This window comes from Larus michahellis, chromosome 3 (genome assembly GCF_964199755.1).
Source record: "Larus michahellis chromosome 3, bLarMic1.1, whole genome shotgun sequence".
Classification (NCBI taxonomy): domain Eukaryota; kingdom Metazoa; phylum Chordata; class Aves; order Charadriiformes; family Laridae; genus Larus; species Larus michahellis.
This window is the reverse complement of record NC_133898.1, coordinates 24,822,771-24,965,818: the sequence shown is the minus strand read 5'-3', so window position 1 is coordinate 24,965,818 and position 143,048 is coordinate 24,822,771. Positions and strand designations below refer to the sequence as shown.

General features: G+C 43.8%; 4 protein-coding genes and 1 long non-coding RNA gene across 14 annotated transcripts; 2 read left to right on the top strand and 3 right to left on the bottom strand.

The window, feature by feature from the left end:
- Nucleotides 1–15,110: 15,110 nt before the first annotated feature.
- Nucleotides 15,111–40,680, bottom strand: ACTR2 (actin related protein 2). 3 transcript variants are annotated; one of them, XM_074579265.1, is made up of 10 exons: nt 40,527–40,680; nt 34,304–34,414; nt 30,677–30,691; nt 28,435–28,650; nt 24,251–24,323; nt 21,728–21,864; nt 20,764–20,913; nt 19,971–20,116; nt 19,413–19,545; nt 15,111–18,189 (listed from the first exon to the last, which is right to left on the bottom strand). In XM_074579265.1, the coding sequence occupies exons 1-10, from the start codon at nt 40,572–40,574 to the stop codon at nt 18,019–18,021; spliced, it is 1,200 nt and encodes a 399-aa protein (XP_074435366.1). In that variant the 5' UTR covers nt 40,575–40,680; the 3' UTR covers nt 15,111–18,018. The 3 variants fall into 3 exon arrangements, with proteins under 3 accessions (XP_074435366.1, XP_074435367.1, XP_074435368.1); XM_074579266.1 differs by lacking the exon at nt 30,677–30,691; XM_074579267.1 differs by lacking the exon at nt 30,677–30,691 and having other exon boundaries at nt 34,296–34,414; nt 40,527–40,675.
- A 101-nt stretch (nt 40,681–40,781) lies between these two features.
- On the top strand, nt 40,782–61,544 carry LOC141740467 (uncharacterized). The gene is made up of 4 exons (XR_012586047.1): nt 40,782–40,857; nt 42,003–42,141; nt 58,748–58,842; nt 60,262–61,544. It is a non-coding gene; the product is annotated as an uncharacterized LOC141740467 (long non-coding RNA).
- Nucleotides 61,545–70,512: 8,968 nt separating this feature from the next.
- RAB1A (RAB1A, member RAS oncogene family) lies at nt 70,513–85,140 on the top strand. Its single transcript, XM_074579264.1, is given in 7 exon segments — nt 70,513–70,903; nt 70,906–70,951; nt 77,799–77,871; nt 80,083–80,178; nt 81,790–81,885; nt 82,866–82,997; nt 83,280–85,140. Coding segments are annotated over 7 exon segments (1,011 nt in total). The 5' UTR covers nt 70,513–70,533; the 3' UTR covers nt 83,478–85,140.
- Nucleotides 85,141–86,426: 1,286 nt separating this feature from the next.
- CEP68 (centrosomal protein 68) lies at nt 86,427–96,776 on the bottom strand. 6 transcript variants are annotated; one of them, XM_074579257.1, is made up of 8 exons: nt 95,636–96,595; nt 94,947–95,055; nt 91,989–92,417; nt 90,062–91,516; nt 89,085–89,207; nt 88,816–88,912; nt 87,959–88,113; nt 86,427–86,879 (listed from the first exon to the last, which is right to left on the bottom strand). In XM_074579257.1, exons 3-8 carry the CDS (start codon nt 92,370–92,372, stop codon nt 86,829–86,831), a joined length of 2,265 nt encoding a protein of 754 aa, XP_074435358.1. In that variant the 5' UTR covers nt 92,373–92,417; nt 94,947–95,055; nt 95,636–96,595; the 3' UTR covers nt 86,427–86,828. The 6 variants fall into 6 exon arrangements, 5 of the variants coding, with proteins under 5 accessions (XP_074435358.1, XP_074435359.1, XP_074435356.1 ...); XM_074579258.1 differs by lacking the exon at nt 94,947–95,055 and having other exon boundaries at nt 95,636–95,755; nt 95,871–96,595; XR_012586046.1 differs by lacking the exons at nt 94,947–95,055; nt 95,636–96,595 and adding an exon at nt 96,626–96,669 and having other exon boundaries at nt 87,959–88,497.
- A 1,873-nt stretch (nt 96,777–98,649) lies between these two features.
- SLC1A4 (solute carrier family 1 member 4) lies at nt 98,650–142,092 on the bottom strand. 3 transcript variants are annotated; one of them, XM_074579261.1, is made up of 11 exons: nt 141,537–142,092; nt 131,399–131,441; nt 130,277–130,339; nt 123,793–123,959; nt 120,397–120,630; nt 119,089–119,283; nt 117,487–117,621; nt 105,056–115,126; nt 104,487–104,638; nt 101,378–101,516; nt 98,650–99,016 (listed from the first exon to the last, which is right to left on the bottom strand). In XM_074579261.1, exons 1-8 carry the CDS (start codon nt 142,052–142,054, stop codon nt 114,892–114,894), a joined length of 1,590 nt encoding a protein of 529 aa, XP_074435362.1. In that variant the 5' UTR covers nt 142,055–142,092; the 3' UTR covers nt 98,650–99,016; nt 101,378–101,516; nt 104,487–104,638; nt 105,056–114,891. The 3 variants fall into 3 exon arrangements, with proteins under 3 accessions (XP_074435362.1, XP_074435363.1, XP_074435364.1); XM_074579262.1 differs by having other exon boundaries at nt 98,679–98,972; XM_074579263.1 differs by having other exon boundaries at nt 98,679–98,969.
- Nucleotides 142,093–143,048: the final 956 nt, after the last annotated feature.

Below are 143,048 nucleotides of genomic sequence, written 5' to 3'. Positions count from 1 at the left end.
TTAAGAAAAAAATCCAATTGAATGTAACAGCGATGTGAGTTTATTCATTAAGCCTAACAAATTTTTGTTTGAAATTTATTTGATTTCTCTGAAATACCATAACAATACCATTTTCTCTGGAGATTTTTCCAGTGCTGAAGTTTGAGTTTTTTCCCAGCCAGTTTTTTATACAGATAGCCCTGCAAATGTGATGATGTTCAGGAGCTGCGACCCTATAGCAGCCATTTTGCAAATGCCAGTGTCTCCTCCTCCAAATCCTTCTCCTAGCAAGTGTTTTTAATCCCCTTTTATGGATTCTTTAACCTTAATTTTCTTATTGTTGAGATGATATTGTGTTCTTATTGTTGTGCAGTTTTTCTGAAGCCTCCTATGTGTCGAAGGACAGAAACAGATTGAGGATATGAAGCAGGTAGTGAAAAGACAGCAAATTTATTGTTCTATTTATTTGTCAGATTGCTGACATGAGCTGGATTTATAATATTTGTTTTCTGGGACTCAGATACTTTCAAAGACGGCTATGCCATAGCTGTGAATATAAACTAGGATGAACCGGGTGTCTGAGATGAAGGTGTAAAGTCTGTATTTAGGCTCCTAAGTACAAGTGGCTTTGCTCTGAGAGATGTTAAATGTCTGAATTTCTACCTGAAACTCATAAGATTTCCTAGATGGGTAGGTGTAAAACATTGGGCCCACTGAGGTCAATGGCAAACTTCCCACTGGTTTCAGTAACATATAAGCACCCACAAAATGCAGAGTTAGGAGACTAATTACCGGCAGCTATTTTTCTAAAAACCTGGCTAATACATAGAATAATACCAAAATGGCCCTTTGCGTTTATTTCTTTGTGCAAAGCTCTTCTATGCATTTTTCCATTCGCTATGAAGAAATACAGATAAATTCTGCAGCCTGAGTTGCCATCACAATCTATTTAACGGTCATCTATTCAGTCTTAGTCACAAGCAACATAAGCAAAAGAACCGCTTTGCTTAAAACAAGGCCTGGCCAGGTGAGCAATTCAGGCAAATAGTAGAAACTTAGTGTTTCTGATGCAGAAACTCTTTGGTTGATGTTTGGATCCTAATTTGAGACTTCTAATTTGATTGTTTAGCAATTGCTGATTGCTTCAACATGAACTACAGATGATCAGCATCTCTGGAAATCAGGCCACAGGCTGGAAATAGTAGGTATGAGGTTTTTTTAAGATGTGGGTCCTAAGGCTCTGCGCCTCATTGAATTTAATCACAGCTTGGAGGAGAGAGACACACACAAATTCGACTTTGGCTTTGTTTCTAACAGGTTTGAATTTGCACCATTAATCTTCTGCCTGTCCTATTCCTGTAATGGTTCTTGAACCACATGGCCAGTGAAAACCAAACTGAGGTCTTAAAGAAACTAATTACCTATGGGCTTCATAAAAATAGGCAGCTGGGTAAAATGGAGAGCTGTTAGTACTCTTGCTGAGGCAAAGCAAAGTGTGAGCTCATCCCTGGTTAAACAGCAGGAAAACAATGTGGGAAAAGCCTTGTTATGAATGCCCTACCTGTGGATAAACTCTCAGCTGGCAGTCATGCCCTACTGGACACTAAACATCCACACCACAAGAGCAACTTCGCTTTCACACCATACCTCTCTCTTAAACAGCTAGTCACGCTCAGACACGTCCTTTGGAAACCAAGTGTTGTTGTTTTCATCGTTTGTGGAATACTTGTTTTAACATATACCAGTGATATCTAGGAGGGAAGTGACGTGTTTTACCAATCAGGGCAAAAATAAATGTGTCAAGTAATGCCCTGGGTTTTTTTCAGTCTGGCTTTAGCTGCTAAAGGGTCTGCCTCACAATTTGTTAATTCAGCTGAGAGTGTTGGCTGTATCTCTGAAAGGTTGTAGGTGGATGATTTACTTCTTTTTTTTTGTTGCAGATTGAAGTCTGCTTTTGCCTTTTTTTCCTCACTTGCTTGTGCATCAGTATGAGTATCTTTCCATCTATGAAATTAAATTATTGTAGCTGTAAAGTCAATGATTCCAAGAGATTTCCTTGGGCTTCTACTTGCATGATGACAGAGATTCCTGGGCTCCAAAAGGCTTAAAATGTCTGGGTCTTGCTAATAATAAGGACCCAAAGGGAATAGTCCAGCTGACTGTATGTAGGCCAATCTTAATCAATTAACACACTGAGATAATGACATACCAGCTTATGGAGCCTCCTAAATGTGATCACATGTGAAGACACCCACGGGCTATAGGACGTCTGATGGTTTCACAAATTAAATAGCACAGAACTGCCAATATTTAGATCTGGGATTTCCAGAAAGCCACGGTGAGATAGAGAGCAACAGTGATTTCTGAAGAAATGTGCACCTTTCCGTGTTAATATCTAAAGCGAAACCATGGCTCAGGGAACATTGGTACCAGAAATAAACGTCTTTCAGCTGCAGTCCTTTATGGCTGGTGGTTGCAAACTGATATGTGTTGGAGTTGTTCAGCTGAAGTCAATGGGACCATTCCTCCACACGTCTTTGCAGGACAGGGTCTGGTGTATGGAAACGTTGCTTGCTTCGGAAGTTTCGGTTGTACGTGTCTCTGTATTGTTCAAGCTCATGTGAGCTGAAGTTTGCATAACAGCTCTTAAAAAAGTGGGCCTCAAAATGTCAAAGGGAGCCCCCTTTCATGTAAAAGATGAAAGCCACGTTATCTTGGCTGAATTCCAGCATCTATCCTTGTGTGTTCAAGCGGATGATGGAGGTTTTCTTGTGATGGCTCCTGAACCGGGTGCCCTTTTACAGCCGATAAAGCTAAGTCGATTTGCCTTGATTTTGCTGTGGGCTAAATTGCGTACAAAGGGGTTACAGTAAACTCTTAATTGGTGGTGCAGCTTGAATGTGTGTATGAACCCTTAGTTCACCCATCTGTACGATGAGGGTAAAAGAGGGGTCCCTTCCTTTTTGACCCTTTTGTCTAATCTGGTTTGATTGTAAGATCTTCCAGGCAGAGATTGTTACCACATGGTTGCACATTGTCTACTGGGATGGGGACCCTGGTCCCAGTGGTAAATAACAGCCTTCAACAGTTACTCTCACGTGAATAAAATACGACCGGCAGAGTAATCTGAGTCATCTATCAAATAACCCACAGCTCCACCCGCATACAGCTCCTCCATATGAATCCTGAGGTTAATTAAAAGAATCTAAAGAATGATGGGGTTAGGGTGATTTTGGTGGAGCACTAAAGACTGATGTATCCTCACAAGTTGCCCACGCGGTTCCTCCGGGTTGGGAGTTTTGCATGGTTGCTGGCCAGTCCCCGAAAGACCAGGGCTAGGTTTCTAGCTGCTCTGTGCAGGCTATGCCAAACTACAGGTTTAAATATTCATTGCATTCTTCACATGCCAAATCATCTAAGTTGGAAAGCAGGAGCCTAAGATTTTGCAAAGCTGCTTTTGCACATAAAGACCATTAAAAATTCATCGTGACAGGGAAAAAACAACAACATTGCCAGTAGTAGGGAACTTTATGTTGACTTGGCTAATTCTGTGTGGGGCTAAGTTAGAGCTAACTCACATTAATCCACTTAAATGGAAGGGTGAGCCTGATCCAGTAAAAGCAATAAATCCTCTTTAGAGCTGACCAGACTCCAGTTGCACTAGAGGAGAACGGGGCTGAATGGCAAACAGTTGGCAGGAGGTAACTGGATGGGGCCTGAATTTCCAATGCGCCAGGTAATTTAACCCACAGCATCCCCTTTCCCCCATATGCGCAGACCGGTTGTGGGTAGGACCACATCCCAAAGCTCTTGGCGCCAGAGGTGGAATGATAGACTGCGGGGCAGGGAAACTCCCTGCCAATACAGAGCTGGAAAGGTTGAAGCAGCTCTCCGTCATCGCAGGGAGCGGGTACCCAAGATGCCTGTGTTGGCAGAGTTAATATCCCAGGCAGCTTGAGCAAAAGGGGTGAGGTGCAGGGAGCAGAGATGGACAGACAAATGCCTGACCTGGAGCTGGTGAGGCTCTGCCTTGCCTTGGAGGCAGCCCACAGATGTCAGGAGAGACGGGCCAGCTGCTGCTGCCTTGCTATGGGTGAGGGACTAACTGAGTTGCTGTTAAACTCCACAGAATTACATCTGAAGCTGAACTGACTCGGGAGCAAGTGGACCTCGGTGCCTGGGAAGTGGCTCTTGCTATCAGAGAGCAATTTTCTCAAGGCTGACCCAAAGCATGGAACTAAATCCAGACTGGATGAATATCTCTCTTTCCTTATTCCTCTGAGAAACTGGGCCTGAATTTAAAAGGCTGTTTAACACTTTGAAGCCACCCACAGTTCTGTCTTTGCCTCCCACACAAGCTCCAAGGAACTGACTCATTCCCACCGTATTTTCAGCTGCGCGTAGATCCTGCTCACAGCCCAGGACGATCCCTGTTCAGGCAAGCGAATCAAGTGCACATTGTGACTTGAGTTAGCTGGTCTTGAAAGGGTTTCACCACGCCAACTAACAGTCGACTGTATCTGAAAACATCTGGCCTGCTTTTTAAAGTAGAGTCGGAACCATATTCTTTAGTTAGCTGTATAATTTATGCCTTTTCTGCTGTTGTCTATTCATGATGCTTCCTTATGTTGACTGTTAAATAGCTGTCTGTGAAAATAAGTGACGCTGTCATCTGCTGTTAAATGAAAAGAGGTCTGGTCTATGAGCAGGCATTCACCTCTCCTCTCCCCTTCTCCATGGCAAACTCATGTTGCTTCTCTCCCCATGGGGATGCTGCTTTGGGTTTTGCAGCACTTTAAAGAGTGCGAGTGATATGTACAGCTCTCGATGGTTTGTAACTCAGGAAAATCAACAAGCCTTTTTGCGAAAGGAGACATAGGGTTGTCCCTCTGTCCCCTGCCAATCTGGTGAGCTCAAATGCTCTTCCCAATTTGGACTAAAGTCCTGACATCCCAGGATTTCTAGCTCGCTAATTCTTCCACTGCTGAGGAAAATAACTCACTTCTTGCTGACATCATGCTGTCCTCCCGCTATGCCGTATCCACTGTGAGTCTTTAAAGCTTCATGCTATGCCTGAACAATTACACCCACGTTTTGGCTGGGAAACAGAGACAAATGAAGGCAGTTAGAGGGAAGACATGGGAGCCCTGCCTTCCATTCTCCCGTTCTTCACACTGGGCTCATTACTGCTGTCTTTCCCCCTGCCTGGTAGCAAATTTCCAGCAAATACCTGTTGGGGTCACCGCTCTGTGCCTTTTCCCTGCTTCTCGGTAGAAATATCCCCTATTTGGGCTCTGGACCACTTCTGCTTGCTGTAACACCACAGCACAGTCCTTTCAAATAAACATTTGCAGGTTTTTGAGCATAATCCTGCTCACTATATGGTTACAGAGGAGAGGGGGAGTAAATATCCTTTGTAGTACGAAGGAATTGTCAACATACTCAGAGAAGGGGAGAAATGTCCAAAGGCATGCTCCATTTTTGCCTTGTTGCATTTGGTTTCCTTCATGCAACTTACTGAATGTTTGCCCCCCTCTGCAAAAATCTGTGGCAAAGGCCTGGCTCTTGTATGCACTATTTGCTAATGAAGTCAGGAATTTACCTCTGTCACCAGCTGGGAATTGAATAATGTAAAACCTAGCTCCTCCATCCTACTGGCACTGGGCTGACTTCCATTAGCTTCTGAGGAGCTTTTTGGAGTGCAGAGTCCTGACGTGCTCCCAGTGGCTAGTATTAGCTGAGACATGACTAAAAACTAAAGGAGATAAAGGAGAGTCTGGGTTAAAACCAACAGCTGTTTGCTATGGAGTCCTGAATAAATTCAGGAACCTCTTGCCGAGGGGCTGTGCTTTTGTCCTTGTGCAAAGGAATGAACTGCTCTGGGAACCTTGCTCTGATACAAAAGCAGAGCAGTATTTGAAAGGGTCAGGTCAAAAAGTTTTAAGAAGAAAAAAAATGTCTATTTTAAAATGTGATTGTTTCAGGTAATTCCATTATTATTTCTTTTAGCTCTGTTATCTTGCTTCAGCTGTGACCCAAGTAGCAGAATTACAACCCAGACTTGCATGTGTAGATCATACATGGCAAAGAGCAAAGTCCTTGGCCTGAGACAGCCTTTTGCTGACTCCAGATGTGCTCTCCCATAAAACACTTTGGAGGCCCGATAGTACATTACATAAGCCATTCAGTGGTTTTAACATTGATTTCAACAGAAGGAGTGATCCCTTCTCTGTGTAACTAAGCAAAAGGTTTGGCTTGAGCCTGTTGCTATAATGAATTTCTAAAGCTGGGCTTGTGGGACAACTCTGTCAGCAAAGTGGGAGCCTCTGCTCTGTTCTACCCCCGGGAGCCCACAGCAACTGTCAGGGCTTCAGGCATCCGTTCCTGATTTCCACCAGTGGAGCAGAGAGAAAAACTCAGCCAGGAGAGGTGGATTTTCCTGGTACTTCTCTTACGTAAGGTCATTCCATTTGTGTGGAAACCAAGTATTTTTCTTTTATAGGGAGAGAGAGACTTCAGTTATCTCAATGGTACAGCAAGAGGAAATTCTAACGTCATGATCTGGGAAACAGATAAATGCAATCTGCCTTAATGCAACAATCTCCTTTTCAGTTACTCCTACCAAGTTACTGTATCCAAAAATCCTTTGCAAACTCTATTCACTCAGGTAATCTCTTAATTTGCTGAAGGAGAGTTGTTTTTCTATTTTGCAGGAGGAGGATTGTTTTGTGTTATGGTTGACAAATCTTCCTTGAGCTGATGTAACAAGGCCCCAGATGGTCTGCGCAGCCTGGCCACTTTTGTTTACATGTGTGAAACCTGCAACAAATTTGGCTTCCAGATTAGCTGGTCCCTATCCTCCCCCTCCACCTCCCAGCTGCAGACTACAGCAGTTTGCTCTTGGCAGCATGGGCACTATCACCGCAGAGACCTTCCCCACAAAAAAAATAAAGGGTTTGGAGATTTTGTAGGAGCCAGAGTTTGAACTAGACCCATTTTTATTTTTAACTCTTTTTTTTTTTTTTTTTTGGAAGCAGGAGGTGTAATCTGTTTTAACATATGAATTAGCAGATCCTGGTGTGGCTCCGCTAGTGTATCTACCTTTCCAATACGGAGTGCTTGGCTCTAGCTGCAGTGGGAATTCAGGGCAGCTGGGGCTAGTGGGCTGTGCTATGGGCCAGGGCAGCCACAGCTGCAACAAGTTTGTGGGTCTCAGAGGTGGTTGTGGGGTACCTAGGCTGCTGGCAAACTGGCCACCTTGGGAGAACAGATCACACCAGTGCTAGCTCCTCAGTGAATCTAGTAGTGAAAAGTAAAATGGAGCTGTGATTGCATCTGCTACATCCAGGTAGCCTGTATCTTCCTTTCTTTTCTTTTTTTTTTTTTTTTTTTTTTTTTTGTGGGGGAGGGGAGTAAAATCCCTGAAAAAGTAAAATGTAAGGGTAATCAAGCCTTTAAAAATTTGTTATTTGGGTATTTGAAATGAGTAATACCTTGCCTTAGAACAAACCTGAATGTATAGAAATACAAACCTGCTAAATTTCTAATGTTGTTTTAGGAGAGGACATCTTTGTTTTAAAGTTTAATATTAGCTAGAACTCAAATAGATCCCTTCAGCATTTCCTTTTTTCTTTCTTTTCTGTTTTTCACCAAGTTTTGCCCATCTCAACCGCTTTCCTGAGGCTCTTTTTTGTTTATCCTACACAATTTCCTTCCTTCCTTCAAGTCCAGACCCCCGAGCTCCCCTGGGGCTTCCTATGATAGCTAGGCACTAATCATGTACTTCTGCCCCAGAAGCACAGATAGAGGCTTCCTCCCCCTGCTTCCAGTCAAAGGAGGATGTAAGGCATAATGGTAATCTTAAACAACACTGCTATTCATTGTTTGGGAGATCTGGGAAATATCCTTGAATTCAGCTTGCTAAATTAGCTGCTTCTTGAGTAACCCACAGCTGCTGCGTATCTGTCCCATTACATTTTACAAAAATGCAGCAGTTCTCATTACATATGATATTCTCTCGACATATGGACCTTCCATTAGTTTATGTCTCTGTGTAGCTCTGTTGCCATGAATGTATACACAGAAACATTTTCTTTTGTACTTAAAAAAAAAAAAAAACACCGAACGCAACAATTCTTGAAAATAGATTAAAGACAGGCATTTGCAATTATTCAGATGGAGCAAAGATGTTGGAGCACCTCAGAATACAGCCTCTGTCAGGAGCCAATACTTAGATTAAAATGTTGCTTCTGGCAGTAAAAGTGTAACTACTAGTGGTTTTAAGGCTTCATCCTGCCTGTTGTGCACATGAATGTCTCCCTTGAAGTTGGCAGGCGTCGTCTTGTGCGTGCAGATGTTGGAAGTCAGATGGACCATCAGTGTAAGGTGATGCTTAACCACCTATCTATCTGAGCCGCCTAAGGAGGCAGCGACACAGTTTTTTGGATTTGGTCTTCTGTATTTGCTTCTTCACAGTGATTCACGGAGGAATTTGGTTTGAAAGAAAATAGATTCCTGGTGTTAGTGGATTTACACTCCCTACCCTTTTAATAACTTCTCCAGCATGAGTGGGGAACTTGAGCAAACCTTGGGGAGAAAGGTTTTTATGTCTTTTCCCGCTTGTGCACTTTTCTAGGCTTTGCCCCTCAAAGTGGAGCTGTCTCTTTGAGGTAAACCCAGACCTCCATCTTTGCTGTGCTCCCCGTGAAATAGCTATTTCCAGTATGGTGTAATCCTTGCTGCACCTAAAAAATCCTTTATTTAAATAAAAATACAATGCTAGAACAAGTACAAATTTTCCTTAGATCCCTTGAGCACTGTTCAACACCTCTCTTATCCCATCCGGGCCTTATTTCATTGGCTGTGGAAGGAGTCTGGCCAGAGGTGAGCACCGGCTCTGCTCTAAACCATGAGAAAGGGACACATGTTTGCACGCTGACTGTTGTCACTTTGCACAAACCAAGGGGGGACAGACCATGTCCTCTAAAGGGCATCCTCAAGCTATGCTTTATTGCATGGTCACCAGCAAGGGCCAGCAAATATGTCTGTGACAGTGGTCTTGACTGTGTAGCCATGGATAGTAAGGCACTGGTATCCATCTCATTGCCTGCCTTCCTTCTTCCCACCTATCCTGGTCCCCTCTCTTCACCCTCTTTCCCTCTCTCTGTTTCTCTCCCATCCTGTTTTTATTTTCTTGAATTGCATTTTCCTCATTCCATTTTTGTCTTGCCGTGAGCCGATGACTTGACTCGCTGCTGTAAGTTTGAGGCTCTAGACCTCTGTCGTTCTTTGGGATGTTGCCGTGCTTAATCCTTTCTTCTTCAGGGATGTGATTTTGGAGCTTCTAATCAACTGCACTGAAAATGAAAAATATGTAATTAATTCCACTCTGATTCTATTTTGCACCTCGTTCCTCCTTTTATAACTGAACTACAAATATGTGTCCTCAAATATATCCACCCAACTAGAGATATAGCCTGCTTTGCTCCTGTATCTGAGCCTTCTGCAAGGTATATTTATGTCCAATACCTGCTTAGTGCCCCTGTGCTGCAGGAGGGGAGGATCATTTCTCTCCCTCAGCAGCTACAGAGTACTTGGAGACCCGAATCTCTGCGAGGATGTGTCTCCTATGGCCTGGGGGAGCTGTGAGTGCTCGGGGCTCTCAGGTACCCCGTTTCATGCTGGTGTGTGTGTGAGGGTGTAAAGAGGATCCCCAGGAGCTGGTCAGCTGTGTGCAAGGGGCTGCCAAAACCTGGCACATACGAGAGGCTGAGGACAGGGCTGCGGCCCCTAGATGCCATTCAGGTGCTCAGTCCTGTGTTATAAGGAGATGTCTCCTCCCCACCAGGATGCACAGGCAGGAACTCTTTGCAAGAGAGGCCCTTCTCATGAAATAGAGGAAGAGGGTTCGGGTTTCCTTTCAGTGGCCTCTAAATCATTTGTCCAGAGCACAGAAGTGTCTCTTCCTGGAGGTATTTAGGCCCATTCCTTTAGAAGTCATCTATGATTGTGTTAGTTTTTGTGCATAAATGAATATTAATGGTGAATGTGGTCTGACTACTGGGCTCATTTCCTCCCACAGCTGTTTTTTGTGTGAGACCTGATCCAAAAACATCTTGCGCGCATATCTTCCAGCCTGGCTCCACAGGCAAGCTTGATGGAGAACGCTTTGCTGGTGAGGGCCTGTTGTGGTTTAGGCATGGACACAGCGCATAGCTGCTCAGTGCTGTCAGGGTCTCAGCAGATCTGCACTTGCCTCACAGCAGACATTTAGGTACCCAGGGAACTTGTAACTGGAAAAAAGCTTATGTGCCAAAGGCCTCCTGTTGTAAGGGAGGCTGCAGCTGAGCGGAGGTTTGGAGAGGCTGAATGCCGGAGTTCACTGCTCCAGCTGGCAATGGAGGCCCACCCACAGCTTGGGTGGCGTTTAGGGCTCTGGATTTCAACCTGAGCACCAGCACCTGAAATCAAATATTGGGACACCTGCATTATAGCACGTTTATTTTATTTGGATAGGGTTCTGCACCTTTCTACATTTATCTTTTTGTGGCTTTATCCCAAAGAGATTGCTGGGACTGAGCCTTGGACTCCTGCAGGAAAAGACAGTCCCAGAGACAACAGGTCTACAACGCCCTATTTTTTAATCATTAAATCAGCATATCCTTACAGATTTAGATTTATTTAAGTAGGGAAAAGGATTCGGTGTGTGACTCGCACGTCTGCACTAATTGCTACTCATATTTTTTTTGATGCAAAACCCTCACAACTGCTTGCGAACAATCTGCAAAATGGATGTGTGTGCTCGGAAACTCCTGAGCGAGTAATTTTGTATGCGCACACTTGAAAATGTTGTTTGCAGACGATGCACATGCCGACCACTTCTGTTGAGAAGGGGCCTAATTCAGAGTTTACGGCAGGCAGCAAAAGATTCCTGTTGCCCAAAATTAGTCACAAATTATTTGCCTGGCTCTTGGTTTTAATCACATGATCCAATTACAACTTAATCCCATCAATATGAAATAAATGTTCCCACCTTTGGTTATTCTCTTGGTGTCGAAAGCTGCTCACAGCCTCATGCCTGGCAATTAGTCTGTGTTTTGTGTTCCTGATGCAAAAGGGGAAGGGGGATGGAGGAAGGATGGTTGGTGAAACACTTGAAAACCCTTCTTTTGGCCCAAAATGGGAGTGGAGCAGCCCACAGAGCTACTGTCACAGATCCAAGCAGGCTGGGGTTAAATGGTTTCCTCAGCTTTTCTCCCTAAATCAATTTGAATATTCTTGGCAAGCTCTGTTACTATGCATGGTGGGCAGCTGTGATTCAAGCAGGGTTTTTTTTTTTTTTCCCCTTTCTACTGTCCCAGTCTTCCTGTCTTGTGCAGATGTGATCCTTTCCCTCTGTCTGCCTAACAGCTAATTATTTTACCAGACGAGCCAATAGTCTGAAGAAAACAGACCATGCATATTCTTGAAAGCAACAACTGTGTTACAATGTCAGGGGGGATGGGGAATTAAAAAAAAAAAAAAAAAGAGGAGTCACTTCCTTCTGACCCACTCCACTCCTTAAGAAAACCTCCAAAAATAGCAAGTGTTCTGATTTATAAAGGACCAACCTACCTCCTAAGTTAGTGCCCCCCCTTTAACAGCAGAAACTTGCACCATGTATTTGGGGAAAGTGGGGGAAAAGTCAGCTCGAATATAAAAGACATCCAGCTAACAGCTCTGTAACCAACGCCAACCCAAAAATGTACACACCCCTGTTACTGCAAGAATGTGGACAAGAGCGCATCAGCTGCTCCCCAGAAACTGCCTGGGTGTCACTGCGCTTGCTGAAATTTCATTCCCAGTTGCAATTATGCCTTTCTTATTAAAATCATTAGTGCCTAGGTCTGGAAAGAGCACAAATTCTGCATTCCGTGTTTGGTGGTTGTGTTTGAGGGGGCTTTTCTGGTGGGATAGATATCTGGGCTTCGCAGCCTGTGCCAAAGCCAACAGCTCTAAACCGCTGTCTGCTGTTTTCCAGGTGTGAGCTGTGAGCTACCAGGGAGCACCACAACTGCACGGTTGTGTTTTATAGCCTACAGGCTGCGTTTTGAGAATGCCTACAGTATTGTGTGTCACAGGCAGGACAGGCAAAGAAACGTTTTGTTTCCAAATCCCATAAAAGCTCAGCACCAGCTGCTTGCTGGAGCATGGCTGTGAGACATGGAGAGTTGTGTTGTCCTGCTGATCATTGAATGGTTTAGGTTGGAAGGAACCTTGAAGATCATCTAGTTCCACCCGCCTGCCATGGGCAGGGACACCTCCCACTAGACCAGGTTGCTTAACCTTAATTTTGAGTTGCAGCTCAAAAGTTGAGTTGCTTTTGAGCAAGCAGTCTAGTCTCTTAAATGCAAGTTTCCTGCTTCAGTAACCCCCAGAGCATCAAGATGAGGACAGCTGTGTCCATCCTGGACTGCCTCATTCACCTTTCGAGGAACACATGACTTCGCTGACAGTACTGGAACAAGAACCAAAAGAATGAATATTCCTCATTTCTTCATTGCCGTTTTAAAAGCGGATAACCATTTAATTAGTTGTTCACCCTCCGGGGCTGTAAGTTCTTGTATAATTAGATAATGAGCAATTATTGTTACAGCGTTTTATTCTCACGTGGTACTACATGGATTCCAGCACTGACCACGTTTCAAAGGCTCATGTTGCAGGTTATTAGCCGGTAATGCTACGGGAAGCACTAGCACCCCCTTTACAAGAAGACTTGCTTAGTGGAGACAATCTACCAGTGTGACAGGTGCTAATATAAATCCCACCTCCTCTTAGTGGACTTGCCCCATGGTAGTTTGAAGTAGTGTTGATAGCCACTACAATGGGAAAACCTTAAAATATTCCAAGGAGATTATGTGGTTGGGCACTTCCCGAAATACTGCCTTTCATGTCCTTAATGCCACCCTTGCCTTTCCTGCTTTGGCAGGGAAAGCCAACATCAGGGTTACACGGAGCGGTTTAGAACGGAAAGTTATTGGACGACACAAAGGTTTAGATTTGGAGTAGCCCCCAGAAGGGCTCCTGCGCTCAGAAAAGCGCCTGATGCAAGTCAGGACTTACAGGATGTACTTGTGTTGAGGTCAGCAATTGGCAATTAATTAATTCATTAAAATACCTGGAGAGATTTAAAATGGGCACATGGTGAGAACATGCGTGCAAGAGGAGGATCTTGAAACCACTTAAGCTCTAGGGCAAACAAAAAACAGATGGGAGATGGGCGTGGTGATGAAAAGGTGTAGGCAAGGGGCCCATATCTGTCATTATTCCTGCAGCTACAATTTAATTACCATTCCTAGGCTTTGGGGAACAGAATTTTTATTTTTTTTTTTAAAAAAAAGGTATGCAAAGGAACACAAGTTCTGCGGTTGGAAGATGCCCCTTAGCATGGTCCCAAGTGTCTGCTAAGACTCTTAATATGCTTTACTCATCACCCAGAACAGAAATGTTTTCCCTAATCTTTGATGTTAAGGAATTGCTTTCAAAAGCGGGGGGGGGGAATAAATTGAGAAGGAAAGCCCCACACTTCCTTTCCTCTCTGAATTCTTCCTCCTTGTTTCAGCAGCACCAGAGTAGAACTGGGCAGAAGGAAGGCAAGAAGCCCTTCTCCAGCTGTCTGGGTGATAAGCAGATGTGCGCTGCAGTTGTTAGCTGTGACAACAGGCCGCGCCAACAGGTTACAGAAAGGTAAACTGTTTACCTGGAGGACGTTACTCAAAGCTGATCTTAACGTTGTAATGCAGTGAAGGTCAAGAGGCAAAATTAGCAGCCTGCTCTGAATGGAAGATTATTTTTTTTCTTGAGGCCCGCAATGGCAAATTAACAGTGACTTATACCACCAGGACAACAAACCAGCCCATGAGAGAGGAACAAGTACTACATGGAAGAACCTGAATAAAGCAAATTTTTAGTTTAGATTTTAATACTTGATTAAAAGGTCCAAAACATTTTTTTCTAACACCGTTCTCCTGGTTGCTAGAACACAGGAAGAGATATATTTGGATAAAAAAAAAAATCAGACCAAAACCAACCACCAACAACAAGAAATCCCAACCCTTGGTTTTTCACAGTATTGAAAGAGCTAATGAAGCTTGTTTGTGGAAAATAGATGAAGTGCCAGCAGGGAGGAATTCACTATTGAAAAAGTTGACTAGCAATTGTCGACTGAGCTGTATTTAGTCCTTTCCACCCAAAAGCCATGTCAGGCAAGCCAAGCCAACGGGGAGGAGCGGGGAACGTGAATTATTACTGAGCAGAGGTAGAGTCTGATTTTATTTATTTTTTTTTTCAAGAATGCACAGTAATAGAATAAAGATTTGGAATGTGGGGGCTTTTTTTTTTTGATATTAAAATCCTGTCTACCTGTATCTAAGATGGCATGTGCCTGACCTAGCCACTGAGACAGATGCACCCAGAGCTAAACCGGTTCACTCTAAGAAAACCAAAGCCATGCTCCTACTGGGGAACATACATACACAACAGCATCTACAATGCGCTGGGGTGAAGACACTGGTTGAGCTCGTTTCAAAAGCCAGATAAAAGCACCGTGATTAGTGGGTCAGCCACTAATCCACACAGCAAGGTGAGAATTACAAAATTTCAGGTGCAAGAGCTGCTTCAAGCCAGTGCATCTTTCTAAATGCTACACGTTAACCACTCATGCAGTTCTTCTAGGGGTTGAAATGCAGGTGATGTAGCATATGAGGTCATAATGCCAAGGAGATTCTTCCTAAACAGAGCATTATTACGTGGCTTCTGAGCTTCGCCAGGGATGCTGTAGTCAATAGAAGTTGAGGGGGTCTTCCCATTTCACAGTACTGAGGATAGAGCTTGAACTAGAAAAGATTTATGTCCAAGCGTAAGGATTTTATTTTATTTTTAAAGAAACTAAGATGGAGGGAGGGGAGTCTTGTCTAGAGAATGCAGTAGGGGTGCTTTTCTCACTCTGTGACAGCAAGCAGTAGGGAATGTGTTATTTTGTCATGTCAGATTTCCTCAGCATAAGCAGCTCATGATAGTTTTGTGATGGAAGTTAAGTTAGAGAAAAACTGACAGAACTGTGATTTCCCAAAGGAAACAAAGCAAACATAATCTACTTTGAAAAAAATCTGATTTTATTTTTGTATTGAAAAGACCTGTCAATTTAAATAGATGTTTATTTCCATTCATGGTCTCGACCAGTGTTGTGTGTTAACATTATTCAGAACTGTATAAAAAGCCATTTGTGTTACATCCGTTAACATCCTAGAACACTTGGAGCAGGGGGAGGGGTTTGAAGCAGCTTAACATTAAAAATAGGATGTTCCCAAAAAACTTACAACTGATGCGGCATCTTCTATTCTAATTTTATAGGAGCTGAAGCATATTGCAAATACAACTCAAGTTATTTGGTCTTCAAAAAAACCACTTTAAAACCAGATTGCTTTCATAGCAATATTGAAGCTGTCAGCTGAGAGAACACACACATACACTCTTGTGTGTGCAAACACACACATGGAGAACCACACTGAGCACAACTGGAACACCCCATTCAGTATTTGGATTACGTATGCGTTCTTCTGAATCCATGATTGCTGTAATTAAAAATGCTAGTTGCTTTTTCTTTTTCTTTTTTTTTTTTTTAATATATACACGGTTTCCATGGAAACCCAAGATTCTGCACAATCAACTGACATTTATTACTCATGGTGCTGTGAAGTTCTCTCGTGAAAGGGCCAAATTCCAAAACCTTTACTCAAACATGCACATACCTAACCAAGGCCAATGAACAGGGGAGAAGATGGTTTAGAAAAGAGGTTGCAAGGTCAAGGTCTAGATTTGAAAAATCACATGACAGATTGTCATTCAAAAAAAAGGTTTTTAAATCATTCTTTGGTTTATTTCCATGAGTCTCAATACTGTCCGAAAAGCCCAGAGACAGTCACATGAGAAACCATAACTCTAAAGCAAGCCCACAGCATTTTTAAATCTTGTGTATTAAGAGTTCAGAAGACTACAGGAATTCAGAGTACCCCTTACATTCATGTCCCCAAAAATCTAGTAACTGCTTAAGTGCATGCACTGAGGCATGACCGGCATGCCTGTTAATTCATATTGTTCAAGTTAAGAGTAAATATAGCTGCAAAAAACCCCACCCACCTATAATTAAATGGTCATTACTAGCAATACTATAGTGACTGTCTTGTTATTAAAGAAATGCAGACGTGGTTTCTGCCTGTTTGGCGCTCTCAGCCAAAAGGAAACTGTCCGCTCGATTTAGAAAGAAAGCAAATTTTAAGAGTCCAAGGGAGTTTAATATTTCCGTGTTCCCGGGGTCAATTATTACTGTAAAGATGTAGACAAATGGCAAGTATATGAAAGCATCTCTCTTACATTCCAAGGTTTGGAAGTCAAAAGCAGACTTAACTTCCTTACACTTAAATGTTATGGTAGGCTTGGAAAACCAGTAAGAAGTGATACAATATTTCCATGAAAAGCAAAGTAGAACTAAGTCTAACTGGCATTTGGATGCAAGTAGTTTTTGCTATGCTTTATGTAAGGCAGATTTTATTGCAAAGATAGTTACCAGTCTACTAGTAGGAAGAAAAATACAGGCAACTATACTCAGAGAAGATGGCTGATAATTACTAGTGACAACTTCCATTTTTCAGAATAACTCATCTTTAATGTACTTTCTGGAAACAGCATTTTAATCACTGGTTTTCACTTCCTTTCCCATCACACATTAAGCATCAAAAATCAAGACTGGACAAAATGAATTGTGGATATTTACCAACCAACAACATCTCATATTCCAATGTTATTTTTAACTGGAACAAATATAGGTCATTCTCTATAACCTACTGCCAGTGGTTGTTTATAAATATCTGCTTGCTGCAATAAACACTGGTCATTGAAATATTCATTTGCAATAACTACTTGGCACTAGGTTAATATACTTGTAAAGTTTAATGGAAGTGCTTCTGATGCACACACAAGCACTTAAAATATCAGACTTTTAAAACTTAGTTTGGAGGGGGTTTAATATCTATAGTTAAAGTTTTCATGAGCATTTCTGAAAGCATTAAATCTCTTCGGAAGTTTAGAGGCTCCTGTCTCAGCACATCTAAGTTTCTCAACAATTACAGAATAGCTAATTTAACATTCTTGCTCCCTATGCTGAGACAACACGGTACCAAAATTTAGCTATAAAAAGAGGCATTTTTGGTCAGACTGACCCCCAGCTGTCCCTTAACAAAAAAACAACACAGCTCCAACCTGTCTCCTCCCTCCAGAAAAAGACACCTAAGGCAACAAATTTACATTTGCCAGAGTATCAGGTGTTTCTCCGTTTGTGGCAACTGTGTACATGCCCACTTAGAGAACTACAGTATGAAAGCCCCACCACCACCACCACCTTTAAGGATAAACCACACCTCAGAAGCCAGTTTAGGCAGCAGTGCGTACGGAACCACATTTACATTGAAACAGTGTGTTAAAGCCATTCCAGCTAGTTAAACTAGTTTCTAAAAATGTTTAATCGAAATTCCTAATTGCAGGAAAGAAAAAAAAAAGTAATCTTAACGTAGAGAGAGGCAAAAAGATGCAAAGATAACCACCACGATGATCCAATAGCAAAAGCTCCCGTTTAAAGGTTTTCTTATGCTAAAAAAGGCACACAACCCCTTGTGAACTAGAGACAAAAGCTAGCAGTACTACAGCAATAAACCCAGAAGAAAAAGCCTACCAGAATTACCCAATTGCCTACTGGGAAGGAACAATGAAGTAGACAGGCTGCTCTTGCTCTGTTTTGTTTGCAGGGAAGTGGTCAAATTTAATAGTCAAATTTAGCCACATTAAGAAACACTTAACAAAAGCTACCCCAAGAAACCAGAACAAAACCTGACCTTTGGGTCAAAAGGCCACAGACAGGCCTTTCCATAGCATGTAGCTGAGTGAGTTCAGAGATTGGCAATGAAAGAAAAAAAGCTTTAGACATGTGACGGGAACAAGCTTTGGGATTTATCGAACAGTCACACCAAGCTTCTCCAGCACACGCACTCCCTTTTCTTGGTATTCTTGTCGGGTCATCCAGAAGTTGTCTTTGTCTTTCATGATGTCTGCTAGAACTGCGCCACCCAAAAACACCATGTGCTTTCGACGAGGTGGATCTTCAATTCGGATCTTAAATTTCTAAGAAAAAGAAAAGAAACTGTTACGAGGATTCTTGAAATAAAGCCTTTCAAAATAAAATTGTGCTTTCCACCAGAACAATGAAATGGAAACCCTTTAGTGAGAAAAAATGCAACCAAAATACTGAAATGCTAGCACAGGGCACTCTGCATGAGCTTCCAGCTTGCGCAACCAAAGTAAAATAACTACTTTGCACTGGAAATTAGAGACAGCTATTGACACTTTCCCCAAAATTATACATTCGGTGTATCCACAAAAAGCCCAGGAGTCAGAATGAAAAAATACGGTCTTTAATTTTGTATTTCATGAACATGGTAAAGAGTGAAATACTTCCAAAGCTTCGATGGCTAAAATTATCAGAAGTTACCAGATCATCAAATCACAAAATACTTTAGAATTATACCAAGTTGTAGAAGGGCAGATGGAACAGATTTTAAATTTACACAATCTAAACCAGCTTAACTAATTAATATTCCCTTAAATTCTTCAATGCTAAAGCCCTAACTTCAAGGGAAAAAATGGGTACAAAGCTATGTGTGAAATACTGTTTTTAACTTAAAACATCGGGTACAATTGAGTTGTTACATATAGCTGCAAAAGATCTTCCGAGAACGCTGTATTAAGAACTAGGGAAGTTCAATTCAGTTCAACATTAGAAACTCCACTCACAGGAAATTTCTCTGTAAATGCCTCCCCCTTGAAAAGCAGACAGCATTACAACGCAGTGCTACCTCTGTAACATGAGTGTGGCTGTTTTCCGCTTATCAGGGTAACCACTGAACAAGGGAAATTTATTCCACTTGAAGGTGTGTGAGAACTCTAGCTTTTTACTTTTGAGTATTTCACTTATAGCATGAACCAAAGCTTTCAAAAATAAAAAAAAAAATGTAACTTTTGCTCAATGGTGATTTCTAAGGCACAAAAACTCATTAGCTTTGTTAAACCTATATTACAAGTTGTGCCCTAGCATTTAACAGCCCGTTTTACATTCAAACTAACTGAAGAGTTCAGGAATTACTTGCTATTAGCAAGGACTAGAAGGTGGCTTTCTTGCAGATATATACACAAGCCACCTACTCGAAAGGAACTGAGAGGCAGCAATTTTGCAAGTTGCATGGAGGGCCACACGCCGCTTCTGCCATTTCTGACTACTTGGTTCCCTCTAGTGGGGATTCAGGATAAATCGCTGCCCCACACAAATAAAGCCGCAACTCGCCACCTACCGAGAGTTTTTCCACGTCTCCTTTCAGAACTCGTTCCAGGTAGAGCTGTTTAAGTTCCCGCTCCAGTCGCGAAGGCAGCCCGGGGTACATGGTGGACCCTCCAGACAGCACGATGTGCTTGTAGAATTCAGACCTGACCAAAAAAAGAAAATAGTCTTTCTAGTGTCATATAGTACACTTTACAGAGCACAAATAGGTACAGGAGGGTAAATACAAATCTAAAAAATGGTCACTACACAAAAACCGCTTTTGTGTGTGTGTGGCAGAATTGCTCATGCTTTTCCAGGTGTCCTAGAAAGCAGCATTAAAAAAAAAAAGCCCAACAACAAAACTGCACTTTCAAGATGTTATCCTTGCTTGTTCATACCAAATTCGTCAAGTTTCCAGATGACCCATTAAGCTCCAAGGAGTCATCTCAGATTGACCCCCACTCCTAGTATATACTCTCCCCCAGCAGCACAGATATTTGCGTCCAAAGCAAGAGATGTTATTTTGTTTGAACGCAGTTTTCATGTCACCCTGCACCCTGTCAGAGGATTTTAAGCGTTCCGCTCTTACCTGGTATCAATGTCAGCAGCCTGGATGGTGTTAAACAGCAATTCAGCCACACCGACCCCCTCTACATTGATTAAGTGAGGCTGGAAGAGAGCCTCCGGTGCTTCAAACCGTTCTCCACCGACTTTGATAATCCTGCCATCTGGGAGCTAGTGAAGAAAACACACCATTTAGAAGACTACTTTTAGCCACTTGGATACTAAACAAACCCAGAGGAAATGACCTACATTGTTCCCTAATGTTTTAAAACAGGAAATTGTTGATAATTGTCACTGCTGCAAGAAGTCATTTGGTACTACTGAAGGAAGATACAAATTCTTCAATCATTACGCAATTTACTTAGCGACATCAGGGACCAGATACATCGATAATGACGTACCAAAACACATTTCGTTGCAATACAGCTCCTAATATTGATTTAAAAGTCGATCTTACAGCAAGAGTAATGCTTTCCTGCAAGATCTTTTCTTCTGTGTGCGATCACAGGAAGTTTCCTCTAAGAGCAAGTTTACCATTCTTATCACTAGATACCAGCCTCATGTGTCACTGCCAGATGGATGAAACTGAAACAATCTGACATGCTAGAGTAAGTCCACTTTCTCTATAAGTTCCCATAATTTAATACTCAAATTTCAAGGATCTACACTGACAAAAATGACTAAAGTCTTACGGAAAATGGGGGGGAAGGAGGGGAAGTGCGCTACTGCCAAGAAAAACGTAAAAGGAATCAAAGCTAAATGCTACCTGAATTTAAATTTCTGAAGTTTAGGACACGAAAAGCTCTTAAGACACCCACCGTGTAGGATTCAACTAGTACTGTGGTCTCTAGTGCCAGTTTCTGCTCCTGTTCAATGTTGTATCCAACGTAACATAGTTTTTCCTTGATCATGCGAACCGTCTCAAAATCAGCAGAATGGTTGAAAGCATACCCTCGCAGTAAGAGGAGCTAAGAGAGAACACATTAGGTTAGCAGTAAATGAGAGGAACAGCCAGGATCTCTTTATCAGTAGACGTCTACATTCAAACATGTATCATTAAAAGTTTGTCTCCCGTTTTTAACTGCAAATTTAGTATTAAGTCAAATCTATCACAGTGTATCCGTTATTACCAGAAAAGTAGAATAGCAGCAGCATTACTCCATGTTGGAAATTTTCTTCTTCACTACAATTTTCAGTATAATCATTAAAAAGACAAGTGAAAGATAACCAAAAGAATTCTTATATATAGGACTTCACTTCAGAACACTCTGGTATTCTGGTTTAATCATCAAATTTGCCAATCCAGAATGTTGCTTCTATTTTTTTAAAAAGCAGATATTCTATGAAACATACTGTCTTATTTAATAGTCTTATTTAATAATGTAATCACTACGCTATTTTCCACACTGTAAGAAAAAGTCTTTCTGCAAATAGATGAATAGAACTGATAGAATACAATTTTGTTTTCATTTTATGTACGAAGAAAGCCAACTTCGGAGTTTTTCCTTCCCAAATACGGAATAAAATCTCTTCCTACAAGATTGCTACTAAGAAAATGTGAAGTCTCTGAATAGTATCGATAATATCACATGTGATTTAGATGAAGAAACATAATAAGGATAGACCGAAGCAATACAGAGAATACAATACAGAGTTCTTTATGTAATTACCACATAAATAATAAAGGAAAAACGTATAGAGGTTTCTTGCTATCAAGGGATTTTAACTTGAACCAATGTACCACAGATATCAGCCTCAACCTTAAAAATTCTTCCCACTTACCTTAATGAGGTACCTAGTGATATCCCTCCCAGCGATATCTAACCGTCTGGTGAGATGAGGGAGAGAGAAACCTTCATAAACTGGGCAAATATGAGTTACACCATCTCCAGAGTCCACAACAACACCAGTCAACAAACCTAAAAGAAGGAGGGGGGGTGGAGAAGTACAACTTTTATTAGCACTTTCATAAATAGAGCAGAATAGTAGTGTGTTTAAGATAGTTTTTTTTTCATTGTAATTTTAATACAGCCTCTGTTCCCTCAGTGATCACTTTAGTAAAAGAAGTCACAATTTAAAATTCAGTTATTTCCATTCAGCTGGATTTTAAACTTAATGTTTTCATAGTAACAAATGCTTTCATACATGTGTTTTTAAAGTATTACCTCTACTTTTTCCTAGATGCTTATAACTCTACCGTTCACAATTTTATCTGTTGTTTTGACATATTAAATTGCACTCTAATTAAAGAGACTATCTAATATCATTAAATGCTTGTTGGGGCATAAATTCCTCCTCAGATTCAGTTGTATGTGTGCAACCTTATATTCATTTCTCAAATATGAAGAAACCTAGAGGTATTCAGGCCACAAGTTCACCTTGTTACAATTGTAAGGACTTGTTGATTTTGGCTGGTATTCGAAAAACAAAACAATGCTTTCATAAGGTAGAGAATTTTGGACTATAGAGCAGACATCTAATTTTTTTTCCCACAGAAAATGCGTTAGGCTGAATCAGATCCACTTTCATAGACTAAAGAAGTGAACTCTGGTGAAAAAAGTTTACCATAAACCCATTAAATTCTAAGGAATACAAAACTGAGATACCATAAGCATGTAGAAACAGAAGCTTCTATATTTCACTAACAAAATAAGTAAGAAGCCGAACTAACAGTGAAAGTTGACTAGAAAACAGTTTCTAAGTTTCTCCCAAGCTACCTAAAGCAAGAAAATATATTTTAAGGGGAGACATTAAAATAACAAAGGAACATTTAATACATAATGGCAAGCAAGGTGCATTGGTTTGGCTACTGTAATTTGCTCAAGCTTTGTAAAGAGAAGGCAAACAAATTGGTTATTTGCCTCAAACGAACCAAAGAACACACCTTGGTTCAGTTGTGCGATCAGATCTTCAGATTTATTAGTGAACTGGAATAACGGCTACGCAAATGCAACAAGTCTTGCACTCGGACTCACGCAGTAAGGAAGGAAACAGTCAGTCACAAGGGACTACACCTAACTCCAAAAGGCTGTTGTGAGGAATTGCTAAAGAATTTCCTAATTAGAACTAGGTTTTGATACATAAACCCCTTTGCCTTTAAAAGGCACACGCGCACACAGAATTCCAGGCAAAAGCAACAATTAGTCTTAAGAGAGCTTTAACAGCAGGAACAAAATGTGGTGCACTGAAGTAAAGCATGTCTCTGTATGTAATTCTAGCTGCTACTTTAATCTTTAATGTAATGTAAATAAGTAGGATGTTTTAAAGGGCTTTTTTTTTTATTTTACTTTCAAAAGCAAATGTTCTATTTATGTGCAACTTGGTTTTTATATTTTAGAAGGTCTTCAACTTTGTTTTAGATGATAATATGTAGAAACACCATGAACTGCTCTAAGCCGTTTGGCATTTTGTTAGTCACAAAGTAATGGCACACTATATGGTAAAATACATGTACAATTATAGCAGAGTTTAAGACTATATGTGCTAGTCAATTAAATACTTACAAGGAATCAAACAAAAGAAAAAGCAAGGGGGAGGAAAAAAAAAAAAAAAAGAGTAATAGCACAGATTGCAGCAAATAAAATTAATATCCAGGTCTGCAAATATGGTTTTGGTTCAACTAGTTTTAATGACTTGCGTAACAGGACCACCCTTCCAGTATCCCATCACTTTTGCATAGAAACTATGGTGACATATTAGTGGACAAGGGTATTTATGTGCTGCTATGTGACAGCTAAACACACCGAGCCACTAGTAAACAGATATAAGGAGTCATGTTATTAGAACTGATGTGCTGGAGTAACTTCTTAAAATCCTAGATGGATTGCAGTCAATGGTAGAATTTCTGTCGAATTCAGTGAATCTGTAATTTGCTCCTCAGGCTGAGGATCATTTGTTCTAGTTTACCTACAGCAAAAGAATCTTTTTTTTTTTTTAAACTAAAAATAGTGCAAAAGTCACCTAGCCATCATCTTGAAATTCACTTATGGTAATGAATTTTTCCTTTATCAGGAAATCAAAAGAATGTCATTAAGTCTTGATGCCAAAGGCTAAATGACTACACCCTGAAACAATGACAGTTTTGATAAACCAGGTTTTTGCATTTACAAGCATGTCTCCACCATTGGTTCATGAAAATAACACCATCAGTGGTACCTATCAGTAGTTCCTCAAAAGAAAAAGCCAGCCCTTAAGTCAGAGCTGAGCTCACAAGAGCGTTGAATTGAGACCCATTAATACCATGTTAGTACTTTGGCTCAGCAACACATTTATAAACTAAACAGATCTTAAGTTATCTTTGCCTACCTTGAGCATACAAAGTAAGAACAGCCTGAATGGCTACATACACCCCAGAAAACTGGTATGTCTCAAACATAACCTGTAAGATGAAGGCAAAAAATTAACATCCAAAACAGGCCAAATACTTAAAAGAAACTTCAGAGATGCTTGAAAACCGTATTTCTAGAATTCTGTATTTTTGCTAATCAAAAACAGTTTCCAAGAAATTTCATCACACAGATCCTACACAAACATTAGAAACCTACTTGCTTTATGGCAGTAAGTAGTACATTCAGTTCTATACCTTACCTGTTCACACAAGACAAGCCATATGAAATATTCCACATCCGTTTAGCAACGAAAGCGAATGCTTACAAGAAACCCACACTAAGCCGTTTTCCAAAGTGCTTAATGAGTGGGAGGCAGTACTTGTAGACCAGCCAAGTACTTCATTACTGAAGCATGACTTGGGAATAGAGTGTTTGTTAAAGGTGTATGCTCTAAGTCTAACGAAGCGGGTTTTTTTATTCTTCCTATCAACGCTTACAGACTTTGTACAACTGCAAACCATGTCAAGTAAAGACCAAACAGACTCCTACAGGTATGAGTCTAGAATCAGCCCAGTGTCACAGGTTGTTCTCTGCATCTGGGCTGCCTTCTTCCCTTCTTTAAAGCACAACTGATGACAAACTTGTAGGATTAGTGCAAAACCCACTTCAATGGAAATAGCACAGGTAGGGCTAACTCCGTTACCACATACAGAAAACCACAGGTTTGCAGAACTCTTACTGAAACACGAAAAATAACTGCCTGTCTTGTAGATTAGGTTCCCCTAACCATTAAACTAGTTTCAGTGAAGAAACAGTCTCTAAGATTAAAGGATGTACAGTTTATAAGATCTTGGCTTCTTTATAAACACAAAAAAGGCCAAGTAAACAAACCATACTGTACAGCAGTTTTCCCCTCAAAATGCTTTACCAGGAAAAATGGCTGAACTCTGATTATTCCAGCACATACAGAAGTTTTGCTTTTGCTATTCTGCAGCCTCCTGAGCACTTCTGCAATTTCTAGGATTAGAAACTGATTAAATCCTGAGTACTCCCACAGCTCAAGTAAAAGATATCCAAATATTTTTAAAGAAAAAAAGCTGATGCCTGACAATTTTAGAATTCTGAACTATTTAAAGACCCTCCTCTGTTAGAATAGCATGATTTTAAATGGCTAGCCCATAGCGAAAAACCTGATCCTTGCAAAGTCAAGTTAATTATTTCATAGCTGTATCAAGCACACTGCAAAACCCCTGGGAGGACTGACGCCGCCTTTCTCGGGATATTTGCTGTGAGTGCAAAGTATAGCAGAAGTCAAGTGGAAAGGGACCCAGACAGGGTGAGCTGCAGAGCACCCTGCCATAAGAACATCACGCTTCAGGTTTTTATCAGCCCCCAATGTGAACTAGGTAATATAAAAGGAAATTTAATACAGCAGTCAGGCGCATGGGCTAAGGATGAGCAAGACATTACAAGGCTGGCTAGTAAATTCTGTACTGGCCACAATTTCGCACATACGCAATACCTTCAGAAACAAGAAGCAGAAGTGTCTGCCAGAAAAGGAACAGTTGAAAGGGCAACTGCTCAAAAAGAGATCCCATTTGAACAGTAGTTGTCTAAAACCAACACTATTCCAATGGATGAGTCTTTCAAACAGCCCGAGTGCTTACAAAATTAAAAACTAATTTAAGAAAAATCTAAATTGTCATCTTCATACAACAAAATGAATATTCAAATGGCATTAGTTACTGCCTTCACATGTTGTACTAAACCCTAGAAGCCACAGCAAAACCCTTTTATAACCTATATGCAGGCCTTTGGGGGGGTTGTTATTCTTTCTTTCAAGACATCTAGGTCTGTTCTATTTGACATGAGAAATGCCTTGACGCGGGACATATGCATTAACAAATCTTATGATGTAAACACTGAGCAGGATGTTCTGAAAAGATTCTTCTTCTTGTGACAGCAGCTTTTGGATTACCTACAAAGTGATGTTCTAATTGGGCACAGAAAGGAAGAACTAAAAATTAGGGAAAAAAAAAGATAAAGAATACTAGGTTGGGATTAAGAGAAGTGACTGTGCTAGAGTATCTTCACAGCTACATGATATGCCATTGCAGTCCGGCTGCTCCTGGGGGTATTACAGAATGAGAACACAGCAGATAACTGGAGACAAACAAACAGCAAACACTCACTTAAGCTGAGGAGCAACCAGTGTCTTGTAGGTGCTATGAAAGAAACAGCACTTTTTAAATATAAGTATTTTACAATGTAGCTATCATGTGAACACTTGCTGCTGCTACTATGTAGCTGAGTTGATAGAGCGATGGGGTGAGGAAAGAGAATTACTGGAGTAGAATGAAGTACATTGTATGTAATTATCTATAATCTTGATATGGTCCAGATGACTAAGCTTTTCTTTTAAAATGCTGCTGCACTGTATCACAAAATGGAGAGACATTATTATATTTACTGCAGGCTTTAGGAAAACTCTTAGTTCAGTCCTCTGCTTCATACTGTGCTAGCCTTCCTGAAAAGGAGGAGTCCATGTCAAAAGTGGAGAGAGTATAAGTATGTTGCAGTTAAAAACTAAATATTGCTAGTCTTCATAACACTGTGATCCATTCAAAATGTTAATAGAAACAGTGAGCTTCTCTAACTCAAATCTGAATTTACAAAAACGGATTCTAGGTCTCCCTAATCCTCTGGATTATGATTCAGTATCCACAATCTCTAGAGTGGTTTTAAAAAAGCAAATGGAGCAATACAAATATTTTATCAGGCTTCAGAAGCCATGAAAGACTTTTGAATTTATGGGTTACTAAATCCCAGAATAACTAAAACCCAGCCTTTTGTGTTTAGCAGGAAGACAGAAACAAGAACACTATTGTAGACAGCTGAAAAGCAAAGAAGGCTGAACAGGAAATTCAACCATTCCTGCTACAGGGAGGCCACCCAGAATAATCTGCTATGTCTATCACACCGCAGCTGACTGATATACAATAGACGGTATTACTAACGTTGCATTACATAATACTTTGGTAACAGGTCCCTAATGTCCACAATTGCTAAGAAATCCTGAATTTAGATTGTACAGTTTGATTTTTTTCACTGAAGTTTTTCCAACTTTGCTATACTTCATTTGCTCCCAAGTCACTGAAAGAAAAGAGCGCAAATATATTCACTGCCACACTGCAGAAAGCCCTGCTGTAGCTGTGACAACAAAAGGATTTCAAAGGAAAGGTCGGCAGGTAATGATAAAGGTAAATTCTTATTAGAACTAAGCAACGGATTTGGGAAAAATACATACATACAAAGCTTTCATATTCAAAGTTCTGATAAATGGATAAGGTTTGAGATTTAGAACCCATTTTTCCTGCCCTATCAGCTACTCTAACACTACATTTTTTTAGTTACATTTTTATTACACTGAACACTTACATTAATTGAAAATACCTATAATGCTTGAGAAAAAAAAAAAACGAACAATGAGACAGGAAACTAAAGTTTTTGTTCTTGTCAAACATTACTGCTCTTCAAAAATCAAGTCTTTGTCACATGGTACTAGAGCTAAACAACGTATATTTGACAACCTCCATTAATGTAAGGTTCAGACGGAGCTTAGGTCGCAGAGGCCAGCACTGTAAGATCAAGGATCCAAGAACCAGGCTTTCCTTCTTAGGAAGCTTTAATTGATAATCCCTAGCATTAATCAAAGATTAGTGAATTGGTTGTCATCACACCTTTGTCTCAGCTACCTCCAACAACACTGCTCCATCTGGTAGGCATCATCTTGCTCAAGCCTCATTTTCCTCTGAAGCATTAGTGGCTTACAGAAGTCCAAGTCATTTAGAGTAATTAATATTCATCTAATAGCTAGAATTGGCTATATTGATATATATCTTGGATACATGAAGATAAACATGTATTTCCAATTCTGCATCTTACTGGCGATATGGCTTGAGCCTGCTTATAGCTTTTGAATAAAGTCAGCTTGTTTGAATTTAACCACAGTAGCCTTCATGACTATGGCTGAGGATGAGTTTTGGTTAGAAAACAGGAGAATTGCTTTGCCTCAGACGGTTACCAGGTGTTCCAAGAAGTTACAATCTCTTAGCGATGCTTCAATGACAGTATATATCAGTTTCTATTAGACCGACATACCTCCACAATCTTCTCCCTATTTTTAGTTGGATTCATGGGAGGTTCTGTGAGTAGTATTTTACAATTTTTTGTGTCAATATTAAGTTTTTCTGGTCCAAACGTGTAATCCCAGAGGTGCTTCATATCATCCCAGTTCCGAACTATGCCATTCTCCATTGGATAATTAACTTCCAGCATTGATCGTAATTCACTTGCTTCATCGCCAACCATGAGATCCTGTAAAATTTTAATACAGAAACATGTCAATGCTTGCAAAGTTTTCCAAACACCAAAGTCCTCAAGAATGACAGTGAACTGCTCCAGCCTCTGTACAATTGTGTTCTTAAACAATACCCACATTTTAGAATCATTTTCGGGTACTTAAGAGAAAAGCAGAATACATTTTATGCAGTATTTAAATTTGGTTTTTACCCATCCCAAACCTTTTCCAAAGTAAGCTTTGTTAATTCCATTCTCCAATTAACCTTAAACAAACAAAAAAACCTGCTATAGCTAGGCCACAAAGACCTTTATAAGTACAGATGTTTCTCCACTGACACCTCCAAAATTCTTCAGTCAAATACTAATTTCAAAAGGCCAAGATGCAAAATAGCACATAAGGGTAGTAGGTGGGATTGGCAGAATATTTTTCCATGCATGTTGCAAATTTCTGTGCACAATACCAAAAAAGGAATAATGAGTGGTGAATAAGCATACTGAACAGTAGCAAAAGCAAATAAGAGATTAGAAGTTCCACACTAGACATTAAAAGAAACAATGGTTTACATATTGCCTATGTCAGTAGGGTGCAGAGAGACATATTTAAATATAAAATATACCCTCGTCTATTCCATGCCAGAAGGCCCAAGCGAAAAACCCCAGTAATGCATTCTTACACAAATACAACCAACTAATGCATAGTCTGTATAGTCATTTCACACTGATTAAGCAATCTGTTTCTTAAAGTTAGTTATGCAAACATTGCACATTCAAATTAGTAGCACTGTATCTTCTCCTTTCCCACGTATTTCCCAGAGGAAGTATGCACAGTAACATCTTATCTTTGCTCCCTATTATATCCCATACTTTTCTAAATAAACCTTAACTGACTTGCTTATATTTAGCTTGTAAGAGCGCGTTTCTAAGTACCAATAACACTGTTTTCATACTAGTATTATATTAATTTCATTGCAAAAAACCCCAGCTTCATATAAAAGTATGCCACCACTTTGCAGTTACTGTGGCATAGAAAACTTTGACGTGAGGGTTACTCAGCCTACTATTCAATGCTAGGGAAAAAAGATGCACAATGAAAAATCCAGCATCCAGTTTACAAGTTTCCTTTTATAAAAGTAACCTAAATAGTTACTGTTGACCATAAAAAAGGAAGTTAAATGAAAATAATTTAAATCAAACCATTCCACTTCCACCCCCTCTCCCTGACAAGGCATTTTATTTGTTCTCCCTTCCACAGTAGGTCACACATCAGTTCTCTACTGTACAGAAGACAAAAGTCAAGACTCTAACATTTTAAATCAAACGTACTCTAGTGAAACAGTACTATGAAAACTCCACCACGCAGCCACGTTACTCCTGAAAATTTAAGACAGCAGAAACTCCAGCAGTTAGCAGAATCAGAAGCCTTTGTTTGTGCGTTATTCTCTGAGGATCTATGCTGCCGAACAGGACATGGCTCAGGGAAAGCCGCTATTCAAATGTGCAACAGAAGTTGCACAGAACTTTCAAGTCCTTTTAAAATTAAGTTAAAGGGCAGAACAACCATTCTCCAGAGCACGCTAACAAACATGCGCACTTCGTAGCTGAAGAGGAAGAAGGACAGCACAACTGAATTTGCAGAGAGGAACCCGTATCATGACATTCAATGTTTCCACCACTTTGGTACTCAGTAGTATTTCTCTAACTGAAATCTGAAAGTTGTTTCAAGCTCTTGGTTTGTAATATTAAATAGAGCAATTTCTACCATTAAAGATGCCGAGTTCAGGTTGATCTTTTAAGAGTTATTCTTAACATCTTGCAAACCTAGACGTTATGTAGCATTTAGAAGCAATACATAAAATATTCTCATTAATTAGTTGCTAGTAAACCAAAGCAATGAACAACGTCCAAAATAAGTGTGTATTCAAATGTAAAATGTAGAACAAGACAGAACAATGAATAGCATCAAAAAATAACATAACATAACAGCTACTAGGTCCCATCAAGCAAAAATGGTAGACAAACAGCACAGGGGCACCTCACTTACCATCTTTTTGTTATTCTACTTCAACGGGTCAAGAAAGGTGAAGAAAGAAGGTAGAAGCAAGAAAGTCAGAAAAGGCCTAAATGAAATTCTCAAATTATTTTAATTACACAGTAGATATAGGCTGAAAAGAGACGCACGTACAGCAGGAAGTGATCTGAGTTAGTTTAGTTAGGGCCAAACTAACATTCTCAGGCTCACAGATTAAAATGTCTCTTTAAAGGAAGCTATAGCTACTTGTCAGCAGCATGTCATGTTTAAGCATCTTACGTTGCAAACAAGATCAGTATATCTGCCTGTTTCTCATAAATAGGATTCTGTGCATAAATGTTCTGTAACACTGGAGTTTTAGCCCGGGCAAGGCATTTATCTGAACTAGACAAGACTCTGCACAAGGCATTTGATCATAACTAGCTCTGACAAATGCTAAATTTAAATTTTGTTTTAAAAATTCCGCTTTAAATACCTGAGAACTGAAAACTGTAACATAAAAGCATTCACCTATAACCAGGCTAATCTGTTCATATATCACGGAACAAATACACAAAAAGAATCAAATAAGAGATATTTACTTAAATTATGGCCCCTACTCTCAGCATGGAAATAAAACAATCATGAAGTGCAGCAGTAAGAGCAGTGTCTCAAAGCTCTTTCCCTACAACAAACTCTGGAGGTAGGAAAATACGATAATTAAAGCAGCCAGGAAGCACTATGAGAAATTTGAAGTGTATGTGTACAAACATTGTCCAAAATTATACTAAAGCCATTTTCATGAGTACTGAGATTTTTCCTCCTTTGATTAAATTTACTTTGAGTAACCTAAACTGTCAAAAGCCATCTGATAACTATCAGCGCCATTAAGGCAAATCTACTTATTCTGCGCATTGTGTCAGAGGAAAAGCACGTAGAGCTTCTGGCAGCTGCCTTTGCCCAGGCAGTACCAAAGAGGCTGGTCAGAGCATGGCCCTCTTCCTCACTTCAAATCCAGAGAACAACCTTCTCCAAGCTGTGTTTGGCAGAAACTGAGCAGAACTGCAGGACACAGACTATGGCTCAGCAGGTCACTGGGTCTGATCTGCCCTAAAATCCTGATTGTTTTAGTTACTCATCAGTTCCACCTTACTAGGAAGGAAACCTGCTTCCCCAAACCTGCTTCAAAGCTTGCCAAGCCAGTAAAAGCTAAGAGCAGCATCTATGCTTCTGATTTTAGAGTTTTAAGGTTGCAATTTTAAGCAAAATAATCTCAGTAATAACTGAATTTTTATATTTATGTCACAAACTGGGGACTCTGAGTAGGAGAAAAAGCTATGTCCCTGCTGCTCTTCCCTTCCAAAAGGAAAACATGGACAAGGCAATTTGAAATCAGCAACTCAATAGATGGATGATAACCAGTTTTGATCAGCTTCCAGATTCTCTTCACAGAGTTTCTGAATTTCACAGGAATGACAGCTTTTCTGAATAGTTTTGAAAAGTTAAACTGATAATCTTCTTGACAGCTTCCTTTACTCAGTTTGAAACTTATCCCATAAGAATTTGCAGTGAATGGCTAGAATTGAGTTTTGGCATAAGACTCATCTCCTAAATTAAATTTTTTAGGAAATCTGCAAGAATCTCACAAAGAAAAACAGCTCTCACACTTAACAAGTCTTCCTACTGTATTATCCTACCAGGAAACCCAAAGTATCTATGGCAGGGATTTCTTCTCTTGATACAGTTTCCTTAAGAAAGAGTGACAAGCTATTATAGGCAGATGCTATAGAACTTCTAGGAAGAATCTAGATGCAGTTTATACTCTCTAAAATACACCATGCTCAAGCAGAAGATGGGCAATGCACACGAAATTATAGTTTACTGGTTCTTTTACACTGATCTCATAGCAACTAATCACTTACACCTCCTATCCTTCCAATTCAACACTGTCATCTGTAATGATATAAACGAAGTTATCAGGTTATCAGAGGATACCAAAACTGGCAAGACAGGCTGTATCAGATCAGCTGGAGAGAAAACATGACTTCAACAATGAGATTTCATGCAAGAGAGCTGGCGGGTTTTTGGGGTTTTTTTGTTGTTGTTGGTTTTGGTTTTGTTTTTTTTTTTACTTAAGACTTGTAAATCACTTCATAACTTTCATAAAACTCTACCAGGATCTTTTTGAAGAAATTGTCACATTAGTTCAAGTAGATATCTGAAGAAACACTTCTCTCCATGTCTTGCAAGAAAAAGGAAGATGTTTTTTCTCTCTTCTTCCAAAAACTCCCATCTACTGTGAAGGGGAAAGATCTCCATCCTTTCAACCAAATTGTCCTAGCTGACACAAGGTTAGTGGTATTGCAATATTAAAAAAACCCCAAAAAACAATGAAACAAACCAAACCAGAAAAAAGAGTATTTTGGAAAGGTCTGATGTCTTTCATCCTCTTGACTTCCTAGTATGGCCTTCTGCTGATACTACTAACTTTTTACAGGCAGCAGCAGAAATCAGATAAGTGAAGTTCTCCTTGTCGCCCACAGGGTTCTGAAAACAGGGAACAAGACTGGGCACATTATTTTTTTTTTTTCTTTTTACAAGCTGCTGCTCAGAAGCAACAAGGAAAGCAAAACTGAAAGCCTGTACATGTGTAGTTCTACTTGACCTTCACCAGACGAAGTGAGGGCTTCTACAGTTCTGCATTGCCTCCTGCTTCTCCCTCAAGTTCCTCCTTCTGCCTTGCTCTCAAACCGGAGCCTGCACAATTGTCTACTAAGGCAGTCAAAACTTTACCTGACAAAGAAATCACTCTTTTTCAGCTGGATCAGCTCACTAAAGTGTCTCAACACATGACTGCACAAGCAGTACAACCAGCACAAGGTGAGAATGTGTGGCTAGGAGCAAGAAGGTAGGATGTGACCACAGCAGGGCCAAGACGTTTACTGAAGCCTGTATTGCAGAAGCAACTACTAACATTTGAAGCATTACTCTGTAGTTACAAAATAAAGTGAGAAAGGATAGCTCCCCAGATTTCAGAAAAAGACGCTCAAACAGTGGTGTCCCCCCCCATTCCAAGCTTGGAATAATGTCCCAACATGAAGTAGCCTGAACACAGCCTCCACTGGTGTGGAGTACCTACATCTATCAACAGCAAAAAGAAAAGAAAACAAAAACAACAGAAACAATGAAATGCAAACATGACCAAGGTTAAACACCTCATACAAGATCACCGATGATCAACTGTGAATAGAAAGCAAAGAGTATAGAAAGACCTGGAAGCTCCAGCAGTTCTTCAGCATTGTCTCAGAATCCCACAGTACAGCTTGGTGACAAACATCAACCACTTCCATCTGATTTCTGCCTTCTAATCTTGACATCATTTATGTATTGGCATTTGAAGCCTCTTTTTGCCCAGAACCACTTGAGCCCTACCTCAGCTGGACTATCTGAAGGCCTCCAGTGCTTCAGATTACACTCTTAATAACTTTGTAGTTTGTGACAAGCTAAAACCCAAAACAGAAATGAATCAAGAGATACTGAAACAGCATAAAGGGGAATTAAGGAAAAAGCATTTCCAAACATTACATAAGTCAAAAGCTGTCCTAAATATTTTTATCTGTCAGAAAGGAATAATAATGAAAAAAAACCCCACCAACTTACCTTGATTTCAATGTTTCCCACTTTAGCAGTTGATCTTATAATGGGTCTTCCAACCAAAGCTGGAAAAATGTGCTCCGGAAAATTTGAGCCTGCATAGCCGCATTTCACAAACTGAAAACGAATAAATAATTTTATTAGAATACGCATTACTTTTGTTTACCAATAGAAACCTGGTTTGGGGTAAAAAATTAGAACCCCAAATTTAAATGCATGTGTCCCACTGGAAACCAATTGGAGCTACACTTTCAAACCAATTTTACACATTTCAGACGACACATACATCTGTAGAACCAAATTAAAGTACCTTACAGAATGTTTTCTGAATCAGACTGTCAGATTTTTGAGAAACAGTATTAAAATAACTAAGTATGTTGAGAGGTGTAAAAGAGTCCAGTGTTTGAATTTGGATTCGTGCTGCTCTATAAAAAAGTTCTCTAGCAATATGAAACACATCATTTTGTAATGGATCACCTTATAATGAGTACCCAATGCGATCAAATTAGATCACCTCTCCAACTAGAGCACACAGTAGCATAATGAATTACACATCAGAAAAAAACAAAATCTTGTGAATTCAGGTGTTACGCTGGTATAAAAAGTGTTTGACAGTGAACTAGCAGACGGTGCAATTCAGATGGATCTCTCAGAGTTTCATAATTTTCAGGACTTCATTTAAGGAGAAAGACATGAGTTTGCAGTAAGCACTTCTAAAACCAACAGCACAACCAAAATCTCAGCTGATGGTAGTTCACACCAAACAGGATACTCTGAAAGAGTGTTTGTTACCAAAATACATATGAAAGGAAGCTTTGTATCACTGGGTCCCAACATAGTATATACACTAAGAAAACAGCAAGGATTAACTGAGTGTAAAAAAAAAAAAAAATACAGTCACTAGAGGAAGTGGAGCTGTAAAACAAGTAACTTCATGCTGGCCCATTTAAAGTTCAATTTTAGCTCGGTGATCAGCACATTATGTTCTTCAGCTATCCTACTTGATATTCATATATCACACACTGATGTTCTGCTTGCAGCTCATCTAGAGCAGGCGTCTCTTTTTTTTTTTTTTTTTTGATGCACACCTAGCGTACATGCCAGAACAACATCCTGCAGTCACAAACTAAACATTAAGCATTTTCATCTGCAAAATTACTCAACCATCTAGGTGTGTAGCAGCAGCAACACAGCCTCACGGGATCATTCAGGTTGGAGGGAACCTCGGGAGCTCTCTCAGCCAACGCTGGGCTCAAAGCGGTCAACACTGAATTCAGACCAGGTTGCTTAGGGCTTTCACCAGTCAGGTGATGGAAGCCTCCAAGTACAGACAATTCACAGCCTCCTTGGGACCCTGTTCCAAAGCTTAATTCTCCATTTCAGGTTGTATTAAAAGCCATCTGCTAGAATTTCCAGAATGCTCACTGAGTTTTTTTGAAGTGAGGTCTGAAGACTGCCACTGAAACAATTATCACAGCAAAGAGTACAGCTAATTGCAGCTGAAGGGAATTCTGCCATAACACTAACGGTAACATGAAAAGTCACCTTCCGTTGCTCTAAATTCTTCGCCTTACTGCAGTAAAAAGGGCACTTCTTTTAGAAAGAAATTTATAAAGCCAGTTACGGAAAGAGACAAGGGATATTTTAATTAAAGTTGGGCTAATACAGAGGGGAAGGGACTTTTTTTTGCTTTTTGTGACCGTAATTTCTTTCACCCATTCAGTGCTTGCTGTCTCCAAAGGCAGAGCTGCTTGGAATACCTGAGGAATGACACTATGTATACAACTCATTTCACTCGATCAAGGGTTCTCTGAAAAGGCAAGTATTTATCAAATCTTTTGCTTATACAAAGGCCGGAAGTACCTACAAGTTACACAGATCTTAGATCTTATCTGTGTATTCAAGAATGCAGTGCTGCAATGAGAAAGCAAAGAGTAGCCACAAGCATTTTTGGATCACACCACCTGAATACACCAGAAGACTTTACCAGAAGTTTTCTACCAGAGGAAACATATGAGCCATTTTAAAGGACTGAGCTGAGTTCAAATAATGGCATCCAAATTTATTTAAAAAATAAACTCCCTTTCAGACTTAGCAAATTACTGCATTCTGGGCAATCACACAATTTTTGTTGCGACTACAATATTTGGGTACGCTAGTTATAAATTTCACCATGCAGGACCTGGGCAAGCTAGAAGGAAGTTCTATAAAACAGCCCACACAATCCCATCCTCCAGCGCAGAGTTTCAGAAATTGTTCTGAGTACAATCGTAAGCACCTCCAGGTAGCCCATGCACCTTTACATTTGCTTACAGCTTTTCCTCCTTTTCTTTCCCCCAGCATGAAGCAACTTCCCTAACAGTCATCACCAACTGTGTTGGCCAACAGAAGTAACAGGACCAGTAACTTACTAAATGAATCTTTACAACTCAAGCCACTGAAGCACCCCTCAGTAAGCTCCGCTACCCACACAACAGCTACTGCACAAAATCAGTAAGTGCCTCTTGGTCAACCTTAAAAATACCTCCCCAAGTCACATACAACTATGCTGACCTAGAAAATCCCAGCCTACAAAAATACTCTTCTAAGTTATTACTATTCAAACTGCAATAGTAACTTCTAGCCCCTTTCCGCGTTAAAGCCTTGAAACACCTTCCCAGGTCATTAACAATGTTGGCAATTAACAAATCCTAGATTTTAAAAGCAGACTGTCATTTCTCCAACCAGCCTAAAACAAAATGAAAACCAGATCTAATCTATGTGAACTACAATAAGCACAATTAATCTTGGACATTCACGATCTGTTCCCTACCTCTTTCGGGCCAGAATAGACCGCCTCAAAAATGACATTTTAACAAAGTTTGGTAAACTCAACAGGAGACAGATGGGGCAAAATTTTAACTCGCTCTCTTCCCTTTCAAATTTGAAGTTTACCCCCCCAGGCTACATGAAAATTTGGTGAAGATGAGAACGAGTCAGCCTTGTACATCAGCTTTCCCAAAAATGAGAACATCCCCAGCGTAGTATTTTCCCTGACGTGTTACTGAATACCCAGCTGGTTCAGTAGGTTCATGACGATGTAGCATTGGAAACTATGGCTGAAGAACCAGATTTGGTAAAACTGCCAACAGCTAAATGCACCTAAGAAACACAAACGTATCCGCAGAATAGATCTTGAACGATTTTCGATTTTTGAAGGGGTACAAGAAACATAAGATATTTCTCCCTTCCTCACAGATGATCCTCCAAAACCTTCAGTTAAGTGTCATGAACTGCAGTACCTTGGAATACAATCAGCTTCTCTTTTCCAGTGCCAGACATTAAATACTCACTGTTCTTTCCACTCTCAATGTGAAACCTTCTAATAAAATTTAAGTATAGCACACTTGTTTCTCTTCCGTTCCTTATTGTGCACATCCCTTGGACGAATTATCAAATAATTTCAGTACAATGCTTAGTATATACACCATGTCTTGAACAATAACACCAACACTCAATGAATTTACGCATCTTTGTAAGGAAGCCAAGAGTTCATCATCATTCATTTTTGCAAGCATTTGATACACATTCAGAATATTTTAAGAATAGCTACTTAGCTTGCCTGTGTGCAAGACCACACATGTAAGAAGTTTTACCATATATAGTTTCTTCTCCATTTCACTGTGGTTTATACTGACTCTTTCACTTCCTACTGAGTCATCGAACAGTAAGAACTTGTATGTATAAGTACTCTTTCAAATGAAAAGAACAAGGAAGCTCGCAAACAGGTCACGTGACAAGTTTTAAAATGAATACTAATATTCTTATCAGGTCTCTGTGCCTGATTCTTGATTGATGCAACTCTCAAACAAAAACCCTAAACACAATTAGAGCAATTTTACAGGCCAAGTAACTTACAAGTTGTCCTCTACCAATAAGACCACCCATCTCTAATGCTTTAGACCTTTAAGATGCCATTGTCTGCCTCTCTGCTACACTATATGTTGCAAGAACTTCCTTCTAGTCACCTCTTCCTCATATATCGGTTGCAGCCAGATACATGAGAAGTCCTATTACAGCATAACAAGAACAGTAAATTTCAAAGACAAGCCTAAAGTTAAAATTGCACCTGATTTTTCTAAAGATATTCTCCATTTTTAGGTAATACTTCTGGCACCTGGCAAGAGATTTCATTTCAATCATGGTTTTACGTATGACATATCACAGCGTACCAGAAATCATTCTGACATAAAGCATCTCTTCTTTGTCATACAGAAAAATATATTATCATAAAAATACTGGTTTGGCAATATAGGACCACTTGGTAATCTCAATACACAGTTGAGGCTCAAAAGCTTTACTGAATGGAATTTTCTTCAACTTTTATTACCCCATTTCTAGTTCAATTATCCTGATACAACCTAGTATTTTGAGTTTACTGATTTAACAATGATTTCTTGACACTTTGGCTCTCCCACACGATGAACCCTGTGGCCGGGGTGCTTCCACGGGCATGTTGTTCTGCTGAGAGGCCAAACACAACCCAAAGTAGCACAAGCTGAAGTGACACAGGCCCCTCCCCTCGGCACCACAGCAGCACTATAAAGGTACCTTCCACTGTTATAGTTATTTATATCCTGCCAGTACCACTCCCAGAGGAAACAAAAAATGGATCATTCCAAGATGTCTCTTGATGTAAAAGCACACACAGATATGTTACACTGTACAAAATCCATGTTGCAAACCCAGCTTGAGACGTCGGGTAAAAATAACAGCTTTTACCCCATGCCTCACAACTTACTGAGACCAGCCGCAGCACAACACTGCTGTCACTACCGATATATTAAATGTTTTACAACCCAATGATTTATCGCTACATAAAGGATCACACTAAAGGATGAAGCTCTAAAATTTCTTTAGGATGTGGGCTTGACAATAACAGTATTAAACAATGAAAAAAACAAAAACCCAACAAAAAAGCTTCCACATCCCTTTGTAAGAAGAAAATGGTAAATGCTTTCTTTTTTTCTTTCCTTTTTCTAAATGACAGTATAAAAAGTGCCCAAAGGCTCCAGACCCCAGTCCTATTAACAACTTTTGCTACAGGAAGAAAAACGAGAAGACATCAGAACTGTCAAACCCCAGAACTGTCAAATATGATGTTCTTCTTCCTGAACTGTTCTAATCATTTCAGATGCTAATTGGAAAACCCTCTAATTCAGGATGCTGAATCTCTAACGTCATTCTTTGTCTCAAATATTAAAAAAGAAAGAAAATCTTTATTGCAAAAATAATAATCACTTCCTTTTTTTTTTCTGACATTCAAGAGATCTTTATATGCTGTCTGCTGTGTTAACTCTCCACATAACATTTCTTCACTGGGGGAAACCCTAGATTTCTAAACAAAATTCCCAAGTGGAAATACCCACCTATAGCATCTTATCTTTTTTTTGCTTTAAAACGGTATCTGACACTTCCTGTCGAGGCACCTCAATGCCTGTGTACCACTGACAAAAGTGTGAATTTCTAGTGGGTGCATGCATGCTCATGGAGGGCAGAAAAGGAAAAAGGATGGGAAAAAACCTTTGGGGTTCTCTTGATTTAAAAAACAATGCCAACCTTGAGCATGTTGCAGACGAGGAAGGTATTAATGAACGGTCTATTTTGACCAGTAGTCGCAAAATAAAATAATATCCTAAAAGTAATAATCCTGCATACAGAAACACATCCATGATGGCTCAACGCACAATGCACTCATTCATAATTTTTTTAAAAATGGCATTTTTGGTTAAGCGCTCGTTGCCGCAGGGAGACATGCTCAGGTTATGTACAGAAATAAGATATTAATGAGAAATCAGCAAAATGCCGGGGAGGGACACACACACACACAGCCCACCAAAGACCTCCGAGGTAGATTTCCCTCAGAAACAAGGGAAGAACCGGCAAAAACCGCCGGGATCGGGGTTTTTCCGCCCCGAGCTCGCCCCGGCTCCATTCATTCCGCAGGCCCGCACCGCGCCACGGCGGGGCCGGAGCGGGCGGAAGGCGGCAAGGCCCCTCGGGAGATGGTGAAAGGGAAAGGCGGGGAGGGGGAAGGCGGCCGGGCCCGGTAGCGGCGACGGCAGGCCGGGCGCGGCCCGCGGGCGTGCCGGCAGGAAGCCGGGCCTTGTGCATTGGGGGGGGTGAGGGGTAGTCGCCCTGCTTCCCCTTCCCCGTCGGCAGGGCGGATCCCAGTGCCGGAGCGACTCACCCCGGTGCCGTTGTCGCACACGACCACCTTCCTGCCCAGTGTGTCCATCCCGCCGTCGCCGTCGCCGCCCCGACACCGACACCGACCCGGCCGCCGCCGCCGCCGCCGCCGCCTCAACCTCCGCCGGGCCCCCCCCCGCCCCGCTCCGCGCGCGCCCGCCCGCCGGAAGCTGTCAGCCGCCCGCCACCGCCCAATCAACGCGGCGACACCCCCCCCTCCCCGCACGGCCGCCCGCCTCTTCCCGCCCCCGTTGCCATGGCGACGGGCCCGCGGCCTGCCCCGGCCCTCTCCCTGACAGGAAAGCGGCCCCAAAAACGAGCCCGACAGCCAGGTTTATTTTTTTTTATTTCTTTTCGCGTTTCGCCGAGGCCCAGACGGGGACAGACAGACAGATCCTTTCTCTGCCGCCGCAGGAGCGCAGCATGAGGTGCCCGGGGCAGCCACGGCAGGGAGCCAGGCGAGAGCAGCGCCCCTCACCTCATGAGGAGAGCAGGCCGCAGGCCCAGGGGCTGCCCACCTTCCTCCGGGCTGAGAGGCCGCACGCCTGCCCGCACCTCTCACACCTTCCCCTCCACAGCAGCCTGCGTCTAAATGGGTCTGTCTGCCAGCTCTCCTTGCACAGAGCGAAATAAGGCAGCCGTTAAAAGAACTATTTATCATTTCAGCCTAGGGGGAAAGGGGACTACAGGAAAGATGGGGAGAGACTCATTATCGGGGAGTGGAGCGATAGGGCGAGAGGGAATGGTTTTAAACTGCAACGAGGGGAGATTTAGATTAGATATTAGGAAGAAATTCCTTACTGTGAGGGTGGTGAGACACTGGCCCAGGTTGCCCAGGGAAGCTGTGGCTGCCCCATCCCTGGAGGTGTTCAAGGCCAGGCTGGACGGGGCTTTGAGCAACCTGGTCTGGTGGGAGGTGTCCCTGCCCAGGGCAGGGGGGTTGGAACTAGATGATCTTTAAGGTCCCTTCCAACTCTAATCATTCTATGATTAATATTGTGTTATTTCATAGCTCAACATCCCAGAAGAGCTTTTACTCTCCCCAAGAGATTTTGCCCAGGTCTGCTTGGCAAACAGTTTGCATTTGTCTGCTACACTTTGAATAAAAGAAAGAATAAGTATGAACCCCTGGCTTGCCTCTGACAGCCCAGTATTTTTTTCTTGTGTTGCCCAAAATTCCACTGACTTCCACGAGACCTGAGAAGTCAGGAACAAACTCCCACTGTTTACTTCTCTGCCATGAGCTATGTCAATCCGCTATGAACAAAAACCTCTTACAATTAGACATAGCAGAAAATATTATAATCGCAAGGGATTTTGTGTAGTTGTATTTATATGAGTTACATATAAATAATGGTGATCATAATGTTGTTTTCTGCCTGGAATTTTACAGACTAGTGAGAACAATCAAATTTTAAAAATACCAGAATATAGGTCATAGTATTTGACTTTTTTTTTTTTCTTTAATCACATCCAGATGTTAAGAATGAGGAGAAGAGAGGGCATTACCTAGTAGGATGAAGAGGCTATACAAACAAACATGCACTAATCCAGTGCCATGCAGCTATAATGGAAGGACATCCTGGTCACTCTGGAGCAGTAGCAGCTTTACCTGGGTAGGAATTGCATTCTAATTCAGATATGTTCAACATTCATATTTTTATCTATTTTTCAGGGCATGACATTTTGATATTTAAACAAGTAAAGGGTTTACATTGCTGGTTGAAGCATAAAGCAATTGCCATAAAAGCCTGCTCTTTGTCCAGAAAAATTAGTTAATCTGTATATCTGAAATCACTCGGCTTGTTGAACACAGCATGGAGGGCTCAGACAGGGAACTACACCCCGTTACCTGCTCTGCTGTTAGACTTGCTGCGTAATTCTGGACACATCACTTAACCTGCCTGTGTCTTTGTTTCAATAAGCTGGATACGGTACCATGCTGTGTCATACTAATGCTCATGAGTAAAGCATCTGCAATCTCTGAATGAGAAATGTTTCATTTTGGGTTCAAATAATCTATTATTGATCTGTCAGACAGAATGCTTCATGCCTCCTCATGTACAGTGATGGCAAAATTTACTCTGCTTTGGGGCAAACTATGTTTTAATTTGGCAGACCTGAAGAAAAAAAGAGCAGACTAAAGAGCAGGCTGCCTTCACTGACTTTTCTGAGATTAGATATTCGCTGGATCATTCTATATGTTTAAGATTTTAATTTTATTACATTAATATACATCCCCTGTAACCTTTACCACATGAGCCTTTTCCTACCAGGGATTTAGACTACTAGTTAAAGAAAACACTGTATGACAAAGGGTTAGTTTGAGAACTGCAGTCAGAAATTGCAGCGTAAATAAAGTTGAGAAATAGTGATACTGAAGTCTGCCAATCACTTGAAAATAAATGGTTACTTTGCTGCTTCTGGCATAGCATATAAGTTTACATCTCAAACGGATGCAATTTCTGTACCGGAAATAGGCCTGTTAAGGAGGAACTTATGTACTGCGTGGTATAGTCAGTAAATCCATTGCTGTTCTTGCTACCAACTCTTGCTGTCAATTGTTGGATAGCCTTAAAAGATTTTGGTGTTTTCTTAAAGGTCACGTACAACACAGGAGAGGAAATATAATGTGGTTTGAACAGAAAACTATTTTAAAATTTATTTTACTAATTTAGTTGAACTGAGATATTACTTTTTGTTCTAAAGGAAAAAAAAAGCAGTGTTTGTAGGAAGAAAGTTGCAGAGCAACCTTGTCAGTAACAGGGAGGGAAGGTTTGTTGTGGTCTGTACTTGTCAGTGTCATTTTCTGCAAGCAGAGTAACAGAGAATGTCTTCTCCGTGCCAGTGCCTCCACTGGTGTTTAATTAAACACCCCAGAGATCCTGCAGAGTATCAGTATTTGTGAAGTACTTGAGCTGTGCTAATAGTACAGTGTACTTATAAATAAATCATAGCCACAGAGATTTAATTTAATTACACCCAAAATACACAGGAATTGGAATTTCTTTTGTAGGTCAGCCACATGATGCAAAGAAATTTTGAAGTGGAACAGCTTAAAAAATCAGTGAATTGATGGGTGAAAATACAGGGTACCATATACGTTTGAATTATCTTCTTTGTGTATATATTGCACATGTTCCATTCTGCGTGTATTCTAGTTAGTGCAACTTGCTTAGAAGGTTGTAAAGAAATAAGCAAACAGAAGAATATGTTTTTTCTATTTTTAGAGTAATTTTGTATAGATACTTCATAACTTAGGTTTTTTGCAGTAAGTTGAAAAGTAATCTTTGCATAATATTGTGTAAGTAGGAGGTTTATCTTCCAAAAAGCTAGTGTCTGCTCGCTGCTGCTTGTAGAACCATGGAGAGAACTACCCACAGTTTCCTAGTAGGAGAAGGTGTGGTGACTTGCTGTGACTTTGGCGAGACAGCAAGTCTTCGTTATAGAAGATAATAAAAGTATGATGACTAAGCAGAGTGCTGAAGCTTATCAGATAAAGTACTACAACTATTTTATACTGACTTTAATAGATTTTTATGAAGTGGACAATTAAGTGCTCCATGCTTCTCCTAATGTGCAAGCATAGAGAAACCATATGAACAGAGTCAGGAAATACTCAGAACAGAATGGGAAAATGAGTTATGGGGACAGATGTCCCACAGCTTGGCTCAGTATAGCAGAGGAAGGTGGGTCTAGGAGGAAGAGAGACATCTCTCACACAGTGCAGCGAGCAGTGTGTTTCTTAGTCCCACTTTCACTTCCTACAGAGCCCTCTGTCTCTGTGTAGGTGTACAGGATTTGCACATGCCAGCTCTGTGCTGGCTGGAGAAACTGAGGCTAGTTCCTATGTTGATGAGGCCAATTCCAATGTTATTTTGTCAGAGCAGGGAAAGACATTCTACCTAAGTATTAGAATTAATCTTTTCTCTTCCTTAATCTGTTTTGTTTCTTATTGAGGCATTTTACCTTTGTCTCAGAATTATTTAATTACTTTACCAAAAATAGAAGATTAGAAATATTCACAGAAAGAGTCCCTTAGAATTGAATAAACACTGGGTATCATTTGCTGGATTTATGAAACAGTGGATACAGTAAGTTAAAAACATTCAGGAAGTCTGAATACTTGTAAATAGATCATGGTTTATAGGGCAGATAAGCCCTCAAGAGACACACCTCCAACATTGTGTGACTACCTCATTAGCATTAAGGGACTCTGACCTTTGCCAAATCTTGAATATCTAACTTTCCTGGTTATCAAAACCAACCTCACTCAGGTGCCAGAACCAGTGTGGTCGTGGTAGCCTATGCAGGATAATTTTCCTGCTAAGAAAAGACAACTCTGGTGTCAAACTGTGTCAGACCAGAGTGCTCAGCAGGCCTGGATTTCTATGAAGGACAAAAGGGTCTGGATTCTCCTCACTTTAAGCACCACCCATTCTGAGTCATCTGAGCTGGAAGTACTGGCGTAATCGCAAAACATCTTCAAACAGATGGTATGATCCACTGTAGGTTACACTAGGATTCTTGAGTGAGATATTTGGCTGTTTAATTAAAATACAATGGGGACGGGTTTTTACTGTTGGGGATTTTTCACTAACATTTCTTCACAAGGGGGACAAAATGTTTCTCCTTTTTAGTATCAGAGGGTTACAGAGTATGAACTTTTAGTTTTGTTGACTTGTTTCCAGATAAACATAAGAACATATTGTAAAAGTCACTTTGTTTTTTAAATTCAACCCAAATTCAGTTCCATGTAGCATCTCTAGTGTGTATCACATCTGCTATTCAAAATTTTTAAAACACAACTTCAAAGTTATTTTATGAAGTTCAGACATTGCAAATCATAATGAATTTTGATCACTGTATATGTGATGATGCTTTGTCACACAGGTCCAGATTCCTGCAGGGCGTATACTTATGTTGATTTCACTGAAAGTTAGGGGCCACAAATAGTTTAATGGTAAAGAAAATCTGCCTTTTCAGCTGCAGCTTCTTATTTGAAGTGCTTTAATTTCTGATGACCTAAGCTGAAGCACTGAAATGCGGAGATGAGGTGTTAGACACTGGACACCTCACTCATGGTGAGTCTCTGGATGCTCTGGACCCTGCTCTCCATTGACCTAAATGTTTAGTTGTTGAGGCATGTGCAGCAGATGCCAAGTATTAATAAATCTGAATTCTCTGCTTATGTCACTGGTAACTTTCTAGGGACACTTTGCAGAGATATAAATGATAACCAATGGAAATTCAGAGTTTGAGGAATCTGATTTGCAGAGATTTTGAATGCTTTTTATACCAGCTGAAGTCAGTGTAACCATTTTCTGAAAATTGGGTTCCAGATATTAAAGTCTGGCAGGCAAAGCTGGATTATCCAAAATTAGATGCCACCCCTGAAAAGATAATTGTAAGTGATTATCTCGTAGAGGAAGTCCAAGACAAAGCCAAGACTAGAATCTAAATCATCTGATACCCGGTCCTGTGCGTTAACTACAACACTGATTTTTTTAATACTGTGAGCTGTCTAGTTCCATGTGAAGATGAGTTATGGGGAGAGTAAATGAAAGGTAGCGTTGAAGTGTGTTATAAGGATGTCTTATTTTAGTAGGAATACTTAGAAAAGGAAAAAAGCTCCAGAGAACATGACACCTGAGGTAACAGTAACTTACGTGTAGTATTTAACTAGTCTGTATTTACTTGCAGTAATGACTCTGTGATAAAGTACGACCTGAACAAAATGAAATCATTGGTAATCGACCTAGCTTGCATTTGTGTACATATATATATGACAATAAGGATATTGAATTTGTGATCAAAAGCACATTATTGTCAGCAACCCATTGTGATAGATTGATCTGTAACAATTATTGTGTACTTAACACCTCATGTATAGTTTTCATAGAAATGACATCCTGCAATGTTATAGATATAAGTGATTCAAGATCCAGTATATATTTTAGGACATGTGCACGACTGTATGGAGTGTAGTTCCAGATGAGGATGAGTTACAGGGAGAGTAAATGAAAGGTAGTGTTGAAGTATGTTATAAGGATGTGTTATTTTAATTAATTTGAGGAAAAAAATAATCTGTACATACTAGAAACTAGACAGCAGTGAGTTTTTCCATTTCTCGCATGAAGAAAGGCTGAGAGAGTTGGGGTTATTCAGCCTGGAGAAGAGAAGGCACCAGGGAGACCTTATTGCGGCCTTCCAATATATAAAGGAGGCTTGTAAGAAAAGTAGAGAAAGACTTTTTACCCAGGCCTGTAGTGACAGGACAAGCAGCAATGGTTTTAAACTGAAAGAAAGGAGATTTAGATTAGATATTAGGAAGAAATTCCTTACTGTGAGGGTGGTGAGGCACTGGCCCAGGTTGCCCAGGGAAGCTGTGGCTGCCCCATCGCTGGAGGTGTTCAAGGCCAGGCTGGATGGGGCTTTGAGCAACCTGGTGTGGTGGGAGGTGTCCCTGCCCATGGCAGGGGGGTGGAACTAGATGATCTTTAAGGTTCCTTCCAACCCAAACCATTCCGTGATTCTATGATTCTATAAGAAAGCAACCCAAGACCTGCTTCAAAACCGATGCAATTTCTTTTTTTGACTTTTTTTTTTCTTCCCACTGCCATGGCACAAGAGAAATAACACTTTCAGTGTTGCACTGAGAACTAGTGAGTACTGCCCTTGAAATTCCTAACTGCGGGCCTCTGGAAGCTACCCTGGTTTAAAAAAAGCCAAAAATTTACAAAGATTGAGAATGTAAATGGGGAAATAGCTCAAATCAGTAGATGCACCACTAGTTTAAAATAAGAAAAACCTCTCTTCTCTTGCTACGTTGAAAAATATCTGAAACTTTCAATTTGCAATTTTGTAGAGATTATTTGCCCTGTATTTCAAATTAAATAAGGCAAACCAGAAAGAAAATGAAAGGAAATAAAGGTATTTTAATTTGTAAATTGCAGGCGAAGATTTGGTGTAGTCAAAACTTCTGTATGAGAATTTTTATACTTCCTTACAAGGAGGATATTGAGGTCTCAAACTAGATAATAACACAGGAATGTGCATTCATTTACTTGGATTCCAGTAGCCAGACTGATGGAGAGAAAGTCTCAGATGTGAATAAGAGACTGTGAGATTATCGCCTAATTGATTAGAAGCAAAGAACTGTCAGACATCTGAAGCCTGCAAAGCATAAGATTGTCCTCTAATTTCTCAATTTTGGCAGTTTTGATACCACTTTTACTTAAAGTTAGTATTAATTGTTGGGAAAAAAATGCAGCCTTTCTCCCTTTAATCTTTCTCCCTTTAATCAATAGTTTCATGTCAATAGTTGACATTTCAGATGTCAGTAATGTATTTTTATCTGGCAATTGATTAATAAAATGGATAGGCCTGTTGAAAGACAGAATAGTGAGACACAGCATAGTGCTGCCTGAGAAGGAAATAATCTCTTTTTGGGATTTTCATTGGGACTAATAGCTTTGGATATCCATGGAAATATAACTGTTTGTAAGACAGATACAAAGTATTGCATAGTTGCTCTACTTCCTGTAACTTATGTAAATATTTTTGTCTGATTATTTTTGAAGAAACATCCTTCCTACATAGAATTAGCTTTACCAGCAAAGGGAGTATTGGGAGAAGCACCCTGATCAAGTTACGCATCAGCCAGAGAGTGACTAGGAATTTAAGACAGGAGGTGGCGGTCTTGAGTAGCAACTCACTGCTCTCTCTGCTTAGTTTAGCTCGGATCCCAACTGGAGTCAGAGCTGGGCACAAAGATCTGAGTCCTTTTTCTTAAACATTGCAATGACAAGCAGCTTAGATATTGAAGATGTTAGCTTTTTCCTTTGTGCCTGGTAATTTAAAATGCAGCTAAGTTGTTTAATAATTTGGGGCTGTTTGAGTATTCCTAGATTTTTTTAATATTTGGATCAATAGTTGAAGATGGAAAGACTGCCACACAGGGGAGAGGCAGAATTTAACCTCTCTCATTCTCATCTAGGTTTTTTTTATTCTAACTAGGATAATCATATTGCAAACAAGAATAACTCCTAATAAAATATTGTATTGTTTTATTCAAATAAGAGGTGTGTCTAATTCTGGTCCTCCTTTTAAGTATCCTGGAAGGTTGGGTGATCCTTCATCCCCTGACTGCCATCTACGAGCTAGTCATGAACTACCACAAAATAATGGCAAGAGAACCTACTTTTATTAATAATATTACTGATAGAAATTTTCTAAGCAACAAATCAGCACAAAACCTTGCAATTACCCAGTCTCAGCAGAGAGGGGAACTTGATGACGTCATTGTTTTTCCCCTGTGAAAATGCTTAGTTGGAAAAAGATAAAAAAAGATTAAATGAATCACAGTATCTACATCGACATCCCACTTCTAATCTTTATGAAGAATGTGAACAGTGCCTTTCACTGGGATGATCAAGATGGAACCAAGACAGTTCTGCAGCATTGCTTATTTCTGCTGGGTATTCATAGTAGGAATTTCACTTATAAATTTTATTGTAAATTTTGTATATCTATTGATTGGTTTTCCCTACAGCCTCACATCTTAAAAATATGTATTTTGGACCAAATCTCAATGTACATTTTTTTTCATTCAGATGCACATGAAAAATCTTCCTTCAAAAGTTTTCAAAGCAACAAATCCTTCATATAAGTTGCAACTCTGCTCTACCTAGAAAGCATACATGCATGTAAGCCTTTATCCGTAACAGAACTGATTTTCTCAGCTTGTTTTCTGTCACAGCCTGTAGACAAAAAATACAGTCTTTTCTTTTTTCCCTGTGGCTTGAATCCTTCAGTTAGCCTGTGCATGCACAATTGTGTCTGCTCCACACAGACACAATAGTCTACCTGGATGGCTCTGAATGCAAGATCAGGTTTTCTGTAACAGTCCAGTCCTGTTAGAAACAGCAGACATTGTCATGAAACCTTTTGTTTAATCTTTTTATTAGACAAACATTTTCCTAAGTTTGCATAAGAAGTTGCCCAGCCATGACTTCCCCACAGTCCTTTAATAACTAGCAGGGTGTGGTGATTAAATTTCCTCAGAGGCTTTTCTTCCATCTGATTTCCAAAGAGTAATTTATTCCTCAGTTAACATCATTGCTTACTTGTTTTGTTTCTTAAACTCCTTTGCCTGTCGGAGATAGATCAGTGAGTTAATAGCTGTCTTTTTAGTGCAAAAAGGGGGTGGGGGATGATTCCTTGAGCCTGATTCCCTAAAGAAATAAGGCTTGTGTGATCATACTCTGTCTGTCCCAACAGTCAGCACAAATAACATGGAACCCCATTGGCCGTTTCACTTCAGATGGAAGAGAGACGAGGACTCCAGTCTTCCAGCTTCCTAGCAATTTTATGAAAATGGATGGCTGGGAGGAGGAGAGAGATCCTACTACTACCTTCTAGTAAGGGAAAGCTTGCAGTGTGAACTCATTTCTTATTAGACAACTGAAAATTCATTCACGCTCTCCTTTGAGGCACAGATGTCTGAGGCACTGGTCTTCACTAGTGAGTTGCATTGCTGAGAATTTATTCACGTGAGCTCTCACTTCAGTGGACACTAGCAAAGACAAGACACAGGCAGTATTTGTACTTCAGGTGTACAGAAGTTCTGCAGTGAGATGATAGCTATCACAATGTGAATGCATGCCTCTCCTTTGTAGTGAATATGAACCTGTGCCTCTTATGTGTAGATGGGTACCTGCGTGTGGTTGTCATGGCGCTCTTTCAGATAGCACTGTCTTTAAACATTCCTGTATCCTTCTGAGGGTGGAATGTACTGTACTTTATGCTGAAGAGGTGTGGAACGCATATAATTTTTGAGTGTCTGCAACAGAACAAGGTATTTGTTCATTTAAAAGATACATGTTAAGTTTCAAATATCAAAATGATGCAATTTTAGATTTATTTGGCGTCAAGATGAGCACTTGTCTCCTTGTGTGTATTTGTTTTTTCAATAAGGCTACTGAAACTGTGAAAGAAAGTGTGAAACTTGCTTCATACAGCTGATCAGTACTGATTGGCACTCTTAGGTTGAAGGCTGAGTCTTAACAGTTGTTCTGTGTATTAGTTCAATTTTCACCTCTTTACAGTCATATTTCCAGGTTTGGAGAATGTGCCAAAAGGTATTTTGCTCTATGAAAAAGTTCAATAAACTTGGGCTTTCTAGTGCCTGTGTTGCTGGAGAAATATGGTTTCCTTTTTTTACATAGGTATTTTTGGAGTCCTAAGGACTCCGTTTCTGTTTCTTGGTTTTCTTAGACAACAACAGCTGCAGTTGAAGCAGGCTAGTTTAGAACATGGACAGATGTTTTGTTCCAAATCAGGTGTGCAGAGGAAAGAGGTTTTCCATCCACAGCCGCATGGGTCCTTCTTGCTGCTACAGACTGACCTGTCGGAGAGCAGGTTTTGTGAGTTCTCCCTAATTCATATTAAGCCCAATTAGGTACACTATTTTAAGCAGTTTAAAATCCTGGTCTGAGATATGGCCACTGGCTTTGCCTCACCTGAGTTAGCAGTACTCCCACAAACTCTTGTTAGCACATCTGAAGAGTGGTGAGGAACTTCTGCAGTTATTAATCCTATCCATAGGCATTGCTTGATGTAGAAGAAAACATTTGTAGCTCTGATAACCTGAAGTTATATGGCCCTGTTGATAATGCACAAGCATATGGCATTGCAGGCACGGCTTCTGCCTGCACAAAAGATAAATGAATACCATTTGGGTATTGAATATCCAAGCTCAACAAACAGAAAGAAAAAGACTGACCTGTATACTTCTACAAACTAATGCCAGTGAGCAGAATCACATTTTAAACAAAGCCACCTATGGAAATGGTTTCTTACAGTGAGAAAAAATGTAGATATGTGGAAGTAGGCTATTTGAAGAACTGTTTAGTGGTTTGGGGCACTAGGGAGATCTATTCTGACTGTGGAAAAAAGTCCTCATTAAATATACATTGGAGTTTTTAAGGAGAAGAGGTAGTTGGAGTAGCTGGAGTATAAGGGATAATCTTGGACTGTGAATGGCATGAGCAGGTATTTAGGGAACCCTAGCTCTCTGTGTGGTAGTAAAGTCTAAGAGAAATGAGCAAGTAAGTCCATGAGCAATGGAATCAGTGAAGCCTGCTTTCCAATGGATTTGTGTCTCATGCAAGTTTTTTCCCTGGCCTGGATGGATTGTCTGATGTCTGTTAAGCATGGGGCTTTTACTACATCCTTTTCCATGGCTGGAGGCACCATTTGGATCTCCTCTTCGTCCTAGCTGGCTGCCTACTTCCACTAAACTTGTGACAACTTTGTATCTTGAAACCTGTGATTCACTTTCAAATGTAGTTGAAAAGCAGACACTGGATTCAAAAGTTACTCGAAGAGGAAGTGAAGACAGCGGAATAGGCACTCATACACAAAATAGATGACAAAGGCCTTTTTTCCCTCAGGAAATCGGAACAGTTGGAGAATGCACTTCCTCCAGATTTGGGGGTTTCCAGCACTGGCAAGGTCATCTCAAATAGGGGCATAGAAAGGGTAAACGGAAGCAGCCCTAAAACCTGTTTTCACATTGCAGCCCTTGAAACTGTTTCATAGAGAGCTGGGGTACAGGTTTACAATATTGTACTCTTGTGGTGGGTTTCTTGGCATTTATTTGGAACTTGGCTATTTATTAGGTGAAAATATGTATAGTTAGAATTCCAGATGTCGGTCTAAATCTATATGTAGATTACATTTTTTTAACTATTTGTTAGGCAGGTGTTACTGGTACAATTAATTTTGCTTAACATGTTAGTCATTCCAAAGTAATATATATATTTTTTCCGAGGTGGGAGCTGCAGTGTGTATGGATGGGAACACAAAATCTAGTAACAGGTGCATAAAACAATCTACCTGAACATGTATCTCAATCAATTTTAATAGGTACATTTTGTGAACCAGAACAATTTTCTGTAGTTCTTATCAACATTTTTATCAAATCTTCATCCCAGTAGGTCAGAACTCCATTGTTTTGCTAATGCTTTGGTTGACTTGAAAAATAACCCTCCTTTGACTATTTGAGAACCTGTAGCTGAAATATGTGGCAGTGGCAGGCTGTGCTTTTGTCCTAGGGAAATAAAATGCTTAAATGGGAAATGAAAGAGGAAACTACCAGAAGAACTGTTCAGAATAAACAGCGCTCTGTTTTTCCCCTCTGTCTCTGAAAACTTCATTTAGCTCCCGGCATGGGTTTGAATAAGCTACCTCATGTTTGCTAACACCGGCTAAAAATTTATTCTATACTGAGTAATATATACCTTGTATCAGACTTAATAAAAAAAAGAATAGGTTTCATGTAGATTATGTTATTGCACGTTAAAAAAAATACATCTTGACTGCACAAAACAAAATGCTTTATCTAGGTGCTTATCCAAGTGCAAAAGTTTTTCCACCAAGTAAAAAAATACCTGTTGAGATAACTAGGACTGTAGATAGGTGTGATAAAAAGACTTACGTGCCTCAATAAAATTCTCCGTAAGAATGTACCGGCCACTAGGACTTGTAACAGGATAGTAATTCAGTTAAACAAACTATAACTTATGCTTCTAGAAAGTAGTAATGCTTCTACAGGCTAGGCCCTAGGATGTGTTGTCTAACAATGCAGCTCTTATACATGGATAAGTTCTTTTTAAATCCGAGGAAGTTAATTTCTCTTCCCCGCTTTTATATCATTTCATATATTACTCTATGATATAGTAGACTTTGGTATTCAGTTCCTGCCTTCCAAGCCGTGCTTTTTCAATTCTAATAAGCAGTCAGCTTGCAGGGTATAAGCCCTACTTTCAGCAATTGTGGTTTATAATATTGAACAATACTGAGGTAGTTCAATTAGGATTCCCCTCTTTAGGCAGTTCAGGGTGGTGACAAACCTGCCAAATGACTCTTTCACAACACTCTGATAGAGGTGGTGTGACTGGTGTGTTCAAATGACTCTCCCTGAGCAGTGCTGGGGTTGTTTGTAAACTAGCATGGGTATCTAAACTAGCACTGTTCAGATCTGTGCCTGCATAAGCTTAGCCAACATCTGAATCAACTCCAGGGCCAAGAAAGGTAGTAGTGGTAGGGATTTAGGCCCCTTAGACCATTTTCCTGCATTGAACATGTTTGCCAGCAAGTTAGAACTGACCCTCGGGTATCATCCATGAGTTTGCTGGGTGTGTATGATAAACAAGAGTTGTTTCCCAATTCGAGGCCTCCTTCAGATATCAGGAAGGTTAAACGCCCTCTTTCTGTTTATATCAACACTTTATGTACTACGTGAATCTAAATGAGTAGTTTGGGGTGCTGTTTGTACTTGACGTAGTATGTGAACAAAATGGTTCTCATGATTCTGTGAGTGGAAGAGGTCTTTTCGTGTGACCTTGGCAGCAGACATGGGCATGTCTTCATGAGACAAATGGTTATGGAAGCTGGAAACTGGGAGAATACTTATGAGAAATATCACTACATGTTCACCTTAGCCTGAATAGTCTTCCTTTGACTTCCTTTGGAAGTGTCTGTGTCATGGAAAACAAGATATAACCACAAAGGCTATATAGAGTGTGACCCTGGTGCCCGAGAGCACAGACCACACCCATAGCAGCCACAATCTTCCTCTTAACATGCTCAGCGTAAGTCACCGCATCTCAGATCACCTTTTCCAGTACCACTTTCAGTGTTCCTTGGGTAGTATTTAGCATATTGTCAGCTTAAAAATTAACTGTTGCTCAAGAATATTTCACTGATTTAATTGGTGAATATCTAAGAAAATCTGAAAGCTACAGCTCATGAACAGGACAGTCTTTCGTTTAATTTCTTTTTCTTTCCTCCTCCACATTTTTTTTTTCTCCTTGAAACTGACAAAGCCTTGTGTATAGGGATTTTTGCTCTCTGGACTCATGCCCTGAAATATGACCTCATCATTCCACACCAATTTGTGGTAGTCATTTAGCAGTATCTCTGCTGGATATGGGGATATTAAAGTTAACAAAAAGCATGTGGCTTAACTTCTACAATGCAGGCTAAAAATTTAGTGCCAAAGCATGGAAAGTCTGTTTTTTTCCCAATGAAAATGAATAGACTGAATTATTGAGACAATAAAGATGGAGTCCCATGATGGTATTGTACACAGCTTTGCTTTTCTTATTGAAGAGAGCTCAGAAGTAATTGACAAAGTAAAATGAATCACACCCTAAATTCCAGCCAACTTGTCTCAGCAAATGGTCAATGGTCAATAAAGAGAAATAGGCAATTCAGAAAATGATTCGTTCCATCTATCTTTAATACCTGTTTCCGGACAGAGGAACTCGTCCCTCAGAAGGAGGAAGGGGGATGCTGTCTTGTATGTGCAGCTATCATTGCTTAGCTTTCAAATTAATTCCACTCTAACTAGCCTATCCAGCCAGTTTTTGTTACTAGGAACAAATGAAAATGCAGTCAGTATTTGCAAATGCAAAATACTGCAAAAATAGAAATCATTCTGATGTATTTCACCCTGCTCCACAGAGCAGCAGAGAAGACTTTTTAATTTACCCACTAAGAACAAAGTGCTGATTTGGCTCTGTGGTTCTTGGAAACCGTCTTTGCTCTGCTATTTCCTGTTATTTTCTCAGACTGTGTATTTTAGATGTGAACAGGGACCTACCTAAAATCTCTTTATGTTTGTAGTGGTATGACATGATTCCTTGGACAGATGTAGATGGGTGTTATTCGCCAGTAAAAAGGGAATGGAAAGCAAAAGCATGGCAGAAAGCTTTTTCATTTTAGTTTTGAGGATTTGATGCTTACCGCCAACACACCGTGGTTAACAGCCTTCCCCAACGCTGACCTGGCTTGACACGTTCAGCAGAGGCTGCATGCTAAATCGCATTTCCTAAGACTTTCAGCGCTTTGCATGAGTGTTGCTCCTTTCATCCTGAGACACACTTTACATGTCCGCACAGTGAGAGGGTCCGTGTTTGCTTTTGTAGCGTTGGCAGCGGTGCGTAAGCAGCTCCTTTCACACAGTCTGACACCAGAAAGTTGTCTGCAGGCCAGACAGTGCTGCAGGAGATGCAGACACTTTTGAACATCATTTCTGGCTGCATTAACACAAGATTAAATTTAAAGATGAGGCATTGCCACCGTGTTCGTGTGAATGACTGTGGTGCTTTGGCGTATGCTAGTGTCTGTTGACATATGTAATTCATAGAATTTTGTTTGTGTCTTTTGGGAGGGGGGAATATATCACTGCAGTGATCTGACACCTCACCTGTGTTGGTGGCCTTATTTCAAACTGTTTTGGATGCCAAAGTGAATAAAGCGCTTTTAGAATCTGTGGATGACTTGGTGGGAGCTGAATGATTGTCCTGAAAACTATATGTACTTTCTGTTTTGCGACCTTGGCAGATCAGTGATTGGGAAAGTTGTTCACATGCCATCTGCACCTGCTAGCTTTGCCATGCAGCAATAGGTCATTTCCTTTCCAAACACGACTGGCTTTTGATACCAGTGGGAAATTGGCAGCTCTTATATGAAAGCAGTAGATTCCAGTTTCCTCTTTCGGCTTTTCACTGAGATAGGAAAGGAGTTGTTATTGTTATGGTCCCAGTGCTCTGTGTCAGAGCTCTCTTCCCCACATAACTGCTTTTGCAGTCATTCAAAAACAGTTTGTCAATAGTATATGGCATCATATCTTGTATTGTGTATTGGATTGCCCCAAGATCATTTTTTCCCAATATCACAGACTTAATTCTAAGCAGAACTGCACAACGTATGGTGAAAATACTTCCCTCTTGTCTCTTGGTCTTTCTTGCTCATTTCTATTAAAGAATAAGAGAGTGCAGAATAAAGTGGCTATCTGGTGGCAGGGCTTAAGAAACAACATAGTGGAATTGAAGTGTACTTTTCTCCCTATTTCCTTGTCATATCAAAAAGATGAGGTGAAGTGGCATTCATTGTTCTTTCAGTTCTCTTCTCCAGAAATGATGGAAAACTGTTGCGTCGTCATCTTTGTAACGGGTGTTTAAATCAGCAGGTAGGGAATCAGTGGTGTTGGGCAGGACGCAGGCAATTGCATCATCTCCAGCCCAAAGTATCACCTTAGCAGAGAACTGCAAAGGAGCTGTGTTGCTGACAGCGAGGTGGTGAATTCTGTTTCCACTCTTAACAGCATAAAGCAGCTGCACTGGCTTTACAAGTGATTCAAAGATTTGCTCTTCCTGAATGTTAGCGTAAATTGTTTGTTGCATCCAATGCATGTCTTTATAAATGTGCACTGTCTTTTTCTTCTGGTCAGTTACTGGAGATGGAGATAGAATCATGTGTTTTCATCTGTGCTTTCGTGTAGCATTATTAATGAAACAGGTAATCCTATTTGTCTTAAAATCCAGGCAAATATCTCTTGTGTTCTGTCCATCTGTTCCAGACACCAACAGCATGCTCATCACCATGGTATTGGAACAGCCTGGTACACAAATAGCAATCAGCAGTTATTAACAGAATATTATTACTTGGTCCATAAAGGTGATATTGGCAGAGATACTAGACATCACACACTGTGATGAACATGCTTTGTTCTGGCAGCATATGATAATATTCTGTACAAAAATCAGTAAAAGGATGAATTTTTTTATTATTTCATGCAAGCAGCATAAATTGCCAGTATAATATATGTCAAAGTTTTCTCTTTGCATCCAGTAATTTATGATCCATTGCTATCTTGTTGTAGAACAGCATTCTTCAGAAAACGAAGGGGTTTTTTTTCCGTGCATTAGATGAAATCAAACCACTGAAAGTTCCCCTTTCCCATCCTTTCTCCCCTAGCTGTTGATACAGACTGATACAGGAGTGGCTTTTTACATGCAGAAGGCCATTTATCTCAAACTTGAACTAGACAAGTTAAGGTTTATTTAGCATGCAGTCTGCTTGTGTACTATTGCAGGGGGTGGCATGTTCATTGCAGCCCGCCAGGAAACCTTAAGTCACTCTCTTTCTGCAGACGCTAAATCTGCTCTATGCTCTTCTAGCCTTCCTCCTCCTGAAGGAACATGGACCATTCAGACCAACTTTTTTCAGGACTTAACTTACAAGGGAAGCAGACTACAGTCCCCCAAAAGATCCTGAACACCTTACAAAATTCAGAGGTTCCCCACCTGTCCTTACTCCCCTTCAAACATCTCACTTAGACACATTCAAAAGTCCAACTTCAAATGTCTCATTTTTATTTGGTCACTTTTCCTATGATATAATGTATAGATTTGTTTCAGAGTTGAACAGCCACACTTTTAAAGTCTCTGGTATTTAAATTGCTAGTTAAAATGAGTAGCCTCCTCTTAGGTGGCATATTTGGGCTGATCTGGTTAAATGAATAGCCCATCTAGATATCATTTTTCTTCCCTTCTTAATAAGAATATATTCTTGGGAGACCTATTGTGCAAGCTTGTCTACAGAGGCTGCTATACAGAAGCAAGATGGAGCCTTTTCAGATTGCAGCGTCACAGTTTCAGTGTTTTAACTATGAAACAAAAGTGAAACTAAGGCATTAAGAGTTCCTAGTTCTTATATTCAATAACTTTTGCTTGCTTTAGATGGCAAATTGCTGCTCAACTAACATTTCTGTAAGCATTACAGTGTCCATACAAGTGCTGCTATAATGAAAGGGAACGTCAATCTGAGCTGGTTGTGATTATGTCGGAAGGCACAAGCAGACTCTGTCAGCCGTTATTACTCTTTCAGTAAACATGAAACTTACTGGTCGTGATACTGGTTCAGTCTCCATTTTTATATCAATTGCTTTTTTTAAAAACAAAGTTAACGACAATAATCAAGCTTTACAGTAAACTAATTAAAAGTGTAAATGGATTGTTAAGAACTCTATTGCCAAACGGGATGTATATATGTGGAGCCTAACTGAAATGGATGGAAAGGCCAACAGGAATCTTGTTATAAAAATGGAGGCTCATTCCCTACAGTTCAGCTCTGCCTTGAACACTTGGCCATTGGCTCGACTGTGGGAAGGAGTCTAAAGTACTGTGTGACTTTCATACATGTCTAGATACGACAAAGGGCAAAGTGCAGCATTTTTATCCTGTCATTCCCTTTTATCAATCTCAGTTATTAAGCAAGTGGTGGATATTAAGATCAACCTTGACTTAAACATTTAATAGACATATCTCGTTAGACAAACTACATGCGTCCCATTTATATTTCTTTCAGGGTCTGTCTCTCATTGGATACATGCCAGACTGTCCTCCAGGATATAGTCCAGCGAGCAGGAGAAGAAAGGTGGAACAATTGCAATGAACATAAAGGTATAGTTGGAACTTTCTTGGAACACTCTCTTCCGTCTTGCTATCGTAGGCCAGTATCTTGGTTCTCTGCAGTCAATTGCTTTGGAGCAACGTTATTGAGAAGAATGAGTCACTTCTGGCTCAGTTTAATGGGTTTATCAGGACTGAAAAAGCTGTAGCTGGACTAAATGCCATATCTGCAGTTCATTTTATGTAGCTCTTTTTATCGTGTACAGTGACTGCCCACCAAAAGAAAATGAAGATACATTACTTTCAGCTTTTATAAGGAAGATCTGTAATGGTTTTTGTCATCTCTGTAACAGAAAATAGTTACGGAGCTCTTTAGCTTTCTCTGCTCCCTGGTTGCAACGTACATCACAACATTACATGTTACCATTGCACAGTTTTCCCTTGTCCCTTTAATTTTAGATAGGCTGCATCCTCCTCAGTAATCCTTCAGGTTTATGACATGGAGCATAAAATGTAACCACGAAAATAGGGAGGATGATTATTTTGCACAGTTTTTAATGACTACTCAAAGTAGGAGCTGGGAAGAGTATGGCCCTACAGTTTTGTAGTACTGGATGCCTCCCAAAATAGCTGCTCTGAGTGAGATGGTCACTCAGTTTACCAAGTGTTAAATTAGTACATGGGCATACCCTAGAAAAGATCAGGTGGTTTGATCTGCTTTGAATTAGTGAAGGAGGCTGGGGTTCTCTGATAATGCTAATTACGTGTTGATGGAAAGCACAGCAGTCCATTGCCCTTTCTGAACTATAGTTTTAGGACAAAAGCAATGAAAAATCATCACAGTGGGAGCTGTCACCCTTGTTCCCATGAGTGTTACATCTCTTCTATGAGGATCTCCTGTTGATAACAGATAGGAAAGCAAATACAGTTGTCCTGTTTTTTTTTCTTCAAGTGCTATCTCATGTAATAAGCCTCTGTGGCTTTCTGCCCCACCCCACTTTTTGATGCTCTTGGTTTAGATATGATATTACGATGTCTTCTGAACCATGTATTTTAGCAGATTTTGTATTTGGACATAAAACCCCAACTATGAAATGAATATTACATGGGGCAGTATTGTGTTAGATAACAGCCGAATTTGAATAGTTAATCTCATGTATTCAAAATGTGACCTTTTTTTCCGCAGTACAAAAAGAATCTCATTAGTTAATGAACATAGGCAATGCACGCATTGTATAGGGAGTGACTGCATTTAAGTATGAATTACTTAATCTTTAAATAGCTTTTTTTTTTCTTAAAGTAAAAGGAACAAATAACTTCAGTACCCTATCTTGAATAACATTCTTTCTAATTATTTTCACCACAATAGCCAGTGGAATGTAAGTAGTGAGGGGTTTTTTAAATTCTTCGTGGCAAATTTATAGCTCCTGAAATGATATATCTATTCTCTCCCCCTTTGTTTGCTTTTAGGGAGAAACTGGAGATGCTTCATCAGTGCCATTTCCAAACTGTGGCTGGTCTCAGGAAAAGGACTGCATTGATGAATTAGTGCAACAACCCTCCCAGCCATGGAGGAATACATCTTAGAAGAAAATCCATAGGTGACTAATAGGCCAGATTGGTCATCCCTCACCCACAGTGGTAAGCAGTCTTTTGAGAGCTGGGAGAAACTTTTTGGTATACCTGGAAATCAGTCTAGATCTAAATTAAATTAAATTAAACATCTAAATACAGAATTTGGAATGTAACATGGTGTGCCTTATGAACAAAAACAAAAAAAGAAAAATGAATTTCCATGGTGGGTATTTTAGTCTTGAATCACGCTTTTCTACCACATTTCAGCAATATGTCTTGTATCTTAATACCTTTGCTTTCATTTTTGTTTGTTTGTTTTTTAAGTTTGTCAGTCATTACACAATGTCATTTAGAACCAACCCTTCCATTGTGTTGAGTGGTTTCCAGTGAATAATGATTGCAGGATTAGCCTGCTAGTAATTAAACGTTGCTGCCTCTTAGATTGAAAATGAAACACCTCTATGGAATTTAAGAGTGTCTTGCTTTATTTAGGTTGTGTGTCTAAATAGTACAGATAGGTATACCAGGTCAGTGCAGACAGAGTGCATTCTTCAAAAAAACAAAAAAAAAGCGCAAAAAGAAAGGACAGGGAGAAAGAAGAGAGCAGGAAAGTGAGAGAAGGAAAACAAATTCACCCAATCATTAAAACTTTGAATTGCATGGGAAATTTTCCATACTTAGCTGAATCCTGGGGGTAATTTCCTAATTTTGCCTTTGTACAATCCAGATAAAGGCCTCACATCCGTACTCATTTTCACTCACAGATGGGTCTTCAAAATTTGCAAGCAATAAGTTGTGTAAAATAGAAAGTATTGCCTATTTGTTGAAGCCTATAGGTGTACCTATTTCAGTAAAGCAGAATCTAGGTTCTTTTACTGCTTGTGAACTAAAGAATCTGTTCAGTGCTTGCTTCTCACATTGGGATTACTGATAGGCGGGGAGGCAGCAGAACTGCCACCTTGGATTTTCGAAGGGCAGACTTTAGCCTGTTTAGGAGCACGGTCGAGAGTGTCCCTTGGGAGGCAGTTTTGAAGAGCAAAGGTGCCCAGGAAGGCTGGTCATACTTCAAGCAGGTGCTCTTAGAAGCACAGGAGAAGGCCATCCCCATGTCTCGAAAAATGAGCCGACGGGGAAGAAGACCAGCCTGGCTAAATAGAGAGCTTTGGCTGGACCTCAGGAAAAAAAGGAAAGCTTACATTCTCTGGAAAAGGGGGTTGGCAACTTATGAGGATTATCAAGATATAACGAAGCTATGTAGGGGGAAAATTAGAAGGGCCAAAGCTCAATCAGAACTCAGCTTGGCCACTGCAGTTAAAGACAATAAGAGATTCTTTCAGTATATCAATAGAAAAAGGAAGACTAGGGAAAATGTAGGCCCAGTGATGAATGAGACGGGTGCCCTAGTGGTGGAACACATAGAGAAGGCAGAGTTACTGAATGCCTTCTTTTCTTCGGTCTTCACTGCTAAAGCTGTCTCTCACGAATCCCATACCCTGGGGGCAAGAGGGAAGGTCTGGAGAGAGGAAGATTTTCCCCCAGTTGAGGAGGACCAGGTCAGAGACCACTTGGCCAATCTGGACATTCATAAATCCATGGGCCCTGGCGGGATGCACCCGCGAGTGCTGAGAGAGCTGGCAGATGTTATTGCTAGACCACTCTCCATCGTCTTTGAAAGGTCATGGGGAACAGGAGAGGTGCCTGAGGACTGGAGGAAGGCTGACATCACTCCAATCTTCAAAAAAGGCAAGAAGGAGGACCCAGGGAACTACAGACCGGTTAGTCTCACCTCTGTCCCTGGGAAGGTAATGGAGCGACTCATTCTGGAGTCATCTCCAAACGCGTTGAGGAACAGGAAGTTATTGGAAGTGGTCAACATGGATTACCAAGGGTAAATCATGCTTGACCAATCTGATAGCTTTCTATGATGTTATAGCTGGTTGGCTGGATGAGGGGAGAGCCGTAGATGTCATCTACCTTGACTTTAGCAAGGCTTTTGACGCTGTCTCCCATAACATCCTCATTAGGAAGCTGAGGAAGTATGGGCTAGATGAGGTGACAGTGAGGTGGATTGAGAGCTGGCTGTGTGACAGAACTCAGAGGGTTGTGATCAGCGGCATAGAGTCTAGTTGGAGGCCTGTAACCAGTGGTGTCCCCCAGGGGTCAATACTCGATCCAATTTTGTTCAGTATATTCATTAATGACCTGGATGATGGGACAGAGTGTATCCTCAGCAAGTTCGCTGATGATACCAAACTGGGAGGGGTGGCTGACACTCCAGAGGGCCGTGCTGCCATCCAGCGTGACCTGGACAGGCTGGAGAGCTGGGCAGAGAAGAACCTGATGAGGTTCAACAAAAGCAAGTGTAGGGTCCTCCACCTGGGGAGGAAGAATGCTAAGCACCAGTATAGGTTGGGGGTGGACCTGCTGGGAAGTAGTTCTGAGGAGAAGGATCTGGGGGTCCTGGCAGAGAGTAAATTATCCATGAGCCAACAATGTGCCCTTGTTGCCAAAAAGGCCAATGGAATCCTGGGCTGCATAGGAAAGAGTGTGGCCAGTAAGTTGAAGGAGGTCATTCTCCCCCTCTACTCTGCACTGGTGAGGCCACAACTGGAATACTGCATCCAGTTTTGGGCTCCCCAGTTCAAGAGGGACAGGGAACTGCTGGAGCGAGTCCAGCACAGGGCAACAAAGATGACTGAGGGGCTGGAGCACCTCCCTTATGAGGAAAGGCTGAGAGAGCTGGGACTCTTTAGCCTGGAGAAGAGAAGGCTGAGGGGAGACCTTATTATGGCATACAAGTATCTAAAGGGTGGGTTGAAGGAGGATGGAGCCAGACTCTTTTCAGTGGTTCCCAGTAACAGGACGAGGGGCAATGGGCACAAGCTAGAACATAGGAAGTTCCGTTCAAATACACGGAAAAACTTCTTTACAGTGAGGGTGACAGAGCACTGGAACAGGGTGCCCAGGGAGTTTGTGGAGTCCCCTTCTCTGGAGATTTTCAAGACCCGCCTGGATGCAGCCCTGAGGGATGTGCTCTAGGCAATCCTGCTTCAGCAGGGGAGTTGGACTAGATGATCTCTAGAGGTCCCTTCCAACTCTGAAGATTCTGTGATTCTGTGATATGCAGTTTTACCACCTGAATTCACTGATTAATGTTTTAAGCAAAATGAAGCCTTTATTTATTTTATTTTTTTCCAAATCTGCTACCAAAAATCACAGTATTTCACCGTTCAAAGACAGTCCTTTGCTTCTTCAAAGACTTTATAAAACTGATCTGTACCATCCTCCTCACAGGGCTGTAGTGGTCTACCCTCGTATGACACAAATGATGAGCTTCTGTCTGAAATAATAGGGATGATACCTAATCCTAAACTGACATCTGAAGGATTTTAAATAAAGGTTATCAATGACAGGTCTGTCATCTACCCTTAGTTAGTTCTGTCTGTCCTGTGTTAGGATGAAGATGAAAGCATTTGACTCTCTTAACAGATGCCAAGCCTGAACATTTTTCCTTGAGCTTTTGTTACATTTAAGGACTCATGATGAATAACAATAATAAAAGATTGAATCCCATCCGGTTTTCTGTTGATTGTTAGTTTAATTTAGTGTATGACTACTCAAAGTTTAGTCTGCCAGCCAAGGAAGGTATGCAGTTATCAACATTACTGATAGGATAAACCAGTTATGTAAGCTTATTTTCAAGTCTCCCTAAATCCCATAATTCTTAACCAAGTGAAACTCTTGAGCTGAAATGCACCTGTTTACAGAAAGATACAGCATCAAACAGAGGTTTCATTTAGAGCTTTGGGTAGACTAAGTGGCCTTGTTGACTGATTCTTTGCCTGTTGCCATTTTTAGGCGTGAAATATAGCAGGAAACTGAAAGGAAAGTATGTACAAGAAAAACACAGGGTTGTAAGAAAGACTTTTGTGCTTAGAAGGCTGTGGAGGCCCAAGCACTGAAAAGATCAGTATGTGCTGTGTTTCGGGGGTCTAGTTAGTGCTGCATCTTGGAGCTGTAACAGGATTTCTCAAACTGTGCGTCCAGCCATTGCCTTGGCAGGACTCCAGATCAATCCTGTGGGGGGAGAGGAAAGTGCCCGTGGGGCTTGGCAAAAGTTGTTTGTCCTTTCCTCATGAAGATATGCATTTGTTCCTGGGTAGTGTGGGAGTTGGCTACACCTTTCTCTCTGCATTTGTAGCCACCGTGAAAACAGATAATTCCAGGAGACAGTCTGATATGCAATTGCAGACCCAAATGTCATTGTAGAAGTCTGAGACTCTCTCCCCTGACACAGAACTGAATTGTACGTGCGTGTGCAAGCGGTTTCACCAGCCTGCTAATGAATGCCCCAAACCAAATTAGATGGAGCTCCCAAGGGATGAGTAGAGAGAGAACAAAATGCCAAGGGGCAAGAAAGATTAAAAAGCACAAAGAACAGTGAGAAAGAAATTCAAAATGTAGATCATGGAAAGTGTAAAATGGTATCATCGATGTCAGGCCATGAAACAAGGAGGGGGCATTCTCATGTTGAATCACCTGTTGCAGGCCCCCATAAGTGTGCAACACACAAAGTATGGAAGATGCTGCACAAGGCAGGTGTGTGAAAAGGATGCGCAAACGGAGGAGGATCATGAACAAAGAAAAACTGAGAAGACAGTTTTTGAACAAGAAAGAGGTCAGAAGAGAGAATAATGGCACAAAAACGGGTATTGAAGAAAAGAGGTGGGACAGTAGAAGGAAAAATGAAAGAAAGTACAGCCACTGATTTGATTTACTGTTTTTCATTAGAAAAGTATCCTTTTGCCACTTCTGGATGCCATACACATATATTAGAAAATACAAGCTTTTCAGCTTAATGGGGTGAATCTCCCTTTCAGCACCGTGGCATCTAAACCACCTGTAAAACCCAGTAAAACAACCTTCAGTACTAAATTGATGTCGGTGGTAAATACCATCCTGTGCCAAGCGGGGAGATGCCAGCCCAGCTGGATGAATACATGCCAGAGCATTTAGATGATAACTGGTTTGATGAATTGAACTCTTAAGCAAATAGATACCTAGGCAAAGACCAGAGGGACCAAATTCCACGGTGCGCTACCCTGCTATCTCTGCTGGGTTGCAAAATGTATGAGTCAGAGGTAGAAGATAGCCCTTGGCAGTATCTGTGGCGAGTACTATGATCCCCACTTAAACAAACCCGAGTGTTCTTACTTCCTCATGTTTCTGGGCCCTTTTTAAGCGTACTTTCTAGCAGCACTCCGCCCCAGTGTCTATGTGGCAGTCAACCAAGGTCTGCATCAAGAAGAAAGGGTTGGTTTGCTAGAAGGAAACGGGTGCTGCAAGCAGGACATCAGGAGGCAGCAACCTCAGAGTCCGGCCTCCTGTTGCACAGTTGTGGTCCAGAGTCTAAGCTGCCATTATAAAACCAACAAACAGGCTGGATCCTCAGCTGGCATACAGCCACAGAAGCTCAGCACATTAGCTTGAGCTCTCTCTTTATCTCCCGTGGCACCGAAGATTATGATTAGAAAGATGTCCAGGATATAACAGATGAAGTAAAGTGTACTGAATTCACCAATAACCTTAAGTAAAAGCCTAAGCTGCTTAATTTGTCCTTGGAATCATTTTGCCACTGAGCTTTTTTTACCTTTCTTGTGGGTGCTGTCATAAATGGGCTGTGGAAACAGTGGAATTGTCATTTCTGGAGGTTTTCAAGAATATCGCTGTTGGGATTAAAATAGATGCAACTGATGGAGAGGAACTGATTAGATCATCTCTTGGTGTCTCGTCCAACTTGGGTTTTTTTCTATGATTTTAGCAAATGCATTCAGTTACTGTCCTAAGCTTGCAGCGTTACGCTGCTTCCACTAGGTTTATGTAACAAAAGCCCCAACTACCAAACCCCTCTGCTTCCTCCATGGCTACTCATGCAAGACAAAATGTGGTATTGTCAGTTTTGCATAAGGTTGGGAAATCAAGACCTGAACCGTGGCAAGAGCGTAAAGTAAAAAGTTAAGAAAGATATCAAAGTTAATATGCAGCCAGCTTATTACAGTGTTTCATGTCCTGCTCAAAATAATTTTCTACTTCAAATTTGGGTGACAGGTGCCACAAAAATTCCCACATGCTCACAACAGTGCTGAAGCAAACTGGGCCTGGATTCTGAAGAAAGGACCCAGAGCAAGGTGATAGTTCTCCTTCTAGGAGTTTCCCAAGAGATTTAACTTACCAGAGTTGGACATCTGCTCTCTTCTCCTTTGCCCTTTACTTCCTAAATCAAGAATTAACAAGGAGAAGAACTTGCTAACACCATTTTAATTGTGCCGCCGGCATATCACAAATGGACTGGTTATATTGTCAGAAAAACACTGGTAGCTGACAAGTCCTGCAGAGAGATTAAATACAGGGGAGGACTGTGAGCAATACAAGAGAGACCTGCTGCTATTGATAAGCTGAAATCTGTGTTTCTTCCCCTGCACTCCTGATATCAAAAGAGTCAGTTGCAACATCTCAGCTGGCTGTTGTGCATTCCTGGTACGTGCCCTTCTCCACAGGGCTGTTGTGCATCTGTTGGCCCGCGAGCTTCCCACTACATGGATCAGATACTGGGAAGGGGGAGGGGAAAGGAAGAACAGAGTAAAGCAGTAAGGGAAGTAAGGGAAATAAACACCTAAATTGTTTTATTCTGATTTTGTACATAGTCTAGGGAAAAGGACGCTGGCAGGAGCTGAATGGTATTCGAAAATGCTGTGCTGATGTGACAGCTTTGTGGGGAGGCAGGCTGGGTCTGGAGCCTGATTCCCCCTACCTTTGGTTCAAGAACGGTTACACAGGGAAAGAGAGATTTACAGGGTGGAAACTGTGGTGGAGTGGTAGAGAGCAGACCTGAAACCTTCCTTTGCCCTGTGACTGCGTGGTGTGGTTATATAGCTACAAAATATTGACCATTCCATATGAAATAAGGGTGGAAGAGGAAGGCAGAACGAATCGTATGCCGGTCACTGCTTTCTGCAGGCTGCAGTCCACGGGGGCGGATTGTCACTGGGTCCTCCCAGTCCCAGTGACAGCCCCACGGCAGAGCAGGCAAGCGGGCTCCCTGCTGCAATGCAAAACCTGAGCTCATGCAGCTGTAACCTTCCTCCTCCATCATCTGTGCTGTCTTTCCTCCTTCTTCTCCCCTCTTACACCTGCCTGCAGGCACTGCAGCTTGCTTTCTCCCTCCCTCCTGTCCCCTGCCCTCCTGTCCCCTCATTTCCCAGAGGGAAATGTCCCTGTCCTCTGGCACATGCCTTTTCTGGCCTAGGGAGGAGAGAGATGGGAGCAGGGGATGGCAGGTCACCATTACAGTTCAAGGTAGTCTGTGCTCATGGCTTTTCCTGGGCTGCTATGGTAGAGCGCCATAGCCCAAGCCAAAGGCAATTCTGCAGCTGATTTCACTAACAGGATAAAATCAGCCTCTCTTGGCGCAGGCAGAATTCAGCCCTGAAGGTATATGAATAATGTTTCCCTAACTGGCATCTGATATTGCTCCTTGCATTACGCTCCTATTAGCGAGAGACAAGCAAGGCCTCTCTGCCTGTCCGGTGGTTCGGGGTGGCCAAACTATGAATCCCTACCGAAGGAAGGAGGGGACACAGGGCAGAACGTGATACACAGGTTATAAATCATTGCTCTGATCCCAGTGAGAAACCAGGCGGGTGTCCTGAGCCTCTTCATCTAGCTAAACGGGTACACATGCAGGTGACATCACAGCAGCAGATGACCTCATCCTGCAACGTGGTCAGCAGGAAGCCCTCCCTGCAGAGCTGAAGCAGACCTAGTTTTCCCACTGCCCTTACACTCAGCCTGGAGTCATGGGTCGCTTCGCCTGCCGTGCCGCCCGTGCAGTCACACAGGCTCAATATGCTCTTCTCAGGCACAGACACTGTTATTTCTCTGAGATGAAACAGCATCCCACACTCCTATTAACCTGTGCCCTACTTCAGAAGGAAATGTAATTTGCGGCTTTTGTTGTTAGCTAGTGCTGGTGTTGGTTTATCCCCGTGTCTGCTCTGACTTCACTTTTATGCAGTGCTACATGCGGAGAGCCCTCTGTACTGTGTGGCCTGTGAGCATTATTCCTCACAACAGAATAAGGAATTGAGGTGGTTGGAGCTTTTTGTTTCGCTGGGGAAGAGAGAAGTAAAAGCACAAATGTCAAAAATATCCCTGCAAAACCAATTTTTTGTGTTCAGCGGAGAATGAGGTGCTGTCTGCTAAACAAAGTTTGTCAGCCAGGATATTCCTGCACATCCAGTCACCTTCCACAGAGCGTCTTGAGAGTCGTGCTCCACAAGAGAGAGTTTCAGAGGATTCACTGGATTTCTGATGGCAAACCTCACATGAAACAGCCATTGTTTCACAAATACACAAAGTGACGGGGAAAGGGAAGTGGAATCTTCAGCGATGGCCACAGCAGCAGTACATACAGTCATGCGTGTGGTAGATTCATCTGTTACCTAACAAGCAAAGCAAAGAAAGCAAAGGAAACTCAAGACCTTTTTTCACTGATGCTCAATATTTTCAACTATAGTCGGCACAGTTTGACCTTTTTTTAAGGAATTGAACAGAACTATATCAAAACCATGAAGATGCATGGAGTGCAAGTGACTTTTCACAATCTTACTTGGGGGGGGAAGGACAAGATGGTGCAATTTCAGTCCTTCTGGGGATTCAGATCTGTTGCGTTGATGTCCAACGGAAAGACTCCCGTTCATGGTGGTTATCCCGGTTGTCCCTTGGTGTATTGACATGGTCAGGTGACTTGCGGCCCATCAACAGGCTAACATCTCAATGGCCACAGCAGCACTGGCCATAGGAGGACGAAGCCCCTACGCGCATGGGTTGTTTCGACGATCTCGCAATCCATTCGCAGACTGTCCCTCCTGTTCTTGGAGCCGGCTGGAAGATAAACGTTGGTCAATGTGTTATACTATGCCCTTTGTCATGAAATAACGCCAGATAATATGTATTTAGTGGGGATTTAAATTCCCCAGCTGATTACAAGGAGCTGTAAAGACTCGTAAGGTTTAGCAGTGTATGAGTCTAGAATGATGTATAGCGTTGTTGCTGTTCCCGTGGCACTGAAAAGGGCAGGACTTTGTTAGAAATAAATCTGAAAGCATAAACAACTAAAAATGCCAGCGATACAACTTGATATTCAGTAAGAATTTGTTTGAAGTTGTTGACCAGAAAAACAAGCTCCTGTATTCTGAATTCTTTAAGAAGTCATTTGCTCTGACACCCCAGGCATGTGACATGTAGTGGTATGACGAGGGGAGATGGTTTTAAACTGAAAGAGGGGAGATTTAGGTTAGATATGAGGAAGAAATTCTTTCCTGTGAGGGTGGTGAGACACTGGCCCAGGTTGCCCAGAGAAGCTGTGGCTGCCCCATCCCTGGAGGTGTTCAAGGCCAGGCTGGATGGGGCTTTGAGCAACCCGGTCTGGTGGGAGGTGTCCCTGCCCATGGCAGGGAGGTTGGAACTAGATGGTCTTTAAGGTCTCTTCCAACCCAAACCATTCCATGATGATCCTGTGAACCTCTCCCTGCCCCTTTCCCAGCAGTAAAACATTCACTGCACCCAAAGAACATTATGAAATGTGACTGGATCATGCTTTTGAGGAAACAATGTCCTGCTTTGACAAAGATGCAAAAAGGGATTGTTACTGATTAAGGCATGGAAAAGAGAGCTCCGCACCCCCATGGGCACCCATCGACGCCGGCCACTCCTGCTATCCCTGTTTTGATGACAACGCCTCCATTTTTACCCCCCACCGGGCACAAAGGCAAGCGGTAAACCGAGCAGCAGAGCGAGCTGTCCCCCTCCATCCCTTCCCTTTCCCTTTCCTTTCCCCTTCCCCTTTCTCTTTCCCTTGCCCTTCCCCACCCCGCCCGGGGCGAGGGGCGACCGCTGGCCCCCGGCCCGCCGAGGCCCCGCCCCTTCGCCCGAGGCCCCGCCCCTTCGCCGAGGTCCCGCCCCTCGCCTGCCCGCGCCGTGACTCGTCCCAGCTGCCACGTCTCCCCGCCGACGTCACCGCCCGGCCGGCTCCTCCCCGGCCAATCGGCGGCGCCCAGCCCCGCGCCCAGCCGACGGGGCCGAGGGAAGAAAGGCCGCCCGCCGCGCATGCGCCGCCGCCGCCGCGGGGGCCGCCGGGAAAGCGAGTCCTCAGGGACAGGGGCGGGCGGGCGGCGGCGACGGGGCGGACTCGGTTTCCCGGCATGCCCCGCCGCTACCCCCCGGCCATGTAAGCGCCGCTCGGCTAGAGGCCGCCCCGTTTCCTGGTTGGGCTCCGGCAGCCATTTTGGGCTGAGGAGCGAGCGCGGAGGCCGCGGAGAGCGGGTCAGGGCGCCGGCGGAGGGGGGCAAGGCCGAGCCGGGCGAAGGCGGGAGCCGTTGGACGCCTGCATCCGCGGAAGCGCCCGCCTCGGCGGCGGGAGGTGCCAGGCCGCGACCGCCTTCCCTCCCCCCCCGCCTCATCCCGCCTCACAGCGCGCTCGCCGGGCCGCGGGCCCCACGGACATGTCCAGCATGAATCCCGAATAGTGAGTGCGGGACGGGGCCCTCCGCGACGACATCGGCGGACGGCGGCGCCGGGGTGGGGGGCGCGGGAAGGAAAGGCCGCCGGCGGGCCTGGCGCAAGGGGGGGGTGCGGGAGGGGAAGGCCGGGCCTTCGGGCCTACGTTGGGCCCGCTGGTCACTGGGGGAGGCGTTAGGCCTGTCGGTGTTGTCCCCGGGGGTTTGGGTTACGGCCACTGGGGGCTGGGGGGCATGAAAAGTTAATGATGTTTCTGCTATAAACCGGCGCCGTGATCCCTGTGGCTTCGCCTTTGCCCCCCCCCCCCCCCCTTCTTCCCTCCCTCCTTCCCCGGGAGCGCTGCCGGCGGCGGGGTGAGTATGGGCGGTGTTTTTCCCGGTATTTCCCGGACCTCGAAAATGCGGAGCCCGGGCTCCAACAAGTGAGGTGTGTTTTGGGGGGGGCGGGGGGGGGCGAGAAGAAAAAAAACCCAGCCCCGGCTCTTTGTGAAAGCCGATCTTCCTGGCCGGTTGCTGCTGGCAGCTTAGTAGTCAGAGGTCCACCCTTCACTTTAGCTGCAAGTCATGTGTGTGTCACATGGCTCTTGCAAAACACTTCTTGCCTATGTAGATTTTGCAACGCTGTGACTTGATAATGAAATGCTCTTGGGGCTGTCTTGAGCTGAAATAGCTCTTGCCTAGAAAACCTGGTCATGGCACAGTTTTTTGGTTGTTTTTTTTTTTTCCAGAGGGTCGTTGTACCTCGTTGTGTGAATATGGCCTTTTTCCTCTAATTGGCCTGCTGGGGAGTAAGGGTGTCGGAGCTCTCTGGTCAGTAGTTGTCTGTATCCTGGCAACTGTAAGAGCAGTGGCTTGGCCACCAAGATGTCAGGGACAATAAACCTCATTTTGCTCATGGCTTTTTTTGAGTGAATTAAGAGGACAGACTTGGGACTAGTTTAAAAAGCACTTTAAAAACCATCAGCTGCGCTCTCAACACTTTAGTGTTCCAGAGTGTTTCTAGGATTCCTTCACTGGTGCTGGCTTTTCTGGCACTCCAGTTTGGGATGATGAAGCAGCTGTGCCCTCCAGTGTAACTGGAGTTGTTATTGTACTGAAATGCATGTGTAGTATGGCATTAGTGCTCTAGATGCCCATTGTCTTTGTTCATGGATTACATTTTAACAACTTCTGGATGAAATTTTAACAACTTTTGTCCTGAAAACACTTTCCATGCAGCTGAGGCTACTGACTTGCATGGTCATGGCTTTTATGCCCTCTGCTTATGGCAGTGTGGTTGGAAGAGCTCTGGGCCCATTAAAATCACCTGAAAAGCAAGTAGGAGTAGAAGGCAAAGTAATCATCAGCTTGTGTGAGGGAGTTGGTGAAAACTAAGAGGTACAGCCAGGAACTCAAGTTACATCTTGGCAAGGTTACCAAACAGCCTTGCGTGTGTGGCTCTGGAAAACACCAAAACAGTAGCTGGAGATAGTCAGTGGGTGAAAGACCAATAAATTGTTGGTGCTTCTGTGGTAGTAATGACCCTTGGGGATTTAACTCAAATTTACTTTGCAGGCTGGTGGGTTTTTTAGTCAAAAACTGCCTGCAAAGTGTTAGGCCATTAACACTGTGCAGAAGCAGGACGAAGAGGGCTTTTTCTGTAGTTTCGTTGCCTTTCCTAATGCCTCTCAGCTTTCTAGACTGATGCAGAGGGTAGTTCCCTGCAGTGAGATACTGAATGTTGCTATAAAGATGGGGAAAACGTTTTGAGGGAGACTCATTCTTGGTGAAGAGTGCCCATTCCTGGTGGTGGGGATGGCTGAGTTTCTGAAAGTGAAACAGAGGAAAAGCTGTAGTTTAAGATTAATTTCTAGTATTAAATTGCTGCTTTCTGACAGGGCTGTGCCTGCAGGATGAGGATAGGAGATGGGAAGGTTGTGGTGAGATGGACAGAGAATATTTGTCACTGTAATATGTATACTTGGGTTGATGTTAAACCAGGAATAAGACTTATGGGATTATAACGTTATTCCTTCTAGTTACCTGTAACAGATACAGGTACAGGTGTCCATTTGTCCTTTAGAAGTGCCTTGCCTGTAATGTAACACATTCCTGCTTCCTTATCACAGCTTCAGATCAGTCTGTAGCCCCAAATCCTCTCTCCCAGGCATGCTAGAACTCCCTGTCAGAGGTCAGTGGGATAGCTTGTTAAAATTTCTTAGTAAAAAGACCTGCCTCATTCAGTTTCCAAGAATTAGAAGCTGCTGGTGCCAGGGTTTGCAGGGAGTGTGTGTTTAAGAGCTTCCTTGAAACTTCAGGGCTGTGGGGCAGCCTAGTGGACTAGTTAGTGTGCTTTTTCATTTGAGTGAAGGAGCCCAAGAGGGGTGGATGAGATGTAGGTGCTAGCATTTGGAAGGTAAATTCTGAAAACACCTGTCCACCTAGCCCTGGGATGTATGTATTCCTTTTGTGTTACCACCACCATCATCCCCCTTATGGCGTAAATGAGCAAAATGTCAATATTGACTCTTGTGGCTCCATGGTGCCAGGTTCAGCATTTCCTACCCCTTCTGCAAATTGCAGGTAGTCAGCTGGCTAGCTTAAACTCATTGGTGGGTGAGCTGTCAAGCAGCTAAGTGGTGTCAGGAATTGATTTTGACCAATGCTTTATAGTGTCTGGATCTTGTTTTAGATAACCTCTTCAAGGGGAGGTGGGGAAATGAAGTGCTTTTTGGAGTAAATCTGGGGTTTTCTGCATTGAGGTTTTCAGTATTGTATGAGTTCAGTCAATGACAATCAAGTGACAGCTGCTGGGTTGTGGGAATTATCTGAAATTGTTTGTGTTCTAGCCTTTCTAAACAGCAATCTGCGATGCAAAGTGGCATTGTGTTCTGGATTCTGTTTACTTACAGAAGCAGTGTGTAATCAGAGTGACAGTCATGCTTCTCTCAAAATTTCTTGGGTGGTAGAACAAAGACTGGGGATTTGAGGCTGCTGTGAGTACCTGTTTACAGTAAACTTGCAGCTGACACTGGTGATTAAAGCTGATTCCAGCAGTTCCTTGTTGGAGATGGATGACTACCTAGTCTTGTCTGTTCTGGCATAAAACCTTCCTGGCATTTAGAAAAAAAAAAAAATCCCCATGCATCTACCTGTATAAACAACAGTATCTGAGGCCCACGGGTCCCTTGTTCCACACAGCTTTGGCCAGGTCTGTCCTCAACTTGACTTCCTGGTCTTCTGCTGAACTTGTGCTGCCTAATGCATGGAAGATGCACATAACAGGAGGATGCTGCTCTCTGCTCAGAATTGTTTTGGAGGTGCATTTTTTGCAAGACAGAATTAAACTTAGCGTATCTATCCTCTGTCTCTTTTGCAAGAGGAAGTTGCTGTATCCTCTTCCCGATGGGGAGGATTTGAAAGCCTCGCCCTTACTGATGGTACCTGCCTGCCTTGCTGCATGTGTTCCTCTCTTACAGGCGCTAACACTGACTTGCCTGTATAAATGGGAGTGAGAAATAATTGAGTGATAAATCTGATCCACGCTATCTCCAAGTAGCGTGGAGAAGGCTATGCTGCATAGCTCAGCCCGCTTTGTTAATGCTCCCTAAACTGAAAGAGCTGATGAATTAATTCTTCAGGTTTACTGCAAAACTTGTCATTTTTATTTTATTTAAGCTGTTCCTATATCCTAGGAGCTGTCTCTAGCATCACACTGGGTGTAACAGGCTGTTGTTCGAGGCCCCTGTGTAGGCACCTGCTGTATTTTAAAAGGTCCTAAAGCAATTGTAACTAGAAAGCAACTGGAATGTGGAATTATTTTAATTTTTTTAAAACCTAAATGGCAAGGTTCTACTTAAATTACCTCTGAATGGATGCAGGTCTAAGTGTCTGCCTTGCTCACCTGGCAAAACTAGGTTTTTGGGACACAACACACATGTCTAAGGTCAGAGGCAGAGCAAACTTGGTCATGGCTGTTCCCACCCTGCTGCAGCCTGAGTGATGCTGGCCTGGGGCTTGGGGGGTGAGGCAGGTGGCTTAAGTCACCCGGTGAGCCTGGGGTTGTCACTTGCTTCTGGAAATACTGAAGCCCAAAGAGAGGTAAGGTCTTAAAGACAAAGATGTCAAACCCAGTATTCAAGGCTTTTGGGTTCTTGTTGTGTCAGCTTAACATTAGTGCTATGTGTAAACCATTATCATTCTTATCTGCTTCTGAGCAGTGAAAGACCTAATAGTGGGGTAGATAGATCTGGCTGGGAGCCACTCTTAGCACTGAGGAACAGAGGAAGACAAGTCACTTGATGTTTGGGGGCTGGGGGGACCTGAATTCCCCTTGGAAGCAAGGGGAGGCTCTTAAGTGCATCCTCAAGACTTATAGCTGAAGCCTTACCTACTCCAGGAAGGAATTAATTTTTTCCCCACTAATTTTAGTGAAGACAATATAGTGGTAATATTCATGTGTTACCATTCTTAAGGGGATTATAACATGCTGCAAGCTCTCATTCTTTCAAGTGTATTAGTGCTTACTGTAAGTAATAATTTAACTTCAGGATTGCTAAAAATTCTGCTTTTGTGGAGAACTGAGCAACCAAAACTTCCTGCTGAAGTAGGAAGGAGCTGTTTGAAGGCTGAGGCGATTGTAGCTTCAGTTTATGCATAATCCTGGGGAAGCAGGCAGGGGTTTAACAGTGGACCCAGTCTCAGAGCTGCTGTACCTTAGCTTGGGCTCCAGGTTACACAGCTTCTCTCTTGGGGAACTAAGCTGTTAGTGAGGGTGAGAAGTTTTAAATGTCTCTTGCTGTGGTTGGTATTCAGTAGCATCTTGCCTGGGTTCCTGGGTGATGATGATGGCTGAGAGGTAGCAAAGTTGGATAGCTGAGGGTCACTAATGCTGGTCAGCACAGTCCCACTTCAGTGATCCTTAGGCTTAAGACACTTTTCTTTTGTGATAAAGTATAACTCTGCCTTCTCAACCACTAGCTTGACAGTGTGGCTGCGGTGGCGTTTCTGCAAGGGGAAGTGCAGGAAACGCAGCGCTGCTGTTTTGGAGTACGCAAAGGGGCAATGCTTGGTGCTCCGGGATGTGGGGTTTTGGTGTCACCTCATGGGCAGCCCCAAGCCTCAGGAAACGTGTTTTGTCAGTGATCACCAGTGTAAGAGTACCAGCAGCAACAGTGCGTCTGGTCCGTAATAGTGCCTCAACGATCTTGAAGCTGTTAAGATACGTGGGTTATGATGTAATGTAACTTATCTCCCCTGAACAGTTTGGGTTAATAACTGTCACTTCACTAAAACCATCTTCCGTTCTATTAGTACATGACTTGACAGATGGAGTAGTGAGTTCCGTGACCGTAAACTGCTAGGTATCCTTTGATTATTTTTTTTAAATACTATGAGTGCTTTTAGCTTTACACTGTGGGGGAAGGTTGCAATTTGAAGGATCAGCTTGTCAGTTCCTCCGTTTACCTTCTTCCCTAGCCTTGAGGAGTGCTGTGGAAACTGGTGAAGGTTTCAGTTGAGTGTGTCTTTGCAGCCCGGGACCAGCCAAGATGCCGGTCCTTTGGGCGCTTGAGCAGAGGAGTGGTGAAAAGCCGAGTGGTTGACCATCTGCTTGGCTGTTGTCAGCTGGGGATGGATGCTGTTTCCTGGCTGGATTCCTGCCAGACAAGAGTCAATGGTGATGTTAGTAGGGAATAATAGGTGGGGACGGGTGACTTCAGGCATTTGCATAAATCTTCTCAGTTTGGCGAAGTGGGCATGGAAGTGTGTCTGTTGTAAACTTGAGTGGTTAAATGAGAACAGGACTTAATCCTGGATGCTACAGGGCTGGAAGCTGTAAACCTAGAATGGGTTAGTCTGGTACTTAGAAAGCAAGATAACTCAAGTAAGTGGTGGTTCATTGCTTTTTCTCTGCTATTTGATCTCTAGTATTAAACTGTCCCATTAGTCTTATGACTGACACAAAATCTAATGTTTTGCCAACAATGAAACCTTCACTCCCTTTGAACTATAAGACTAAGTTGGGCATTGATGATACTGTGCTTGCTCCCTCAATATTGGGAGGAGTCAACATCAAGCAAAACAATCTTTGTCACCCCTGCTGGGGTGAGTTCAGGATTACTAATATCACACCTGACATCCTTGAGAGAAGGGATGTATCCTCATCTGGCAGTGGCTTTAGCTTTTTTTTAGTTTCTGAAAGGCAAGCCGAGTATGTGGCCAGTGTCAGCTGTTAATAGTCTGTTGTGGAAGGTGGGTGTTCATTTTGCTGTAGAAGGCCACTAGACATGGTGTTAATAGCTCGTATGTTTGAATTGCATGTGGCACTAACGGATTCTGCTGGAACCTAAATTTGGGTAATGTAACCTGAGGGAAGAATGGGCTGCTTTTGGCCAGCTATGTGGTGTTTGCGAAGCTGGGCAGTGGAATCAAGCCTTTGACTGTAAAGATGATATGAAGATAATGGCTGTGGTGGACAGCAGGCTGTTACTGCCATCTGCGTGGCACTTGTGTCACTCAAACAATGAGGCTTGCACTTAATTGCGAAGCAGGATTTTAATGTTAGCTGGATCACAAAGGGTTGAAGTAGGACGGTGTTAGTCTTGGTGATAGCCACACAAATATCCCCAGAGTAACTTCCTAGGAAAGCACAGTTCTACTCAAAAATACTGTGTTCAGAGCATCTACCTCACACCTACCTTAACAAGTAAATTGTGGGAGTGTCTAAGCTGGGTGGAGAAGCTTGGAATTGTAGGTGACTTCCATAGTAGTGAATTAATTTACCCATTTCAAACATTATAATATGCTCGCTATAAGGAACTTGGTTCTTGGTAGTGTTTTTCATTAAGTGACTTAATTTTCTTTTTCCTTCTGCAGTGACTATTTATTCAAGCTACTTCTGATTGGAGACTCCGGTGTTGGGAAATCTTGCCTTCTACTTAGGTTTGCAGTAAGTGATCACGCTTGAAAACTCTTATGTAAAAAAGCTACCAGGTACTTAGCAAGGATTTCTCAGCTACAAGAACTACTTGAAAGGACCGATGTCTGTCAGGTCTGGTATACCAAGGAATAATTGAAGTACTGCAGAGCCCTCCTGTCTTCTGCATTTGTTTGTAGCTGAGGTATTTGTTCATGAGCGAGTAATATGAAAAGAAATAGTATCAAGAGTATGTCCAGTTAAGCCTAATTCTCATTTTCTTAAGAACAAGAAGATGTCTTAATTTAACTTCCATCATTACACTAGTGGTAGAACACTGAAGATGGAAGAACATACTTGAATTCTGGGGTGTGTGCCTTCAGGCATGAAGAGTACAAATGTGTCAGGGTAAGGTCTTGATCAGTTACTACTTGATCTGAGTATTTTCAGCCAGATGAAGCTTGATCGCACCATTGAAAAAGCCTACTAATTGCTTAGCTAGAGGGAGAAGTAATTTAAATGATACTCTAGGAATAATAAGGCCTTATGGTTCCTTTAGTGAATGAGTATATAATAAACATTAAAACTGCCAGTGGGCTGATGTGGCTGAATTTTAATGCAAGAAGCTGTAGCTTTCCTGTCAACAGGAAAAGTTAAAATGGGTTTGACAGCTCTTGGTAGAAAAAGCTGGAGCCCAGTGAATGCCTTATCTATGTCTGTGTCAAAGTGCAGCTTTACGTTGCTGTGGGAGGAGAGGCAGGAAGGGAGAAAATGGGGCATTTGTTTAGAAAGGGGAGTTTGATACTACTGCAAGATGATGGTGGTGGTTTCACAGCCTCAACAATTGCTGTAGGCACCTCTGGGAAGAGCCTGTTGTGTTTCGTGTTCTCAGCCAGGAAATGGCTGGCTGGTGTGTACAAACAGCACCGCTGCAGTTAAAGCTATTGCAGCCACCGCTTGTGCGGTGTTAGGACAGGGAGAGGCTCAAACCAGTACGAACACTAGAAAGATGCGTCCTGCTCTGCCTTCAGAACTGGAGGCGGTGGATTGGAAGTGACACCAAGGCTGGAGCAGTGCTCCCGGAGCAGTCTAGCCTGCTTCTCTTGCAGACACTCTTGAATTAATTCTGGCTTCATGTGAATAATCCAACTTATCCCTTTTTTGTTATCCAGCTTTAGTTCACGCTTAGTTATCTGGTGCTTCTTCAACTAAGTAGCTTTTTCCCTTAGAAGTTTGACTTTCTAACTAAGCTATTTTACTTTGCCATAAGGAATTACCGCAGCATTCACTTCCCTGTGTTCTTCCTGCTGCAGGTTAAACGGCACTGGGCTTTTCAAACATACCCTTTTGAGTGTTGAAGTGTTAAGGAAATAAATGTTGTGTCATTCTAAAAAGCTTAATGCTTTATTCTTACTTGCACATGTATCATCTAAGGTATCTTCCATTCACAACCCCAAGAAATCCCTTGCTTTTGTGGTAGCTGTCGGTTGCATGAAGCCTTTTGTGGTATATTTTACCTGAAGTTCTATCCTATTGGTACTCTGGGAATAGAATTTTCCTTCATGCTGGCAGGCTAACAGTTGCTAGAAGGTAGCAAAGACTCTGATCCAGCGCTTCCTGCTGGAGACTGCCGGCAGGTCCGTGTGAGCTGCCAAACCAGCGCTGCCTTGTCCTTCCTGTATTTACACAGGCTGTGGAGCGGGGGACTTCACAGGAGGACCCAAGCTGTAACTCTGAACTGCCTCAGTAACCAGCTGTGGCAGCAGAGGGTCTGAAATTCAGATGGGGGGTGCCACTGAGGCACCGCCGCTCACTTGTAGGTAGCTGCTGTGTAATACAGATGGAAAAAAACATTGGAGGAAAACAAAAATCTGAGGCACTTTAATAACCATAATGGTTATTTTAAGTAGCTCTTTGGTCTGCCAACATGAACAAAGACTATTTTTTAAACTAAGTTCAAAAGGACTTAATTCTGTTTCCAGAAACTAGTTTTATTGGCTAGTTTTTGGAATGTAAATCTTACTGTATGAGGTGCTGCTTTTAAAAAATAAAAAAAACAACTTTGCAGAATTTTTGAAAAGTAAATACTCTGTGAAAGTACCTAGCTACCTCCTGGACTTTGCCATGAACGATGAGGCTGTTTTTGCCAGGGAATTAAGTACCTTTGCCTGCCTGGTGCATAATAACGTAGGTGCCTGCAGAAGAGGTGCAGCAGGCTTGACTTCTGTTCGCTCTTTCTCCTAGGATGACACGTACACAGAAAGTTACATCAGCACGATTGGTGTGGACTTCAAAATCAGAACTATAGAACTAGATGGGAAAACAATCAAGCTTCAGATAGTAAGTAGTATTTCTCAACTCCTGGGTACTTTAATCTGTCAAAGCACGGAATTGCATTCATAACTATTGGTCGTTATCTTTGTACTTTAATCATTAAAATATAAGCGATATCTTCCCTCTTACAATAGGGTAGGCAGTTTTTACAAGATTACAAGACTTCCCATGACCCTGTCCTTAAAGAAGGATGCTTATCAAGGCTGTCTGCCTGAAAGAGAAAGTGACCTGTTACAAATGTATTTTCCTGGGAAGAAAAGAAGGCTTCAGTATTTAAAAGGCACTGTGAGCTGAAGAAGGGCAGAATCCTTGCTGGATTCCGCTATCAAATAGCGTGTCAGATTCTGCTGTCAAAACCGATGTAGTTCTGCAGTATTTAGCAAGGATTTGTGTAAGTGGGAGAGTATCCTACAGTTGTCCAAGATGCCTGAATCCTACAGCAGCTGTTAGTAGTTGGCTGCACTGTCTAGTGCTGGAAGCACTGCTTTTGTTGACCTGAATGGAAAAACTGACACAAACGTGTTGTAACTGGTCTGTCTGCCTTGGCACTGGGTGGTGTTTTCTGGTTATGCTTTTGGCCTTTCACTTGGAAGAGGCAGGGGAAGAGACTTGGCAGTTCTTTCCTCTAATCTTGAAGCACTCTAAAAGGGTGGCTGGTGTAACGAAATCTAATATCTATGCAAGGTCATGCAATCCTTGTCAGCTACTGCTTCCAGCTCAAGCAGAGGCTCTTGGGACTTGAAGGCAATGACTCAGGGATTCCAGGCCGTGTTGTGGAGCAGCAGTCCGGTTTACAGCCAGAAGCCTGAGTCTGAGCCTGCAGGCTGTCATGTAGCTGTCGCCAGTGCAGAGCAGCCTGCTGGGAATGCTGTCCCACTGACATCTGTGAGCCTGGCTGTGTTTAATACACGGCTGGCCCTATTCTTGACAGGGCTCGAGGGAGAGAAGGGTTTGGGTGAGTACTGTTCCTGTCCTGGGCTGTAATGTTTTGGCCACTTACCCCTGTTACGCTGCTTCAGAGATGCCCTTTTCTGTTGCAGAAAGGATTTGGAGACCTTTTATGACTAGTTTGGGAGAGGTCAAGCACCTAATGGTCCGTCCTTGACTCTCCCAGCAGGAGAAGGGAGCCAGGTTTGGTGTGAGTTGTTTTACTTCATCCTCTGAAGAGGATGTTGCCCTTAAATACCCTTGCTGCAGCTTCTGTACTGAGGAATTCAAAGGGAGTGGTCACGTTAGACATCCGCATCTCTCTGACCTTATTCCTAACAGGTTTTCAAGCCCTGGCTTGTGTTTATTCTTCTGACCACTGAACCATGGCTTCTTCATGGGTCAAAACCGCTTAATGTTTTCCTCGGTGAGATCTCTTGGGTATGCTTGTCCGAAACCAAACAAATGAGCCCTTCTAGAAAAGCACCTACTGAAGTGTAATTCTTCCCCATTCAGATACCTTGATCTCCTCAAATCCTGTTTGTGTACAGTTTCAGAGCCACTCCTGTAGCTGTAACTCGGATACACTTGTAGTTGGATGGCTGATGAGCTGAGCTGTATTTCTGGAAGCTAACGTGCAACACGGGTACAGCTACGCTGCAGTAACTGATGCTGTTATTTGTCTTGTAGTGGGACACGGCGGGACAGGAGAGGTTTCGAACTATCACTTCCAGTTACTATAGAGGCGCTCATGGCATCATAGTTGTGTATGATGTTACAGATCAGGTAAGTGTTAAACCTGTGTCTGGAGACTTTCTCCAGGTGGAATATATCAGGCTGATAAGTAAAAAAAGTGGGAATTTAACAACATGGCCCTTCTTATGGAGGCAGTGACCGTGCTCTTCAGGCTGTGTTAAAGTTTATGAAGCCACACAGAAATAAAAGAATCAGTGGGATCTGTGGCTCTGAAGCAGTTGGATCTTAGGCTTAACCTAAAACCTGCTGGGCAGGTGAGTGATTGTTCTGTGTGAATGGTTCTCACCCTGCCTTTGGTAGCAGGAAGTCTGAGTTACCGATGGAAGCTGTTGAAAGGTTTCTGAATGTACTTGAACTTTGGTCTCCAATAAAAACTGGCATTTGAAACAGAAGACTGTCAGCATGTGTGCAGGGTACAACTGAGCCAGTGTTTTCTGTGAAAGACTCTCTGAAGATTACTGGTGCAGGTGTCCTGTTTGAAGGGACCTTAGGAAGTGTGGAGTTTCCTGAATTAATAGGAAAAAGAACAACCGGGTTCAATTGCTCACTTGAGTATCTGTTCAGCATGGCAGCTCTGCAGTTCTGGAGTCAGTTTGTTCCAGCATCTCTACAGCAATGTGGTTTGCACCTGGTATCTGGTGCTCTGTAAAGGCCTGGGATTCTCCTGGCTTCAGCTGCGAGCTGTGTCTTATCTCTGCTACAGGAGGAGGAGGAAGAGTCCCAGATGATAGAACTTGTTGACTGTTCAAGATACGAAGCAGGGAAAAACAACATGGGGGGAGTACAGCGCGGGAGGAAGGGCTGAGGAGCTGTGTATTCCCTGGGATGACTGCCCTGTCCTGAGGCGATGGGGGGAGCTGCTCTGCAGCAGAGGAGAGAGTTCCCTCTCTCTTGTGGTTGTGACACACTGCTTTAAGTACACCGCTCTGTATTCTTTCCCAGTCATTATGGAATACGGCTGAGCTTTCCTCTTGGTGAAGGGTCTTGCTTACAGTTCTCTTGTCTCCTAGGAGTCTTTCAATAATGTAAAACAGTGGCTGCAGGAGATAGACCGTTATGCCAGTGAAAATGTCAACAAGTTGTTGGTGGGGAACAAATGTGATCTGACCACAAAGAAAGTAGTAGACTATACAACAGCAAAGGTATGTGGATATTGATGTGTATTTGCTTTGGTTGAACACCTGGTCTGGCTGGTAATGTACTTGAGTATGTTCTAGCGCAGGGACGTGTCGTGGTGCCCAGATGTCAAGGTGCCATAAATGCAGGTGGTTTAATCACCCCGTGCAGCAAAGTCACCGTTGGACTGGAGTTTGGGAGTGGGGTGGTGGTCTAGGAACTCACGGCTTACCCAGAAGTGCACCAGGAAAGGAGGTGAGGTGTGAATCAGTGTATGAGCTTACTGTTCACTGTTTCTTGATTTGCAGGAATTTGCAGATTCTCTTGGAATTCCATTTTTGGAAACCAGTGCAAAGAATGCCACAAATGTAGAACAGTCTTTCATGACCATGGCTGCAGAGATTAAAAAACGAATGGGTCCGGGAGCGACAGCTGGTGGTGCAGAGAAGTCCAATGTTAAAATTCAGAGCACTCCAGTCAAGCAGTCTAGCGGAGGTTGCTGCTAAAACTTGCCTCCCCCCTTTTGTCTCACAACAATGAATTTGCAATCTGAACCCAAGTGAAAAAAAAAAAATTGCCTGAATTGTACTGTATGTAGCTGCACTACAACAGATTCTTACCGTCTCCACAAAGGTCAGAGATTGTAAATGGTCAATACTGACTTTTTTTATTCCCTTGACTCAAGACAGCTAACTTCATTTTCAGAACTGTTTTAAACCTTTGTGTGCTGGTTTATAAACGTGTAATCCTTGTTGCTTTTCCTGATACCAGACTGTTTCCTGTGGTTGGTTAGGATGTATTTTTGTTTTGATGTTTCTATTGGCATGTTTAGATGTCAGGTTTAGTCTTCTGAAGATGAAGTTTAGCCATTTTGTATCAAACAGCACAACAGTGTCTGTCACTTTCCATGCATAAAATTTAGGAAGATATATGTAAGATCTGATTTGCTAGTTCCTTCTTGTAGAATTATAAATGGAAAGATCACACTATCTGATTAATAGTTCCTTCATACTCTGCATATAATTTGTGGCTGCAGAATATTGTAATTTGTTGCACAATATGTAACAAAACTGAAGAAATGTTTAATAAATATTGTACTTATTGGAAGTAATATCAAACTGTATGGTGATAAATATTGTCTTAATTTGTATGGCTAAGGGGGAAATCAGGCTTGCATTGTGCACAAAACATATCTGTGTGCAGCCATGGCTCTCAGACCTTCTGGTAGACCAGAGACCTTCCCTGCAACTGAAACTAGTGACTGTGGCCCAAAAGCCCGAGCCGTCGTGGTGCTTAAGGCACGTACGCTGTACCAGGGACACCCGGCCCATGTTCACGGAGGCATAATGCACTCTGAATGTACAACAGTTCCCTAACTTAGTCTTGGAACTTAATTTATTTCTCAAGGACTTGATGTGTAGGGAATTCCTGTCTGCTTTGCGTAATAGGGGAGAGAACAGTATTTCCCTAACATGAACGACGTCAACGTAACCTTGAGGTGGTATAACTTTCTACCAGTATATTATGTCTTTTCTATATACTGTTAATTCCATCCTCTTTTAATCAGTACTCTTCTGACTTAGTGCAACAGCTTAAGTTTCTATTCTGTTATGCATAGAGGTGTCAGAAGGATGAGACGGGGACAGTAAGGCCCCACACCAGACTGTTGCTCAAAATAGGCGCTATCTTGAACAATTTGGAACTAACCAGCAGCCAAGTGGTTTCGGACAGTGTGTGATTCTTTGTACAGAGCTAATCAAATCATTAGTGCCTGATGTCTAGCTAAAAGCCACAGGAAAGCTAGCCTATAACACTTCCTATACATGTAAAATTGTTCAGCTTTATCTAAACTCAAATGTTCAGCTTATTCTGTAAATAGTCTCATGTTTGAAAGACCATGTAACATTCCCCTAGTAGTAAATACACCCTGTGATAGTAAAAAAACAAAAAAATATAGCCTAGGTATGTTGTGAGGTATAAACTAAAATTGGTGCAAATATCCTCTGACTTTTTTTTTTGGGGGGGGAGGGGGGTTGACTTTGGCTAACAGCTTTCTTCAACATAGTTGCATCAATCAACAGGCAATTGTAATACATGCAGTATTGTCATGGTTAAGTTGAACTCTTCCACTTGAGACCTTCACAATAAAGTGATGTGCTTTCTATTAGAGATGTGCTTGTCGGTATAATTCATTATCTAATGTGACTTGCTCCTCCCTGAGAGCGGGAGCGGTAGGAGTAGTGAGCGCTGCTGAGATCAGGAAGTGAAGCAGAAGGAGGTGTATTGAGGGTAAAACATCTTCCCTTCAGAGAAGTGCACAAATGAACTTAAATGTCAAGATGCCTGCTGCATACTATCCAAAACAATGTTAATATATACAGTAATAAAAGCATTGCAAAACCAACTTGGCCTACACCAGTTGTTTGGTGGTTATTTTTTTATTTTTCCCCTAAATCATTACTGTGTTACGGTGCTGTTCAGTGCTAGAGCCTGGGGTGGAAGAGGGTAGAGCAGGCCTAAAGATCTCAGATGAGGGCACTGTAGTCTCCTCCGAGAGCTGAAACAGTAAATACCTTTGCCGTAAGACTCGCGGGTGGTAGCGGAGAGGCAGCTGTAGCCTTTCCCTGCGTGTAGCACCCGTCTGGCCCCGCTACAGGCTTTATTTAGGCATCACCCTGAATGCCCAGAGGTGCAGAAGCCGCTGAGACCACTCTTGCTGTAACCATTTGCTTGAGCCTTTTTGTTGAACTTCCCCTGATTTATAAATGTCACCTGCAACTCAGCAATAAATATATTTTTTTCCCTTTAAGCCAAAGAGGCAGAAGATAGGAGAGTATCAAAAAACCCCAGTGAATTATTTGTCATTTATAACTGCTTCAGTTTAACTATGCTTTCACCTTCTGACTTGCGCAGTGCAGAAACTTCACGTTGTGTTCAGAAGAATGGGAGGAAATGATGTATTCTGCGCGAGAACATGATGATCGCCATTTAGTTTAAAGGTTAATTAAAGCCAGGTACCAACACTCTGTAGCTGGCTGTAACTGGTTGGCCATGTACCTTGTTAATGCTGCTTCAGAGATGCCCTTTTTCTGTGGCAGAAAGGGTTTGGAGCGCCTTTGCGAGGGGTGTGTGAGCAGCGGTGGCCTGCGCCGGCTGTAGGAGGGGACAGGCACAAACTCCTCACCCAGGGAAACCAACTACTGCAAATAACAGCGGTTTCTGCATAGCCAGGTTCTTCCCCGAGCGCACCCACCTGGTTATGATTTTATGGAGATTCATAGAGCATATTGGCGCTTTAGGTATAAGCAAGCTGACAGTTAACTAGGCTCTGCGTCAGCAGGGAATGGTAATTACAAACACCAGTTCAGTTTGCTCCCAAGAACCAGGAGTTGCTATTTCTTGGCTTCTAGCGCCTGTTTTTGAGGAGCGTAAACAAACCATGAGCACACAGCTAATAAAATCACACGGCTTTTACTTAGAAGTGAGTTGCACGGCACACTATGGATTACTCAGTTAAAAAAAAAAAAAACAACCCAGCGTGCTCCTGACGTTTTGCTAATGCGTGGAACAGGCCACTTCAATAAAAAAAGGAAAGCTACATTAAAAAAACAAACCAAACCAAAAAAAAAAAAAAAGAGGCCAGCTGTACATTCCTCACGCACAAACCTCCCAGCCGTAGTCGTCACTATTAACGAGCCATCCGGGTAGCCAAATGACTGCTGTACAGCTTGCCTTTCTCAAGCCACGGCAAATAAACCCGACCCAACTGCCATCAGGCGGGGCTGGCTGACTCCGCGCACAGTGCTCGTGCCACTTTGGCATCGCCGCGAGAGGCGGTTTGGCGCTTGCTGCGGCTCTCAGCCATCCCGCGACTGGCTCGCAAAGCCCAGGGCTGACGGAGGCAGCACCTGAAATGAAAAGGATTATGTTTGCTACTGTGCTTCGGCTGCAAGGCAACCAACCACCCCCACCCTGCCCCGCCGTACTTAAATCCCCTCCACACACGCTTGGTAGCGTACAGCACCTAACGATGTATATTAACCTACTTAAGACGCTGTTACTCTCCTCTAAAGAGCTAGAAATAATTTTTTTCCCCTTTGCAACTCTAAATTTTAAGGCATGTCGTGGCTTGGGCCATGGGGAAATCTGAGCTGATGGAGGCGGAGAGCGGTGAAGGGTTATCCTGCAGTTCCTAAATTCCTACCTGGTGGTGCGCAGAAGCTGTTGGGAGCCTTCCGGCGCCTTGCCAACACCCGGGCTCGTTTCGTGCAGACACGGTCTGACAGTGATTTCCCATCACGGCTGGAGCGGCTGAGGGCTGTGGCAGCCCCCAGCTGACCCCATTTACGCTGCTCTGACTGCCCTGGGCCCCCCCACACCCCTCCGCCCCTTTACACTAACCCTCGGCCATGCCCACCTGAAACCCTTCTGTGTCTGCAGCCTTATTTGGAGAAAGCTGTTCAAAAAAAAAATCAGCAAACAAGTTTCCTAGCCTGCATTTTCACACCTGAATTCACTTACCTCCCTTCCCCACCGTGACATGGCAAGCAGAATTTTTCTTTGAGAAAGAGAGTGGAGGAAAACCAACCCAAACAAACAAAAAATTCCCCTTTCCCCTCTTCCCTCTGCTGCCCAAGTGATTTGGGCAGGTGCCCATGCCGGACTGCTGCCCTCCCCTCCACCCGCAGTGACGGGGCCCTGCCTGCTGCCCCCCTCCCCGGCGCTGCCACCGCTCTCGCCTCGCTCTTGGGTTTCACCAGCTGGTTCATTGACACCCTGCTCTCCCCCGACACACGTTTAAAGACGGTGGGGCAGCTATTTTGAGCTCGCCCTCGCTTCCTTCTCCTTTTAGGCTTTCCAAACATCAGATTAAAAGAAATAATAGTAAAGCCTGATGTATAGTGTTTGCTAACTTAAGTGTTTCTCTTCCTACGCCTCCCTCCCTTTCCCCCTGCCGCAGAAAGGCTGGTTTGCCCCCCCTGCTTACCCACGGAGCAGCCTTCTGCTGCACCCCCTCGTCCTCCATTCCGTCCTCGCCCCGCATGGGACCCACGGCAGCTAGAACAGACTCGTACAAGTGCTCCGCGTGGGTTTCTAGCTCTTCTGACTGTTTGGCAATCAAACCCAGCGTGTCTTTCAGAGCTGGAAAACAAAACATACGATGGAGGTGGCAGTAACATGCCCATTCAATGTCTGTCAGAGCAGTAAGAGTTCCACTCACCCGGAGAGACTTTCAAAGGAAATCGAGTGTTAGAAATCAATACGCTGCTCTTCATCCCATCCCGGTTGTGATGCAGAGTTTGGAGGGGGGATAGGGAAGGAACTAGGAGGCTCCAGGTTAAGAGTGAAGATACATAAATAGGGGCTCCCGAAGGAAAACTTTAGGAGGGTGTAAGAAAGCCCTTCCATAACGCAGCACTTGACCGCTGCGTGGTCCCCATGGGCGAGTGCAGACGCAGCCCGCCCTTGAGCACTCCCTTGTGCAGGATGCACCACGTCACCGGTGTGGAAATCACCTCCTCCCAGCTGCAGGCCGACAGCATCCCACAGCCCAGTGTGATCAAGATAAAAAGATAAGAAAGGACACATAAGAGGCAGAACCGCCTCCACCACCCACGACGGACGGCATGGCGCAAGGCAAGGGCCAAGGCATGGTGCAGCTGAAAGCGCTCGGGTGTTAATTGCATCAAACCTCCAAGTCTCTGGGCAGCAATGGAGGTGTAAAACCCTTTTACTCCCGCACAGCTGCTGAATGGCAAACTCTGCCCACACAAGTGGGGCCAGGCGTTTTGGGGGGGCAGCCTCACCACTGGCTGCGTCCATGACACATGTGCGCCTCCTCACCTGGCGAATTCGACGCCATGCAGTCGAGGAGAGCTTCTCCCCTCTCCAGCACACTCTCCGTCAGGCTCCGGTGGTCGGCCACATCTTTCCTGAACTCCTGGGAAGGAAAGGAGAAGAGAAGCGTTGCTTAGAAGATTTTTTTTGGGAAGGCACACACCTGCGGCAGGTTGTCTGGGGAGCTGTTTCCTGCCCCCCCCAGCAAGAGTTGCTTCACGCTGCTTGCTGCCCACAGCGCTGAAGGGGGAAGAAACGCCAGCGGCGATACCTACCAAGCAGCGGTGCAGCGATGCCTTCAGGCTCTCGGCATCCGGTGAGGGTGGTACCCAGCTGTCGGTGATGTCCGCGACGTTGTATAGCCAACGGATTAGCTCTTGCAGCTGGCAGCAAAACATCTACTTAACGAAGCATAACAAAAGTGGTTACTTATCTATTTCTGCAACAACGATAGACCGGGCACAGCAATAGGTGAGCCAGCGGTGTTTCAGAAAGCTCCTGCTCTCCCGCCTCAGCACACAAGTACCCCTACGCTTGGGAAACCAAGGGGCGACAGAAAAAAGAAAAACAAAGGCAAAAAGCAAATTAAACCCCTAAACACTCCCCAAACTCACTGTGTGGCAAGAATTGAGGGTCACCCTGAAATGGCCGCTACGCAGAGGTGTTGGAAGCCAGTGGCACCCAGGCTGAAGGAAGGGGTTTGCCTCCACCACCTCCCAGCCGAAGAGACGCCCTCCTCCTCTCTGGAGCCACACAGTTAATTCGCAGTTGCTTTTCCCCAAGGGTTTGTCTCGTTCAATTAAGTGCTTTCATTTATTTTTAAAGCGTCTCGGTAAGGGATTATTTTTGTAAGATGCTGCACAAGACCCAGAGGCCTCTGCTCACACTAAAACCAGACTCCAGCCCAGCTCCTGCTCCTCGGGAGTTGGGGTTTTGCTGTAAAGCTGAGCTGCTTCTCCCCGGCACCGCGATTTGGGGCAACAGATAACACCCTAATGCTGACAGTAGAAAAGACCCTTTTATATCAGAAGAGTTACTGCCATGTAAGAGGAAGGGATGAGTCGCACTGGTGCTGGCAGCTGTGTGCACGATAATAATAATGACTCTCTCGCAAACAGCGCAGCATCGCTTCCAAATTCAGCCCGAGGCTGGGGAGGAAGATGGAGGGGACGGCGGGGAGCAATGCCATGAATACAGGCATGTTTTATGCGAGATCTTCCCATAATAAAGTTTCTTTCTCATCTCAGCCTACCTTAATGCACTGGACAAGGGACTCGCTCTGCTGGCTCTTCTTTGGATGCCCCTTGACCCGTGGTTCATTTAGGTACGTCCCATCCAATGTGTCCCTGAGACCGGTCGGTAGATGAAGCCCCCGCAGAGGATCCCTATGGATCTGGCCACGTGATCCAGTGTTTTCCCAGCCGGGCTTTCGAGAGCTGCAGGGGTGCCACAGCCCAGCGTAATCCTCAATATTCCCTCTTTTGTCCCTGCCACCCGCTTCTCCGAAAGGAGCCACCACAGAGGAAAGGGGCCGCCTGCCGTCGCTGTGACGTGGAAGGTTACGGTGGTCGTGCCTGGGCGTCCTTATAGTTAAGGAAAGATCGGATAAGAAGTGAGCCAGCCTTTCCAGCTCCCGCAGTCTCGGAGGCAGGGAGAGAAATTCTTCATCATCCTCCCACTCTTTCCTCAGAGGGAGCACTCGCGTTGTAGGTAAAAACCTATTAGTGCTTTTCGCCTGCCCGTTGTAGTTTGGGAAGGGGCTCCCTCTGGTACACCAGCTTCTCCCATCCGCAGCAGGGCGGCCAGATGAACCCGGCCCCGCTGACTCCGTCGGTACATCCTTAGCAAAACCTCTAGAAGGATGAGAGGAAGCACTCTTTGTGAAGGATGCTTTTGCAATAGGTAAAGGTTCATAGGACGAGCCAGCTCCTGAGCAGTCTCTTTTTCCAGGCCCTGGAGTGGAAGACCTCACTGTAGAGGCCACAAACTTCCGACGTCCATTTTCTCTGCTTCCCCGAGCCTGCCCACCTCGCCCGTAGATGCTGGTGGACCTTGACGTGCCCTCGGGGGAAACAGAAAAGCTGTCCAAACCTATTCCTGAGTCATTGAGGAAAGGCTCCGGCATCTTTCCCAGCTTGTATCTTGGCTTCAGCGGATAAGCATAATCCAGCAAGTCCTCGTACTCTTTATTGGGGTTCCAGTGGGGTGAGTGACGGTCTGGAGAGGGGGGTAACGAATCTGGTATGGCACACACCCAGTAATCGGCTTGGTAGGATGACATCCCTCTGATGCGCTCCATGATGGAGAGGTCATCAAGCAGAGGACTGATGGGCTTGTGCGCCTGCAGCGCCCTGCCTTCTGCCGCACCCCACCGACAGCACGGGTCCTGAGCGGCAGTGGCCACAGGAGAAGGCACATCCATGCTGGCTCGCAAGCTTCGGGACGGCTCTTCCGAAAGGCCATTTTCTTCTGAAGACAGACTGGAGAAGCTCAAGGCAGAGCGGCTCCGCAGGGCGCTCTCGGAGCTGAGAGGGGTTTGGGGCCGCAGAAGCTCTGGGGTGGAGGAAAACGGGGATTGACCTCCCAGCTTTCGGCTCCGCCGGCCGGCACGGGCACCGTGGCAGCCGCCAGCGTGGATGCTCTCCTCTGCAGAGCTGTGCTGGCTGGGAGGGCTAGATGCTGGCTCCCAACAGTTTGATGCCTTCACCTGCTCGAGGACGGGGGGAAAAAGGAAAGGGAGAGAGAGATGTGTGTAAAATGAAGCCCAGCGTCCAGACAAAAGGCTCCTTTGAGCCAGGACATGGAGATAAAAGCCCAGCCCCCGACCTGCTGTGAGGAGAGGCTGGAAGGGGAACTGTTCCATCTGCGGGACGGCACAGAGCTGCCCAGAACCTGGAGTGGGGCTTGTTTTTAAGGAAAGGGCTTGGGAAGCTTCACAAGTCATTTGGCAGCAAAAGGCGCTTATATAAGCAGCCCCGTCCTGAGCAACTTTCCAGCTCCACAGTGGCAATATGGGAATAGAGCTCAGGTGTTCGAGCCCAAGCCCTTCCCCACCACATGGCTTAGCCCATGGGCTGGAGGAGATGGAAAGCCCTTGCTAGAACAGCCCAGACACAAGTCCCCACCTCGCCTGGGACCTCCCAGTGATGCAGCACCACCTGTACATACAACCTTCTCACCTGCTGCTCTCCGGAGGAGAGGAACCGGTGGCTAACATGATGATGCGCATCACCATCATCATTCGCTGTATAAATTAGCGTCTCTGTCTCCAAGAGGCTTGCTCTTGCTCTGGGAAATCTGGATGCAGATGCTGAAGACACTTCTCGATGGTAGCTGGAGCCTCCCTGGGTAACACCAGTGGCCAAGTGACTGCGTCCACTCATTGCCACGCTCTCTGTCCCTTGTGGGCAGGGCTTGGCTTCCTCTGCCCCTAAAAGCTGGTGCAAGCTGTCCGCTAGCTCTGGGTAGTCCGTCTCCACCTCTGCGCAGTCCCACCTACCATCGCCCTCCGCCTTCCCACTCAGTGAAGCTTCAGAAGGTGATTTTCCCACATCCACGGCCATTGGGACAGAACTTCTTCTGCGAGATGATGCCAAGCCTCAGGCTCTCTGAAATACACAACACACAGTAATGGCAGCTCACCATCCCCCCTCGTCTCCAGGTCAAGTAAAGAAATTGGATATGTCTAATAAAGAAGAGCTTAAGCATGTTCTGGGTCAGACACCCAAAATCATAAAGTCGCATCTCGGTGCATCAAGTGGGACAGAGGAAAGAGCAAACCTTCGCATCTCAGCAGCGTTTTCTTGTTTCGAGGACATGACACACAGGGAAAATCTAATTAAAGCTCAGGCCGCACTGAGAACAAACCTGTACTTGATACCTTGCTGGCACGGTGCAACTGTCTCCTAAATTAATGGCCAATTTCACAAACAGTTGGTGCACTATGAAGTTACTGAGCCCAAATGAGACATCATTAATTAGGACATAAAGCACTTATTAGTGTGGCTGAGCCCTGAAGGCCACTGGGGTAGAAAGCTGAGGGTTTTTTAAGAGATAAACTCTAAACCTTGAAAGAGAAGTCACCCAGAAGTGAAAAGTATACATAAAAAGTTAGAGGGGGAGGTAGGAGGCTGTAAACCCCAAACCTGGCGCTTAGCTCTGCAGTTTCTGCCTCAATTCATGAAATTAACTCTTTGTGAAATTAATTAATGGAAATACTTGCTCAACCAATGACACATTTTCAGGCGTGCTGTACAGCCAAGCCCATTGCATCTTGCTGCAAATCCTTCCAAAACAAGGTAATTATTCTCGAAGCGTGAGCCCTGGGTGCCCCACGCAGGGAGATGCTCCACCACAACCCTCTCGTTGCCCACGCTGGACTCGAGCAAGGAGCAGGACAACCCGATGAGCCAGATCAAGGGAGGATCTTGTTTTGCAAACACCAGCCAGAGCCGAGCACCTCTGCTTGCGTTTGCCAAGCTAGCAGGACTCAAAAATACATTCTCAACACCAATGACACCTTGGGGGTTCCCTGGAGAGCATCTAAACTGGCGCTGACAAAATCCAAATTGCTTTGGCAATGCCGAAGCCTCTTCCAGCAACCCCAGTCCTAACAGGCTGCCGGCATTAGGAAAACCCTGGCAGAGTGGTTTTGCCATTACACACCCAGCTAGTGCCGGGCTAGCGATGGAGAGGCCAGCCAAGGGACTATCAACAGCAAACTCAACTTTAAAAGAAATTAAAAAAGAAAAAAGGAGGAAAGAGTATTCCCAAACAATACGTGGAAGTGGGAAACAAGTTGATACTCACACCCTCCGTCAGCAATTTTTGTCGCGATCTCGTTTTATGATCCACCCCTCCGGCGATGGGGGTTTTCCCACGGGCCGAGCCCATGCAGGCGAACAAAGGGCGGCGAGGCGACGCGCCCGTCTCCAGGGGAGACCGAATCCCCAGCACAGCCCATGGCAGGCACCGCAGCTGCCTTCACCCTCCCCGTCACACTGCCGGGCAGCTATATTCAGCACGGCGGCAGCAGCTGAGGAGAGGGCAAATAAAGCCTGGGCTCTGCCGGCCCTCCACGTGAGCCGTGTCCCTCTGCCGACACCTGGGCTCACCCCTTTGATCGCTTAAGTCGCTACCAAATACAACCCCACGCGCATTGTTATCCTAAAATCGACACCATTGCTCTCTTTTTTTGCCCCAAAAAAGGTTGTATATCCCAACAAAAAGGCGTGGTGATTGCAATAAACGTAATTGATAAACCTATCCAATAAATTCCCTACATATTATACAACAATCTATCTTTAAAATATATGTAAGCATACCTATCTTCTTTAACAGAAGGCAGATTTCTGATGCTAACAGAAAGAGTATCCCAAACCACTCACGAACCCACGTGTGCCTCCCACACAGCGTGTGTGGGATTTCTTCACATACCCACCATACAGATTTCTAAGGCCGGAGATCTCCTGAGGCCCAGGCAGCAGCCCCCTCTTACCCGCCAGCCTTCACTGACTCCCGTTAGTCTTGTTTAGACAGTCAGGCAAGCAAGTATTAGCGAATCAAATGCCAAAGCCAACTTACAGGTGATTTAAACGGCCAGAAAATCCCCTGAGATATATTTGTTTAGTGGCTTTGAAAGCCAGGGCCTTGGCCGCAAGCAGAAACGATGCTCACTGGTTGGATTCCTCCTCTTCCAACCAAAACCTAACGAGCAGAAAGATGCCAGGCTAACAAATTGTAAGGTACTGCGCATTAAATTCCAGGATCCGTTTCAGAGCCTAAGAGCCAGCTTCAAATTCACCATTTTGGGCACTTTCCTCTGTGACAAGCAGCAGGTGATTCAGCAGAGAACGGCAGTAATTATCATGACGTTAACGGGCACCTCACCGGCTCTAATCCCTCCTTGCACGTGCCGGCAGCACTGCACATACAAAAATGATCCAGTAAATATAAATCTGAACAGAGAAGAGGGTGCTGGACACCCATAGCTTAGGACATAAGTGCCTCGACATCAGTTCTGTTGTTGGGTAGTGATTTTAAAAAATACATAAGCGAAAGACAAGCTTAAGAAGGCACCGAAGCAGACTTTAAAGTTTTAAATTGAATGTGCAGTAATTAATAATTGACCTCGGTACCTCTTTATTTTAAGAAGATGCCGTGTTAAAATCAAAGTGTTGTTGAACATCGTTATCTCCATCAGATTCAGTGGCTTGAGTCATGTGTCAGTCAGCACAGTAAAAACAACTATTAAAAACATATAGAAGCTTGACCATAAATCTGAAAAGCACGTGTTAAGCAACATTTAAAAAAAAAACACATTAAAGGTCACAACCCATCTGCTATTTTTGTAACTGTATGCAGGAGCGCAAAGGTTGAACTATTCTGAACTTCAAAGACTATTTGTTGGCCTTACGGAGGCAGAATGCAGTGATGGACATTTCTATGAGGCCATCAGTCTTTAAAGAAAGAGCAAACGCTGGTGCACAGGTTCATTAAATCTCCAGAAGCTAAGTGGAAGTTAAAGAGAAACAGGAAACCTGCCAATACACAGGAGTGAGAGTAAATCTGCTTATTTGAGAATTAGTAAGGATATTCTAATGGCCACCAGAGATTTCGCTGCATTTTCAAAAGTCTCTAATTCAGGTAGCTAATTTCAATTAATTTCAGGGGGGAGCTGGACATCCAGCCACACTTGATGCAAACAAGATGGGGAAGTCACACGCATCCTGTATGCAGAATGATCAGGCAAAAAGTCATATTTAAAAAGCAGAGTGAAAACGCTAACGCCCAGCTACAAGAGCATCTAGGAAGCAACATTTCTCACCATTTTCCAACACAAACGCAAGAATTCAGAGGTCAGGCTGACAACGGTGGCAACAGACCAAGATTAACCCTCACGATGAGGAGAAGCGAGCCCAAATCCTCTGGTAGGACTGACACGGCTCTGAAGAGGGACGTATGACCGCAGCTTTAGGCATAGCAGAGACTTTCCACTGGCCTTAAAACCACAGGAAAACAGCCACAAATCCCGGCTACACCCAAGCCCTCTATTGTCTCACCAGCGACGGGGCGGCACAGAAACGGTATACGCATGGCTGATAACTTTTTTCGATAAGAGCTGAAGACAGCGGCTGTTTCATTCATTTCAACGGGGGAAGGTCCACGGGGATCTCTCAAGAAAAGCGACCCCTGAACTTTTTCACGTCGCCAGAAGAAAGCTGCCTGCCAAAGAGCTGCACAAAACCCGGCAGACAATGGGAGCTCTGTCCCAACGAGTGACATCCCACCGCCCGCGGCTGGGGGACTTCGGCAAGAGCAGCAGACACTGAGAAAAGTCTCCATCTCCCACCAGCTCGGGTTTTGCCGCGGATGGGTTTTTTGGGGGAAAAAACACCACCGCTCTCGCCTTTCAGGCCTGCAGGACCTGAGTTTTGGTGTTTGTTTGGGGTTTTTTGCCCTTTTTCTTGCATGCTTTCTGCCCAAAAAGCCTTTCTGCAGCTGAAAAAAAATGGCAAATTAACGTAAAAAAAAAATAATTTAAAAATTAAGAAATAAAGGCAATAAAGCCGAGGAGGCACCGCACCCCGGGGATGCCCTGACCCGCCACAGGAAACGGGGACGGGCTTCCAAAGGGAAAGCCGTCCGCTTCCCAACCCTCTCCCCCGCTACGGGTGGCCACCGGGGCTGACTCCCCGGTCCCGGTCCCGGTCCCGGTCCCGGTCCCGGTCCCGGTCCCGGTCCCGGTCCCGGTCCCGGTCCCGGTCCCCCCCCTCCCCGGGGACCGCCCCCGCGGCCCGTCCCGGCCCGCACCTACCGATCAGCGGCCGCCGCCGCCGCCACGCCCCCCCGCCCCGCCTCTCAGCCAATGGGAGAGGCCGTCGCCACGTCAACGCAGGCGCCCCGTGTTGGCTCGGCAGCCAATGGGAGCCGAGCGGTGGCGCGGGGGGCCCCCGCGGCGCCGCCGCAGTGGCTCAACACCGCTGGGCGGGGAGAGGCCGCCCCGGTCACGCCCCCTAAGCAGGCCACGCCCAGAAACCCTCCCCGGCCCCGCCCACTGCTCCTCTCTGGCCACGCCCCCGGCCCCGATCCGGGACGCGCTCCCGATCCCGGTCCCGATCCCCGTCCCGATCCCGGACCTGTTCCCGGCTCTTGACCGAACAAATTGGTCGAGGAAATTAGTCACCGGCCACCGAGGACCTGAGGAGTCCTCCCCCCGGGACCGGCGGGCACTGCCCTGGCTGGAGCAGCGTCCCCTCCAGCGCCCCTGTGAGGAACTGATTGTCACTTTAGGGTGTTTGCTTCTATCCCATACAGGGACCTTCCCGGGGCGTTATCCTGCTGTTTCTAGGGTGGAAAACCGTAGAATCATAGAATGTGTTTGGCTGGAAGCAGGGACATCTTTAACTAGATCAGGTTGCTCAGAGCCTCATCAAGCCTGGCCTTGAATGTCTCCAGGGATGGGGCCTCCACCACCTCTCTGGGCAGCCTGTGCCAGTGTCTCACCACCGCATTGTAAAGAACTTCTTCCAAACGACTAACCTACTAACGCTGCTCTAGTTTAAAACCATTGCCCCTCGTCCTATCGCTACATGCCCTTGCAAACAGCCCCTCCCCAGCTTTCTTGTACCCCTTCAGGTACTGTGCTGTGTCTGGGGTGGAAAACCATCTCAAAACAGGATTGCCTGAGCAATGACACTATGCATAACAGCAAACAGATTTTAGCATCCTACAAGGGCAACGCAAAGGAGGAGGTCACCAAGACCTTTGCAGCAGAGCAGGCCCAGGGTTGTCCCCCAACATTTGGGCAGCTTTCTGGGTTGGGTCCTCTCTTCACGTGGGTAAACGGTTTGCTCTGGGGTTTGTACCCACCCTCCGTTGGTGGATGGAGCAGCCGTATGTGCCCATGTCCTGTAGAAAATACAAGGCTGATTCTGGTCCTTGTCTGCCTATTAATGAGCAAATCCGTTATTTCACTTACTTCTTTGGAGTCCAAACATGTTTGCGGGGTGAATGTTGCTCTGACCAATCAAAAAGCTTTTGCCACCAAAAAAAGTCTCTATGTTAGGAACTGGAGGACACTGAACTTTCTCACTAGGCAAGAAACCAGCACTGGAGGAGGCAGGCACCTCTAGAGAGCGGTTCAGGCCACCTACGCTGGGATAGGACCAGCCTCCTGACCGGGTTTTCTGTCAGGTAGGATGAATCTGGTCCTCAGAGCAGCGTCATGGCTGTTCTTGCGCAGCTGGATGGATCCTCTGAAACCAGGAAGCTGATTTCTTAGATAATACTGAGATTTCCTAGAGGTCGGTTATCATAAAGTGCTTTATGAATGACACTGGTGCCAGCTTTAGGTCATGAAGGACCAGAGTGACATCTGGGGTTCTCTCAGCAGGCTGGTGGCAGGGTGAAGGGAACACCACGGGTACCCCAAGTCCCTGGCTGGTGTTTAGATCTGCTGGCCACACTCCTCAGCCAACCCCGTGTATTACGGTTTATTCTACCAGGTTTATACTACTGACCTCACTGGAACCGGATCCATTTACCATCCCAGCGGATCTTCTCTCTAGAGACACAGAGCAGGAGTATCTTTTTCAGGGCTGCTTTCAGAAGCTGTAACACCGTGGTGTAACATGGTACGGCGCTCTCAGAAGAGCTCGCAGCCAAGAAAAAGCTCACACCGTCTCTGTTCCTGCAGAATATTTCTATATTGGGGGTTTCTTTGATGAATGTTACAGCAGGTCTTCCGGAGGGCTGCACAACCCCCTGCCTCAGATGCACGCTTTTTTTGAGAGATATCTTTTTTTTGTTGTAATTCACAAAGCCTCTGCAAAAGAAAAGGCCTTTAAAAAAATGTTGTTTATTGCTTATTCTCCAGGGAGCCAGTTGCCTGCCAGTCGAGGCCATGCTGACTTCAGGGGAGCCGAAAGGCCGAAGCAAACATGGATGGGTCATGATTCATACCCCGGCTCGGCTGTTTTTAGCTGGTTTAAATTACTCGCAAGCTGCCAGACATTGTTCTTGAGCTGAATAGCGCTCGGCTGCGGTCTCAGCCCCGGCAGGAAAGGTTTACGTCCTGTTCCGCCTCTGATCAAACGAGTGCCAGGATGTCTACAAGAACAGTCAGAGTGCTGCAAAATCTTTCTCCTCTCCTTGGGCTCCTGCTGAGAGGGTGTCAATAAACAAGGCAGGGGAATAAACTGTTGATCTAAAGGAGAGATTAATTAAAAATTGCAGGGAAATGATACCATTTTTCATCCGCTGACATCTGGCCCTCTTTGTTAGGTAATTTTCCGAAGATAAACTAGTTTATTTGATCTTTAATATAGGGTCAAGTCCAGCCAACCTCCCACCCCAGGTCACTCAAGACTGGCAAAGACTAAGATGGATGTTTTCTTGCTGATTTGAGACCTCAGGATTCTTTCATATTTGTGTTTTTCCGCAAGAAGGTCCTCCAGCAAAGACAAATTATTTCACCCATTCTGTGGATGACAGCACTCCAGCAGTAATCCCCATATCTATGACATCAAGAAGAGCTTTCTTATCATGGTCAGATTTCAAAGTGGTGCATTTCTAGTATATGAGAAGCTGGGATAGGAAGACTCAATTTGCTTCAAAAACTTCTACCTTCTTGGTGGGAATATCCATGTTTTTCTGCAGAAGTGGATCCATCAGGAGCACCAACTATATATATCCTGAGTTTTAGTATGCCCAAAACCAATGATATGCTGTTATCCAGAGTTTTTTGGCACATCAATTTGTAATTTCTTTCTACCTTGAACAGTCTCACACTACAAGCCAGACAATTAACAGCCTGCGACGAAACCTGAAGCACGGATGTGCACCATATGCTCTTGCACAGCATCTGCACTATCTTCAGCATCAGATTTCAGTCTAACAACGCAAATGTTTGGGATGGATGAGATGTCAGCAAATGCAGGGCTTGGACCTGACCTATTTGTTCCCAGAGCATTGCTAGCAATATTAATAGGAGTACTGCAGTGAAAAGAAAAACTGGTTGTATTCACTTTGCCATCTTTTGTCCAGCAGTATGGCATTATCTGTGGGAAGGATTTGCCTGCCTTTGGAAAATTATTCCATTTTTGATGCTGTGTCTCAGACAGCCAGAGAGTTAATATTACACGTAACCTGTTAGTATACCTGCCCGTCTTTCAGTGTTATCATCGAGGTTGGAAGGAGCTGCCACAAGCCTTCTTTGTTTCTGTTGGCTACATCAAAATGATTGACATTATTCCTCTCCTGTGTTAAAATTGCTCAGGCGCTGATTTATAAAAATACCTATGTTGCAACCCAACAGTGCCACAATTCCTCTCTCCCTAAGGACAGGCTGGCTGGCAAACGTCACCTGTGGTTCTGGGCAGGAGCCGACTTCATACAAACTGCTGAGGACTCTGTTCGCGGTGCACTTGCTCTGCCTAACCTCTCTCTGAAAGCTGTTTGCAGGGAGAAGTCCGTCTCTTCTTGAGGGTAACAAACCTTTTCTTTTCCCCAGAGGTCAGGATTTCCACAGCTTGAACTGTTCCCCTTGTTCTCCTCATGATTCTCACTCTTTGGGCCATATTTTTTGGAAGCTCAACACCTAAATCCGGTCCAAAACTCCAGCGTGGACTTGGCTATGATTAGGCAAAACTGGTATGGTAGTCCAGGCTGCTTTTCTGTTTACACACCCTGGTATAGTATCTATCTGCCTTATTCATAGTGCAGGGCATTTGGCTCACGCTTCTGACTGCCCGTAACTTCCTGATCCTGCTCCTTGATCTACCGTTTCCCACCAGTATTAGGGCAGTTAACTACTCTCATCTAGATTAATTCTTTGCAGCCTCTGTTGCCGAGACCTTCTCTCAGTTTTTCTGATGTTGCTATGAATTTCAACCCTGCATTTTTCCGTGTTCCCAGACCTTCTCCTCCAGGTGGGGCCTAAAGATTTTCTCGGTTCCAACATTTGTGTCACTAATCAACCACTTACGGTCCTGGACCTACGGTAGGCCCCTGAGGAATCCAGTCATTCAGCTGGACAGTCGCTTTAGTAATGTCTAAAGAAGCGGGTTCAAACTCAGCCATGTTGCTTGAGCTTCTTTATAAAGTCATGAGAAGACTCATCAAAAGCCCACAAACTTTCCCTCACTCTTTTAGATCGTCATAGCTACTACTGCACTATTACTAAATATTTCCTAAAAAAGGTGGCTGCTGCTTTTTCTTCCTGATTTTGGGGAAGCAGCTGAAAATATGACTTAAGCACACCCAAGGCAACTGACACATGAAACACGTAAGGCAGGATTAACAGAGGAAAAACTAGAGTGACATCTATTTTAGTGACAACATTGAAGTGCAGGGCAATGAATCCCAGTGCTAGCAGCTGGGCAATTTCAGTTCTTTACCACTTGGTTGCTCAGCTGGACAGAGTGGCAGGATTTAGCCCAAGAAAAAGTCAAACAGAAATTGCACTTCTCATTTCTGGCCACACGATGTACCCATCACACCACAAACAGCCTGGCCGCACAAAGGCAGGTGTTTCAAGTTTCCGTATTCCCCCAAAACATCTCCCTACCTTTCTCCAGGCCCTCTAAAACACCCACACAGCGGTAGGTTAGGGCTAGGTCCCGTGGTGCAGAAGGGGGTGAATGGTATGGAGTTGGCGTGGTCCAGACGCTTCCTCTTTCCTCTTGTTGGATGAAGGTGATATGTTGCTGTGAAATAAAAATAGGAGCCGTCTGGTCAAGAGGCAATGAATAATTGGGATTAATATTACTTTTTAAATGTGAGATTTTACTGCTGCTTTCAGTGGGGAATGCAAGGGATTTCTTTTTCATTCTAATTGCTGGGTCGTCTTGAGCCTTTGTCATTTGTATGTTGTCCTGAGCAGAACTGAGAGGCTCTTCAAAACCAGAGCTGGGATCTGGAAGAACCAGTTGTCAGTGCAGGGATTTGCAAAAGAGATATTGGGACTGGTATGAATGAAAATCTGTTTATGTAAGCATCAGAAGAAATAGCAGAGCAGGGGAGGGTTAAGAATGGCTTCTATTTGTAACATGAGACACCATTCCCAGCCAAAAAAATGAGACTATGTTGTTTCTGTCAAGCCTGGAAGGTCTGCACACCGATAAGACCACAGCACACACAACTCATCCATGAAAGACCGTCTTCTCTGATAACAGGAGGATGGCGGCATATCACGTCTCCCATTCCTTCTCCTGGCAGCCCAGCAGGAAGAGAGACTGCAGCAAAGGACCATCATAAAAAAACCTATCAATTCTTAAAGATTATTAAAGAACTGTCTCAAAACTGGGAGGTTTAGTGAAGATTTGACAGCCGTCATCCCTTCTTGTGTATGTTGCATGCAAGTGATTGGGGCCAGACCACTTGAACAACCATGTCTTGCTGCTTGCGAGCATGAGTAAATGAAAACTGTAAGAGAACAAGTGCGGGAGGGTAAAATCACCTTGTGTGGATTTAGCTTATGGAAATCAATAGAATCACAGAATGGTTTGGGTTGGAAGGGACCATAAAGGTCCAACCCCCCTGCCCTGGGCAGGGACACCTCCCACCAGACCAGGTTGCTCAAAGCCCCATCCAGCCTGGCCTTGAACACCTCCAGGGATGGGGCAGCCACAGCTTCTCTGGGCAACCTGGGCCAGTGTCTCACCACACTCATAGTAAACAATTTCTTCCTAATATCTCATCTAAATCTCCCCACTTTCACTATAAAACCGTTACCCCTCGTCCTATTGCTCCACTCCCTGAACAAGAGTCCCTCCCCAGCTTTCGTGTAGCCCCTTTAGGCACTGGAAGGGGCTCTAAGGTCTCCCCGGAGCCTTCTCCAGGCTGAACAACCCCAACTCTCTCAGCCTGTCCTCACAGCAGAGGTGCTCCAGCCCTCTGAGCATCTTCATGGCCTCCTCTGGCCCCTCTCCAACAGGTCCATGTCCTTCTGATGTTGGTGGCCCCACAGCTGGGGGCAGCCCAGCAGGGGGGTCTTCCCAGAGTGGAGCAGAGGGGCAGAATCCCCTCCCTCGTCCTGCTGGCCATAGTCCCCTTCTTTATGATCTATACTGAGTTTGGCCTCATGAGTTTCCTACCTCAGCAAGAATGCTACTGCTATAACAACAGAGCCCGGTGCTTCAGGATGTTCAGTGAGTCAAATTACTCGAGCCGATTAACGATGCAGTACCAGGGAAGTTCAATCTTAATGATTTGCCAGCTGTTGGTTGGAACCTACTCAGTTTATGAGACTTGAGTTGCAAATGTTTGTAGGCCTCCCTCAAACTCTAGTAGCTATAGGCATCGCCATCTAATTATACTCTAGCACACCATGATGAAGAGAATCCAGATCTGCCTGATTGTGTACATGTTTTGGTGACACAGTAATTACAGCAATTTACATCACATTGCTGATCACTATCCTGTGGAAAGGGTGAAGTCCTGTTACCCAAGCCTGTGGAGTGGCTTTGCGTTGCATCTCTGGTCCTAGGTTTCAGAGCCAGTTTGTAATTTGTCTGGTCCCTGGCATATATTTTGACAAACTCAACCCTTACGATCATAAGGATAACTTTCAAAATGTGGAAATAAATTCCAGCTGCTACCCTGCCTGCCCTGTTTAAATCCACAGGTATCTTCCATAGCGTGATGGCTCAACTCTGACATCCACGATGCAAGAATGTGAAAGAACAGCAAGTTAGGTGTAAGCTTGCCAAGCTGTTTTCATACATATCACAGCTCACGAAACTCCCAAGAGGTACTATGTGCTTGTACGTTTGCTTGAATTATCATAATGGTGAGATAGCAGAGATTTGATTTTTCAACCAGCTAACATCAGTCTACATATTTTAAAGATGACCTGCTAGCACAGCTGTACCACAAAACCTGTTTGACTCAAACCATTCATTTCACAGCAAAACAAAATGGTGGTGTCTTGCGTTTAACTAACTCACAAAGCACTTCTCTATAATTATATCCATCTTAATCAGACAAACTGGGGGAGAGGAGAGGAGAGGAGAGGAGAGGAGAGGAGAGGAGAGGAGAGGAGAGGAGAGGAGAGGAGAGGAGAGGAGAGGAGAGGAGAGGAGAGGAGAGGAGAGGAGAGGAGAGGAGAGGAGAGGAAGAGGAAGAGGAAGAGGAAGAGGAAGAGGGAGAGGAGAGGGAGAGGGAGAGGGAGAGGAGAGGAGAAAGGACTAATCTGCTCCTTGGCCATAATTTGATTTCCTCTGTAAATATTAAGTTACAACAGTAGCTGCAGCTTTGTTTACGAACTTATTTTTAAATGCTTTTCTTCGTGTGAACTAGACAAATGCATGTCACCTGCCTAGAGCTTTTTAGAAGGAAGAAGTGGGGAGGATTTTCCCAAAAAACTCTCTTCCTCTTAAAAAAATATGAAATTATTAAGAAATTGGAAAGCATGTGGCCAGATTGGGAGGTTGTGGTAGAAAAACAAAATAAAGTCATTAGACTTGAATTAGAACTTCTAACTTTTATCTCTTTGTTGAAATATCGTAGGAAACTTTATCTATTTACCTATAATAATGCCTAGCAAGCTGTAATAATGTCTGGCTTGAGTCAGCTCTCATTAAAGACAAGCAATCATTCCACATTTTTCCACAGGTCTCAAAGTTTCATGTGTTTCAAAATGTCAAGGCACTACAGCTCTGCCAACCACCACTTACCTCAGAAGTCTTCAGAAAACCTGCTTGTTTTAGGCAGCAGCCATCTCTGTATCCAAAGCTGACATTTGAATGGCTAGAGGCTAAGGTTCAAGAGGATATCTCTGCTAGCTCATTGGTCTAGCATTCCTCCAGGTATCTCCTTGGGGTTTCAGCTAGGAAGCAAGAAGACAAAGACACAACCATGGGGTCAGATAGGCTTTTTGGAAACCACCACATTGATGGTTTTGTAAAATTCACTTGCCAAGACACAATACCAGTCACAATTTGTAAATCATACATGGGCAAGTCCTTCAATTCTTGCAAATTTTGCACCCTTGTTTATTAGTTCTGGGACCAGAATTTAATGCTTGAAACTAACCAAACTACACTTAAGTAGTGGATTTTTTTCAAGATTTGTGATATGGTGTTGCGCACCTCAGGATAAAATCTACCCGATGGAGACATATGAGCTTTTAATGGAAAAACTGTATCAAAACCACTTTGATAGCAAACCCAGGCCCTCAATTCTGGAACCAGCACACTGCTCAGACTGACTGTGCATGTCAAATGCAAAATTACCCTAAACTCACCAGCCCAGTTGCCCACTGCAAAGGATTTGCTGGATGATTTTTCCCACTCCTCAAATCCTCCTCCTGGGCACAAAGTCTGTTTGCTTGGCAGAATAGGCAGCAGGTTTGTCTGTCAGCCCTTGTACTCCACTATGGCACACATTGATAAAAAATACCTACTGATCTGGGCTCTGCCAAAGCCCCTTTAGAGCCGAGTACCCGTGCAGAGGGCTTGGAAAAGTGCTATGCTGCATAGGCTTGCCCTGGGCTCCAGGGGTAGGAGTTATATGCAGCAGTATGTCAATAATCAGTGTCAATAAACCGGCATGATGGCAAAGGGCACGGTCTGGGAAAGTGGACCCGAATACCAAGTTACACAATTCTCATTCGGGGGCATTTCCAAAGGAGTCGCAGAGAGCTTGCCAGCTGCTTAGGCAAGGTTGATCCAGCTAAAAGGCTAGGTCTTCTCCAAACAAAGATGGAAACGTGAATTCTATTCGGGGTGATTTTTATTTCGGATTGAGAAGCTACACAAAGAGAAAACAAATATACATTGCCATGAGAGAAGGGAAAAACAGAGAGAGAACATCCTATTGTATCACCTCCCTAATACAACAAACCATCTCAACCTGAGCCAACGGACTGTTTGCTCCCCAGGCAGGCAGGGAGAGTTTTTACACAGTAAACATCTGTAATATCTACCCCAGGGTCACACACCCCCAGACACAGCAATATGGTCTTTTTTTGCAAATGTGCATGTACATCTGTTCTTGGTAGATAATAAAAAGGCTGATACAGAGTCACATGGATCAAACTCATAGCTTTAAAAGAGGAACAGCTACAGATGTTCACAAGGATCAACACACCCACATGGCACAAGTACTTACTCAATGGATGGTTACTCTGAGCACTAGTTTTATGTGAAGGCAGATATCTTTGTATCAATGATACTGGATTGTACTGGAGCAGATGGCAGTGAATTTCAGAGTTCATCTGTCTGTTGTTTTATTAAGGTAATTAATCAAATGGCTTAGCATATAAAAATACAAGAACCCTCCCTCCTAATTAGAGCAATTTGTGTTCATGTAGAAATAAAAGCACGCACACATACACACATCTGAGGCAGGGTTGCTGACTGAGAGCTTACAGGATAAAGAAACTCACTTTCCCCATCCCACACTAGGACATCACGTTCTCCCTCACGATTCCAGGGATAACGGAGTCTCTCACCTTTGGTGCATAGTTATATTCGAAAGCCAAACAGCAACTTGGAAGTTGTCCTGAAAGGAACCAGGACAAGGCACCTTTAAGGATAATAAGGCAGATCGTGTACCTCTGCTGCAGAGACTCCTCGTGTCTCAGGGGTGGTCCTGCTGTCCCTGAATCTAGAGGGATTAATCAAAATCTAATCAAAATCTTCACCCTCACAAAGCGGTGAGTGAGTCAGTCTCAGTTTGCCATAAACAAGCAATTCAGAAAAAGAGGCTTATCTCCCATTAGTAGAGGTACGCTCAGCTATTTGTAGTGCTATACATGGTCTCCATCCTGTACAGCACATGCTTTGAGGACGGCCTTACCAAAGTGTAGCCAGGATAGTGACAGAGAAAGTCTAAATAAGACTATATTCTTAAAAGATTGCATTATTCAGGGATGGCAAACACATTACCTCCACACTGGTCCTCAGGGAAGTAATGTCAACAGAGCATCTATTGTGGGGCAGAACAGGGAGGCGGTCAGGGCTGGGCTAGCTTGGTCACAATTATTTGACTTATTAAGTGTAAAATGTCATTAAGGTATTGCCTTAATGAAGTAGGGTTTTCTTCAGCCCAGCCCCTCCTCCCAAGTTGAAGCTACGTCTTTGTCCCCTCATACTGGGATGTGAGACAGTCTATGTCCTTGCATGGAACTAGAATACCGCTAAGTTTAATCTATGTACTATAGGAGCCTTGTCCTGCTGGAGTCTCAGCAGACTGCAAGGACCACAGCAGACTCTGCAAGAGAGAGACAGAGAAGGAAAACCCATCAAAAAATGAGGAAGCTTTGCTTCTGCATCAACAATGACCATCTAGAAAACACATTTTTCTTGTGGGAGGTGCCATGTCATAAGAATAGTATAAGCACATAAAACGCCTCTAGTTATAGCCAATGAGTTTTAAAAATGTTCCTTTACTGACCATGATCATCTTAAGAGGACCAGACCAAACCCCTGTGCTGCTATGGAGGTATCATCTCCATCAGAAGTCCATGGGTCACTGAAGGCTCAGGAAATTACTTTATTGCACAGCAGCGAAGGCCCTGGCCCATCTACTTTGTGGCATTCCTTCTGGTTCTTACAAAAGCTACAATCCAAACCAGTTAATATTTGGAGTATTTTTTATGGTTAAGCACAATTCTTTCTGTGGGAATGTAATCCAGGGGGATTCAGGCATGTGTAAACAGTTTCCTTCAGAGAAGATTTCCCCTGGTAATTTCTTTCTGCCATGTGTTACTGCAAACCTCAGTTGCATTGACATGCCATATGCAGTTTAGTTTCAGTTACTAAATACATGCTTGCAAAAGAAGTGTATTACAGCACTGTTATCTGAAGGAGCAAGCGAAAGCTATCCTAAGGAACATCTAATACCGAATTTCTTGGTCTCTGTGGCTTAAAACCACACCGTTAACTTTGCATTACAACAGGGTTGGCTCAAAATTCATTTCCTCGTTTTGGTTCCCATTGGTAGGCCTGCTTGCCTTGCAAACAGCATCTGTGGCCTTGGGAAAGACAAGTAGAAATGTTTCTTGTGCAGGAACTTCAAGTAAGAGCAGTTGGCCTGCTGAAACATCCACAAGTCCTCGCCTCCTGCTGGCACTGAGATCAGAGGTTAAATCCAAATGAGATTTCATAGCTGATGAGGAGGATGTATCTGCTGACACTGAGATAAAATTAGATAAGTAACCATACCATGAACTCCTCAATGAAAGAGATTTTCTTTTTCCTTTTCTATTAAAACATCCATCCTAGGGGGAAGATAACTCTCCTACTTCTACACTTCTTCCATTCCTCCCAAAAGAGAAGTGATCATTCTGCAGTAACATGCTATTAATACTCCAGTATCAATACCCAAATAAATACATTTATAAATCCCTAGACGTTAATTTTTTTGGGTAGGTGATAGTTGTTAGCTAACAATGAACTTCAGGATTCGAGGTCTGCTCCGAGCCTGCTTGATGATTCTTCGCGTGACTCGAGAAATGTGTTCTTTCACCTTTTTCTGCGTGCATTCACTTCTGCAGCTGTGAAATGGTGCCCGCTGGTCACAAATGTCTGTAAAGACCCCATGCAGAGAATGAATATCAAGTTAACATTAACTTTCCAAGCCAGTGCTCAGATGTGAAGACAGACAGCTACGGGAGCCAAATAAGGCTCTTGATCACTTCTTGTCAGACTTAAAATACTCACTGGCAACTCTCTCAACGTGTTGCCCAATGTCTGGAAAAAGTTTCAGATCATTTGTCGTACCCTTTTCCCTCCTCCCTGAAACTGCAGCAGCAAGCGAACACGGCTTTCATCAATATGCTTGCACAGATAACAAGGTCGTCTTTGTCCTCGAAGAATAATGGCTACCATGCCATTTATCTGAGGAGCATTTGTCCCAGCTATCCTGCAAGGAGGAATGTGGGTCAATCCCTGATCCAGAACTGTACCGCTATTTCTCTGTGGTCATGGCTAGCAGCCAGGAGCAGCTTATCAGAGCTCCACGCTGACACGCTGCATTGTTGCCCAGTGACGGCGCGCTTCAGAAAACAGCACTCAGCGTCTGCCTCTCCCTGCAAATGCTGGCCAGGCAGCGGGCACGGATTTGCAACCTCTCTGCTACATGCCGGACAAATGCCTGTGGACTTTTTGATGCTATCTGTACCAAAACACAGGAAAAGATGCTTCTTTCAGTGTCTTAGGTTCTTTATCCACTTGCTTACCCTGTCCTCTGTGATGCTGCCATGCAATTCTCCAGCTCTTCCTTCTTTTTCTCCACCTTTTTGCCCGTACTGCCAAGATAACTTGTTTTTTCAGTTGAAAAGCTCTTTCTTTCATTGAAACTAGACAAAAGCAAAGCTGTCAAGACTTCTAATTTAGACATCAAATCCATGGTGAGGTCTGTTATTTTACCAGAACCTAAGTTTTCATGGGCGTCCCAGGTGGAGATGGAAGGAGGCAGATGTAAGAGGGCACTCTGCCCACCTTGAATAAATCACATCTGCATTTTGAAATGCAACTCCCACTGACAGTAGCTCCCCTGCTTCCCCAGAGTTAGCCCAGCGAACGCATACACTGGATCTCCTTTCTGTCACACAGTCATTCAGACTCTAGCACAGTGCAACTCCTGACTTCATGATGCTTGCTTTAATTATTTGATTCCTTTCTGATTTTTGAAAAGTTCATTGTTATTTAAGATTTAGTGCTCTGTGTCTTAAGAATGCTTTCCAAACACTACGACTCACTATCCTCCACACTGTTGCCTGTGAGAGACAGGTAAGTATCTGTAAACTTAATTTACAGAAAAGGAAGCACAGGCAGAGGATTTATGTGACCTGCCTAATTCCGTGCTGTTCATCAGTCACAGGATCAGTCATTACAGGCGGGTCTGCGAGTGATTATGAACTGCCATGGCCCAGTTAAGAATCAATGAAGACTTGACATTTTTCCTTTGGTGACAGTTTGTCTTTTTGTCTTCCTACCTGAGGCCCATTGCTCACTGCTTGTGAGAAGGTCAGGATTAAAAATGATGATTTCCAACAGGAGGATGCTTTCCAGTGGCTGCAGAAATGTGCTGTGCCACCAGAGGACCAGAGTGGAGATTCAGTCCGGATTGTTGCCCAACACTGCAAATATTTGCAGAAGGAGGTGTGGGTTTATACCTTTCATAAGCTCTGCAGGACATCATAACCTACAACACATGGCAGGGTGGTCACAGATTCCAGGGCCTTTGACTTGACTGAAAGAAGAACTGCCTAACACCTCAGTTTTCATTATTCCTGCTGGAAAATATGGAGGAACCACAGGAGAATAAGCCTAAGAATGGTGACACTGGGTCATGGCCATCTCTGGCACTGGCCACAGCAAGTGTCCAGGGAAGAGTATAGGAACAGAGCAAGCACATATGAAACGTTCCTGCCCCTCATACTGTCCCCCCAACCTCTCACCACCTCCAGCTCAGGACACTGCCTCTTCAGGCAGTAACAGGGCTGCCCAGAAAAGACAAAGCAGAGGTTGTTTCATCAGCTAATTTGGTACTTTGGCTGGCTCCACTTTTCTGTTATGTCCGAAGGACACAGTCCTGTTTGTCACATCCCTGCAGGGGAAGCCCTGGGTTTGACCCTAGTCTGTTTTCAACACAAAAGCCATCCTGATTGCAAGAGCCATCCCCAGAAGGGTTTTAAGCCCTTTGCAATTACTGAATCTTGCAGTGCAATTACCAACACAACAGCTGAGACTCAGCTAAAGCTCAGTTCCTGGGAATAATGGTTTTTTACTGAAAATATCCTAATAGCAGCCAAGTGCTGGCTCACTACAGCTTCTAATGCATCCATAGCCACATCTCACAGCACAGAACAAGCACCTTTCGCAGAATGAGAGACAGATACTGCTCCGTACTCTCAGAGCAACTCTTTAAATTACTAAGTCTCACAAACCTCTGGTGAGTTAAGGACAGGAGCAAGGCAGAATTCAAACTACTTTCACAAGGACCACGTGGAGCCCTCAAAACTTCGTCCACTCTCCCATTTATACCTGAGCCACTGATACATCAAAACAGCATAGGGCGTTCCAGGGAATGGGATAAGATCAGGCAGTGATGGATAAAGCATGGAGTGGGAAGCCAATCCTGGAGAAGAAGTAATAAAAGATAGTCCAAAACAGTCAAAGAAACTTCACTGAAAAGAGAAGTTAAAAGTGGAAGAATAAATGGCATCAGAGACAAAATGGGATTGCACGTGCCAAAGACTTGCAGACTCTTCTCTTCCATATTCCCCTACCTTTCTCCCCAAAGGCAGCCGCTGTACTAGAGGGTAGGACATGAGCTGCTTGTAGCCTGCTCTCCTAAGGAGAGAATTTGTACCTTCCAAAAAAAAAAAAAAAAAAGACTAAAGCCAAAAAGAAAAATAGTGTTTTCTAGATGGAATTTATTTCCTCTTGAAAGAAAAAGCAACTGACTAACGGTTTCCAATGTACAGTCACGTTGGAGAACATAAACATAAGTCTGGTCAAGAGACATTGGAGTTAAGTACCACACCAGCACCAGATTTGTGGAGTGCCCGGGTGAGAGCAGAGCAGCTACTACTGGCTGCACCTGCGCTGCCGCTGAGCACCTTCTCAGCTCAGAGCCTCTTGGAGTGAGGCTGCACGGGGACCCAAAATAGGAAACTCCCAGTGTAACACATTGCACTGCAGGTCAAAGACAGCATCTAAAATGCACATCCTTTAACAGCCCTTTCATTTTTCTCCCAGTGGCCTTACCTGAGGACCTTGACCACTTGAAGCAAATGGCAAGCCTTCTATCTCATCAGGCTTTTGATCAGGATTCGTGTTGCTACAAGGACAGTTACTGGAACGTGCCAAATTTTTACAGTCCAAGAAGAGTGTAATATCGGATCTTTTACATTTGTAACTTGAGAAAAAAATCCGAAGCCAGGTGAAGAGCCCTAGAAGATGCGGCACAGCCATTGAGGAATGGGAACATCACAGAAAAACAAGAAATATAATTTCTGACACAGATGATACAGAAAAGACCAAGAAGATGTTCTGACAAGTAGTAGTTACCCAGCGTGCCTGCTTCCATGGAAAATGCTGGGATCTCTCTTGCTGTACACAAATAAAAAAAGAACTAGCACCTTTGTAAGTCAAAAGTAGGGCTTCTGTAAAATTACAGATTTCTGGCAGGTTAAGACCCGAATACTCATGCTTTGTATAAACCCTATGGCACCTGCTTCCAGAAGGAGTGTTAGATTTCCTTGGTTAAATTCCTGCTACAAGAATGATTTGACCTTTTTAAATCTGACTGCTCTAATAAGCTTTACATGGGACTAGACATTCACATTGATGCAAAATGTGGCAATCCACTAGTGGGGACTGGGAGAGGCATTCTTCAGCAAAGACTCTGAGCTTCTGCATTGCTATTGGAAAATACTACAAAGACTCTGAGGTATTGACTTTAATTTACCATTTCCTGGGATCTGCTGTCAGAAAGAATGTGCCAAAAGCCTATGGCACACTGCTACAAGGACAAGGCACAATCAAGCTGCAGCACCAAAGGGAAGAAAGATTGACACAGCAATGGCAAGGTGCTGCCTGCGAGGAAGCACAGCCTTTGGACTTGCCCAGGCGAGTACTTTTACCTGTAGGCAACAACAGCTTTGGGGTGGAAAAAAATAAAAATTGAGAAATGTTCTAGTCCAGAATGGTGCTGTGATGCTTCATAGCAACGTCATTTGAGTGCTGCATGCTCTCATGTCCTGATCCCAGCTGCATGTGCCATGGAGAGGACAGGGAACAGTCATGATTTTCAGCGTCCTTAAGACATCCATATACTGCTTTAAAAATCAAAATATTTGGGGTTCTGGTGCATTCAGATTTTTCAAAGAAATACTTAGACTTGATTAAAAAAAAAAGAAAGACAAAAGGTTTTGTTGAGAACCATTTTTTCAAAACTCCATTTTTCAAAACACCCCATATTTGTTGACTTTCATTGTCAGCTACAAAGTGCGCTTTTGATTTCCTGAGTTGAAAGGAGTTGGGATGATTCTAATGGGAGGAAATGCAAAGTTTCAGTGGGTCTTGATCTGCTAAAAATGAAATAATAAATACTGGGCAAAGGATGTCCCTAGAGAATTGTTTGTCTCCTTCCATTTTGAAGATGAGCCAAGGAATGACCAAATTTCATGGACGTGGTTATAAACAAACAGGTTAAAAAGAAACTCCACCTGCAGTTTCTCAGTGAGCTGACTAATTCTTTCCTACCTCAATTGTTTGCATAGCCCTGCTGCACATGATTAAACAGCCAGGAGTGACGCACTCACTGTGTTTTCCCTCAGAGGTAGCCACATCTCATTCTGAGCGTCTTTTTGGAAAATTCATTGTGTCCCTTTACCAGGAAGGATGCTTTGCAAATGAAGGCTGCTGCTGCTGCTATGAAATTGGAGCTGCCTCTTCCTAGTGCCGTGAACATAAACATCAGCAACTGGTTATCTTTCCAAGATAGCTTCCTCTGAAGCAAGAGAGGAGAAAGAAAAAGGGAGACTTAGCATTATTTTATATCAAAGCTAAGTGTAAATATATATTGCTGAATTAACAGTGTGGGGTCTGACCATATGCAATTATCTTGCTGAAGTAGCCAAGGGAAAGCATCACAAGTCCAGGCAAATCTTGGCATATGCACAGCCGTTATTTTGTAACTATTTGCTGTCCAAAAAGCCAAGAAAAATCAACAGGATCTTCACAATGAGTTTGCCAGACTTTGTTTGGGTTTGGGGTGCAAATTCAGGAAGTATGTTGTAAAGGAAAAAAGGTGGAGTCAGAATCCAGATGCATTTGGCTCAGCCTCAAGCAAAGGTTTCCATCTGCCACGAAGTATTACCCTGGCCCAGCACCACCCAGAATTACGAAACGTAAGCTGCTGGCAGAAGGACATTTATAGCAGGACCAAACTACTAGCAGGCACAGGTATGCAGCTACCCCAACACACAGAGATCACTGAACTACACGGGGTTATAAACTCACCTCTTCTCCTCCCCTTTCAAGCCAACACTGAGACTTGCCTGTCATCAGTTCCCAAATGATGTGTGTTCAGATTTTTCCCCCCCCTGTTCAATTTTGCTGGAAGAGGGATATGACTTAACTTGTTTGGACTGACCCATTAAATAGACATGAGCAGGATGTGGCGTGCTAGCAAGGGAGCATGCGTGTTTTCATGAAGGGAACTGACTTCTTGATCTCTTGATGTTGTCACAGGCAAGCCTCTTCCAGACAAATTTATGCTGGAACAGACTCTACATTTTTTTCATCCGCAGAGGGATTACACTAACAAAATTTGTGTTTCCTCTGGATTTTTTCTTTAACAGCTTGGTTAGAGGAAATGCGTCCTTGATCTGCATGATCTCCTATGTTTGGTCCCAAAATTTGGGAGTTACTCACCAAAAGGCAGGAAAGCTGCTGTGAGCTGCAATGCAGTGGGGCAATGGAACAAGGTTTGGAACCCTGTAAACTATTAATTCAGATATGAAACAAAAATTTTTTTAAAAAAGAAAAAGCTAGTTTTCAGGATATATGTGACGTTTTTAAGGGATCAAAGAACAGGAGAGGAAGGGGAGTGGGAGAAAAATGTTGCTTCATGTAACGTCAGTAATGGTCTGTAAGTGTTTCCAGGCCAGAAACTAAATTTAAGCAACATTTTCATCCACTCTGGAGTTTCTAGACTGCATCTCCATTTGAACAGCAGCACAGTAAGCTTACTAATTTTTCCCTACAATAAGCACATACTAGGTTTGTCTCCAACCCATGAGCCTTTACTAACAGAAGTCTTGTTAAACCAGAAGCCTCAATGACATTGTTTTCACATACATGTACATGTGTGCATGTGCAACACATATACATGTATACCTAGGAATTATCAAAATACTATTATAAAGCGAGTGTTCTTTCTCAACACCCCTTCTCTGCCCACCCCACCTCCCTCCCCTTCCCCAGGCCAGCATATTTCAAAAAAGATTGTAACTGAAAACTTCCAAGAGCCACCCAGCCCTTGTTAGCACTGCAAATGTCTAGGTGCTTTAACAAGTCCCTGGTCCACCTCTAGGACGCGTGTTGACGAATGGCCTCTAGTTCACAATACTGATTCCTTGGATTCAGGGTCTGCTGTACTGGTTGTGTTGGAGACTTGGTCTTTGTGGGTTACCAAAGGTGATGTTTCCTCTTCAGACTTGCTGTTAGCGACTGCTTCTACGTTGACTTCCTTTAGCTCCTGCTCTTTTTCTTTCTTTTCTTTTTCATTCAGGTAATTAAGGATGCCTGCTCCTAGGGCATCCCCTTCCACATTCACAACTGTGGTGGTTCGATCCCTGGTCGAGATCAGAAAGAAAAAACAAAGCAGCAGGCTTTTAGCTTAAGAGAGTTACAACACAATAAGGGGAGCTGATTCACCCCTGCTGATCCACTGACATCAGTGGAGCTGGACAAGGGAGACGTTACCATCGGTATTTTTCACAGAAGTATCACCATTTCAGAACCGAAAATGTGCACTGGAGCTGGTTTAAGGTCGGCCCAAATGTTATTTTCAACTGGTTCTGGTCTCTCAGTGGGTTGCAACAATGGTACTACTCTTTTTCAGGCATCCTTCTTTTCCCAGCCCACCTCCTTCCTCTTTCCCTTCCCTAGGCCAACATTTTTCAAATGCAAATTCATAGCAAGAACTTAATTTGGGCTTATTCAGAAGGTGAATCCTACGCAGACCACCCAGCTCTCTCTAACTATAGAGACTCATACCTTAACCCAAACACCTACTTAAGGGGTCCTTCCAAAAGCAGGCAGAATGACCATGTTCTCTGGATATCTTGCAAGTAACACCTGTCTCATCTTTGGTCCTACAACACAAAACTACTGTGTCCCAGGGTCTAACAGAAGAAGTTTATGGGTCATAAAGAAGAACAATTTTTTCACGTGCCTTTTGAGACTTCTGTTAGTCACTCTGCAGTCTGACTTCAACATGTGCTCAACCTGCAACTGTGGTCCTCTCTGGTAATTAAACGGCTGGCATTAAAACAAGACACAGGAGTCTCCTCTCTCCTTTCACTTTTTGTTACGATAAGGCTGAGTTCCTTGACTACAACAACAGTGTTGACCACAGAGGGATGCTACATATTTTGAAAGGAAGGCAGCCAGCACAAGACAGGCTTTTCATTCTTGCCTCCAGGCACTTGTAAGTACAGCTTGCGGAAAACACAGCTACTGCTGTAATCCCTGCGGAAGACGGGATACAAAGAGCTAGCCGCTGCTTTGCTGATTCCCAAGAGGTGACAGCAAGAAAGAGTTTGATGGCCCTAATGAAGCCGTAGGAATATGATTACGCTCCACAGACAGCGGAAGGGAAGGAGGTAATACAGCTGCAGCCTTCCCCAGCCTCTGGAATTCAAGAGTGTCCTCAGGCATCCTAATTTCCACATCTGCTGTGGAAATCTATACATCTATACAGAGAGGCTGGTGTTTCCAGAAAGCAATGCAGAGGGAACTGCCCAGAAACCCACCAACTGGAAAAAAAACCCAAGGGGATTCAGATCACTTGACCCATACTGACCAGTCATTTCAGCCCACTACCCAACTCCAACCAGATGCTTAAAAGCAGATTATGCTTTTAAATTACCAGATCATGCTTACTTCACTAGCCTTTAAACTCCAAGCATGCTATAATTCATAAGTGCTCAGAGAACTCTTTCCAGTTTGTTTTTCTAGTATTTGAAGAACAGTAGCCAGCCAGGCTCGTTCGAGGAAAAGCGGAGACACCCTTTTCCATGGGGCTCATCTAAGCTATAAGAAATGACCTGCATGTGGCATTTACACTTATCATGCACTTGTGGCTGAGTCCCTGATAACTTAAAGCAAAACAAATTTTCTAGGCTTTCCTTAATCTAATTTATGTGGTACAGAAGGTAAATTTAGGCCTTAACAAGGACATAACTACACTAAGTGGTGATATAAGCTCTTCCAAACAGAGCTGGGCAAGGAGATAATCTCTCATACTTCAAAGAGGGGAACGGCTCTTGGAAAGAAGAGAAGGAGCTGAGCAAAGATCTGACCTCTTATCTCTTTCCCAGAAGATGGAAAGGATAGGTGGTTACACTGTGTACTAAACTTGTTCTCCCAGCAGAATGTTCCAGACATGACAGTGCTCACAGCTGTGATGAGGGCCACAAATCCTCTGTTGTCCCTCCTCTGCCAATGGACAGCACCTCTCTGTGTTGGTGCTTTGACCAGACCTGAACTACAAAAATAGTTCAAACAATGGCTGACAACAGCTTCTAATGAAGACTGCTTCCCCCATGTGGCCAAGAAAGCTTTCCACCACTATTCAGATTCAATTTCCTTTCCCCCCGCTTCCCTCCTAGTGTCCAACTAATTTCCAGCAATATCAAAACCTTCTGAAAAAACTTTTAATAATCCTTCTAAAGAGTACTGAAATCAGGAAGAAATAAGTTTCAATAAAGGCTGAGTAAAAAAGCTGAAGAGGGATTTTAGCACACTAACTGCTTTAATTGAGAAGGGACCACCTTTCCCATTACCTGTCAAGAGTCACCTGTCCTATAGGCAGCCATATCTTCTACATTTTTATTTTATCCTGTGCTACATTAACTACCCTGTCCCATGTTTCCAGCTGAACGTGCGAGATGTCATGCAACAACAGATACATGTGGCCTAAAGTACTTACACAATCCAGTCCACTGCTAATATCAAGGAGAGATCGTTGGTCGGAAGTCCAATGGCCTCCAAGATGATAGCGATGGTGAGCACTCCTCCGGCTGGAATCCCAGCTGCACCCACACTGGACGCGGTAGCTGTCACACTGCAAATCAATTTGTGTACCCAGTTAGCAGAAGCTCCGCAGCACTCGTCTCCTACACTTACGTCACACATTTCCCTGCTATGGGAATTGTAAACAAACTCTACAGCATGGGACACACAGATCATTTGCTTCCCAGGCAAATCCTTTCTTGCCTGCTGATGCAAAGTAATGGGTACAGAGCACATTTGCTCAGCAGGCATCCACAGCAGCTACCAAGGCAATGGCTGTGTGTTTAATAGTACAATTGCCTTTTCAGAAAAAAACAAAAACAACCAACACAACTATATCCTGCTACCTTACTAATATACCCATTTCCAAGTCATGTATCAGTTCAAATATGCTAAGTACATTACATCTCCTGGTCCCAAATGTGTAAAGGTAAACCCTGCCATGCAGGGTACTGTCCCTTCTCCGTGTCTCCTTTACATTCAAACACAGAGACCAAATCAGGAGCCGGAAACCTGCTGTGCATGTGCTGTAGTCATGGACAACACCTTTTCGTGTGCAGACGTCTACAACAGAATTTTCCTCAGGCTATCACTACATAATCCTCAGGCCTGTGTTAACACCTGATTCACTAAGAGTACCTGAAAGGCTAATTCGGCCATCTGCAAAGAAAGTAATGCCCCGGCCCTGCCTTAAGTAGACAAACAATATACTAGGAAATGCAATAAGGAAGGAAATAAAACCTGGCCAGAGAGGGTAAAAAAATGCCAGGAACCATTCCTAGGAGGCATCTGGTAGATACAGCTATGGCTTCTTCGGACAGTGAGGGGCTAGAACTCCTTGCAGGATCCTCACTTTAGGGATTTTAAGGAAGGAAATAAAGAGAATGACACTTCATGGGATAAGGGACATGGGAGGATATTCCCGGGATAGAGGGGAGAGAGTCCTAGAGAGACGGAGGCAGGACTGAGAGTTAGAGGGGATAATGGAGCAAAGCAGTCAGGAGGAAAATGATAATGAGTCTGACCTGGGAAGCCAGCAACGTGATGGTAGGAAGGGCAGAGGTAAGCAGGAGCAGAGTCTTCATTATAAAACTGATACATAAGGAACTGAGGAGCTGGCAGAGGGATTTTCTAAGACATGCAGAGGGGGAATCATGGCTAGCTGGGTAAATCAGCATGCCTCGATTACCCAGCTTAACGGTGAGTGGAGGGTGGGGGAGTGAGATGTGTAAGGAAGGAGAGGAATTTCATGTGAGAAAGAGCTTTAAACAGCTCAAAGTCTGTTTTGGAATTCAATTACCCCTCCCAGGTTCCACCTTTTATTAAATCGAGATTCTGGCAAATCCGACAAAGCTTGAAAGACTCCATCCTTTAATCACCCTATAATTATGTTTCATAGCAGTTTGTAAGCTTTAGGTCAGAGATGTGGAATGCAAACTGCTAGCTATTAAGAGAGAGACCACAGGCTTGAATGTGTCTGGGGGCCAGAAGGATGTGGTTGCAATAGCAAGCAACTTACAGAATTGTAAAGATTTGCCCAGGGTTGAGGTCGACATTGTTCAGCTGAGCAATAAACACAGCTGCCATGCACTGAAAAACAGCAGCTCCATCCATGTTTACAGTCGCCCCGATAGGAAGGATAAACCTGCTGATCCTCTTGTCGACTCCATTATTCTCCTCAATACACTTGATCATTGATGGGAGAGTGGCTGAGCTAGAAACAGGGAACAGGGAAAAGTCAAACACAAAGCATCAGAGCGCACTGAATGGAAAGTCAACATCTCATGGCTTTCATGTTTCTAATGTGCTGCAGACAGGACTGTCAAGACAACGATGCCATTTTATAATCTCTCTCTGTCACGATAGCAATGAGGGACCCTCCTTGTTGGGCTTGAGCAGCAGTATTTAATAATCTGCTTCCATCCAGAAATAGCTAAGGACTCTAATCTCTCAAAACAACTCATGACTTAACACAGTATGCAGCCTAACAGGGCTGTGGAATGATCAAGTCTCAAGCCACAAAAATACACCAATAGATCCCCATATAAACACAATCGATGCAACAGCAATCTCTGTTAATGTTGTACCTTCTCAAATGAACAGAAAAATAATAAATAAAAATAATAAAAAAAATCACTGTTGGATTTATTTCTTGAATTATAAATTACATGGTTTTATTCATAAACTCTCTCCTTCATGTACTTCAGCTCCTGTGACAGACATGCATCTACTTTTGGGGATGACCTGAAATGATTTTATATAGTTACAACATTTGATCAGGTCCTTGCCCCTTGAGAAAAGCATAAATTACATGCTTGATAGTTAGGTTATGACAAATAAAAACTGATCAGGCCAGATCTTTGAAATCAATAATATTAAGTCCCTTTACGCTAGCTAGTAAGCCTGCTTTGCTCCTGCAAAATTAGTCTAAACTTGTTCCAGATCCTTCTGAACTTGGAGAATGAAACTTCTAAGGACAAAGTCCCTCGCTACTGACCCTCATTTTACTTCAAATTGAAAGGACACCTGACAGGATCTTTTTAAGGCAAGTACTTTCACTTTTTTTTAAAAAAAAATAATAATTTCCAACTCAGCATCATGCTACAGTCCCAATATTTTGAGGAACTGTTTTCAACAGCTAATTATCAGTATGTGCTGTGTGTCAGGCTGCTGACAGTAGTGAGACTCTATGCTCAAAAGTCTCTTTCTGCAATCTCAGGAACAATATTCACACCTAAAACTCAACACAGCTTGGTGCTAGGATATAACCAGTTTACAGTGACAAATACAACCAGGCTATAATACCAAAAGAAGAACAGAAACTCACCTGGAACAAGTGGCAAAAGCAGTGGCAAATGGTGTGATAAGTCCTAAGAGAAAACGATATGGATTTTGACGTGTGGCTGCAAAATAAATAAGTGGCAGAATGATTCCTCCATGGATGAAGTGTCCCAGAATAGAGGCGAAGATGTATTTTCCCAGACTGGTCACTAGAAGCACAATATCTTCCATTTCCACAATCTTGCTCCCAACAAGGAACATAATGCCAATAGGTACATACCTGTATAAAGAAACATTGCCTGTCATTAAGTACAAACAAAAAGTCTTGAAAAATATGCCAGCTTCTGTCCTGGAGACAACATTCTTCTAATGAATATGCTGCTCCTACTGAGGGGTAGTGCCTTATTCACCACGCACTCAAGTTACGCAAATATGGAAGGCCTCTGTAACACTCTTGCTTGGTGGATGGCAAGCAGTCAAACTGAAAAAGCTCTGTTCACCTAGGCCCTCAAAGACACAGCAGCTAGGAGAGTGCCAAAGGAAAGCCAAGTGGGAAGCAGTAATGCTGGCAGAAGCTATCAGGACAAGACACTGGTAGGGAGTTTTAGTCCATCGGGGAGGAAGGCAGGCAAAGACCTAAAACTAAAGTCACTGCTGAAGGGACAACAAATGGAGGAAAGAAAAAGAAGCAGTATAACGTCACTGGAGCAGAGAATGGGATGGAAGAGTAGGATCTTACACACGAGGTGACTATCAGCAAAACTATGAAGTTGGGTCATTAAAATGGTAAACATACTGGGTGCCAACATATTCAGTGTGGGAAATAAAAAGCTATGCCCATACCAGAGAGCTCAGCTAAAGGCTGCTGATGCACATGCCAAAGATAGCAATTAACTCTACTACTTGCCTACAAAAGCTCAAGTTAAATGATTAGGCTTACAGAGCTTCCCTCAAGCCAACAGCCACGTACGCATACATTGCCGTGCCTCCTATCTAGAAACATGCCACGTCTTAGGACGTCAGCATTTGTTTGAGGTTTCGTTTGTCGGGAACACTTGGAGCTGCTCCAGGGGAAGGGCCACCTGCGGGCCACAGCCACACCTCTGGTCCCAGAGGTGCAGCTGGGAACAGCCCTGAAAAGACAGAATTGCCCTTGCACCTAGAGCACAACAGCTACTAAATAAACTGCAGGAGTCACTTCAGGCCCAGGGTCAGTTCCTCCAAAGCTCTACTTGGAATGTCTGTGTCTGAGTGCCTCTGCTGATGCTGTCTATGTTCCATCCATTTCTGCTTCTAAGATTAAGAAATACTAAAAGATCACTCAGCTCTCCAAAAACCTGCCCCTGGCACACATGTGACTACAAAAGATCTGCCTGTACATCTCAGGAATAAAGAATGGTTTTTCTTCCACTCTCCCCTCCAATCCAATGCCCGTGTTCAGAGAAGCTGATCTGTGGAGTCAGGACAAACTTCAGAAGGTTTGGTTAAGCATACAAAGGTTTGGAAAGGTGGGCAAGCCATAAGGTTGCCCAGATCACTCACTTCTTTCTAGCCTGCCTCTCCCTCAGTAGTTCTGCAGCTCCTCTGTTCTGTGCAGAGAGCACCTCCTTATGTCCCAGATCAATGTGAGCATCCTCTCTCTGTCCTCCTTTGGCCAAATGGCTAGGGGGGCCTGTTGTACCTTCCCCACATAGCCTCTGCCAATGCTGTGGCATGCTGCTTTTGAACTATGTTTCTGAAACCCCAATTAGCCAGATCAAGATCAAGCTGAGCTCTGGTCCTGCACAAGCTCTGCAAACATGAACACTGGATTCAGAGCTGAAACTGGACCCCTCCCCTGGAAGAGGGAGGCTGGAGAGGAAGGGACTGAAAGTTGAGACCAAAGTGCTGCTAAACACGAGAGTGGCCATTGAATGGGACTAGATATGAGCTCAAGCTGCCTTTTTTCTTGGTAGTATGATTTCACCCATTCCAAAGTACCCTTTGGGAAGTACATGCAGCTTGACAGATTTTTAACAAATACCAGGATGACACAAGAGCCTTAAAGAAGGAAAGAGAACAAGTAAGGGCTACGGTGCACTGCAGTGTTAAGAGTCAGCTGCAGTGCCAATAATCCACAAAGTAAAGGATTATATAGCAACTGATTGGCTTGAAGTGTTAGCACTGTAATCAGCTGAATACAAGAATACAGCCTCTTATCAGTATTCAGTGTCCAAGGAATTACACACAAGAGTAAAAGACTTAAGCTGCTTTGAGACTTTGAATTTTTCAATCCCTTATGACAGCAACTAACAGAGATCTGCCTGTGTAAAATCAGGTGTTTTGTTAAAACCTTTCTACTTCTTAGAGGGAGGAAAATAGTAGGAATGAAAAATGCAGAAGGAAGGGAGAAAAAACACCTCTGCTAAGGTAAGCTTATAGCTTCTCTAACAGCTTTGAAAAGGGAGTGAGAAATGTCCCACTGTTAATTTGTTAGCTAGCTGTCCTTATGAATATTTTTATTTTTGCGTGTGAGGTATTAGTACTGTTGGTTTCACAGGAGCAGCCTAGACCCATCCAGCTGCACAAGAACAGCCATGATGCTGCTCTGAGGACCAGATTAATCATACCTGACAGAAAACCCAGTCAGGAGGCTGGTTCTTCACCATCTTAGGTGGCCTGAAGTGCTCTCTAGAGGTACCTGCCTCCTCCAAAGCTGGTTTCTTGCCTAGTGAGAAAGTTCAGTGCGTTCCAGTTCCTAGCCAGCACTGCTGTTTTGGTAGGATGGAGAGCATGGCCCTGGAGACTGTTCCTCCCTCCACACAACAGGTCATAGGTTCTCCATCACCCTTTGATGCAAGCGAACAGATGGAGCTCTGTATTTATGCAATCAACAGGGTTTGTTTTTTTCAAACCAATACCAGTGAGTAGGCTATCTTCTGATTTCCTCGGATATCTTTCAGGGCAGTACAAGTAAACTTTTGACCAACAGAAAAGTCAAGGCATGAAGCTGCAAGTATAAATTTAATTAAGCATTGCATTTGCAAATGCACTCCAAGCACAAACATCCCTGGCCTTCGCATGACCATATTCCTCACTTGCTCCTATCTCCTTTACTCTATTAAGGCCAGTGCCTTTAGGCACATGATGGCAGCTAGCCATGGGTTTCTGCTGCCTTGAAACAGAAAGCCTTCTTTCCACTAATTAATCGAAAAGGAGTCCTGGAGAGGATTTTAAAGCAACCCTCTGAAGTGTTCCAGACTGACACCTTAAGCTATGTGTGACTGTCTAATTACAGGGCACAAGCAAGAGGAAGAGACCCCATTGTGTGACACCATGACATTCACTTTTGCTATGATAAGGGATCTGGTAGGAAAAAAGCTGGAGAGATGGATAAGTGGTGAGATTCCTGAACTGAGCATAACATTGTACTGCAGATGTATCTGCAATCACACACGCTTACCACATAATCCAGGAAACCAAGACCATAGTTGCCTCATTGAATGAATTAAAGAAGCGAATCAGATCTTCCCCTTCCTGGCCAAGCTTTTTCAGCGCCACTCCTAAAACCAGAGCGAACAGCACCAGTCCCAGGATATTCATTCCTTCTATCTCAGTACCGACAGGGATCTGCAGAGGCAAAAAAAGGCAGCTTGTTAGATGGAAGACCGGCACAAAACCCAACAAAACGGTCACCTCATTTTGTTGCTGCTTGATTGATCTGAAATCAACAAGCAGAACCTATTTTGGGAAGGAAGAGCCTATTTTCTTGATGGGAACCAAACAAGACCTGGACACAGTCCAGACACAAACCTCCCTAGTTATGAGCTGGCATGGATTCACTGGAAAAGAAAAGGGCTTGCCCCTACCTCCCCTCATGCTGTTCAATATGACACATGCTCTCAGTGACCTGAAGAGGATACCTCCCCTGTTTACTCAGGATAAGCTCCACTGCAGAGGGGAAACAGCATGGGCACTGGTCACACATGTGCGGTTAAAAGACGGAAACTTTCCTCCCTGTTTCCTCGTGAGTGGACATGAGTGTTGGAGAGACTGCAAGTATAAATAGCAGATAGTGGTGATATTGACTTCCTATCTCGGCTTATTCCACCAAGCATCATTCACTGTTGGCACTATGATATTCTACCGCCTAAACAAATCATACCTGCAAGAGGCTTGCAGCGGTCTGGCCCCAAACATGATCTTATTTCCTGACACCTCTGATGGGAATCTGCTCTCAGAAACTGCCAGCTCCATCACTTTAGTGCAACGTTTATACCAAAGTGAAAACCACGAGAAAACAATCAATGTTATGAAGCAGAAAGGGAGCAGAGAGGCAGAGAAAGGTAGCAAACCGTGGAAGCCTACTCATTCATCTTTCCATGTCAGCTGTGGGAGATACAGACAGAACAGAAGAAATATCTGTTCCCCTTCTCAGAAACCACGTGGCTGCACATTAAAAGTAAGAGGATAAAACTAGGATCCATCTATTGACAAAAACTAGTCTACTCATAAGCCTGCCCTGCTGGTTCTCCACATTTGGTTTCTCAAAGAGAGCTGGAGTTTGGCAACGTAGTGTTACATGAACTGAATGAGTGTCCTTGTGGCTACATAAAAATATAATTGTTTTGACAAACCGGTTTTTTTCCCTCCCCAACTTGGCAATACAAACTCAGTATGTCAAATTGTTGTTTTATTTGGAAGAGCTTCTAAAACAGATCAGGTTTGCGTACAAGTTTTGGCCTTCTGGATAGTTTAAGCAGACACTAGCTCAACACTAGGAAAGAAAAATATATTCTGAGCTAAAAGCTTGAAATGAATATTGACTAAAGAACTTGGGATACTGATCTGCTAAATCTGATAAAACCAGCCTGCTTGAGGCGATATTTTTGCTGAAAGTATACTGCTGAACTGGACTGTCTCTTAGTGGCAGGTGGAAACAAAGTACTGCAGGGAAGGGGATAAAACAAATTATGCGCAAAAGCATGCAAGCTGAACTGCTGTCAACAAAAGTGCTTACAAACAATGAAGTTTCTAGCTTTTTTTTTTTTTTTTAATTTATTTGCTAACTACAAAATAATGAGATGGAGGATCTGCAATTTTTTTATGGTAGTTCCTTGTCCAGGGCTGAGTTGTCAGTATTTATTTGATTTCCATTTGCAAGAACTGAAAACCTCGCCAGGATATTAAGAATGTGGCACAGTATCTCCAGAGATGTCTGAAGAAACATGCTGTTCTCTCCACACACAGTAACACTTTTCTGTCTTTATAGTTTTGTCTATATTCTGTTTTGTGTGCCTGAAAGCCCTGAACTCTTCTGTGGTTAGAAAAGTAAAACAAGAAAAATTATACCCTCCTATTAATTGAATAAACTGTGTACAGGGCATGTACATGTTTTTCTGTTTTTCACTTCTGTTGGTAAAATATAACTCTAGGGTAGGAGATAAGGTTTACCATAAGGCTGAAGAGAATCTAACAAAATTTCAGGGACAATTTGTCAGTAACAATGCACAAATCAATGTACAAGTCTCAAATTTTATGACTAATTTATTAGCAGGAAAAAAGTAAATGGGCGGTAAAATGATGCTGCCGCGTCATTTCATCAAAACCAAAGCTTTCTCTGGGAAATGTCAACTTGGGCAAAATGTGAACATTTTTACACCAGAAAAGAAACATTTACTTCATTCACATGGAGTCAATGCAATGCTTTTTCATTTTGACACAACTTTTCATGTTCGTTTTTGGGGTTTTTTATCCAACTCATTATTTTATAATATAACATCTTATATCAGGCTCATTTGATACAATATGAAGAGTTCAGCTTGGCATAATGGGCCCAAACTTTTTCCACAAATAAACCACAAGTAAAAACAGTCAATGCTCTCTTGTTCTGGTTCTCATTCAGAAAAAAAAAATAATAGATATCAAACTTTGCTATGGAATAGAAATTCAGTGTTTCAAGCTGCTGTAATTGCTCAGCATCCTGACCTGGATGCTACTGGGAGGGAATTTCATTATACTACTTTATACCGATGTTTCGCAAAGCATCTCTGCTTTTTAAACTCCTCCTATGAAAGATTTGCTTCTCAACTCATTAAATGCAGTGGCGTGAGCCTGAAGCCCAGTGACCCCCTACCCTTTGGGTTTCTCAAAGATCTAGTCTCAGGAACAAGGCAAAAACATACTGAATCTGCAAAAAGACTGCTCAGCTTCCCACCAGCTGTTTAGGGCACACAGGGTCACAGAGCTTGGGAGGCACACAGGACAACCAGGGCCAGAGCTCCCAGTGCTTGATTTGGAAGGTGACTTCGCTGGCTAGAGAACTCCAGGGCTCTTCTTCTAGGTCATTCAGTCCCCACAAGCATCAGTCACTCCACCTTCTTCAGAGCCATGGGTGCCAAAGGCTTGACAAATTTTGGTTTTGGGAAGCTAGAAGAGGGCAAGAGGTAGTAGCATCTCCAGCCACACAGGTGGCTCCTCACCTTTCATCTTAACCTTCACAGTGGCCTACTGTGCATTAACTGGCCAAATCTCTTTGAACCCCCCTATACCTCTTCAGAATGACAATACATGGAGTTTAGTCTTCTTTTACTCTTGGACATGTCTCTTTCCACCTTGCTGCCAGCGTTGAGATCACTGCTGCTGTTCTCCAAGTGCTCACACTAACTAGTCCTTCAAGCATAGCTCTTGTGAACTGTGGATCCCTGAATTCTTGATGACCAGAGGGAAGACTGTGCACAACTACCAAAAACTTCTTAGCTGTTACCCTCTATCCACAGTAATCTTGCCACCCCTTTCAGGTCTTGGTCTCCCTTTCTCCTTCTTGAGCCAATTTCTTTACAACACACAACATTCACCATGCAGGCAGAAAGTACATCATTTGCACAGAGTAGTAACTTACTGCAAGAAATTGCTCCCTGCAAATCAAGGAGACAATGCACAGCACTCAGGGAATTTCACCTCCTTGCAGCACAATATGGAAAGAGTCCAGCAGTAAATCCTCAGCAGAAGATCCTCACAATTCCAGCCTCTAAAACTGACAGATGCTGAACGGCCGTTTTGTACTCTAACAGAAGAGTGCATCATCCCAAAGGAGGTGCCAAACCAAGCAGCATTGTGAACACCAAACAAAAACAGCTTTCATAAGAGCTTTGTTCCTGGATAAACTATGGGATGTGTTATTGTTTGCTTGAAATTATGTGTTCTGGAGGAAGATTCACAGAACTCTTCTGGTCCTTGAATCTCTCTGAAGATCCTATTGTTTTTTAGCTCTTGAAACAAAATGCTTATCAAGGAAACAACTGCCGACATTGAGCTGTCCCAGTAGTAGGTGGCTGAAAAGAAAACGCAGCCATGTGATGTGAGGAAGAAGAGCAATCACCGGTTTGTGTATTTTTACTGCTATCACAAGAGGAACTCTGAGGCCTCCACAGCCTCCCTGCGCTGCAGATGTGGAACTGAGATAGTCTGTGCCTCAGGAACCCTTGCTGCTGAGAAGACAGAGAGGATGTAGCCATAAAAGCTAGGTAAACATGAGGGGAGCATGTGAAACAACAAAAAAAAGACATGGCTGAGCAGATATCTACATGCCCCGCTATTAATATCATCAGCAAGAGAAATCAGGGCCTATTAACCACCGGGAGAGGGGGATGGGGGGAAAAAAAATCAATGGAAAATTTTGCTCTGAACTATTCATATGGGGAGTAGAAGGAAAACATTTCTCATCTTCAATCAAATATTCTGCTGATGAAAGAAAACACTAGATAGGAATATCATCTTGTTTCCATGGAGCCCAACTTCTATTGCTGCTAGTTATACTACCTATTATCCAAAAATCATACTCTTCCCTTTCCAAACTTAATCCTCATCTATCCATAAATAATATGGTCAGACCAGTACTGAAACTGAGCTAACACTTTCTTTTTATTTGGCCCACTCTTCCCTAGAGACAGTAGGGCGTCTTCCGGAATTAAAGAAATTCAGCTCTGGTTTTGCTCCAATAAATGAATAAAAGTTTTGGAAAAGTAATAGCGGAAATAGCCTTTACATCATAACCACTGGCAAAAACAGGCACTGGTGACAAATTCAGAATATTTTTACAGATATTGCATCAAACAGGATTCTGATAAGTGGGAAAAGGAAAGAAGAAAACTGTAAAAGAATCCTATGTTTTAAATTGGCAAAAGATGCATTCTTATCTCTTGAGGAGGAGTGATGGCTTTGAACAAGCCTTAAAAAAGTACTTGACAACCAAGCTTATGTCCAATGGATGTGGCTGGCCCTGATCCATTCTTGGTTGCCAAGGAATCCCTATCAAACTTGACACTGAAGATGAATAAGAAGAGTCTTACCTTTCATTTACCCCTGCTTAAATGAAGAATAACTCTACACTCTGTAAGCAAACAAACATGCCTAAGTGCACATTGCTACAGCCTTTCATATTGTACTTGGTTTTTAGCAGCATGAGGCTGCATGGGCACGTACTGACCAAGGATGTAACGCTGTGAGAAGAGAAAGCGCTCTTTTTGGAATCACGCGTCCCTTCTGCAGTCACTGCCGCGCATCCATGTCAGATGGGGTGAGTGCAGCTCTGGGATGATGGAATCTTACAGGCACAGGCAGAGCCCAGGCAGATGGCAGCTGCCTTCCTTCCCCAGGGAAACTGCTCACTGTGTGATAGCGGGCTTCTAGGCAAGGGCTGACTTTTCCCCTGCTCAGGTCTTGTGCCATCCAAGTCACCTGTCACCCTGCCTCCGAGGCTGGTGAAAGTTCAGGCCTTCAGCTGAACGCAGAGTTCAGAAACACACTGTTCTTTATCATCTGCTCACGCATCATGCATGGCGAGGAGAAGGTAATGAGGCCAGTACTTCCTGCGTGCAGGGATACGCTTCAGAGTCCCTCTGGGTGAGCATAAACTGCTTTTTCCTCGATGGTTTTACAAACTGGTGGGCAAGCCCCAGCTGAACCCTTCCATGACAAATACAAACATGACAAGGCTTTTGCCCTAGGGACATTCAAATCATATTAAAAATATAGTAACCCAACATCCGATACTGATCTCAGATGGTCAAAATGAGCCTGAAAACTAGAAAATAACCCTGAAAGTAATTTCCAGTCTCAGACCTGTCTCCCCAAAATCCCATGAAAGCACATGAGATATTTCATTTGGAGTGAGGTGACACATTGCAGGTGGGGATACTGGGTGTGTTTCATAACATGCTGCCTGTAAGACAACGGTAGTTATTGCTAGACCTGAAATATGTTGGCTCCGTCCAATAATAAAGATGTTTGATAGCCCCATGTTGCAGGAGATATGCCACTCAATGGGATACAGACCACCTCTGGAAGTCCTATGAGCTACATACAGAAGATATCAGCTACACATGCAAATTATTTTTCTTTTTGACACCACTGCAATAGCATCTTATTTTTAATGTTCTGTCTATAAGTTTTACTCCTTCAGACCACTTGTTACTGCTTTAAACAAAATTTCAGCAACATAGCAACAAGAAAAAATTCTCAAGTAACTTTTTTTTTTTTTAAAAGAGCCTTGGAGGTAGTGGAAAAAGGCTCATTCTTTCCAAAACTATTAATGAAGAGCAATGTTTAGGGACATATTCAGGCAGCCTGATTGCTGTTTAATTCCAAGTCTACAAAAAGTTATTTGGAAACATTAGATGGAGTGACTAATCAAAATTTAGACCAAGTGAGACCAGCTCTAAGAAAACATGGCCTAAAAATAAGGTCTCAAGGGTCAGATCAGTTGAGACCAACTCTCCTATCCAACGTAGCTTTCCTGTGTGGCTGTGGCTTGTGTGTGCCTCAGTTCCAGGCAAAGAAAAGTACTTGTTTCTTTCCAATGACTGCTGGAAAGGATTAAAGACTACGAAGTAGTCAAATATTACAGAAGACAAGGGTTTGTATGAAAACCTAAGAAGTGATCTTACCTTTTCCCATGTGACATTTCCAGAGGTAGTGTTTCTGAGCAGCATCTTATATTCTGTCGCATACTGTGGGTAAGAAAAAAAAAATCAAATAAAACTACAATGTTTGCCAATCATCTAGCATCTCACAAGGAGAAGATTACTGTTAGGAAGACATTTTCTGGAGACCATACTATGGAGGCTAATGAGCTTGTCCTGAGCAAGAAAAGGCAGTGACAGCAAACGCAGCTCCTTCCGTATGTGGCAACAGAGAAGTGCTCTGTGATCTCCTGAGCTCCTAGGCTTGGGCAGCAGCTGAGGAACTTCCCTTTCCTCCACCCTGCTGTTGCTCACACACCATGCTGTCGCACTAGCTCCTGCAGAAGGGAAGTGGCTGTTTCACTGTTAGAAATGGTGAGGCCGCATTAAAATTGTTAGTAAAAATATCTAAAATCTAGGGCAATAGTTTACTTTGATAAATAAGCTAGACACCTTGCAAAAGCAGGGCACTTCTTTGGGCTTGTTTTCTTCAGATATAAAAATAGGAGAGAGAAAAGCTTATGTACTTGCCAATTACCTGGGACAACAGCAGCACAGAAGAAAGGAGGACTTCATTATTTCATTCTGAACATACAGAACCCTGACACTCGAGGTACCACAGAATACCTTTTTCTTAATTATATTTTTGTACTGCTCCTATTATTTTTATTTACAGCATATTGACTTGTACTGTATTATATATACACTCAAAGCTCCAAACTACATACCCAACGGTTTCCCAGCTAGCTCCTGCAAAGTGATAAGCAGCATGGCACAAAGCAGAGTTGCCATTGCTGCCCAACACAGCACCTGAAGTATAAAAGTTTAAAGGAAGTTTTTGGTGGAGGTACAAGACATAGGCTACAAAACATCTGCTTTTGTTTGAGGAGTATTTTTCAAAATCAAACCCTTTGCCAAGGAAGTTGTGTGTCTGATTACGTTAGGTGCTTTTAAAAAAGACCTACTATAAGTAAACTTTTGGTATTAACTTATTAACTTAACTTTTGGTATTTTCTACACCATCTTTCTAGTCGCCTCTCAAAAAAAGAGCAGTCACTTTTTCTGTCTGTGCACTGTACTCATGTCCAAAGTCCACACATATCTTACCGTTCGGAAAGCTGCAGCAACAAGGTTTGCAGGAAACAGGTTTCTGTAAAATATAAACAAGAAAATGAAATATTTCTTGTAGAACTTTTAAAACGAATGCACTAATGTTTTTCACTCTCAGAAACTCAATTCCTTTTGCAAAGGAAAGCATACTGGCATTTGTGAGATACGTACTACAGAAGATACTCTGGTAGCACGGAGCAGATGTCTCACCACATCTCCAGAGGTGTGAATGCCATCTTCTTCGGCTCACGTAAAAAGGTCCCTGCTCATCTGCCACACCTAACCATTTGGGTAGGGACACCAGAGGCAACGAGACATGCTGCTGCTTACACACACCCATCACCCAGTGGCTACAGAAACTGGCTTAGCCACACCAGCTGCAGCAACAGCTTATGGCCTCCAGGGTCGGGCAGATTTTTAACATTACTCATGTGATTACACTTTGCTCATAGCATCAACGTGAAGGACAATCCAATCAGCAAAATCCACTTAAGAGAACGGATTAACCCTTCAACACAAGGTCAGCTTCCCTGAACAGTGAGGTAAAGCAGAACAATGTCACGGGCCAGAGTTGTCTGTAAAGGGCTCAAGTGGTTAAACAGCACAGATGAAAGTAGGGGCAACTCATATGGAAAGCTGCAACATCTGAATTCGGTTGTGCCTTCATGCAGAAATGCAAATCGAGCACCAGTTTTGCACAGAGAGGATCGCATGCAAAATGACACACGCTTCTACTGGGCATCCAGTATATACGTGCATCTATGAAGAAACAAGGACAGGAAAAATGGTTAACTGGATGATTTAAGGAAAACGCTGGTTCTTGTTGTATTTGATAGTTGTTGTTAACGCTACACTTCCTTTCTCCCCTTATGGTGGGCAAAGAGCATGTGTTTCCTTAGCAAAATGGCAGTTTTTTCTGTGTCAGAAAGCAAAATAGGAATAAAAGCTGAACTCTGGGGTAACAGCAGGACTCTAGTGGACAAGGGCAGGAAGGTTAGGGGTATGAACTGAAAATACTGCCAGCCAAATGCAAGAAGGAGGCATGAGAACTCTTATGGTACGGAAAAAAAAAAAAAAACAACACTACAAAAAAACCACACCTTACCTAGAGTGAGTTAACTGTGGCAAAAAACATTTGTGTAGCTTCTCCCCATCCTTTGCTCCTTGCACTGCTCCAAGGAAGACTCAGGTACCTACAGGCTGTGTCCTCCTAACCTGCCCCCAGTTTTTGCCATAGTTACCATGGCAAACATGATTTTAAACCAGGCTTCTGGTTGTGATCATTCCACAGATGACACGGAAAGCATAAATCCGAACCACAGCAAGAAAACAGAGCAGCAGAGTCAAATCTTTGAAAGCAAGAGGGAGATTAAGATATGGCACAGGTAAGGACTCAGGCCTTTTCCATTGCATAGCTCCGCTATCCCGCCACACAGTGAGGTTTTTCCCACAGCCTTGACTGCAATTTAAAGTACATGGACCTTCATCAAACAAGTGGCTGCTGTGAACTACCTCAGTCTCTCTCTCTGTTGCATTATTTCAAGTGTTTTAGCAGGCAGTTGCAAAAGCCAAACTGCTGTAAGAATAATGTGGCTTCTGGAGTCTACATTCCACTGAGCATGAAAGAAACAGCAACTTTTTCTCCTTAAAATTTGACAATACAGCTGGCTGTCTGAAAGCAGGAGAGCAAGCTTTAACCCTGCAGAGATGATAAGGAATTGGTCAAATAAGATCAACAGAACAGATAATGTGCATCAATTCTTGGACAGCTAGAACTCTCTGGTGGATGAAAACCTCATGTAAAGTAAAAGCAAACTTACTTTTATCAGGAGTAAAACATCACGTATATAAATGGGCTCAGCTCAGTGCACAGTTTTAACCAAAAAAACCCCAACACATTGTTGGGAAAATAAGAATATTTCTTTTCAGCTTTTCATAGCAGGGTGATTACTTTTTTAAAAAAGAATTGGCTGGATTTTGATGAAGCAAAGAGATTAAAAAAAGACTGAAAACCTACAAGAAATCAAATTAAATTTTTTTTTTTTAAATCAGCTTTTCCATCCTGACCAAACAAAGCCAAAGGAAGCAATTCCTAAAGCCTAAACAATACGGTTCTCCAATGTTTAAATGTGGCCAAGAAACCAAACCCTCTATAATTTACACAGTATGTCAGGCATGGGCCTCAGTAATTAAACACTAACTTAACTCCAAGCATATACTTAAAGCACATACTTGAGTGATGCCAGCAGCCCTGCTACAGCAAGGGGCAGGTTCTTGCTTCGGGTGTAAATAGCACTAAAGCTATTCAAACACAAGCATATAGGAGTCACTCTTTTTTATCCATGGAGCACTGGTCACAGGACCCGACTCCAAGGACAGCGAAGAACATTTTTTACTATCTACCAAGTAAAAAATTGCAATCTTAACTCAGCAGCTCAAAAGGAGCTGTGTGTTTTGTTCAGTCCCACTTTAAGTATACCTGCTTGCAAAGTCCCAACAACACGTGAAATAATGTTTTGCTCCTCTTTGTTTCAAATCTTGAAGTTTAAGAACAAAACATGTCAGGTCACAAGAAGCAACCAACAAATAGATGTCTTATCTTAGAGGCACGAGTTCTGCACAGACTACATTGCTCACCTAAGATCAGTCAGCTTGCAAATTAAATTAAGCTTTAATAACGGGCGGGTCAGACTGCGGGTTTTTAGCTTAAGATGGATTTGTGCAAGAACACCACAGTAGTGCCTGAAAAAAACAGGTTGGGATGCCGCATGCTCCAGGGAGAAGCAAAAGCTGGCTGGTGACCTGCCCGGGCTCATCATGTGCTCGTGCCTGCAGGCTTTGCTCATCATGCGCAGCAAGGCAAAGTTCACCTACCGCAGGAATCCAGACCCAGCTCTGTCCCTCTGTTCACTGTGTCCCCCAACCCAAGCAGAGGAGTCGCACAGGTAAGCGCAAACATCCCTCCTGTCCAAGTGAACCAGTAAACAGGAAAGCTAATGAGCTGGATAATTGGGCATGCAAATTAAATGCGGGTGTCTGCCAGTCAGTTTTACAACACAGACCAAATCTTTAGAAGGTTTTTTAGCTTTGAAAGCCCATACCAGATGTGAACATGAAGTTTAAAGAAATCACCACAGTTATATCACCGGATTGCTGACTACTGCTGCTGTTTCTAACATCCCCATCCCTGACACTGCTATCCCCCACGCTAGAGAACATGGTTGCCTTTTTGAAGCAGACACGGGCTATCGCAAGAGCACACTGCTGAGGAAACCTTGAGTCTGGGTGATAAGGAGCCCAGCACCAAGGTCTGGGATCAGGCAGCCTTGGCCCCGCGAGGCAGAAAGACAAAACTTGGCGTACGCGGCAAGAATAAGACAAGCCAGCGATGCATGACATTACGGCAGGGGTACAGACATGCACCCTGGGAGCTCCACTGCTGCCGGGACCTCGCTCCCCAGAGAGGGATGGATCATCCACGCACAGACGCAACGGCTCTGTGGTATAAAGGCGAAGTAGGTGGTACAGAGAGACTTTATTCCCCATGCCAAGAACCAGGCAGGAAGGTCTCTCTCTGCCTGTTGCAAGTCATGCAGACAGCCCAGAAAAAAATATATCAGAAATGTATCGGACAGCTGTCATAGGTGACAGCTGAGTCCTGGGGCTGAAGCAGCAGCTGGGCTGACCCAGGAAACCTCCACGTACCTGCACAACACACCATGTGAGAAAGCACGTCTCGGATCCTCTTAAAATAGGAACCAGAAAGCAGAAGCACCAGGGGCGGGAGTTTCAGGGGCTGAATACTGTACTCATTACACCATCTCCCCATGCACAGCCAGATAAATACAGCTTTCTCCTTTCTCCAATGAAACGCTGCTCCCACCAGGCAAGAAGGGACCATTACTGCCCTAACTGAACTTAGCAGGAAGGTGTCACTGTACTTTTGCTGTAACAGAAGTCTTTAGTTCAGCTGCAGCATCCGCTACTAGGAATCCTAGATGACTAAGGAAACCTAGAGCTGTAAAGGGAGCAAAAAGGGGCTGTAGCTCCCATTCTTCTCAATTTTGATACTACAGGCAAATTCCTCTCTTCCTTACCCTGTATCTTTCCACCAGCAGGATAAGGATGGCACAGGAACTCCTTCATTACATGTGTAAGGGATTATCATTGATAACTGTTTCTGAACGATTCTTTTGCTAGAGCTCTGCAAACAACTTTGCTCTGTGAGGAAAAGCATGAAGGGAAATCCAGGCAAGCAGAACGAAACCCTAAAATACTACGCATTCCTCTTGCATTGCTTCTTACAAAAAGGTTCCACTTCCAAGGCCAAAAACCTTGCTGTTGGAAAACATATTTTTGTGAGGAAATCTAGAAAAAATGTTCTGTTGCATTATCTCCTGTTTCACTTTTTTGTTTGGTTGTGGTTTTGTTGTTTTTTTGGGGTTTTTTTTTTTTTTTTTTTTTTTCAATGAAGTGTTCTCAATGGTAGGAGTCCATTGACAGCAACTTTATTGCCATCTGTGGCAACCTGCCAGACACCAGTTTGGATTGCTCTTTTGTTTTTCTTTCTGTCCCAAGCTTTTCATTCAAGATCACACAATTTTTCTCATCTGCTGTTTGATATGTATGTGGATGCACAATACATGCCCTGAACATATACATATTTATGAGTGCTGTAACACAGAAAAACTTGAAAATGCGTTTACTTATAGCAGATATTTGTTACTTTTTTGCCTTAACAGTCAGGTCTGCATCTGTGTTGCTTGGAAAATAAAACATAACTGGGGGGAGTCAGTAGTAAAAGGTAATGAATATAAAGAACAAAAGAAAGGAACAGAAATGTTCAGAGACTTCCTAAAAAATCCCCACCAGACAGTGCAGGCACATGAATGAAACAGTGGAATTCTTCCTACAAGAATCAGTCAGCAGTCGCTATACTTCAAGAAAGGATCCAGGCGCAGAAAACACCACAAGCAAAGGTGGACAGTAACATCTACTACTTTCCTTTTTCTGAGAGTACCCCGGAGTTAAGAGCTAGCCGTACAGCTATGAAACCCAGTGGTTAGCCTATCTCGGGGACCTGCCATTGGTGTAACTGCAGCTGTTCCCTGGCTACTTCTTATTCTATTTATCACTACCAAAGGTGGCACCTCGCTCTCCTCTCCTAACAGTCAAGTTTTGCTCTCTTTCCACACTGGGATTTCAGAGACAGCTCTCATGGTTGCTCCTTTTTGGGTCACCCACTGGGAAGACCAAGGCTGTAAGAAGCAAGTGCTACTGGAGCCCGAGCAAGGGTCACCGCATGAGTGCTCTGCACCCCAAGGTCCACCCTGGCCCTCTGCTCTGCAGCTCAGCCAGCAAAATGCAACCGATGCTTCTCTCTATGCTCAGGTTCATGCCTGCCTTCCCTCCAGCTCCAAAGGCGCTTGGAGCCAATGCACGGGCTTGCTGATGGCACTGTGGGTACTCCCTTTGGCAGCACAGCTGGTAACCTCTGGCAGTGAGACAGAAAGGGCAGTGAGGAGCAATAAAATTTAAATGGCTTTTGCAGACTTGCCTGGCAGCCTGAGAAACCCTGAGTTTACTGCTTAGGGCAGACACCTGGACCTCTGTGTACCCTTCCTATAAAAAGCAGATGATGCTACCACCTCTTTTCCTCCCCGGACTGTTACAGCTACAGCTGGATTAAAAACAGAATTCTCTTCCCAAAGCCAATTCCACAGTTTCAAAAACATGTTTTCATCCCAAAATTGGGCAAAGAAAGCCTGTTCTAGATGTTTTTTCCTACTAAAAAAATATTGTAAGATATTCTGTTGAAATGTTCCTTTTTGATGAGTGAGATTTTCTACTCAAGCTTTTTGTATAAAATTACAGCAAAACATTGACCTCACTTAAAGGAAATGCCAGGATCACCCGCTGTTGGAAATTGCGACAGGATCAATAGGTTCCTGGGAAACTGTTTAATTTTATTGAATCAGCAAATATAAATCAGAGCTAAAACAAAACTCTGACCTTATCGAAACATGCAGTCTTGACAATTGCCTGTCAAAAATGTTAACAAATCAATAGATTCTTGCAAAACACTTGATCCTGATGTTTCAATCACTTTCCAACAAGCTATAGGTGGGCTGTGTTAGCTGGTGGCTGGAGTCACCTCTTTGTCACCACCTCTCTCTTCCTCACCTGTTTCTCACAGATTAGACACCCAGAGTGATCAGAATCAAGCTGGCTCTCTGCAATGTCACCTACCCAGGTGAGTGCTGAGCCCCAGAGGCCACCATATCACAGCTAGCCGCTTCCTGCACCTGCTACCCACTTCACAGCCAAGCTGACAAACACTCTTTATTTTCCATTGCTTTGCCTTCTCCACTGAACAAATGTGTAAGGGATGAAACCAGAAATTCTAAAATTTCCCTTCACTCTCCTTCTCTTCTGCTGGCACTCAGCCCTCTCCTATTTGGTACAACTGAGCTGCTCTCCATGCCAGATGCTCTGGGGAGGTTCACAAAGTCCACCTTCAGCTAAGAGCATGGAGAATAAGAGTGCCCTAGAGCCCAGCTTAATGCAAGAGCCTGAACTGGGTGCTTTGGAGAAGCCTGTCTTTCTTCTTTGACATGGGACAGAGTTAAGGAAATCCAAGGTCCTCCTTGGGTTCAGAGCACACCCCACTTTTTGTTTGGTTTGGTTTAAGCCACCAACCTTGTGGAAGCACCTCTGAACTCTTGATGGATCCCTCCCACCATCACTGAGCTGCAGACTCTCCCTGCCTTTGGCCATGCTCATCTTTAGGGAGCTCCAAAGAGCTACCCACATGGAGATGAGATGGGCTATCAACATCCCTGCTGTGGGGCACAACGGCATCTTCAGGACAGCTCTGCTGTCCCCACCCTGCCTCCTGGGGCAGGGGACAATATGCCTAAGCCCTAACCGTAGCCAAGCACACTGGAGGCTTGCCTCCTGCACTTGCCAGAAGGGAAACCAGGATGGTGTACCAGCCAGAAGGCGGCAGACAAATTAGACCTGGAGGTTATGGTCAAGGGATGAAATAAAACAGAGAAAGCCTTTCGGTTCACCAGTGAGTCATCATTCATCTGCTGCCAAAGCCCAAGACAAATCTCTTTTCCAGAAGTCATGTCTGCATGCATACATGCATGTTTGTGTGGAAGCATTAGACCTGGAAACAGAAAACCATGATGAAGAATTAAGCTGGCTTCCAGACATCGCTGCGACAATGGAAAGAGACATCTTTGCTCATTAACTAATACACTTCCCAAAAGCTGAAGGGATTTGCACCCTGGAAAAGGATACCCTGTGTCATCCCTGCAGAATCCATGGGAAATACTGACTCACAGCTGTGATTTCCTCTTAGCTGTTTCTTCCTTGGGCCATGTTTTACATCTGCTTGCAGTGCTGTAGGGGGACTCAGTTTACCCATTTGCGCCTCATTTTTACCTTTTACCTAAAACTGAGCAGTGAAGCCTTGAAGGACACAGCCAGTCTTGTGACACAATTGAAAACAAAGTTTTCTTGCATCTAATAAAAAGTTTCATGAACAAAAGAGAGAAAAAGAAAAGAAAAGAGCAGGATGCTGCGAGACCCACGCACACTGAAGGCAATGGCTTCCTCAAGGCCTCATTAACTGAAGATGAGGTTACTCTGGTACCTTCGACCACAGCAGGGACCAAGATCAATGCTCAAACCAGAACACCCACATTTTCAAGAACAGTTTTAAAAATAAAAAATTTAAAAAATAAGAAGGCAGATGGAGAGAGATATTATTTCCAGAAAAATCACGTAACTCACTCCATCCCTAGGTCTGTCAGGGATTTATGCTAAGACTGTGAGTTTTAGTGATGGCTGTGTCCAAACACATCTTTTCTGGATTGGATTTTGCTGTCACTGCTGTGACAACTGGACTGTCTGACAATGTGGTTGTAACAGCCCTTCCAAGAAAAAGCTGAATTCACAGCCCACTGTGGGAAAGTCCTCGGCCCAAAAGGAAACCCCTCTGCAACCTGCGTGCTTTGCCCAAGTCTTATCCTTATGAGTGTTACTTTCGAGTTCAGGACTCAATCCCACCACCATTACAATCCCTTTGAAGATGAACTCTCCACTTGCATTTACAGACCAGAACAAGAAAAAGCTTCCTGCTCCCACTTCACAGATGTTACCCATAGCCTGAATCTTGCTGGAGCATCCTCGCCCCATTTCTCAGCCACATCCTACTCCGTGTTACATGGTGACACAGGAATGAAACACCAGCTACAGCAACCACACCAGGACACACCTGGGGCAGCTACCGCTACAGTTGTCTTCCCAACTCTCCGGGTTGTGCTGACTCCTTTTTTTTGTAATTTTCCTTCACCTGCCTACACTTCCATTCAACTCCATGTCACCTTCACAGCCAGCCCACCTACCCCCACTGTCCTGTTATTACTTCTTAACATGCTCTGACAGGAATTGTTGGTCCTTAAGAGAGGTGGGCTGAGGACACAAAGTACACAGCCTGCCAATGGGACAAAGCGGACTTACTTTCTGTCCAAAGGGAACATGTCTCTGGGGGAGGAAAGGACATTAACGTGGAGTTGTAAATACACTTTTGGTTTTGTTTTTCATTTTTGTATGAACTCTTTTTATCTTTATTGTCACATCTGTTTACCCAGACACAGTGAAAACGTTTCTCAGCTGAATAACTTAACTCATAAAAGCAAAGCAAGTGATCTGAATAAAAACCCCCCACTCAGTTTTGCAATTACGATATCTGCTAAGCACAACTCTCACGCCACTTCACTGGTACACAGGTCACCTCCCTTACTCTTCTGTTTGCATCCTGGTAACAACATCCTCCACCTCCAAAGCCATTCATCTTCCAGTGTTTCAGCAAACCTCCACACTTCCCGTTGATGCCCTATCACTTCCCATCCCTCCCTCAGTTACAGTCGCCGGGAGAGACACAGCTGCTGCTCTCAGCTTTTTTTTATTCCACTGCTTTTCTCAGGTGCCTGTAATATGCTTTTCCATGACTGCCCAACACTGCTCAGATGTGAATAAGTGGCAGAGCCAGACCTGGGATAACCTGGGAAAATACACCAGCAGTTCACATCTGGGGTTCTGCACCAAGATTCATCAAAGTACGGGAGACTGCAGTTGGAAATTGGATACTTAAAAAGCTGGCTGGATGTTTGCCTCATTTGTGTAAGTGTTCCTCTCTTATTGAAAGAGCTGGACAGATCTCAACAAGACACGGGCTCTGAGAAAAAAAAAAGGTTAATTCTACAACTTTGCAAGAAGGAGTAAGGATAAAACAAAAAGACTATGATCTGGTTAGAAGCGGAAGCCTTACTTCCAGGTAGTTCTGTGGAATGCGAGTCTTGTCTTTGCAAGGTCCAGAGGTGGGATGGGAAGCTCATGAACATACAGGGTGTCCTCAGGCCGGGCTATGCTTAGGGCATGTCCTCAATGGAAATACAGGGTTACATTTCCATGTCTGCATCTACGGGCTGGGGGGGCACTATAAAAGGTAGGTTGGCATTTGCGTGAGGAGACTGAGTCAAGGGTAGGGGAATAAAAGAAAAAGGTGCGTGTGAAGGATGGGGAAAGCTGCCCTGCCCTGCCTGCGAGACATGGGCAACAACAGGCAGCAGCGAAGTGGAAGGTGCCAGGAATTGCCATGCCTGCCCTACAGCGAACACGCAGGAGCCACTCTCTCTCCAGGTAGGACCAAAAACGGGCCCAGGCACCCAGAGCTCCCAGCAAGTCTCGACTCATCCTCACAGCCACCCAGCCAACATTAAAAATAAAGGCGGGGGTGGGGGGGAGACGTAGAGCACCACACAGCCCTATACCTGACCGGGCTTGTGGGTACCTGGGCAGAAAGCGGTGCCTCTGGAGCAAGCAGGAGTAAGATGAGGAGGGTGAAAAGAAGAAGGAGGAGGATGAGGAGGAGAAGCAGCATCCAGGAGGAGGATGAGGAGAAAAAGAAGGAGGAGGATGAGGAGGAGGGGGGAGGAAGGGGGGGTTCCCCCGCCGCTAGCTGCAGCGTGCAACACCGCCGAGTCTGTCATCATCCTCCGGCGGCGGCGGGGAGGGCGGGAAGGAGGAAGGCGGAGGAGGCGAGGGGGCGGGGGGGGCTCACCTGATGAGGTCGAGGAAGGAGTCCACCGTCTCCTTGCTGGTGGGCACGTCGCCCGACAGCCCCAGCCTGGGGTCGTTGAGGGCGGAGGCACCGGCGCCGGGGCGGATGATGAAGCCGAGGGCGACGGCGAGGCCGGAGGCCAGCAGCGTGGTGCCTAGGAAATAGGCGAGGGCGATGCCTCCCAGGCGGCCGAGAGAGCGGGTGTCCAGGCTGGCGGCTCCCGACACCAGGCTGCAGACCACCAGCGGCAGGATCACCATCCGCAGCATCCGCAGCAGCAGCTCCCCGGGGAAGGCCAGGTAGGCCACCTGCGCCGGGCCCAGCGACGCACGGCGCACGGCGGCGCCCAGAGCAACGCCGGCCACCACCCCGGACACCGTCAGCAGCACCAGCGCGTTACGCCGCAGGAAGCCCCGGCAGCCCCGCAGCCCACCCGCGCCGCCCCTCTCCTCCGCCGCGGCCGCCGCCGGTCCCTCGGCATGGCCGTTGCCCGCCTTCCCCTCAGCCGCCGCCGCCATCCCGCCCGCTCCGGCGGCACCTCGTGCCCCGCTGCCTCGCGAGCGACTGACGGATTGACTGACTGGCCGGCCCCGCCCCGCCGCGCGCCCCCGGGGAGGGGCGGGAGAGGGGCGGAGCCGGCCCCGCCCCGCGGGGGGCGGGGGGAAGGCGGGCCGGGGGGGGGTCGCCTCAGCGGCATGGCGGGTGGGGGGGTCCGGCGCGGCGGGCCCGCGGGCGGCGAGGGGGACCTGCCGTGTCCTCGGGCCCCCTCTTTGTCCCTTCAGGGTCCCCTCATTGTCCCAGAGCTCACGTATGTCCCCTCAGGGTCTCCCTCAGGGTCACAGAGCTCACACACGTCTCCTCAGCAGTCCCCTCAGTGTCCCCGCAGCTCATACGTGTCCCCTCAGTGTCCCCGAGCTCACACATGTCTCCTCAGCCACCCTATGGTTCATACACATCTCCTCAGTCTCTCCACGGTTCACACAACATGCCTCCTCAGTGTGCCCATAGTTCACACGTGTCCCCATCAATGTCCCCACAGCTCACACATGTCCCCTCAGTGTCCCACTCAAGTGTCCCCATGGCTCATACATGTCCCCTCAGCATCCCCATGGTTCACAGACATACCCGCAGTGTTCCTATGTTTCACACATGTCCCTTCAGTGTCCCCATGGCTTACACACATCCCCATCAGTGTCCCCACAGCTCACATATGTCCCCTCAGTTTCCCATGGTTCACACACATCTCCTCAGTGTCCCCTTCCTCTCTCCAGGAACCTCTCAGAGAGGCAGGAGCCATCGTCTGCACCAGAACAGGTTGTGGCTGTGGCTCCCGTCCCCATGCTCAAAGCCATCTAGCATGTCCACAGGCTCATCGGTGGAAGGATGGCACAGATACGTGGGCTCTGGGCATGCTTCCTGGAGGAACAGGGCTCAAACCCACATCTGATCACACCAGCAGGTTGTCTGAGGAGCAGACGATGCCTCTGATGGTCCGAGGGGCTGATAAAGGAC

Coding starts and splice junctions, on each gene's coding strand:
- CEP68 (XM_074579255.1), bottom strand. CDS start 92,372: ATGGCCGTGGATGTGGGAAAATCACCTTCTGAAGCTTCACTGAGTGGG. Junction 88,114..88,815: donor CATGGCGTCGAATTCGCCAG/GTGAGGAGGCGC, acceptor TTTGTTTTCCAG/CTCTGAAAGACACGCTGGGT. Junction 86,880..87,958: donor AGCAGAAGGCTGCTCCGTGG/GTAAGCAGGGGG, acceptor TTTTCATTTCAG/GTGCTGCCTCCGTCAGCCCT.
- ACTR2 (XM_074579265.1), bottom strand. CDS start 40,574: ATGGACACACTGGGCAGGAAGGTGGTCGTGTGCGACAACGGCACCGGG. Junction 21,865..24,250: donor TCTTACTTTGTATGCTCAAG/GTAGGCAAAGAT, acceptor TCCTTCTTTTAG/GTTTGTTGACTGGTGTTGTT. Junction 18,190..19,412: donor GAGACGTGGAAAAACTCTCG/GTAGGTGGCGAG, acceptor TCTTTTTCTTAG/AAATTTAAGATCCGAATTGA.
- SLC1A4 (XM_074579261.1), bottom strand. CDS start 142,054: ATGGCGGCGGCGGCTGAGGGGAAGGCGGGCAACGGCCATGCCGAGGGA. Junction 131,442..141,536: donor TCCTTCCTCGACCTCATCAG/GTGAGCCCCCCC, acceptor TATATTTTACAG/AAACCTGTTTCCTGCAAACC. Junction 120,631..123,792: donor TTGGTTTCCTGGATTATGTG/GTAAGCGTGTGT, acceptor TTCTTTATACAG/GTATGTACCTATTGGCATTA.